Source organism: Mesoplodon bidens (genome assembly GCF_964165515.1).
Source record: "Mesoplodon bidens genome assembly, chromosome: 2".
Lineage (NCBI taxonomy): Eukaryota > Metazoa > Chordata > Mammalia > Artiodactyla > Ziphiidae > Mesoplodon > Mesoplodon bidens.
In genome coordinates, this window is record NC_138177.1 from 118,422,837 (window position 1) to 118,529,443 (window position 106,607).

Sequence of the window (106,607 nt, forward strand, 5' to 3'; positions counted from 1 at the left end):
CTAGATAATCATTTAAGTGGAAAATATTACATCTTAAGGCAAGAAAAAGTTTGTAAATATTTTTTATAAAGTCAGTTAATTCAACAAATTAATAGAATCACAATAAATATATACAAATAAAAAATTCTTTATGAGAAGGAAAAAGTTCTTTGGAGCTGACTATAACACTATGAAAAATTTGCCTTCTTTTTAAAAAGAATCTCATTTTGACATTTAATAAACATATCACAATCCTCCAAGAATAAATAACTAGCCTTTTAGTTGAACAAAGACGTAGAGAAACCAAAATAGAAAAAAAAAATCATCAAATATAAATTACCTGAACACTTATCATTTTTCTTCCAGAAAACAGGAGGAAAAAAAATCCATTTTCTTATGATTAATTCAAGGTCCTCTTATAATTCACATAGGGAAGCAGATGGTAGAACTCACGGTGGCAAAGGCAATATTCTGATAATACTACCATGAAGAAGTGTTAAATAGGGTTTTATCCTAAAAGGCTCTGGACTAATTTACTTTTTATTTTTTAAAACTGCTTTTATCTATTTAACCCAATTTCAAGGCAAACTGAAATTGGAACATACGCCTCAAGTACTCTTCAGTGGTCAGAAACATTTTTAAGAGCTGTTTCTTTAGAAAGGTCAAGTTTCTTCCCTTATAATAGAGAGGGTTTTTTCTATACCTATTACCTTGAAAGTCTATTTGGTCATTCTTGTCTCTTGAGTCAAAGGCCACATAGAAACCCTCTTACTAAGGTAGTAGCTTCTGAACTGACCAGAAACTAATCAACCTCAAGCACTGAATTTGACAAAACAACCTCTTAAATATGGGCAATTTCTTTTTTTTTTTTTTTAAGGTGAAGTGTAAAAGAAAAAACACCTTCTGGAAAGCCATTCATCTTATCTGATGAAATAAATTTCCCAGAGTTGTTTCATGTACTAGCAGCATTATTAAATAGTGCAATTCTTCAAAACAGATTTTAAACAATATCCTCCTCAAATAAAAAAATAATTAAGTTTACTTATAGCTTTGTTTATAAAACCACAGCTTAAAACATTCAGCCCCCCAAACAGGAAAATTAACATAAGCAATAACTATCTTGCTTATACAATGATGGGAATAGGTGTATGCACACGTGTGTGTGTGTGTGAATCATTCAAGGCCAGTGGTACCTCAACAAGAAACCAAAATACAGGATACAAATTAAAAAGTAAAATATTACATAATGGAATTTTTAGCTTTGATACCTCTAAAGATACTCCTCCATCAACAATAAGAATTATGAAAAGCCAAGTGTTAAATTAAGAATATATGTAATATGTGTAAGAAAAGTCAAGGAACTATATACTCAAAAAATATTAGAGCGATATTTCATATTGTTTAATGTTGTAACCTACACATTATGGAACACAGTACATGCAAACAGCATAAAGGTTCTGAATGTCCTATTTTTTAACTAATATTACATAAATGTGGCACATATATAAACTTAAAACATTAAAAGATTATGCTTCTTTCCCCACTTTTCATTTTCTATTCATTGATCAGAAACTAGGCACTTTAAAAATACATTTAAAAAAAATATATTTTAGATCCTTCTGGATAACTCACTCCTAAAATGAATAAAGCCCACTTTAGGAGCAAAGTCAACAAATCCAATCCATTGTTTTACTCAGACAGCCACTCTAAATAAATGGCATATGATTTACACACAAAATTAATACAACTCTGAAAGTATCTAATATACTCTGAAGAACCTTATTCATGTGAACAACCCACTTGTTCATATATCTATCATAAAGGACAGGAAACATACTTCCATACCATTAAAAAATATTTTGTTCTATATTCGGGGGAAAAACCTTCAAGACCTCCCTAAGATTCAAAGTATCAATGAATAACTTAAAAATATGGTTATAATATGACAAATTCTGTGTGCTAAGTTCTCTGTAGAAACAACTAAAAGCCAGTTTTGCATAAGGAGAAAGAAGAAATGATATTACTGTATCAAGATTAATGCCCTAGGATGTTGGGAGATAGTCTCAAAACTACATGGAAAAATTTCAATTGCCTGTCATAGTTAATAAATGTTACATTTTAAATCACTATTCATTAAAGGGAAATGTTCTAATCTATACCAAGATAAAAGAAACTTCTTCAGTCTCTCTATTGTAACATAGGACCAACTGTAATGTATTTTGGAAACTTCAGTAAATCTAATATAAACTTGTAACTTGTAAACTTCTCAGCGGCAATTCATTTAAATGTTCTGTAATGATACTTGGCTATTACAATTTCTTTGATTCAAATACTTAAGCAAATGCACAAGCAATAACATAAGCAGTATGTATTAAACACCACTACCGCCTAAACTTGATTAAACAACAAATAACTTTACAATTAAAAGTACATTTTCAGGCAAAGTTAACTTTGTTGACACTAGGAGTAATATATTCTTGCATGTGTGGGCCATAAAAGTCTTGGCTAAAGTATATATATTCCAGGTGCAAAGCATAAAAACAAAGCTTTTGAGAATGAAACTGGACATTTCAGACAGCTTCAAGACAATAAATCAATTAACTCCCAAGTACTGGTTTCAATTCAAGCAGTATTTCTGTAAAATATACATTTCACAAAGATTGTTACCTAAAGATTAAAAAAAAGCACTTTGGATACACTACATGGGGATTCAATGACAGAACTTCTGTGTAAGTACAGTACAATCACTCATTCTTTACTAGGTTTTTTTTTCCTCCCTGAGTCCATATCCACCAATTCTGTGTAATATATGTTACAAAATCAATAGTTACCTTAAAATATTTCATAGCACACTGAAATTGTCTGATTTTTATGGTACTTATTGTACTTTGGCTTCTAATAGGCCACTGGGCATAACATGACTGTGACTACTTATACAGCTACTTGTATGCCTCAGTGCATCGGCTCCAAGATAGGCCATTAAAAGTTCAGTGCGGCGAATAAGCAACTGCATGAGGTCTTCAGCCAAAGTCTCTATACTGGAATAGCGCACCTTCTCAAAATCAAAAATGTCTTTGAGAAAGAAAAGAACTTGATTCTGGAAAATGAACACAAAACAAATGGGCACTTATTAGACCAAAATTATATTAAAACTAAATAGTTACTAATATTGTAACAAACATTGAATTAGGGGTCAGTTCCACTACTAATTTCAAATCTCAATAGAAAAGGAACCTTGAACAAGTGATTAAACCTTTTTGGGGAGTCTCATTTTCTTTTTCTGTAAAATAAGGGATAATTACTACTTGTCATTTTTACTACTCAGAGCTGATGTAATGATTTAAAAAAAAAATCTCGGGAGGGTGGGAGGGAGATGCAAGAGGGAGGAGATATGGGGACATATGTTTATGTATAGCTGATGCACTTTGTTATACAGCAGAAACTAACATACCATTGTAAAGCAATTATACTCCAATAAAGATGTTAAAAAAAAAATCTCTGGGAAATGCTGGTAAATACTAAAGCACTGTATAAACCTAAGGAGCTACTATTAGTCCTTTCCCAATAATTGAAGTTTTCATTGTTACCTATGAGCACTGGTACTACTTTAAGACAGAAAAGTAAACTATTTCCAATAATTATAACTTGTAAGTTTCAAATGTTTATTTTTCTGTACCAAAAATGACTTAAGACGTGAAAAATAAAAATAATTTCAGGTCTCAAATCAGTGGAAGATCGTGAAGGATATATCACTTCAGTAACTTAATACTTACGGTGAAACCCATTTTAAGCAACTTGTATACTACTAAGTAAGTCTCAGGTTGTTATGCCATGGTGGAAAACAAAGTAATTCCAAAGAACAAAAAAACAGGAATATTTAATTTCTATCCTACAGAAATCAACTGTTAAGAAGTCCTAAGAAGGCACAGTTCATAGATTTCATTGGATTTTATATCTGGAAGGGTCACTGGCAATCAACCTGTATGGTCCCCTCATTTTATGAAGAGAAGGAGGACAAAGCATGATTTGCCCACAATTAATGAGTGCTCATTAATGGCATACTTAATTCCCAGTCCAAACTTTTCCCTCTAAACACATACCTTACACTTGAGAGGTCAAGTAAATTAATCAAAAATTGAGTTTTCAATGACAGTAAAATAAAAAATGTCCTAAACCATTTACATAAATGCTACATTAATGGCACATAAACAAAATAATTTAATTTTTTAAGTGAAGGGTATAGAGAAACATCCAAAGTTTCAAACATCAAAAACTTTAAAATTCATAGTTGATTATGTTTACTCTTATTTGCTCCTTGAAACTCAACCTAAATTCAGGACTATTAAATAGTGAGACTTTTCTTGGCACTGTGCCAGGTAGAAATTTCTGCAACTTGTGTTTTGGTAAATTTAAACTGCTGACTTTGGAATACAATTTTAAACTCCCACCTTACGTCTCATAGCTGGGATTTTATCATTCACATTATCTTTAACTAGAACTTATTTCTAAATTGCCACATGTGCAATAAAGACAGATATCATTTGTTTTACAGATTTCAGAAGTGTCCAGGCATGCAGAACTGTCTATAGCAATTTGTTTAACATTGTAACACATATGAGAACATGTACACATTACAGAAGGAACTGATAAGGTGAATGGACTTGTTGAATCTTCTCCAGGATAAAACATCAAATCTATGTAATACTGTTTAACTGACATGGGTGACTTTTATAATCTTACATTTAAATAACATTCTTCTACAAAACCAAAACCAAACGGAATAAAACTTTATCCGTTTTTCAGTTTAGAGAAAAGAAATGATTCAATGACTGAACATACCTTAAAGAAGCAACATAAATCATAGAGAGAATTTCTAGGACCCAAAAAACCCCAGGCTAGGACAGGGCTGATGTGCTCACAAATGGCATAAAAATGGGCAAAAAATCCATCTGGGATCTGTTACGAAGTAAAGGAGAATCAAGTTATTTTAACCTTCTTGCATTTGCTTGCTATCCATCATATGACCAGCTCTTTTTGAGGACAGACGAAGGGTAAATGATAAGCTAGCCTAATAAGACAGTTAATACACTTAACAAGTAACTGTTAGAGTCACAGAATGCTTTAAGTAGATTTCATATCCTAGCCAACAGTCTCAATTTGCTGAAAACATTATTTCTTAAAGGCATTTTTACCTCATAAAAAAGCAATCACAGTGCTGTAACCAAGCAATAACAAGAATGTTACAATGTTCCATAGCAGTATAATTTTTAGGATGAATGAGACTACCATGGTTTTAGCTAGTTCAGTAGAATTTAAGAAATTCTACTCAATCACTTAATTAGATTATCTGAAAAAAGACTAAAATGAATTTTTAATTGATTAAGCACAAAAATATGCTTACTAGAATCCTAACTTTTAGTTAAGGAACCAGATATTATTGAAGCATTTAATTATGCAATGCACCTTCTTGTGAAATAGTAATACATACAGTTGTGATTTAGGAAACTCTCTAAGTTTATTAATAACTTTCTAAATTTCCTTTGTTAAATAACATCCTGTGAGATTTTGTCATAGCATCTACTGGGGATAAGTATGCCTTAAGATCCTGTCTCTTGGAGGAGTTATCTTCTATTTTACAGGCTCCAAGACATCTTTTAAACCTCAAATTAAAAATATATTATAACAGCAGTTACCATTTAATGAGTACCCACTATATACCAGATAATATGCTAGGTTCTATTTAATTTAATAAAACGTTCCTGAAAAATTAGGTCATGTTAATATCATTTTAATATGTAAAAAGTGAGACTTCAGAGGGGTTAAAAAACCTATCCTGGGCTTCCCTCGTGACGCAGTGGTTGAGAGTCCGCCTGCCGATGCAGGGGATGCGGGTTCGTGCCCCGGTCCGAGAGGATCCCACATGCCGCGGAGCGGCTGGGCCTGTGAGCCATGGTCACTGGGCCTGCGCGTCCGGAGCCTGTGCTCCGCAACGGGAGAGGCCACAACAGTGAGAGTCCCGCGTACCAGGAACACACACACACACAAAAAAACCTATCCTAACTCACATACAGCTAGTTAGTAAAGGCCAAAAAGTTATCATGGATACACGGACTGTAGTCTAAGGGATGTTCTGCATATATTAAAATTCTAAATCCCATACTTATATTAACTATACATATTAACTATAATAGGAATTCAGACAGGTAAGAAGTTAGCATAGGCTGAAGTAGAAGAGTCATGCTTCACCAAGGAATAACGTGAACTGAAACAGTAGGTAAGATTTATTTAAGTAGACAGGATAGAGTATGACATTCCAGGATAGGAAATAGTTCCCCAAGACGTAAGATATATAGCTATCTGCGGATACAGGAAAAATATTAGTCCAAGGCATGAGATTTATACTAAGAAAGAAATACGGTTAGGTATATTGATAATAATATTACTATCATTATTATTATGGAAACTACTACTTATTACACTCTTTTTTATATTTACTCTTAATTTTTTTTTTTTTTTTTGCGATACGCGGGCCTCTCACTGCTGTGGCCTCTCCCGTTGCGGAGCACAGGCTCCGGACGCGCAGGCCCGGAGGCCATGGCCCATGGGCCCAGCAGCTCCGCGGCATGTGGGATCCTCCCGGACCGGGGCACGAACCCGTGTCCCCTGCATTGGCAGGCGGACTCTCAACCACTGCGCCACCAGGGAAGCCCTACTCTTAATTTTATGTTTTATCTCATTTCATCTTTACAGCGGCTCTATGAGGTAGGTATTAACTTCATTTTGCAAACAGGAAAACTGAAGGTCAGCTGAAAGTAACTTGCCTATGATCATAACAGCTAGTGCGAAAATCAAACCTAAGTCTACAAGTCTGTTCCCCAGCCCTAAACCAGTGCTTCTCAGATGTTAGAGTTTCTAATCATTTGGGGAGCTTGCTTAAAACACAGGATCTTTAGAGTCATTTTTTATACAATTTTTAAAGGTTACATTCCATTTACAGTTATTACAAAATACTGGCTATATTCCCCATGTTGTACAATACAACCCTGTACAACATCTTTGAAACAAGAATTACACAAATATATGGTTTCCAGAATTATTTTTAACAAGCACCTTCTGCAGATGCTGTGAGAACTATGTTCCAGAAACCCTGCACTTGGCAATACGATCTCAAAGGTATAAGGCTCAGACTTAGAAATATGGACATGACAAAATATTGTAGGTCAGTGGGCAAATGATAATAAAATAATAATAACCTACAGGTGCATAATGCGCTGTGTCAAGCACTGTTCTAAGACACTACATTTAATCCTCAAAAAAACCCATGAGGTAGAAACTATGGTCTTCTTTAGAGATGGGAAAACTAAGGCATAGAGAGGTCAAGACTTGCCTGAGGTCATAGCTAGTAGGTGGCATCTGAACTCAGGCAGCCTCACCCCAGAGTCCATCCTCCTTTACCACAGGAGTGTATGTGACAGCAGTGTGTGGTGGGTGAGATAGCCTGGAGGGTGTGGAGCGTGCGAGCAGGATACGACTTTAAGATGTTTTATGGTAGGCGCTCTCAGTTGAATAAAGCAGCTAATCAATCATCATTTCTCAACTGGATTACATGAAGTGGAATCCACTATGCTAAACAATTTTTTTAATCTTAAAATATCATTAAGTGAAAAAACAAAAAAAAAAGTCTATTAGCGCTGTTTGCAACTTCAAAAACAGAGAAGGCAACCCAGTGCCAAGAGATCACTCATCTAGCTTGAGGGACAGTGCTTATGAGCTGCCATCCCCCGCTGAGAACTGACTCACAAGTTTCTTTGACAGGAGCTTCAAATTACTTTACAAAGAACCCCAAGACATAATGAATTTTACCTTCATCTGTTGCCTTTTCTGTTTCAACACTGACCAACAACTTGAAGCCACAGCCTAAACATATACAGAGGAGAAAAAGCAAGATTTAAATTTATAACTATATAAACTTTCCATTTAGAAAAGAGTGACTTTTATTAGAAATTCAAAGGTTAAAGATCTAAAATATTTAAAACATTAACTAAAAAGAAATAGTCCATGTTCCTTCTATTGTTTGTAAATATCAGTGAAAAGATGTTTATAAATTTTAAAATTAAATACAAAGCCACTAAAAGAAAAAGGGTGGACTCTGGTGACAAGGAACTTGGTAATTATAGTTCAAGTAATATTTTTTTCTTCAAGAATAGTAGTGCTGGAAATAGCTGTGAGTTGAGCCAACAGTCTTATTCAAATAAAGAACTAAGAAACAAAACCATAATGACAGGGACAAAAATACCCAAGTGGATCCTGAAGGAATCTGACCCTACTCTGGCATGACCCCACTTCGATCAACGTCACTGTCCCAAATCAGTTACAGAAATGGAGACATGTATCTTTTATGGTTAAAACATACTTTGAAGGAAAAGTATTATAATATATATATCTTTTTCCTCCAAAAATACATATGTCGTCTTTTCACTGAAATTGCTATATTTGTTTAGTCATAAAGCCATTTCAGTTACAGATAATTTTTTGTTAGGTCTGAGCTAGTTTGAAACCCAAGTGTTTTTTGAGATCTGAAGAAATACTGGGTCCTCCAGGTCAAGGCAGGGACTGACAGAAGAGCCAAAAGGAAAATTTCATCTTCAGATGTTACATATCATGCACATCTGATCCCAATATCAAAGGATGAGCTCAGTTTCCATAACAGTCGTTCTACAGGCAGACACATATATATAAATCTTATTCATCTTCCTATTTTTTAAAAAATATTTATTTATTTGGCTGCACTGGGTCTTAGTTGTAGCATGCGGGATCTTTTAGTTGCGGCATGAGAACTCTTAGTTGCAGCACGCGGGATCTTTTAGTTGCGGCATGAGAACTCTTAGTTGCAGCATGCAGGATCTAGTTCCCTGACCAGGGATTGAACCTGGGCCCCCTGCATTGGGAGTGCGTTGTCTTAACTGCTGAACCACCAGGGAAGTCCCCATCTTCCCAATTCTGACTAATTTTCATCAAATTTAAATGATTGAGAAAGGTAAACCACCACTTACGGTTTCTTTGAAGGAGGAGTTTAGCCAGCGATTATTTACTACATTCTGTATGGATGTGGGTGGGTTTTCTAAATCTTCAAAGGAATCCATTAATATAAAATCCAAAACAACATCATAAAAATTTAGATTTTTCACCTGCATTAGATTATAAGTTAAAACAGAAATTATTACTACATAGAGCTGAAATGAAGTCTGAGCCAGGGCTTCATATTGATACATTACAACAGCAGTACATTTTTAGTTGAATCAGATTATATCTCTGACAAAAACAGAGGAAGAAGAGAGACAACTATGAGAACAACTCACCACCAGAAATTATAATTCACATGATAGCTGTTCCCTCCTAGATCCTATCAGGTGAAATTAATCTCTTCCTCCACTCTATTCTAGGAGTCCTTTGTTCATGCTTTTATTGGGTTGGCCAGAAAGTTTGTTTGGGTTTTTCCATAAGATGTTAAGGAAAAATCCGAATGAACTTTTTGGCCCACCGAATATTATGGTATCCACAATGCTCATTCTGTTGTCATTTAGTTACTGGTATATCTGCCTGTCTTCCCCACCACATCATGAACCTCTCACTCTTTCATTCATTCATGCAAATTGTATTGTACTACATGCTGTACCAGGTGCTGAGACTTCTACAGTAAGCAAACTATATGCTTAGAGGTTAGTGGGGAAAAGACAGCAATAAATAATTCTACAAATACACAATTAAAACTGTGATAAGCACAGTAAAGGAAAAAGTACACGGTACTATGAAAGCTTATGATGGAGCTTCTAATCTAGACTGGATGTCAGTGAGGGCTTTTTTCAAGGAGTGAGGCAAGCCAAGTACATGAAATACCTTGTCAAAGACTTGAAGGTAACAAAGAACACAGTGATGTTGAGCCAAAGAGTATCACTGAAAGTGTGTCGCAGCTCTCTACAGCACGGAGGCGAGTGCCTAAAGACAGGAGGAGGGGCCAGCTCCTGCACAGTTTATGGCCCATGTTAATGACTTTGGATTTTATCCTCACAGTATTTTGGGGGGTAGTGGTGGAGGGGAGATGGATGATCAGATGTTCCTTTTTAATCTTTGGTACCTCATGAATCTATTTCACTTTTTTTCCAGTTTCAGTGAGACATAATTGACATATAGCACTGTAAGAGTTTAAGGTGTACAGTATAATCATTTGACTCACATACATCATGAAATGATGACCACAGTAAGTTTAGTGAACACCATCATCTCACAGAGATACAACACGAAAGAATTAGAAAAAAAAAATTGTTTTCCTTGTGATGAGAACTCAGGATTTACTCTCTTAATGACTTTCATATTTATACAGCAGTGTTCATTATCTTTAATGTGTTGTACATTACATCCGTAGTACTTATTTATCTTATAAGTGGAAGTTTGTACTTTTTGACCACCTTCATCCAATTCCCCTTCCCCTGACCCCCTGCCTATGGTAGCCACAAATCTGATCTCCTTTTCTATGATTATGTTTGTTTGTTTGTTTTTGAAGTATAATTGACCTACACTATGTTAGTTCCTGGTATACAACACAGTGATTCAATGTTTCCATGCATTTCAAAATCATCAACATGATTAGTCTAGGTATTACATAGTTACCGACTATATTCCCCACACAGTACATTTCATACCTGTGACTCACTTATTTTATACCTGAAAGTTTGTACCTCTTAAATCTCCCTCACCTATTTCTTCACCTCCCTCCATCCCCCTCCCATCTGGCAATTACCTGTCTGTATCTATGACTCTATTTCTGTTTAGTTAAGTTTGTTCATTTGTTTTGTTTTTTAGATTCCACATGTGAGTGAAATCATACAGTATTTGTCTTTCTCTGCCTGACTTATTTCACTTAGCATAATACCCTCTAGGTCCATCCATGTTGTCACAAATGAGAAGATTTCATTTTTTTTTATGGCTGAGTAATATTCATATTTGTATTGTTCAAGACCGTTTTGGCAGAAATGTGGAGAGCAGAACAGAGAGGAGGAAGAGTGAATGCAAGGAGGGGAGGAGCAGGCAAGAAATTCGGGAATGCAAAACCCTGGGGTAGTCCAGGGAAAAACAACAGTTACTCAGACTACCACAGGGCCAGCAGCAACAGAGAAAAGTTGCAGAAACTGAAAGATATATAGGTGTTAAACTGACAAAACTTAGAGATGAATATGATAAAGTAGGCGAGGACCAGTGACGTGTAAAGGATGAGTCCCAGGTTTTGGGCCTGCGCAAGTGAATGGATGGAATTCCTTCACTGAGTGAGGGAACACCAGAGAAGGAAAGATTGTGCCTCCGTGTTTCTGCACCTACTCTTTTCTCTGCCTAGAAAGCCTTTTAGCCCCTTGCAAACTCATTCTTTTAGCTTCCATAACAACAAAATATTCCAGGCTCATCATGTGCTTTCTCTAACCCAGTGCAGAAATCAGCCATTTTTCCAAGAAGTCCTAGTTCCTCTTAGCGGAGAGTGGTACTTAGAAGTTAAAATCTGTGTGCTACAAATAATTTCTTTTGAGGTGTTTCTGCTCCCAGACCCTCTCAGTGAATAGAGCTAGGAAGTTTATGTGTGTTTATGTATATGCAAACCTTTCTATTTATTTCCCTATCTATCTATATCTATCTATCTATCTATATTGTAAACTATGAATTCACACTGACAGCTCCAATTCCAATCCTAGCTTTTTTATACCTCCCTTCTCTGACAGTGAGCTATCTGGCTCTGATCATTCTTAATATATTTGTTTGTTTGATCCTGTGTATGCAGCCAATTCCCTGGCCCCACTGAGCTGCCACTGTCCTACCTGAAACCATCCTTGCACAGGCTACCATTACCACCCTGCTGGGGCCTGCTCATTGACTTCTGGATGGAAGAGAGGGAGAGAAGGAATGAAGGGCTTCCTAAAAAATAGTATTTTCACCTGCTGCCTCGATGTATAAAGACTGTGGTTGTTCTTGTTTCTGACTCTGTCGTAGCCACCGTCACACAATTGGTTTTACTGTCATTTAACAAGGACGAGGAAACAGTGGCCTCAAATTATGTAAACATTATGAGTAAATAACTAAGGGGGACAACTATTATAAAAAATTTGAACTTACTCCTCTAGCAGCAAGTTCCATTTCAGTACTATCCCAGTGATCAGTCTGCTCTAAAAAATAGATCATTTCATCAAAAACTTCTTCAAACTTCTTCGGATTCTGTAGAAGAAAACACACTTTAATCCTAAGCCCGACTTTATAACAAGGCTCAAGCCTACAAAGTAAATAAGTTACTCTTCAAATAAGTTTGTTAGATCTTCATTCTATTAGGTAACTGAATTAAAACGCACTTTCAAGGGATGCCATATTCACTTGATTTAATATTTTGTTAGTCCAACATTTTGCAGAAGCCAAGAGTAAGAATGTAAGTAAAATGTTATAAGCAAACTGCTTACTACTCAAATATGTGTGCTTATTTAGGTCAGTCCTTAAGATGAAAACTCGGTTACAGCAGATACTATGCGATGCTTTCGATGCAGTTCTATTCCTTTTGGAGGAACTCTAGTTCAAATCAGTGGGTTTATCTGCCTTGGGAAGGCCAAGAAAAGCAACATAAGATTTACACTGGGTTTATTGTCTTTTTAGTGGTAGCAACTTGATAGGCAGAACAAGCTATTGTGTTGTTTTAATTTTAACTTCTTTGACTATAATGCTATGGAACTTTTTCATAAAATCATTAAACATTCTGTTTCTTGTTAAAAAAAAAGATTTACATTGGAATTGCAAGTAGTTAATATCACCCTAAATTTATGTTGTATTTTTTAAAAATTTGCTTTCCCATTTATCATTTATTTAATCATTGTAAGAACTCTCTGAAATAGGGTACCATAAATAAAATTCTATTCTACAAATGAGGAAACTGAGGTTCAAAGGGACGGGGTCTGAAAACCAGGTGTTCAAAGGGCTCAGAGGAAGTCTGGTTTTTGTTTTTTCCCTCATCATCTGGACACAACCTCCATAAAGGAAAGTGGTTCCTCATAGTCTTCATAAAGTTCTTGCCATTGCTTCTGCCTCTGTCAGTCCCATGAAGATGAGTAAGAGGCAGCTCAATTTGTATTTCCAGATTTCTGAGATCTATACTACTTCCTGGAACCTTCTTACTGAACAGGATTGAGGGACGTAAGAGAAGAGGTATTATAAATAAAAATAGTGGTGGCTGTAGTAGCAGATCTAATGATAATTCTTACCATGATAGTCACAAGTTTTATGGCTAATTGAGAATAATTTATCAACTTGATCAAAACAGTGTGAACCTTATACAAAGAAAATAAATGAACCCAAGTAGAAATCAATGCTCTTTGGGTTACTTATTTATTTATTTTTTGGCCATGCCACGTGGCATGAGGGATCTTAGTTCCCCAACCAGGGATCAAACCCATGGCCCCTGCAGTGGTAGTGTGGATTCTTCACCACTGGACTGCCAGGGAAGTCCCTGGGGTTATTTATTTTCAATATGTGAACCTTTGTAACTATCTACAAAAACATTTTCTTCTATTAAAAGTTTAATGCATCTTAATCTTCAGCTCAACTGAAATAACAACAATAAAAAACCTGCCAACAAAACAAGTTTACCTTTCGTGCTTTTACAATTAACGCTGATAAAATTTTCCTCCCACTTTCAGCAAGGAATATCCTGTTGGCTGTTTCTGAAAGAATTACCTGAAAAATATCCATCCCCAAACAAAGAAAAAAGAGACCTATAATTAATTTGAATGGACATTTGACTTTATAGAGTATCTATGCATAAATAACTCAAATACAGTCAATACATGGTATGTGACTCTATTTCAGCAGGCAGACCACAGAAAAGGTCCTAAGTTACTAAAATATAAATAGCTCTTGAGGGCTTCCGTGGTGGCGCAGTGGTTAAGAATCTGCCTGCCAATGCAGGGGACACGGGTTTAAGCCCTGGTCCGGGAAGTTCCCACATGCCGCAGAGCAACTAGGCCCAAGCGCCACAGCTTACTAAGCCTGCGCTCTAGAGCCCGCGAGCCACAACTACAGAAGCCCATGCACCTAGAGCCCATACTTCACAACAAGAGAAGCCACTGCAGTGGGAAGCCTGCGCACCGCAAAGAAGAGTAGCCCCTACTCGCCGCAACTAGAGAAAGCCCGCGCACAGCAACGAAGACCCAACGCAGCCAAAAATAAATAAATAAATAAATAAAACAAATAAAAATTTTTAAAAAATACTTAAAAAAATAGCTCTTGAACATATAATAGAAAAGATTAAAGGGAGATAAATATGAATTTAAATTCTGTTCAATTTCATATTGGAAAATCCAAAATAAATATTATACAACTCCAAAACATAGAAAAATAAAGATAATTTTGTTGTTAAATGACCTTATTTCATTTTAGGAAATCGATGATTTCACATCTGATTCAAATAAAAACATTCTAGAACACATACTAATTGATAGTAAGAAAAAGGATCTATATTTTAAGCAGCAATTTATACACACACATCTTTAGCATCAAAATATTCTATTCTGACAAAATGTGGTAGACCAGGAAGTTATAGCAGAGGATGACAAATGGAGACAAATGAAGGGAAACAGCAGGCAGGGAAAATAAACTTAGCAGACTTTTTATTTGCCAATAGGAATAAGGATAATAAGAGCAAAGGGCTGTCCTGTTTATATGCAGCTGGACTCTATGGCATGAGGGTGGGGATGAGTGGCTGGGTGAAGTCACTTACTGTTAAAAAAAATACCTGAAAAGCCTGTCGAATACAGTGAAGTTTGGCAAGAAAATCACTGTCTCCTAGGCACTCCAACATTTCAGTTCTAAGTAATAAACAGGGGAGACAACTGTTAAAGTGCATTTAAGATCAAGCCTACTACAGATTTGGACTCGAACAAGGCTTAACCTCGGGACCTTAATAAAAAAAACACATGTCTTTTCAGTACTGACAAAACATGTAAAAATAATTCTTTTTGAGCCTAAAAACATATTTTCCCCTATTCTAATAATTATTCTTAACAAATATCAGACAAACATAGCAATAGCATCTTAATATTTTTTATAAGCATAAGCAAGATACCTAAGCACTCTTGAGTAAATTTTTCCTTCTTCAACTAAATGCATGGCCTCTTCGTAAAAAGGGCAGTGGCAAAGAGATTCCAGACTGTAGATATGCTGTACTTCTTTGTGTTCTGCAAGCTAAGAATACAGTGGGTTAAAACAGACTACACTGATACGAGAAGAAAAATTATAAAAAATAGAAAATAGGATCTTGCTAATATTAAAATATACTCAATTTTATTAAAATGTGAAAATAATTCAGTAAGATTTTACAGCTAGTAAAGATCTGAATTCATTTTATTTCAAAATTCAGTTGTTAAAAAAGAGTAAAACTTTATAACAAGCTTAGTTAATTCTGAATCCAACTACAGTTCACTAACAAGAAAAACCGATGATGAAGCCTTGAAAAAAAAGAGAATTTTATCATCCAAAGAATGCTTAAAAGTATTATAACTCATGATTGTAAATGAAGTAAAGTTTTCTATAAAAACACTGTAATAATCTCAATTTGGCTAATTCTAGGGAATTTTTTTTTATATGTAGCTTCGACTAACCTTTGTATAACTGAAGAATAGTCATGTACATATGGCTAGCATAAAAACTCTACAAATGAAATTCCAGCCTTCTGATAGTTCATTAAAAAACAACAAATTTGTTGTACAGCAGAAACTAACACAACATTGTAAAGCAATTATACTCCAATAAAGATGCGAAAAAAAAGAAAATGATGACAAAAAAGAAAAAACACTGCAAACACTACAGAGTTGCCAGCTAAGCAGGAAAACTCTGGAGTGATTTTATTTTTCAATACCAGGTGATCCATTTAAATGGGACGCTGTAGAGGTTTTTTGTTTGTTTTTAATAACAGCTTTACTGAGAGATAATTCACATACCATAAAATTCACCTATTTAAGTGTACAATTCAGTGGCTTTTTAGTATATTCACTGGGTTGTACAATCAGCACCACGTTCTAATTTCAGAATATTTTTACTATGCCAACAAGAAACCCTCTGTCCATCAGCAGTCGCTCCCCATGCCCCTTTCTCTCTAGGCCCTGGAAACCAATAATCTTTCAGTGTCTATGGAATTTCCCACTCTGGAAACTTCACATAAATTGAATCAAGTAATATGCAGCATTCTGTGTTTGGCTTTTTTCACATAGCATAATGTTTCCAAGGTTCATCTATAACGCAGCATATATCAGTACTTCATTCTTTTTTATGGCTGAATTGTAGGGATATACCACATTTTGTTTATCCTTTCCTCAACTGATAGACTTGTGGGTTGTTCCCACTTTTGATAAACATGAATAAGAAAGACTGCTTTGAACATTTATGTACAAGTCTTTTATGTTTTCAATTCCCTTGAGTATATACCTAAAAATGGAAGTGTCAGATGGTAACTCTATGTTTAACTTTTTGAGGAAACTGTTTTGCAAAGTGGCTGCACCATTTTCCATTCCCACTAGCAATGTATGATGATTTAAATCTTTTCACACCTCTGCCAACAATTGTTATTGTCCATCTTTTTTTATTATAGCCACTCTAGTGGGCGTGAAGTGGTTTAAATTTCTCTAATGACTAATGATGTGGAACATCTTTTATCTCCTTATTGGCCCTTGTATATCTTCTTTGGAAAAATGTCTGTTCAAATACTTGGCCCATTTTTAAATTGGGGTATTTGTCTATTTATTGTTGGGTTGTAACAGTTCTTTATATATTCTGGATATAAGACCTTTGTCAGATACATGATTTTCAAATATTTTCTCCCATTCTACTGTCTTTTCACTTTCTTGGTGTCCTTTAAAACACAAAAGTTTCTACTTTTGATAAATGCAAATTAATTGTTTGTTTTCTTTTGTCCGCCTTAACTTTTTCTTTTGTGCAGAGCATCAAGGTTGGCCAGAGGTGAGAGGTTAGGGACTTCTAAGGTCTTTCCTGGACACATGCATAGCCCTGCACATGCTTATGGCCATCTAGATTCTCAGAAATACACTGGAGCTTTTCAAAGCTCCCTATAAACATCTCATTGCCCAATTTTTTCTTTTAAAAATTGGGCAATGAGGCAGCTCCAGTGTTAAACAATTACCACTGATATTTTTCAACAAAGGCTCTAGGGATAGAAATTTTGCACAGAGCAAGCTCTAAGTCAGGTCAAATAAAGACAAGTCCTAAGAATGGAGCTATGCAAGGAGCTGCCATACAAGCCAAATAGTGACGATTCTCTAGTGATGGGACTTTTGGGAAGCTCCAAAGCCATTAAGTTTCTTCCAGTGGCTGCTGAGCCCCTGATTTTCAGTTACCATAGTTAGTTATGAAGCTGTTGGTTTTCAAGACTCCTGTGGAGAGAGGGCTAGAAATAGAACAAGTTAAAATTTTACAAAGTTTACTGTTCTCATGGAGGTTCAGCTATTTTCCTTGAATAAATCCTCCTTGAATTTTTACAAATGTTTAATTTTCAGAGTTCTGAAAATTTTGATTTTTGACAATTTTTGCCAGTGTTTCCATTGTTTCTGTGGAGGAGATCTTTGGAAGTTTTTGCTCTACTATCCCAGAAGTGTTTCTCCATGCTGTAGTTCTGGCACTTCATATGCACCCATGCTGGGCTAAATGCTTTAACTTGATTATCTCATTTCTTTACAACCACTCATAAAGTAGGTACTATTACTATCCACCTTTTATAGGTAAAGAAACAGAGATTTAGATTAGCAGGAACTTGCCCCAAGGCCCACTACTAAATGGTAGAACTTAAAACCAGGCATTCATTCCAGAGCTTATATGTACTTTTAAATATCAGACTATACGTACTCTCCTATCAGCCTTATCCAAAAATCCAAAGGAGAATAAGTTTACACATCAGCATTATTTAGGACAGTATATATATATATGTCTATTAGTCCAGAGGCAAAAAAAAAAAAAGTAAACAAAATGACAATACCTGCCATTATATACTGTCTGCTTTAAGTAATATTTCCCGCATGTTTTAAGGAAGATATATTATGCTAAAGGCAAAGTGTATTTGAGGTTAAAAAAAGGCTAACAGTTTAAAAAATTAGAGTGGAAATTCTTTAGATATTAAATAATTTAAAGTTTTGTACCACTGTCAAAACAAATAGGATCTATGTACACCTACCAGCAGAGAAAAATTCTAAGGAGGAAACTGGGGCTCCAATTAAACTCTCTACATAAAATAATTTATACTAATAAGAAGTGAACTAATCCAACAATGAGGGATTCCAAGATCAAGTCTTGATTTTTTAGTCTATCTTGTTTATTTGTTGGTTTGGCTGAGGTGACCGTTTAAGTCTCTTAAAACAAGCCTGCAGCTGTGAAAATACATCATATTGAAGATTTGACACTGGCTAACATTATCATCAATTCTTCATAAGAGACAATGACAACTCAGAAACAATAATTTAAATAATGTCTTAAGGGCTTCCCTGGTGGTGCAGCGGATAAGAATCCGCCTGCCAATGCAGGGGGCACGGGTTCGATCCCTGTTCCAGGAAGATCCCACATGCTGCGGAGCAACTAAGTCTGTGCGTCACAACTACTGAGCCTGCACTCTGGAGCCCATGAGCCACAACCACTGAGCCCACGTGCTGCAACTACTGAAGCCCACACACCTAGAGCCCGTGCTCCACAACAAGAGAAGCCACCGCAACGAGAAGTCTGCGCACCACAACGAAGAGTTGCCCCGCTCGCCACAACTAAAGAAAGCCCGCGCACAGCAGCAAGACCCAACGCAGCCAAAAACGTAAAAATAAAATTAAATCTTAAAAAAAAAGTCTTAAGTTTTTTAAAGCAAAAAGCAAATCACTAAGATGATGGCTTTAATTCTAATTTTAGCATGTATCTTAGAGGAAGAATTTTTTTGACAAAATTCCCAAAAACTTTTTAAAAGGTTTCAGAAAAAGATTAACATTTTACTAGAGCTGTTACTTCAGAAGCAGTCAGAAACACAGTTTAATCCCTGCAAAACATGCAATTTACCATGAAAAAGGGTTCTTTTTCTTTGCTGGCTGAAACTTGAAACGTCCTTTATTTCTAAATTATTTAACATCCCAAATTACTTCCCCCTTGCCCTCCATGAGATGCAAGAGGGACTATGTCTTATCCTCTTTGACAAGCAATGACTTTGCTGAATGTGAAGTAGTATTTTTAAAAGCCTTAATATTTTTTAAAGCCTCTGAACAACCATGAAAGAAATGTCCAAAGTTCCCAAACTATTATAAGCTGGGGCATAAATAGGCTAAGTTCAATTTTAATACGGACTATTTTTTACATTTACATTTTCCTTTCAAAATAATCACGTAAAATTACAAATAGGACTTACAGTTAAAGAAAGCGGGCTGATTGTATCTCCTATGTCACTAATAGAAAAGAAATAAAAAAGGAAATAAACCCACAATAACCACCTTCTAAAATGGCCCTCATAATGATTCTCTCTTCCTGGTACTTCATGCCTCATCCCATGTTGAAGAGGGCTGACCTGTGTAACCAATAACATATAGAAATAATGGAGTGTGATTTCTGAGGCTAGAACATAACAGTCACTGCTTCTGTCTCACTCTCTCTTGGGGAAGCCAGGTGCCACGTTGTGAACAGGCTCCAGCAGTCTTATTGAAAAGTCCATAAAACCGTAAAAACTTAGGTTTTCTACCAACAGGGAGCACCGACATGCCATTCATGTAAGTGATCTTGGGGCAGATTCTCCAGCTCCAGTTAACCTTCAGATGACTGTAGCCCCAGCCAACATACTTGACTACAACTTCACAAAAGACCTCAAGCCAGAACCATTTCCAAATTCTTGACCCTCAGAACAATGAGATAACAAATATTTGCTATTGTTATTATTGTATGGGAAATAACTGGGGGAGTGGGCAGGCGTCCAGTCTCAGAATTTCTGGAATCACTTCTTTGTGCTGGCAACCTCGGTGACCTTGAGCATGCTGAACTCGCAGTCTTGATCAGGGGCCAGTCTCCCCCACTGTGACAATGTCACCAATCTGGATGCCCCTGAAGCAGGGGGACAGGTCCATGGACATATTCTTATGTATTTCTGGATGTAGTGGAGGTAGTCTCAGCGGACAACAATAGTCCTCTGCATCTTCATCTTGGTCACCACACCAGATAGGATCTGCCCTCAGATGGAGACATTACCAATAAAGGGACATTTCTTGTCAATGTAGGTGCCCTCGATGGCCTTCCGGCTGCCTTGAAGCCCAGGCCAATGTTCTTGTATTGTGGGAGCTTCTCCTCGACACTTTCTCCAAGCAGGACCCTCTTTTTATTTTGAAAGATGGTATCTGCTGCCTTTGGTAGGGAGGCTCAGTCCAGGAGTCACTCCTTATCTAATATATGTGGCGTCACAATTAAATACCAAAACGATGGGCTCCTTAGATTAGCCCTAGGATTTAGTTCTCACAGGACTAACCCTAAGGCCCAAGAGCTCCAGAAAACCACCCCATAAGACTTGGATTTTAAGAAGGTGACTCCTAAAATGCTTGTGCCTCTATTAAACTCCAAGTGTGGAACCCCCAGGACTTAGAAGGCTCTAATCTAGATTAACACAAAGACACATGCCCTCTACTTGATTTAATCCCTAGGAAATTGAGGACTCTGGCAATTAACTCCCAAACTGGGGCATGTGGTCCACTTTTTAGCACACACTTCTGAGACCCAGGACAGGACCTACAGCCTTGGCACCAGCCCCCAGCCCACACCTGAATTCTACTGGTTTTAGGACATTAAATTGTGGGTAATTTATTACATAGCAACAGATAACTAATATAACAGTGGAAATAATACTAAGAGCAAAAGGAAGACACACAGATTTCCAAACACTGGAAAGCAAATGGAAGTGTGTGGACAGATGAAAGAGATGAGGAAGCCATAGTCCAGAGTAAGTTCAAGAGGGGATACAGTCAAAGAGGAGACATTTGCTAAGCAGAGCCTCAAAGAGAACCAGGCTCACAGTGAGCAGGTATGAGGGCAGGACTGAAGAAGAGGGATTGAAAATAGTAGTTTAAATGACAGTCTGTCCGAACAACTGTAGTTGTCCTATATCTTATTCTACTCTCTGCCCCAGAAAAAAAGAATTTGCAACCAGAGAACATTTCTCTTTAAAAATTACTTGAACGGGGGCCTCCCTGGTGGCGCAGTGGTTAAGAACCTGCCTGCCAACGCAGGGGACACAGGTTCGAGCTCTGGTCTGGGAAGATGCCGCGGGGCAACTAAGCCCATGCGCAACAATTTCTGAGCCTGTGCTCTAGTGCCCGCGAGCTACAAGTACTGAGCCCAAGTGCCACAACTACTGAAGCCCACATGCCTAGAGCCCGTGTCCGCAACAAGAGAAGCTACCGCAGTGAGAAGCCCGCGCACCGCAACGAAGATTAGCTCCCGCTCACTGCAACTAGAGAAAGCCCTCGAGTAGCAACGAAGACCCAATGCAGCCAAAAATAAATAAATAAAATAAACTTATTAAAAAAAAAATTACTTGAACGGAAACTCCCTGGCAGTCCAGTGGTTAGGACTCCATGCTTTCACTGCCAAGGGCCTGGGTTCAATCCCTGGTCAGGGAACTAAGATCTCACAAGCTGCGTGGTGCAGCCAAAAAACAAACAAACAAAAATTACTTGAACTACCTGGGGAAAGTAAGTATGCTAGGGTGAGTGATGGGTCCCCCAGAGTAAGGCCCTCTTCATTCTGCACCCAGGTGTGCCCTGACTATTAGGCTCTTTACAGACCATTCATCCTAAAGAAAAGCCTGCCAATCAGCAACCTCAAAGAAGTCAACTGAGCCCAGTTATCCTTCCTGTTCACCTATTCAAGGAAGAAACAAACAGAAAACAATGCTCTAAACCTCCACAATCTACCTAAGGAAATCAGTTCAGTCACCAGCTAAGCTTTCAAATTTAAAAGGAAAACCACTGGCACAAGAATGAAAGCCCAAGATAAAAGAGACAAATTGACCCCAGAGGAAGTAAGATAATTCTGGATTGCTAAAAACAAGTGCTATCAAGTCAGAGAGGTACAGCAAAAGCTTTCCAAGCTTCCTTTTAGACTATGAGTATAGGTATCTGAATTATAAGAAATAAAATTTTTTCTCTTTAAAGAGCACCCTAAAATTTATATATTAAACATGCACACAGTGCAGAGTGGTAATTCTAAGAAAAACTAAATTCACAGCTAAAAACGCTCTCTCTGCAATATTAGTTTCTACCTATCAAATGACCATCTCTTTAACAGATGGGAGAGTTAGGAGAGTACTCAATGCAGTCGTACCCTAACATTAAAAAGACTTTTCAGAACTTGAAAATTAAGCTAAGTGAAAGAACATCAAACACAAAAGATCATACATTGTGTGATTCTATTTGTATGAAATGTCCAGGATAGGCAAATTCATAGAAACAGAAGGTATAGGAGTAAGTGCCAGTGGTGATTAGGCAGAGAAAAGGGAGCGATGACCAATAGGGAGGAGTTTCTTTTGGGGGTGATAAAAATGTTCTAGAATTACAAAGTTTGCACACCTCTGAATATACTAAAAAACACTGAATTGTATACTTTAAAACAGTGAATTTTATAGTATGTGAATTATATCTCAATAAAGCTATTATTTAAAAAAAAGACTTTTCAGAGAAAAAGGGCTCTGGTTCCAAACCAATGTTTGGCAAAGCTTATACAGGAAAATTTTGTTCATCACTTTCACAAATGATGACCAACCTTAGAGAAAAGCCTATGCCAGGACTTGTTCTAATCTAAATAGGTGAAAACTCTTTCTGATAATTCTGAATAAAGCTTTCAAATGATCACACTGTTTAACTTCATAAGGAGTTCTGGTCTTATTTTCTTAATAACTTTCTGCATTAAGCAGTTTTTCTTAAGTGCTTGGCATACAGTAAATGCTATTAAAAACAATTTAACAAACATTTCTTAGTACGCAATTTATCTTGGAACATTCACATTCTGAGATCATACATTTATACCCTAGAAGCATTCCTAGGGTTTCTCAGATAGTGAGCCCTTCTTGTGGTATTCATGCATTTTGTTTTCCATAAGATTTTTTTTAGTTTATCGAAGTTTTGTTAACTTAAACCACAAATTTAAAGTGACTACAATGAATACTTGGCAAAATATTTTTTAAGGTTGCATATTATAAAGAAACTTTAGAGCAATTTGCTCTAAAGGTATATTGTTCTTCACAGTGGGAAAAATGCAAAGTGACTTGCAATTCTCTTTACAAACCATTTAGGACATAAGTGTCTACAGCAAGAAAGATAAAAAGCATTTGACAAAATAAAACATCCTTTTATGATTAAAATTCTCAACAAATTGGCATAGAAGGAATGCACCTCAACATAATAAAGGCCACATATGACAAGCCCACAGCTAACGTCATATTCAACAGTGAAAGGTCGAAAACTCTTTCTCTAAGATCAGGAACAAGACAAGGGTGCCCACTCTCACCAATCCTATTTAACATAGCACTGTTAAGTTCTAGCCAGAGCAATTAGGCAAGAGACACAAAGAAAAGACATTCAAATCAGAAAGAAGTAAAATTGCCTCTGTTTTTACATGATATGATCTTATACACAGAAAGATCCTAAATACTTCACCAAAAAACTATTAGAACTAATAAACAAATTCAGTAAAGTTGCAGGATACAAAAATCAATATACAAAAATCAGTTCCATTTCTATGCCCTAAAACAAACTATCAAAAAGAGAAAATAAGAAAAGCCCATTTACAATAGCATCAAAAAAGTAAAACACTTAGGAATAAATTTAACCGAGGAAATGAAAAATCTGTAGAGTGAAAACTATAATATTTTGATGAAGAAACTGAAGAAGACATGAATAAATGAAAAGATACTCATGTTCATGGATCAGAAGAATATTGTTAAAATGTCCATACTACCTAGAGCCATTAGAGATTCATGGCAATCCCTACCAAAATTCCAATCGAATTTTCCACAGAAACAGAAAAAAAAAATCCTAAAATTTGTGTGGAACCACAAAAGACTCCAACTAGCCAGAGCAATCCTAAGAAAGAACAAAACTGAAGGTATTTTACTTCCTGATTTCATACAATAATACAAAGCTGAAGTAATCACACAGTATCATACTAGTACAAAAATAGACATAGACCAATGGAACAGAACCAAGAGCCCAGAAATAACCCTTGCATATAAAGTCAACCAATATTTGACAAAGGGGCCAAGAATATTCAGTGGGGAAAGGACTCTTCAATAAATGGTAGCGGGAAAACTGAATAACCACATGCAGAAAGACACTGGAATCCTATTTTACACCACTCACAAAAATTAACTCAAAATGAATTAAAGACATAAACATAAGACCTGAAACCATAAAACTCCTAAAAAAAAAATAGGGAGAAAAAGCTCCTTGACATTTGTCTTGACAACAGTTTTTTGGATATGACACCCAAAGCACAAGCAACAAGGCAAAAATAAACAAGTGGGATTAAATTAAACTAAAACGCTTCTGTACAGAAAAAGAAACAATCAACAAAATGAAAAGGCAACCTACAGAATGGGAAAAAATATTTGCAAACCATCTATCTGATAAGGGGTTAATATTCAGAGGGCCTGAATAGACATTTTTCCAAAGAAGACACAAATGGCCAACAGGTACATTAAAAGGTGTTAAACATCACTAATCATTAGGGAAATGCAAATCAAAACTATAATGAAACATCACCTCAAACAGAATAGCTATCAGCAAAAAGACAAGAGATAACAAATGCTGGCGAGGATGTGGAGAAAAGGAAACCCTGGTGCATGGTTGGTAGAAATGTAAACTGGTACAGCTACTATGGAAAACAATATGGATGTTCCTGAAAAAATTAAAAATATAATTCAGCAATCCTACTTCTTTTCTGGGTATATACCAAAAAATATAATTCAGGGCTTCCCTGGTAGTGTAGTGGTTAAGAATCCGCCTGCCAATGCAGGTGACATGGGTTTGAGCCCTGGTCCGGGAAGATCCCACATGCTGCAGAGCAACTAAGCCTGTGCACCACAACTACTGAGCCTGTGCTCTAGAGCCCACGAGCCACAACTACTGAGCCTGCATGCCACAACTACTAAAGCCCGTGCGCCTAGAGCCTGTGCTCCGCAACAAGAGAAGCCACTGCAATGAGAAGCCCAAGCACCTCAACAAAGAGTAGCCCCCACTCGCCGCAACCACAGAAAAGCCCGCATGCAGCAATGAAGACCCAATGCAGCCAAAAATAAAATTAAATAAATAAAATAAAATAAAATAATTTTAAAAATATATATGTATATAATTCAGCAATCCTACTGCTTTTTGGGTATATATCAAAAAAAAATGAAATCACTATCTTGAGATATCTACATTCCCATGTTCACTGCAGCACTATTCACAATAGCCAAGAAATGGAAACAAGTCAAGCGTCCATCAATGGATGAATGGATAGAGAAGATGTGGTATACATATATTTATATATATTCAATGGAATATTATTCATCCATGAGAAAGAAAGAAATCCTGCCATTTGCAACAATATGTATGGGGCAGGGCCTTGAAGGCATTATGTTACGTGAAGTCAGACAGAGAAAGACAAATACAGTTCACCCTTCAACAATGTGGTGGTTAGGGGCGCTGACCCCCCATGTGGTTGGAAATAGTCATCCCTTGGTTTCCTCAAAGGACTGGTTCCAGGACCTGCCTCAGACACCAAAATCCTCAGATGCTCAAGTCCTATTGTTGGCCCTTAGTATTCGCAGGTTCACATCCTCGGATTCCACCAACTGCAGATAATGCAGTATGTATTTATTGAAAAAAACCCACGTATAAATGCACCTACACAGTTCAAACCTATGCAGTTCCAGGGTCAACTGTACTGTATGGTATCACGTACATGTGGGATCTAAAAAAGCCAAACTCATAGAAACAGAGATTTGGAATGGTGAGTGCCAGAAACTGGGGGTGGGAAAAATGGGGAGATGCTGGTCGAAGGGTACAAACGTCCAGTCAGAAGATGAATAAGTTCTGGGGATCTAATGTACAGCATGGTGACCCCAGTTAACAATACTACATTATATGCTTGAAAGTTACTAAGAGAGTAGATCTTAAACGTTCCCACCACAAAGAAAAAAAGGTAATCATGTGAGGTGCTGGAGGTGTTAACTAACCTCACTGTGTTCATTATTCCACAATATATGTGTATCAAATCATCACTTTGTACAGCTTAAACTTACACAAAGTTATATGTCAACTATATCTCAATAAAGCTAGAAAAAACAGAAAGATAACCCTGTCTATATAGAATAGTAAAAAGAAGAGGAAATAGCTTCTTCACAAAACAAGTAGATATGTTCTGTGTGTTGCAAACTTACAAGTATAAAAATGTAAGGAAAAAGATGAACAATTCAGGAGATGATACTGTAAGCAATAGCTAAAATATACATATACAGAAAAATCTTGAGACGATGAAAGATTATGGTCAGTACAGCTTTAAAAAAGGCAGAATCAAGGTTTAGGGTACAGGGTGTTGGAACACTTAAAGCTTTCCACACTAGAGCTTGAATTCACACATCAATTACAGCTGTGTGATACTATCGATATGAAAAAGGACAGCATTAGTATCCAAAATCTACCATAAAAATGAAATAATTCTAAGACAAAATTGGCCATATGTGATTTTTTAAAGCTGTTTCAAGTAGAAAAAGATGACCACTTTGCAATCTTCTCTTTGGATAAAAAATTTAAATCTCAGTGGAAAACAAATTACCCATAAATCTGTAATTCAGTGATCACCACTCCTTACACATTAGTGTATTTATATCTAGTCTTCTTTTCCTCAGCCTAAATACTTACATAATATACCACATACATGCTTTTCTTTGTTACAAAATTATAAGCATACTCTCTCTATAAAAGCTACATACTACTGTTTTCGCTTAACATATGTTCCCATGTCATTAAAAATTATTGGAAACATGTTTATGGCAATATAATACTTCAAATTATGGATGTTCCATAATTTGGCATTAGACTGTTTTCAGGTTTTCATTATTATTAAAAATGCTACAGTGAATATTTTTATATATAAATCTTTGAATCCGATCATTTCCTTGGAGAAAATATCTAGAGGTATGATCTCTCAGCTAAAGAATCTGAATATGTTTAAGACACTTGATATAAGGTTAATTGCTTTCCATTGAGACACTTATATGCCTCACCCATAATCCACAGTATATGAAAGTGCTTATCTAAAGTTTGTGTTTACATGTCTACCTCTCTAAAGAGACTCTAAGCTCCTGTGGGAACTTATATTCATGGTATATTCATCTGTGTATCCCAGTATCTTATCATCTTTGTATCTCTGTATCTATCTACAGAGTTGATACTAAATAAATGGCTACTGAACTGAATTACAGCACAATGGCAAAACTGTATTCTTCACCTAAAAAGAATAAGAAATCCTCATTAGGAACATACATGTCCTACCTCTGCTGCTGAAGCAAAAGAATCGGTTGATGTGACACTCAAGGTGTCTCTCAGGCCAAAGTCATCCATATTCCCCTTCATGGTGATATCTGTATCTTTATCTTAAAAGAAAAGGTGAAAAGTTCATAAATTGACATTCCTTGTCATTGCCATATTTCATATTCTATGGTTGTTCTTTTTCTTTTTTTGTTTAAACATCAGTCTTTATGTAGAATTCTGGAATCTAAAAGGAAAACAATACAGATCAATGGGATATAATCTGACAAGACTCTCCAAGTGCTTCAAACTGATTCTGAACACTGTCAAGAAGAGGAGAAAGTACTATAAAGGAGACATGTTTATTTTTCAAAGATATTAAACTATTTCAGATTTTAAAAGCTTTTGAGTAAATAATAACTTAAACTGGTATATAATAACTGGAGTTGGATTATCTGCCAGCTATCAGCATATACCACAGATAGTTTGAAACACAGCAATTTAAGTTGCCCAAATCGGGATAACTGGTAGGTTCATTCAAATTAAATGAATTATGCACATAAAATGTTGTCTGGCCAGTCACTTGTGATAAACTGACCAATTAAAATAATTCAGGAAGATATCTTCAGTCTCTAAGGTCTACTTTAAAACACTGAAAGGCCCAAAATGATCTGGTTTAGGTCCCTGATGTTTATTCTGCTTACTTGATGATCAAATATAACTGCCCCAATTATTTTATTTTTATTTATTTATTTTTTGGCCACACTGTGGCGGCTTGTGGGTCTTAGTTCCCCAACCAGGGATTGAAACTGGGCCCCTGGCAGTGAGGGCACAGCGTCTAACCACTGGACAGCCAGGGAATTCCTCCCCAATGATTTAAAGTGTTGAAAAATTTTAAAGGCATTTGTAAACGGCTAATATGACCATACCAAGACAGGCTACCTATTACCAATACAAAGCATTCTGAACGTCCATGTCAATATCTTCACATGCTATCATCAGGAATCTAACTGTTAACATTACATTTTCACTGGTACAGCTACTATGGAGAACAGTACGGAGGTTCCTTAAAAAACTAAAAATAGAGCTACCATATGATCTTGCAATCCATTCCTGGGCATATATATGGAGAAAAACATGGTCCGAAAGGATACATGCACCCCAATGTTCATTGTAACACTGTTTACAATAGCCAAGACATGGAAGCAACGTAAATATCCATCAACAGAGGAACGGATAAAGAAGATGTGGTACATATATACAACGGAATCTTATTCAGCCATAAAAAAGAACGAAATAATGCCATTTGCAGCAACATGGATGGACCTAGAGGCTGTCATACTAAGTGAAGTAACTCAGAGAAAGATAAATACCTTAATGATATGGCTTATATGTGGAATCTAAAAAGAAATGATACAAATGAACTTGTTTACAAAACAGAAACAGACTCACAGACTTAGAGAAGGAACTTATGGGTACCAGGGAGGAAGGATGGAGGGAAGGGATAGTTAGGGAGTTTGGGATTGACATGTACACACTGCTGTAGTTAAAATGGATAACCAACAAGGACCTACTGATTGGCACGGGGAACTCTGCTCAATATTATGTAACAACCTAAATGGGAAAAGAATTTGAAAAAGAATATATATATATATATATATATATAACTGAATCACTTTACTGTTTATAGTTTTTTAACTATCACAATATTGTTAATCAACTATACTCCAATATAAAATAAAAAGTTTAAACAAATTACATTTTCAAACAAATTCAGTACTCGCTTATAGATGTGACTACATTGTAGCAAGCAACTGATACTCTTCAAATTCTATCACAAGTACGAAAAAAGCAAAGAACAAAATATATACGGATTTTTATTTTGATTTTCAATCTGCTTAATTTGTCAGATACTTAATCTTGTTTGAAAAGAAATCGTAAATCTCTTTGGCTTTCATTAATCCAAGTTTCTATTCCATCATTTTTTTCCAAAATAAAGGTCATTACCTTTACCATAAATGTTCCAAATCCTGTTTACAACCCCCAAGTACCAGAAAAGAGACCTTTTGTGATGCTCTACAGGAAGTGTAAAGTTTTAAAAAATCCAAACCATTAATTTAGTTGAAACTCAAAAGTTTTGCCATTTGTATTCCAATCTCTAAGCCAAGCAGAAGAGCGAATTGGGACAAGGTTTATTCCTATTAAGTATCAAAAATAACCATACGCATAGCATATTTTTTTCTACTTTATATTTGGTGGGACCATAGTTGACATTTTAACCATTTATCTTCCAAATTTAAGTTATAATTGCTTTCAAATGAAGCTTACATCAATCCTTTTAAAATACCTAACTTGTCAGTTCAAAATCCTACTACTAAATGACTATTAACTGAACAAAATCTGAGGTTAAATTATTCTATTTTCAAAAATAAAAGTTCTTTTAGGAATTTAAAATGTTTTCATCAAACTTGAGAACAAAACAACATAATCGTTTTATACTTATAAACAGCTATAAAACTGGTATTTTGGGGCACTCATGTATCCAGAAAAATTCCCAGTATTCTCTTTTCAGTGCACATATGACCTTTGAAAATACATACACAAACTCTGAGGAATCAATTATTTACAAAATTAAATCAGCATTCATAACTTTCAAACCTTTATCTTCTTAATTATTTTCCATCGTTGGTATTAATTCTGCAAAAAAAAATATCACAGTACAACCTTCATTATGCCAAAGCACGTTTAAAGTGGGATTAAGTTACAAGTCAACTAAGTTAAATCTTGGTTCCATATGCCTTTTGCTATTTTTGGAGTAGAACACAGACGTTTATCTTATGTCACTTTACCTTTCAGCCATTACCCAGGAGCTGTTAAAAGTCTGTTTTACTTCACTCAACAGTAACCAGCCATTCAATGTCATCCAGATCAGCTACCATGGTTGTATTTTATTTTTTTTTAATCTAACAAAGAAAAGTGGCTCAGAGGAACTGGAAAGTCTTACTCATTAAACCCAACTTCATAAACCACAGACCATATCTCTCATTTCAGTAATTGTTATGATTCCTGGAATGACAACTTAATAATTTTGAAGAGAAATAATACATCTGTTTTTTAGATAAGCCAATAAAAAGTATAAAGAAAGAATATTGGGCAATATTTAACTGCTTTTGTGCAGTTTTAAAATTTACATACTTAAACTTTTAATTTTTCTTTTTTTTTTTTTAAGTTTTGCCTGCGTTGGGTCTTCGTTTCTGCACACAGGTTTTCCCTAGTTGCAGTGAGCGGGGGCTACTCATTGTTGCAGTGTGTGGGCTTCTCATTGCGGTGGCTTCTGTTGCGGAGCACAGGCTCTAGGCACGCGGGCTTTAGTAGCTGTGGCACGTGGGCTCAGTAGGTGTGCCTTGCGGGCTCTAGAGCGCAGGCTCAGTAGTTGTGGCGCATGGGCTTAGTTGCTCTGAGGCATGTGGGATCTTCCCGGACCAGGGCTCAAACCCGTGTCCCCTGCATTGGCAGGTGGATTCCTAACTACTGTGCCACCAGGGAAGCCCTGCCAAATGTATTCTTTACTCAAGTTTTCGGTTTCTCTTGAATCTTCTCCAACATATAAATTTCTCTCCTTCTGTTCCCTTGCCCCATGCTACCCAGGAACACATACTGTTTTATAATATGCAGCTCAAGTACTATCTAACCCCTGCATGCATTCTCCTCCAAAAACTACCTAATTTGTTGCTTCTATGTAATGCAGTACAAAAAAGATGTTAAAACCATGGGTTTTGGAGCCAGACAGCTTAGATTCAAAGTCTGACTCTGCTACTTTTTAGCTGTGTAACCTTGGGTAAGTCTCTTATCTTCTCCATTCCTCAGTGTTCTCAACTGTAAAATCGGAATAAAATCTACCACACAGGGTTGTGTGAGAATTAAACAAGTTAATACAGTCGGCCCTCCGTAACTACAGGTTCCACATCAGAGGAGCCAACCAACCACAGATGGGGGGGAAAAATCCAGAATATTCCAAAAAGCAAAGCTTGAATGTGTTGTGTGCCAGGAACTATTACATAGCACTAACATTGTATTTGCAACTATTTACGTAATATTTACATTGTACTAGGTATTATAAGTAATCTAGAGATGATTTAAAGTATATGGGAGGATGTGCATAGGTTATATGCAAATACTACAACATTTTATATAAGGGACTTGAGCATCCACGGATTTTGGTATCCATGGGGAGTAGGGATGACTGTATATGTAAAGTAAGCACTAGATAAATGTTAGCTATTCATATTATTATGCAAAAGATAAGGACATACCATTTAATACACTCTCTGAATCTTTATTTAATTACTGCCTGAATATGCAACCTGTCTGTCCAGCTGGACTGAAACAACTTGAGTGGATGAACTTTCTCTTTTTTTTCTCTTTCCTTTTTCTTTCATTTTTTCTTTTTTCTGATGGTTCCTAAAGTTCTCAGTACAGCACTGAACACAATGTAAACTTAATTATTTGTTCACATAAACTAAATAAAACTTGTTATTATAGACTGACCATTCTCAACACATGAAAAATCCCTATTTTAAAACCTCTCATGTATTTCCCCTGGGTTATTTTGCCTGTTCTATGACTTTAACTTGTTTTAAGAGCACTGTTAAAATTCTTATGTTTCTAAAATCCAACCCTAAATTAATTAAACTTATGATACTATAAACGTGAAATATGCAGCTTAAGCCCCTTAAGGACTCATCATTAACCTTAGAAGTGCCTAAAAGAAAGCTTTCCACATAATTGGACGATTAAATATAAAAAAAATGCTCCATGCGTTGCCTCATTGGCTCTCAGTGGGGCGGCTTTTTTTTTTCTAACCTTCTTAAATAGTAAATCTAACATTTTTAAGAACATTTTTTTACATGTCTCAATCATCCAGAGCTTTTAAAACATTCATGCATAGACATAAACTATGTTCTTTGGAAGAACACTGAAAGTATACTGCTTACTTTTAACTAAACAGTCATATATTTTAGGCCGAAAATCTGACTGGGTTCAAGTCTTCCTCCTTCTTTAACAATCTCATAATTCACATATTACTTAAGTTTTTTCCAAAGCAGAATTTGCTTGAAAGTTATACAAAGAAAAAGAAAAAACTAGAGGACACTTCAGCTCTGGAACTTAGAACCTCAAGGCTGAATCTATTTCTTTAAACCAAACCAAGTGGGTTTTCTGCATGTCTCATTTTTGCCATGCCCAGGCATATTCTATTTTCTGTCACTTAGAAGGCATCAGGTCTATTTTAACTTCAGCAGATTCTAGTGGAGATTCCAAAGATGCCACTCTTCTTTTCAAATCCAGGCTGTCCACTGTGGATTTTATAACACCATCAAGAAGAGGAAGCCTGCCAAATGTCTCAATGTCATCTGACTTCTATGTCACCAGCTATTCTCCAGATGATTTTTAGCAGTTTAAATATGACATGGAACCTTATCTTTTTTATGGTTTTATTAAAAATGGAAAAGGTCCTGCTGCTGACAAGTTATTTTCCAGAATCTGCTATAATCTGTTAAAATAATTAAGAAATCTAGAAAATTACTGCTGTTCTTTGTTTATCCTGTATGACTATGTGCTCCTTCCACACTGTGGATAATTTTTTACTCTCATTTATTTTAATACTACAGAAAAGTTTGAGACAAAAAACCAAACTGGAATACAAAAACCAAAAACAACATAGGGGAGGGGGAATTGGGTGAAGGTAGTCAAAGGTACAAACTTCCAGGTATGTAATGTAAAACATGATAAATATAATTTGCACTACTGGAAGTTACATATGAAAGTTGTTAGGAGAGTGAATCCTGGGACCTCCCTGGTGGTCCAGTGGTAAAGAATCTGCTTTACAATGCAGGGCACATGGTTTCGATCCCTGGTCAGGGAACTAAGATCCCACATACCGCAGGGCAACTAAGCCTGTGCCACAACTACTGAGCTTGCGCCCCTCAACTAGACAGCCTGCGTGCTGCACACCACAGAGCTAAGGCGTTCTCAACTCCACATGCCACAGCTACAGACCCCATGTGCTCTGGACCACGCACACCACAACTAGAGACAGAAAAACCCGCACACCACAACAAGAGAGAAGCCCGTGCACTGCAGCGAAAGATCCTGCATGCCTCAACGAAGATCCTGCGTGCTGCAACTGAGACGTGATGCAGACAAAAAATAAATAAATAATAAATAAGTCTAAAAAAGAGAGAGTAAATCCTAAGAGTTCACATCACAATAAAAAATTTTTTTTCCCTATTTCTTTTTTTGTATTGCCTATTTCACCATTTTTTTTACGTATTTTTTTATATATCAGGTTCTTATTAGTTATCTATTTTATACATATTAGTGTATATATGTCAATCCCAATCTCCCAATTCATCCCACAACCACCCCGATCCCCGCTTCCCCTCTTGGTGTCCATGTTTGTTCTCTACATCTGTGTCTCTATTTCTGCCTTGCAAACTGGTTCATCTGTACCATTTTTTTAGATTCAACATATATATGTTAATATACGATATTTGTTTTTCTCTTTCTGACTTACTACACTCTGTATGACAGACTGTAGGTCCATTCACGTCTCTACAAACAACCCAATTTTGTTCCTTTTTATGGCTGAGTAATATTCCATTATATATATGTACCACATCTTCTTTTAACCATTTGTCTATCGATGGGCATTTAGGTTGCTCCCATGATCTGGTTATTGTAAATAGTGCTGCAATGAACATTGGGGTGCATGTGTCCTTTTGAATTATGGTTTTCTCTGGGTATATGCCCCATAGTGGGATTGCTGGGTCACATGGTAGTTCTATTTGTAGTTTTTTAATGAACCTCCATACTGTTCTCCAGAGTATCAATTTACATTCCCACCAACCCTGCAAGAGGGTTCCCTTTTCTCCACACCCTCTCCAGCATTTGTTGTTTGTAGATTTTCTGATGATGCCCATTCTAACAGGTGTGAGGTGATACCTCATTGTAGTTTTGATTTGCATTCTCTAATAATTAGTGATGTTCAGGAGCTTTTCACATGCCTCTTGGCCATCTGTATGTCTTCTTTGAAGAAATGTCTATTTAGGTCTTCAGCCCATTTTCTGATTGGCTTGTTTGTTTTTTTAATATTGAGCTGCATGAGCTGTTTATATATTTTGAAGATTAATTCTTTGTCTGTTGATTCGTTTGCAAATATTTTCTCCCATTCTGAGGGTTGTCTTCTTGTCTTGTTTATGGTTTCCTTTGCTGTGCAAAAGCTTTTAAGTTTCATTAGGTCCCATTTGTTTTTATTTCCATTACTCGAGGAGGTGGGTCAAAAAAGATCTTGCTGTGGTTTATGTCAAAGAGTGTTCCTTCCTATGTTTTCCTCTAAGAGTTTGTCTGCTCTTACATTTGGGCCTTTAATCCATTTTGAGTTTAGTGTATGGTGTTAGGAAGTGTTCTAGTTTCATTCTTCTACATGTAGCTGTCCAGTTTTCCCAGCACCACTTATTGAAGAGGTTGTCTTTTCTCCATTGTATATCCTTGCCTCCTTTGTCATAGATTAGTTGACCATAGGTGCGTGGGTTTATCTCTGGGCTTTCTTTCCTGTTTCACTGATCTATATTTCTGTTTTTGTGCCAGTACCATATTGTCTTGATTACTGTAGTTTTGTAGTACAGTCTTAAGTCAGGGAGTCTGATTCCTCCAGCTCCGTTTTTTTCCCTCAAGACTGCTTTGGCTATTCAGGGTCTTTTGTGCCTCCATACAAATTTTAAGATTTCTTTGTTCTAGTTTTGTAAAAAATGCCACTGGTAATTTGATAGGGATTACACTGAATCTGTAGATTTCTTTGGGTAGAACAGTCATTTTCACAATATCGATTCTTCCAATCCAAGAACATGGTATTTCTCTCCATCTGTTTGTGTCATCTTTGATTTCTTTCAACAGTGTCTTATAGTTTTCTGAGTACAGGTCTTTTACCTCCTTAGGTAGGTTTATTCCTAGGTATTTTATTCTTTTCTTTGTAACGGTGATTGGGATTGTTTCCTTAATTTCTCTTTAGATCTTTTGTTGTTACTGTATAGGAATGCAAGAGATTTCTGTGCATTAATTTTGTATCCTGCAACTTTACCAAATTCATTGATTAGCTGTAGTAGTTTTCTCGTGGCATCTTTAGGATTATCCATGTATAGTATCATGTCATCTCCAAACAGTGATAGTTTTACTTCTTCTTTTCCAATTTGTATTCCTTTTATTTCTTTTTCTCTGATTGCCATGGCTAGGACTTCCAAAACTACGTTGAATAACAATGGACAGAGTGGACCTTCTTCTCTTGTTCTTGATCTTAGAGGAAATGCTTCCAGTTTTTCACCATTGAGAATGATGTTTGTTGTGGGTTTGTCATATATGGCCTTTATTATGTGGAGGTAGGTTCCCTCTATGCCCACTTTCTGGAGAGTTTTTATCATAAATGGGTGTTGAATTTTGTCAAAAGCTTTTTCTGCATCTATTGAGATGATCATATGGTTTTGATTCTTTGTCAGTATGGTGTATCACATTGATTGATTTGTGTATATTGAAGAATTCTTGCATCCCTGGGATAAATCCCACTTGATCATGGTATATGATCTTTTTAATTTGTTGGATTCCGTTTGCTAGTATTTTGTTGAGGATTTTTGCATCTATATTCATCAGTGGCATTAGTCTGTAATTTTCTTTTTTTGTAGTATTTTTGTCTGGTTTTGGTATCAGGGTGATGGTAGCCTCATAGAATGAGTTTGGGAGTTTTCTTCCTCTGCAATTTTTTGGAAGAGTTTGAGAAGGATGGGTGTTAGCTCTTCTCTAGGATAGAGTTCACCTGTGAAGCCATGTGGTTCTCGACTTTTGTTCGTTAGAAGATTTTTCTTTCCCCAGTACGTGGGCCACTCACTGTTGTGGCCTCTCCCGTTGCGGAGCACAGGCTCCGGACGCGCAGGCTCAGCAGCCATGGCTCACGGGCCCAGCCGCTCCGCGGCATGCGGGATCTTCCCGGACCAGGGCACTACCCGTGTCCGCTGCATCGGCAGGTGGACTCTCAACCACTGCGCCACCAGGGAAGCCCCGTTAGAAGGTTTTTAATCACAGTTTCAATTTCATTACTTTTGACTGCTCTGTTAATATTTTCTGTTTCTTCCTAGTTCAGTCTTGGAAGGTTATGCCTTTCTAAAAATTTGTCCATTTTATTGGCATAGAGTTGCTTTTAGTGGTCTCTCATGATGCACTGTATTTCTGTGGTGTCCATTTTAACTTCTCCTTTTTCATTTCTAATTTTATTGATTTGAGCCCTCTCCCTCTTTTTCTTCATGAGGCTGGCTAAAGGATTATCAATTTTGTTCACCTTCTCAGAGAACCAGCTTTTAGTTTCATTGATCTTTCCTGTTTTCTTTGTTTCTATTTCATTTATTTCTGCTCTAATTTTTATCATTTCTTTCCTTCTACTAACTTTAGGTTTTGTTTGTTCTTCTTTCTTTAGTTCCTTTAGGTGTAAGTTTAGATTGTTTATTTGAGATTTTTCTTGTTTCTTGAGGTAGGACTGTATTGCTATAAACTTCCCTCTTAAAACTGCTTTTGCAGGATCCCATAGGTTTTGGATCATCGTGTTTTGTCATTTGTCTCTAGGTGTTTTTTGATTTCCTCCTTGATTTCTTCAGTGATCTCTTGGTTATCTAGTAATATATTGTTTAGCCTCCATGTGTTTGTGTTTTTTATGTTTATTTTCCTGTAATTATTTCTAATCTCATAGCGTTGTGGTTAGAAAAGATGCTTGATATGATTTCAATTTTCGTAATTTTACCGAGGCTTGTATTGTGACCCAAGATGTGATCTATCCTGGAAAATGTTCCGTGTGCACTTGAGAAGAAAGTGTATTCTGTTGTTTTTGGATGGAATGTCCTATAAATGTCAATTAAGTCCATCTGGTTTAATGTATCATTTAAAGCTTGTGTTTCCTTATTTATTTTCATTTTGGATGATCTGTCCATTGGTAAAAGTGGGGTGTTAAAGTCCCCTACTATGATTGTGTTACTGTCAATTTCCCCTTTTATGGCTGTTAGCATTTGCCTTATGTATTGAGGTTATCTAAGAGGCTTGTGCAAGCTTCCTGATGGGAGCGACTGGTGGTGGGTTGAGCTGACTGTTGCTCTGGTGGGTAGAGCTCAGTAAAACTTTAATCTGCTTGCCTGCTGATGGGTGGGGCTGGGTTCCCTCCCTGTTGGGTGTTTGGCCTGAGGCGACCCAGCACTGGAGCCTACAGGCCCTTTGGTGGGGCTTATGGCAGACTCTGGGAGGGCTCACAGCAAGGAGTACTTCCCAGAACTTCTGCTGTCAGTGTCCTTGTCCCCACAGTGAGCCAACACCACCCTGTCTCTGCAGGAGACCCTCCAACACTAGCAGGTAGGTCTGGCTCAGTCTCCTATGGGGTCACTCCTCCTTCCCCTGGGTCCCGATGTGCACACTACTTTGTGTGTGCCCTCCAAGAGTGGAGTCTCTGTTTCCCCCCCCGACCTGTCGAAGCCCTGCAACCTAATCCCGTTAGCCTTCAAAGTCTGATTCTCTGGGAATTTCTCCTCCTGTTGCTGGATCCCCAGGTTCAGAAGCCCAACATGGGGCTCAGAACCTTCATTCCAGTGGGTGGACTTCTGTGGTATAAGTGTTCTCCAGTTTGTGAGTCACCCAACCAGCAGTTATGGGATTTGATTTTATTGTGATTGTGCCCCTCCTTCCATCTCATTGTGGTTTCTCCTTTGTCTGTGGATGTGGGGTGTCTTTTTTGCTAAGTTCCAGTGTGCTCCTGTTGATGACTGTTCAGCAGTTAGCTGTGATTCCAGCCCTCTTGCAAGAGGGAGTGAGTGCACGTCCTTCTACTTGCCATCTTGAACCAATCTCCTTTTCCTATTTCTTTAATTTTGTATCTATATGAGACGATGGATGTTCACTAAACTTATTGCGGTAATCATTTCATGACGTATGTAAGTCAAATTATTATGCTGTACACCGTAAACTTACACAGTGCTACATGTCAATTAAAATAAAACTGGAATCAAGAAACCCATAATTTCAGAAAGTGAAAGAACTGAGTGAGCTAACAGATGATATTTTCTTGATTTTTCCCTCAATGTACCTTAATACTGAAAAGGGCAGCAATGAAATCCACTGGAGCAAAAGAAAGGCTATCTGATCAATTCTTGATGTGTTATAACTTACACAGTTTTGCCTATGTGAAACAGTACATGCACAAAACAGCCTGATACTATGTCCCTACTCAAAATAATAGTTCCACAACAGTTGTCGGTGGCTTTCCCTGTTTATCAAAACTTCTTATATGCCATGATTGGCCAACATAACAACTGTGATTCCTAACTGGGAAATACAGCTGCCAATGCAAAACAAGTAATAGAAGGAAAGAGAAAGGAGTAACAGCACTTTATACCTTTTTTAGGAGAAGAAAGAAGTAACTGGTTTACCCAAAGGGCAAAAAGTAATTAAGGGTAGGTCTGCAGTTATGGAGACTTTAATGGGGACACTTTAATGGGGACACTAGTGACCACTGGTCACTCTGTACATTACACAAAGGCCCCTGGCTGATGGGACAAGTGGGGGCAGAACTCCAGCCCATATCTTAGGCCTACATCTTCCTGGAAGAAGTTGAACCTTTTTCTTATCACAAATGTGCCCTTCCCAAGAGGCTACATGGGCCTTTATCTAAATAAAACAAAGGCCTTGGATGGGCTAGTGCAGGTCCTGTACTTAGAAATCCAAGTGGATAAGATATAACTTGAATACAAAAAAGGCAAAGGCAAGAAGCAGGAATTTCCCTTGTGTGTGCCACCCCAGCAATTTTCATTATACTGCTTTCATCTCTGAACTGATTTTGACTTGCATATATAACACCACTTACACTTCATTTTGTAGTTTTGTTTAACACTTTGAAATTAAGATTATGAGCCTTAATGCGTGAGAGAAAATTACAGGGCAAATTTCTCACATGTTCTGCAATTTGCAGTCTGTATATTTAGAGGTCTGAGTATACAAGTTAGGCCTGTAATTCACGTCATTCCCTAAAAATAAACCCTCAGGGAGTTTATCCTCTGACCACAGTGATTCTGCAGGAAAGGAAAAGGACAAGGTCGTAGAGTGTCACCTCTGGGCTGTCTGATATTTGACATAAGATGATAGGGTGAGGTTATTTCCTCTTGCTGCTGAGCTCTTTCAATATCGCTAAATGTTCTATCTGGCTCCTTACCAAAAGAGAAGAAAATCGTCTCTCTAGTAGTCGGGAGGTCCCACTTTACAGCTTTTCCTGTTCTCTGCCAGAGAATTTGTGCAGTCAGTACTAGGCTGGAAAAATCTCTAATTTCCCCTGAAATCCTAGGCATAAGTAAGCAGAAAGAAAGATGGATAAAATATTTAAACTGTACCAGTCAATGTTTCCACAATCTCCTGCAAACAAGTAAATTTGATTATAACTTCTTATAATTCTCAGTGGCTCCCTGTTGCCTAAAGGTATAAAACAAAGAACTTCAAGATTTATCTCCTGCCCACCTTTTTAGATTCATTTCCCACCACTCTCCTATATACATTGTGTTCCCAAGACATATCAAACAACTTATAGTTCCCTGAACAGGCTCCACTCTACACCTTGATCCGTGTTATTCCCTCCACTGGGAATGCTCTTTTCTCACGCTCCTGGTGGACTGTCTTTCTTCAAGTGTCACACTTTTCTTTGTGTGACACCTCCACAGCACATTCTAAACACATTATTACAGCACTTACTTCACTGTACTATAAAATTTTTTAATGCCTATCTCCAAAACTAGATTCTGGGTTGCCTAAAAGCCAGAGTGAAATCTTCTTCATTCTTGTCTCTCCAGTGCCTTATACCGTGTTTGACATATACCAGGAAAGCAAATGTTTGCTAAATAAATATTCCAGACCTAAGATTCTGAGTTCATTCTGTTCAAAAAATAGATTATAAAGAGGCCTAAACACATATCTGAAATATGCAAAGCGATGCTGGTAAGCTACAAAAATTCCTGGTTTGTTTTTAAGGGCTAAATTTGTTCCTACACATCATTATAAAAGAATTTCAAAGTCCTTTGCTTCAGCCAAAAAAACAACATTTATCAAACTTATGGCTTCAGAGTTGCCTGCTAACATGGTTATTGCAAACACATACTATTCTTTACAGAATATGTAAGCATACAACAACATGGATACAACTAGAGGTTATCACACTAAGTGAAGCAAGTCAGAAAGAGAAAGACAAATATCATACGATATCACTTATATGTGGAATCTAAAATATGACACAAATGAACCTATCTATGAAACAGAAAGAGAATCACAGATACAGAGAACAGACTGGTGGTTGCCAAGGGGGCAGAGGGTGGGAGAGGGATGGATTGGGAGTTTGGGATTAGCAGATGCAAACTGGTATATACAGAATGGATAAACTACTGTATAGCACAGGGAACTATATTCAATATCCTATGATAAACCATAATGGAAAAGAATATGAAAAAGAATCTATATATATATATGTATAACTGAGTCACTTTGCTGTACAGAAGTAATTAACACAACACTGTAAATCAACTATACTTCTATTTTAAAAAAGAGAGAAAATATAAGCATACAAACTACAAAGCCCAATTAATTTTAAAAGAAATCTGAAGTATAGATTAAACTTTATCTGTTGTAAACCATTATCAACTAAATAATATGCCCAAGAAATTGTAAGCAAGCTTCATTTTTCATTAATCAGGTTTATTTTTACACTGGTATTAAATTCAGCAATCTGGTCCTGCCCTAATAATCTAACCAAAGTGAGTAAAAAATAATCTTAATTCCTGAATGCACTGTTACAGAAATAAACTACCAAACTATGTAATGATGTATACTCTGCATGATATGATGATAAGAAAAGTCTCCTAAAATATAACACCATTCCTTGGTGTTAGTTGTTGTGACCAACTAAAGTCTAATTTTTTCCAAAATAATTCAAATAACATAAATTTGTTTAATATGAAAAATATATATACTTTTATTGTGTAATATTTGATATGTACAAAAACTATATATAGGGGCTTCCCTGGTGGCGAAGTGGTTGAGAGTCCGCCTGCCGATGCAGGGGACACGGGTTTGTGCTGCGGTCCGGGAAGATCCCACATGCCACGGAGCGGCTGGACCCATGAGCCATGGCCGCTGAGCCTGCGTGTCTGGAGCCTGTGCTCCACAACGGGAGAGGCCACAACAGTGAGAGGCCCGCGTACCACAAAAAAAACCCCAAAAAACTATATATAACATAGGTGCATATTTTGAATCAAAATACTAAAACAAACATTTGTGAATCTACTACTCATTTACAGCCACTTTTCTTTTCTTTTTCTTTTTCTTTTTTTGGCTGCACCATGTGCCTTGCTTCCCGATCAGGTATCAAACCCAGGGCCCCAGCAGTGGAAGCACAGAGTCCTAATCACTGGACCGCCAGGGAATTCCCTACAGCCACTTTTCAACATTTACAAAATTATTTACTTATTAAGGAAAAAATAATATAATCATGCAGAAGACACTACTGTAAATATCATCTCCTTACCTGATACTCATGAATCTCCAAATGAATTTCATAGATATTCAGCAAAAACAGCAGCAGATAACCAAAGATAACCACATGTCCCAAACCCTTATCTTAGGCTCTTAAACAGACTGAGGGCACTTCAGTTGGGAAGTATGGGAAAGAATGGAGGTGGGAACGAAAAGTTAGAAGAAGGATCTTCTGCTTTGTAGAGGGAGCTTAAGCTCTGAGTTTTACAAAATAGCTCAGTATTGAGGTTTATACTAATCTACATGGTATTCTAACTGCTTCCTAAAAGTCTTAATCGGCCAATCAGACTATAAATAACCTGAAAACAGGCATTTTAGTCCTTATTTCATCTGCACGTCATCACACATAAGGCATACAATAAACAGTTAAATAAATATTTGCAAGGTGACTTTTAAGCTTTAATTCGCTTTAGCAGTATTCAGGAGTCCCTACATCAACACTCTTGTACCTAACTGGGAGCCTACAGCAATAGGGGCACAGTCTTTGATTCTGTGTAGTTGGCCAGCTAACTCATGGTCCTCCTTTCTACACAGCTCTCTTCAGAGGCAAAAAGACTCTAAGAATTTATCCAGAGCAGTAAGATGGGGGAAAAAACGAAGGAAAGAAAAGAACGCATAAAGGTCGGAAAAAAGCATAAGGGTTGGAAAGAAAGAAAGAAAAATAAACAGGTTATCATTCATAGATACATGGTCTAGATAAAAATTCCAAAAGAACCTATGACAGGGACTTCCCTGGTGGTCCAGTGGGTAAGACTCCATGCTCCCAATGCAGGGACCCCGGGTTCAATCCCTGGTTGGGGACTAGATCCTGTATGCATGCCGCAACTGAGAGTCCGCATGCTGCAACTAAGAAGTCCACATGCTGCAACTAAGAAGTCTGCATGCCGCAACTAACAGTCTGCAGGCCGCAACTAAGAAGTCCGCAGGCCACAACTAAAGATCCCATGTGCAGCAACGAAGATCCCACGTGCCGCAACTAAGACCCGGCGCAACCAAATCAGTCAATCAATCAATCAATATTATTAAAAAAAAAGGACCTATGACAAATTACTGGTGGTAGAACTAAGAGTTAATAAGGTTGTTGATAATATTCAAATGTAAATATCAACAACATTTTAGATACCAGCAATAAAAAATTAGAAAATAAATTTAGAAAAGATACCGTGTACAATGACAACAAAACTATACGGGATCTAGGAATGAAGATATATAAGACCTCTATGGAGAAAACTATAAAAAACTATGAAAGACATAAAAGACTTAAGTAAATGAAGAGCCACATCATGTTTGTAGATGGAAACATTAATATTATGAAGATATAAATTCTCCCACAAGCTGACCTAAATATGCAAAGCAATAATCAAAATCCCAAGAGGGGCTTTCATGAAACTTGACAAGTTGTCCTAAACTTCACATGGAAAAGCAAAGGGCTAAAAATAGCCAAAGCAATCACAGTGGGGACTTCCCCCGTGGTGCAGTGGTTAAGAATCCGCCTGCCAATGCAGGAGACTCGGGTTCAATCCCTGGTCCGGGAAGATCCCACATGTGGCGGAGCAACTAAGCCCATGAACCACAACTATAGAGCCTGCACTCTAGAGCCCACGGGCCACAACTACTGAGCCTGTATGCTGCAACTACTGAAGCCCGTGCGCCTAGAGCCCATGCTCCGCAACAAGAGAAGCCACCTCAATGAGAAGCCTACATAATGCAACAGACCCAATTCAGCCAAAAATAAATTAATTAAAATTAAAGAACTTAAAAAAAAAGAACACAGTGAATGGACTCACCCCGTCAGGTGTCAAGACTCATTATAAAATTTTATAAAGCTACAGTAATTAAGACACTAGAAACCAACGCAGAAACAGACAAACAAAACAAAACAGAGAGTCCAGAAAAGACACACATATAAAACAACTTGACATATGACAGGGGGCATTTCAAATTAGTAAGAACAGGATACATCATTCAGTGAATGGTACTGAGGCAACTAGTTATCCAAATGTTTTTTTTTTGGTTAAAAAAAAAGAGTAATAATATACATTTAAAAAATCAGCTCCTGACTGCTTCCACAACAGGCAGAAGCAAATGATTCAAAGCATGTTGAATTATACAAAGGAAGAGCATCAGCAAAGAAATAGCAAAAGAAAAACACTGAAAATTTACTAAAAACCTGGAGTTGATTATAAAACTAAAATCTTAGAGAAAAATTTCAGTTTTGGAAGAGAGCTAGTCTGGCTGGAATATACGTGAAACAGTAAAACAAATAGGTCAGAAAAGTGGTCTGAAAACCTGGGAGTGACAAGATGAGAGCTCTGCATCACGAAGATAACTACAGAAACAAGGTACAGATTTACCAGTGGGGAGAGAGACTGGAGGTAGGAACCTTATTAGGGGATTATTAAATCTCAGCAAAATACAATGAGGGTGCAGAGAAAGGGGAACGAACGACAGCTATATTATGGAGGCAGAATTGACAGAACTTACTAGATTACTGGATGTGCTGGCAAGGAGTATATCCACTATCATTTTTTGTTTTCCTCCTATGCATATGGCAAGACCAAGGATCAAGTAAAATAAAAAATCTTAGCTATATCTGAAATAAATACTTCCACAAAGTATTTGTCCTTCAGATGGCAGTTTTCTTTTCTAATGCAGAGAAAAAGTAGATTTATAAAGAGCATCTTTTTTTACTTTCCCAAATAACTCTGAACATGGCTTAAATACCTTATTTCAGGAAATGAAACCTGTTACTACTAAAATATGAGAAAAATAAATTTCCAGAAACAAATAAATGCTGTCTGGAGCATAACTGAACAATATCACTGTAAAACAAGTTATGAACATGTGATAGCATCTACCTGTAACCACGTGTTTTTTTTTTAAATAAGAGCCTATTCAAAAAAATTTATTCAGAGAACTAATTACAATGAAATAAAATTTCCAACAGTATCAGAAAGAACACACACTTTGAAAAGATACCACATGTAACATAAAAGTCCAGAGTATTGGAAATGAGTTCATTTCTGCCACAACCAACAACATGATTGAACCGAAAGTGCAATAATTAAAAGAACAACCAGGACACAAAATTCATATTTTAAGATTAATCTTCTAACAGGTTAAGAAAGAGTCAAATGTGGGCTTCCCTGGTGGCGCAGTGGTTGGGAGTCCACCTGCCAATGCGGGGGACACGGGCTCGAGCCCTGGTCTGGGAAGATCCCACATGCCACGGAGCAACAAACCCCTGCGCCACAACTACTGACCCTGCACTCTAGAGCCCGCGAGCCACAACTACTGAGGCCGTGTGCCACAGCTACTGAAGCCTGCACACCTAGAGCCAAAAATAAATAAATAAATTATAAACAGACGCCCTCTGGCGACCTACACGCAGAGGCGGGGCCAAATCCAAAGCTGAGACCCGGGAGCTGTGAGAACAAAGAAGAGAAAGGGAAATCTTTCCCAGCAGCCTCAGAAGCAGCGGATTAAAGCTCCACAATCAACCTGATGTACCCTGCATCTGTGGAATACATGAATAGAAAACGAATTATCCCAAATTGAGGAGGTGGGCTTTGAGAGCAAGATTTATGATTTTTTCCCCTTTTCCTCTTTTTGTGTGTATGTGTATGCTTCTGTGTGAGGTTTTGTCTGTACAGCTTTGCTTCCACCATTTGTCCTAGGATTCTGTCTGTCCTTTTTTTAAAAAATTTTTTTTTCTTAATAATTATTTTTTATTTTAATAACTTTATTTTATTCTATCTTACTTTATTTTACTTTATCTTCTTTCTTTCTTTCTTTCTTTCCTTCCTTCCCTCCTTTAGACAACAAATCATAAATAAATTAATTTAAAAAAAAAAGAGTCAAATGTATAAATTGGACAGGAATACATACAGGGATGATAAGTCAATGGCATATCATCTTATTGCCTGTTTCATAGGGCAAATATGATCAAATACTGGAAATTACATAGGAGTCAAACTAAAAGAAGAACTTCAAAGAAAATGATAAGTACACAATTCAGGAGAGTGTCTGCCACTTGAGTGGACAGAGTGATATGAGTGGGAGATCGGTTAGGTGGATTCTATGGTGATAAACCATGTATTTTTAAAACAATCTTAGAACAGGCCTCATAAAAATGCCAGAATACATATGAATGGATAACAAGTGTTACCATATACTTATGCTAAAATACGATATACATGTTATCTCATTTCATCTTCACAATTCTATGAAGCTGATCCTAATATAGTCCTCCAGCTTACAGATGAAGAATATGAGTCTAAGAAAGGTCAAGGCTTGCTTAGGTTTCATAGCTAGTAAAAGTGGTAGAGCCAGTATTTGAACCCATGTTTGTTTAACTCCAAAGCCCATGTTCTTAACCACTAAGCTATACTGTTTACAACTGAAAATGTATTGCAGTCTTTTGGTTGAGTCTTCAAAAATTATCAGTACGATAAGAAAATTATCATTTAACAATTATAATTTAACAACTATCTGAAAAACAAACTACAAATAAATGTAACACTTCTACATGCTGTTAGCTAGAAGAAATTGCACACAAATGGAAATGTACAGTAATATTATTTCAAGTCTCTGTGCATACCCTCCTAATTCTGTCTCACTCTGAGTTACAGTAGCAGGTGTATACGAAACACGCCAGAAAAAAAGTGGTGACCTAAACTTAACTCCCAGTGCTACGAACAGCACAGAAGGGTAGTTATGAGTAACAGGCGTCCCACATGCAGATAAAATGTGCTGCCCTCTAGTGACTTCAACACCTTGCATTTAACAGTAAGTGGTCTCTTGTAAGTGAAGGGAAATGATTTTTTTTTAAATTAGAGAACTAAAATCTTTATTTTATTTAATAATCAGAAGAATAGAACAAATAACTTTTGTTTAAGCTAGAAGTAAACTTTGTGGTGTGTAAGAGCAAATACAGAACTATACCCAATAATGATTCATTAATTCATAATGATTAAGGAAATATCAGTACAGAACATGACAAAGGTGAATTAGAGAACACAGGGTGGTTACATTTTATACAAGGAATTCATGCCTTAAAACGTAATTCAAACCCTAATTCAAAGCTACTTTGCTATAGGAATAAATGTAAAGAAATGCTGACATACAACTACTGTACTATATTTCTTTTCTCAAGCAGAGTTTCAAAGCACAATAAAGACTATAATACGGTCTGTTTTTAAGAATGTTTTAAAAACACTAAGTATTTGTAGTAAAGTTTTTTGTATCACTATCACTTCCTTCCCAGATATCAAAAATATTTCCTATTTCAACACAGATGATAACTTGGCTTAGGGGTGCATTAGAGTTGTGATTTTAGAGCCAGGTTGCCAGAGGTTTTTTTCATTTTTTAAATAAAAGGGCTCCTGCTTCAATTCCGCTCTTTTATTTTCTTAGCATTAGTTCCAATATTTCCAGGATGCTCTGTATTAAATTAACAGCAGGAGTGTCAGCAGTTATTTGAGCTTCTTTATCACATTTAATTTAATGACCACTTGGGTGATTATATTATAGAATATAAAAAACATTCTAAAGTTAACAATAAAAGTAAAATTAACAGCACAATAATCATCAAAACCATTTGTAGAAGTTCCCATGCATGTAACCAATAGTATGGTTCACTGGATATTGACATAGGATACTCAGTATTTCTGGTTACCAGCTAAAGTGGCACCACCTTGGGTAAACACAATTTGTAATTCACCATGTCCATGAGCTTTGAAACTAAGAGATTCTTAATGAATTAAAAAAATTTTTTTTGACATTTGCATTATTTAAAATTTTTAGTATGAAGTGTTATTTTGCACTTTTTCAAATCACAAAAAATTACTTACTTAAAATTAGCTTAACAGAATCACACTGTATTTTTAACAGCTTTATTGAAGTATAATTTACAAACCATAAAACTCCCCATTTTAAGTGTACAATTCAATGAATTTTAGTAAATGTATAGAGTTGTGCAACTATCACCACAATCCAGTGTTAGAATCATACATTTTTTAAACTGTTATTAACTTCACCTACCTAAACTAACCAAATAACTCACAACACTGACAAGTCAAAAGTATTTTTGGATCTGCTAAAGAGGATCGATATAATTTACTTTCAACAAATACACTGTTATCAAAAAAGAAAAACTCTAAGACAATTTTAAACATACTAAAAGAATCATGCTGAGGAGGATTTAAACTGTCCTATAATCCACAATGTTAACTTGGCAAACTACTTACTACTTACTATAAACAGTACAAATGAATGTAAAATTAAGTAGAGCCCCCGTTTATATTTTGAATTCCAAAATTAGAGAAATAAGTTTTGCTGAGGCTCTTATACTCAATAAAACCTGACACACGTGCCTTTCAAAACTAAAATGATTTATTTATTTGCGAGTGTAAAACCAGCCATGAATACTTGATGGCAAATACCTATCTGCAAAACAGCTCAGCAATGACAATATTTCCAAATAATGTGAATTGATATTAAATCTTTTTCAAAAAAATTTCATATAATATTTTCTTAAATTAACTAGTTAAGTACATAAATACAAACATACTTTGGCATGATATATAATAAAGTATCCCATGATCTCTTTATGATCAAGATGAAAAAAATATGAAAGTAGAAACAGTTGAATTTATAGCTTATTGCACAAGTTGCTAAGGCTACTTGGAAGTCATGCCTCAGATCTTTGACTCTGGCCCTGTCCACTTTAAAATATGGTATTGTGATATAATAAGTAATATATATTTATCATGGTTCCTGGCACAGAGCTTCTAAAATTCTTGAAATTTCCTGAGTGATAGGGGTGAGAGGAGTATCTTTTGCTATTCATAATAAGCCCCTTTCAACTATACCTGAGTTTATGTTGATGAGGTGACTCTTGGAGGATGGGGGATGGTTGCCAAAGGAACAAACCCTCTGATTAGAAAGTTGGAACTTTCAACTCCAACCCTGACCCCTGAAGGGAGAGAGGCTGGGGATTAAGTTAATCACCGATAGCCAATGATTTAATCAATCATGCCTACATAATGCAATCTCCATAAGAACACTAAACTGTAGGGTTTAGAGAGCTCCACGTTGGTGAACACAACCCGGTGCCGGGAGAATGTTGTGTCTGGAGGGGGTATGAAAGTTCTACACCCATTCCCCATACCATGCCCTATGCACCTCTTCCATTTGACTGTTGCTAAGTTATATCTTTCATAATTAACCAGTAATAGTAAGAAAAGTGTTTCCTGGAATTCTGTGAGCCATTCTAGTAAATTATTAAGCCCAAGGAGGGAGTGGTGGGAACCTCTGATTTACAGACAGTTGGTCAGAAGCATGGGGGGCCTGGATTTGCGATTGGCATATGAGGGGGGGCAGCCTTGTGAGATGAGCCCTTTACCTGTGGAGTCAGTTAACGCTGGGTAATTAGTATTTGAAGTGAATTAAATTGCAGGATACCCAGTTGGTGTCCAAAGAGAACCGGAGAATTGCTTGGTGTGGAAAATCCACTCATTTGGTGTCAGAAATTGTTAAGTAGAGGGAAATAAGTTTTCCTTTAAGCATTTTTTGTTAATGGTTTCAATGAGAGCATTGATGACGAAATAGACCAAACTGAACAAACTAGAAAGTGACAGAAAGCTAAAAGGGATGTCAAATCAAAATCTAAAACTATTTTAATTCAGAATGATGACTGAGAAATGACAATTTAGTAGGAATAATAATAAACATAACATCTAAACCTTGGGTCCAAAAACACAACTGTACAGGAACAAATCAAGGAAGATGTGGCTTAATAATAACATCTAACAGTAACAACAAAGAACTTAAAAGTTTTAGTTAACCATTAGCTCTACATTAGCAATGTTACAAGTTAATGTAGTCCTTAGGCTCTGTAATTATAATGTCCAGAATTTCTAGTTCAAGATGACAGAGCACAAGCATCTACTTCTCCAGACTTCCCTGGTGGTCCAGTGGTTAAGACTCCACGTTCTTAACTCAATGCAGGGGGCCCAGGTTCGGCCCCTAGTTGGGGAACTAAGATCCCACATACCACAACTAAGTCCACGCGCCACAACTAATGAGCCCGCACGCTGCAACTAGAGAAATCCTCGCACTGCAATTAGAGAAGCCTGTGTGCCGCAATGAAGACCCAGCACAGCCAAAATAAATAAATAAAATTAAAAAAAAAAAGCATCTACTTCTCCTTCCTAAAGCCCCATTAAAAATGACAGGAAGAGGGAATTCCCTGGCGGTTCAGTGGTTAGGACTCCGCATTTTCACTGCCGAGGGCATGGGTTCAATCAAGCCACGTGTAGTGGCCAAAAAAAAAAAAAAAAAGACAGGAAGAAAATAGCTGCCTCACTGGAAAACACGGAAAAGGTATCACCAGACCCGAAATTTTAAAGAATACCTTGAAATTGGTCAATGTAGGATAAGGTAGGTCCTATCAAACCACAGCCTAATATCCTAGAGGTAAAAATGATGGTCTTCCTCAGAGAGTTCCAGAGAAGTTCCAAACTCCAACCTAATAAATATTGTTACCCTGTTTCCTAGACTTTTTATTTGTTAATATAATTCTCATAATTACTTTGTTAAATAGGTACTACATGCCCATTTTTCAGATGAAGAAGCTGAGGCTTAGACAAGTTACATAATCACACAGCTAATAAATGGTGAAGACAGAATTTGAACCCAGTTGGTTTGAATCTTGAGTTTGTACTTTTAGCTATTATGCAAATATAGGCCAAAAGGTAATCCACCAGAGTAACTCATTAAAGTGCTACACTAAATTCAGCTGGCACAGTTGGGCCCTCTCCCCCCATTCCCTCAGGTAAATACAGCAGTTCACATCTTCAGTTCCTGGATTAAATCTTGATAACTCCCTTCTATAAAACGCGTGAGGGACTTCCCTGGTGGTCCAGTGGTTAAGAATCTGCCTTCCAGTGCAGGGGATGCAGGTTCAATCCCTGGTTGGGGAACTAAGATCACACATGCCATGGGGTAACTAAGCCTGTGCACTCTAGAGCCTGCACGCCACAACTAGAGAGCCCATGTGCCACAGATACTGATCCCGCGCTCTGAAGGCCACGCGCCGCAACAAAAGATCCCACATGCTGCAACGAAGATCCCGCGTGCTGCAACTAAGACCCGACGCAGCCAAATAAATAAATAAATAAATAAATATTTAAAAAAATTAAAATGCGCGAAGTCTGTCTAGACTGCCTAGAGGGCCTGAGAGAGGAGGAAAGATGCATGAGTTCATTGCAGATCCCCAGATAGATATGGAGGAAGAAAAAATTTAAAGGAAAGGAAGATCCACACTAAATAAATGATACCATCACCAGAAATAAGGTTCCTTACTTCCACAGCTGTGGGGATACCAGACTACCTGCTCCAAGACATTTCTTGCAGGGAACTTTGCTACAAAGAGTTCACAGTCAATCCTACCATTCAAAGAACATGTCTGTCTTCTAAGTGGTGAGGCAATACAGCATGGTGGTTTATGGACTCCAAAGCCAGCCGCCTGGGCCCAAATCTAAGTTCTGTCACTTAATAGCTATGTAACTCTGGGGAAGTGATTTAATACCTCTGTACCTCTCTCCCCGTCTGAAAAATAAGGATAACTATACTTACCTCATAAAATTTGTAAGGATTAAGTGACATAATTTTTACTTAGAATTGTGCCTGACTCAGAGAAGAAACTATGGGCCTTAGCAAAGGTCCTGGAACATGGTGACATGCAAACAATGGTACCTGTCAAATATTAAGTCCAGGGGGAAAGGAGATAAATTAGATGACTGCTAAAAAATCTTCCAACCTTGAAAACCTATCAAATTCTTAGGAGAAAAAAAAATTGATTTTATCAAATAAGACAAAGCAAATTCCAAAACAATAAAGTATTCACTGAAGTCAGTTCAATACTTGGTTTAAATTCACCCCTGAGCCTCTGAAGGTATTTGTTAACCTCTCTTTATTTATGACTACTAATTATAAGTTGCCTCTCATTAATATACATTAAATGTGTAAAATGAATTTGGATTTAGAGAATGAGGAGAGTTAACTGACTTCTAAGCAGTTTTGATTAATATCAAATAACAGATATAACAGAACTACTTCCCTACTAGACTCCTGGCCATAGATTCAGCTCTTTGAATCCAGAAGTTCCAAAATGGAAACTTGCGATATAGAAGAACATCCAAATAATTCCCAAGAAGGAACAAAATATAACAGCTTCATGTCAACTGGAATCTCCAGGGCAATAACAGGCCAAGGCACTGCTAGGCTGCGGGGAAAAGCCAGCCAGCCTAGTAGCCACTGACAGCTCAGGTTAAGACAGGAACTTATTACAAACCTAAGCTAACCAAATGGATAGACTGATTATGAGTCCCACTCTAGAAATCCTACCCATTTAGAGTTCCAAATTAACAACAATTTCCTCAGAAACAACTTGAAGGCCCCAGAAATTAAGCCATTTGCCCGGGGTCTTCTTGTCCAGATGCAATGTAAACCCAAAGCAGACCCTCTGGGCAATACCCAAAAAACCTTTATTACCTAATAAACTGAAGAAATCAGAGATGGATTCCACCAACCTCTATGGACAGTGTAGAAAAAAGAAACTTTGGGTATGCCAAACAGAACAAAATCTGAGATGCATATTAGAAGACTAACAAGTACAAGAACTACACATCTACATGATCTTTATCATGAGGCTAAACAAAAACTGCAAGCAGAAGATTAGAACAGTGAGGGCAAAGCCTCCATTCCTAGAATAAAAGGATAAAAGTCTCAGGTCCTCTTCCTCTTCCTTCCTTATATTTATAATTTTTTCCTACTTCTTTTTCTCTGTGGCTTTCCTTGCTACTTAACCACTTTGCTATCTCTTCTAGTTGTTCCATTCCCATTTTTACATTTGACTTCTTTTAAAAATGCTTCTGCGGGGGGAGGAATTAGGAGATTGGGATTGATACATATACACTATTGATACTAAGTATAAAATAGATAACTAATGAGAACATACTGTACAGCACAGGGAACTCTACTTAATGCACTGGGATGACCTAAAGGGGAAGGAAATCCAAAACAGAGGGGATATATGTATAGCTGATTCATTTTTGCTGTACAGTAGAAACTAACACAACATTTTAAAGCAACTATACTCCAGTAAAAATTCATTTACAAAAATGCTTCTCTCTGTTCTTTTTCCTACCTACTGTCATAAATGCCATTCTAATAAGTTACAAAAGAAATTGTGTAAAAAAATATATAAATAGAAACCTTTGACAAATTCTATTTGTTGACATGAATACTATCTACTTTTCTTCTGGCCTGAATCTCCATGTCAAAATATTATACCTATGCCAAAAGCAGAGAAACTTTTAAAAAACTATTCATTCAAGTCTAATGAATAATTTTTGGCGACAGTAACAGTTTGAAAAAGCAAAGACCGAAATTAATGCAGAGGTTTCACATAACCCTCACTGTAACATATAGACAGAAATTCATAATTCTAATACAAGTGAAATCTTTTACCTAAATTCAAAATATATAAATATGTAAACATCTCAAAATGCAGCCACTTTCAGTACTTCATGTTCAGAAATAAATGTGGAAAAACTTAACAAGCCTTAACAATTTTTTCTTTATTAGAAAACAAAAATCCTCCTCAAATAAAAAATTTAAATTACTTTTAACAAAAAATATATATAATGTGATTTTATTTTATTTCATTCTTTGGATGATTTACTGAAGTCAAGGAAGCTTTTTTTTGGCCGCGCTGGGCAGCTTCCAGGATCTCAGTTCACCAACCAGCCCAGGCCATCACAGCGAAAGCCCAGGATCCTAACCACTAAGCCCAGGGAACTCCTGGAAGCAATTTTAATCATTCTTTCCTTGGAAGACTTCACTTAAGAAGTCTCTTCAAAGTTCTTTTTTCTTTAAAGTAGGAAACAAAGATAATGGTATATATTAACATATGTATTGACTACTTACATCAAAATGTAGCCTGCAACTGAAATTGGGTCAAGAAATAGAATCACTTAAAATACTTTAAATGTAAGTCATGAGCTACATGCCTGTTTCTGAGGTAGTGTGTCTCTCTCCCATTTTTATATTATTATTTTTTTCCTCCCTCTAACACTTTAACTGGGATTCTTTCACTTAGAATGTAATTTTAAAATAATGTTACAATCCTATCTATGGTAGGTAAGTACTTGAATTTATGTCAATAAGTTCACTTGAAAAGTTAAACTGAAAGAAAAAAACAATAAATATGATAGTACTCTTTTTCTCTTGGCTATTTTCTAAAAAGTATGTAACCATATTAATATATTTAAGCCAATGATTCCAAGAATAGAAAAGAAAAAAATCACACATTTCATAAAAACCATATAAAATAACCACCTTACCCATATCATTAGCAAGGGAATTAGGATCAGATGCTCCTAGAGTAGCTTCAAACTCCTCCTGGAGACGATATGCTCTTTGCAACAGAGCTTCAAGTTTATGGATAAATTCAGTACTAATAATATCCTATAAGGAGAGAAAAAGTACACACAGCAAATATTAGATTCTAATGTTAAAATTCTAAGAACTTTCCACTTTTAAATGAAAGGCAGAAAAGTGAGGGATATAAAAAAATACTGTTGGGGTGGTGAGAATACTGTGATAGAAGTCAGGAGGCCTGAGTTCTAGCTGTGCCTCAGATAAAATCATTTCCATTTCGTAATCTGTAAAATTAAGGAGTTGGACTAGATCTCAAAGTAAAGTTCTCAAAATAAGGTCCCTGAACCAACATCATCAGTATTACCTGGGAACTTGTTAGAATTGCAAATTAGAAATGAATTAGAAACCCTAAAGGTGGGACCCCCGAATCTATTTTTCAGCAAGCCTTTCAGAGGCTTCTGATGCATGCTCAAATTTGAGAATCACTAACCTAGATGAGTCTAGCTCTAACTCTGTGTGATTTTTATGTATATAATGGCACTTAATTAAACCCAAAGCACAAAACAGACTTTTAAAAATTCCTTTAGACATCATATCTGCTTAATTTTTTATTTTCTTGAACACTCAGGAAACAATGATGAATTGCAAATTTGGGGTTTAACAACTAACCGAACAGGAAACGCCCAGTAAGAAATATCCCCACACAATCCCAAGGAAGAAAAAAAAAAGTTCTATTAAATGCCACAGAAATCAAGTACACTGAATCAACATTAAAAATAGTCCAACTCTTCCAATATTATGAAGACCACTCCCAAATAAATCATCCTTACATCTACACTTTCTTCTGCAATGGCATCTCCCGCACCCAATTTAATGGAACTACAGGCTTCGTCTTCAGCCTGTCTATTTCGAAAGGTTAGAGCTTGTTCCCATCGACGCAATGCCTCTTCAAACAATTCCATACCTAAAAATTGAGAACAGAACAATTTTATTTTATTTTTTTTCTGGCCGTGCCACATGGCTTGCAGGATCTTAGTTCCCCAACCAGGGACTGAACCCAGGCCCCTGAAGTGAAAGTGCTGAGTCCTAACCACTGGACTGCCTGCGATTTCCCAAGAACAGAGCAATTTTATTAATTTTTAAAAGTTTTAAAATTTATTTGGTTGCATTGGGTCTTCGCTGCTGCACACGGGCTTTCTCTAGTTGCATCAAGTGGGGACTACTCTTTGTTGCGGTGCGCAGGCTTCTCACTGCAGTGGTTTCTCTTGCTGCAGAGCTCGGGCTTTAGGTGCGCTGGCTTCAGTAGTTGTGGCTTGTGGGCCCTAGAGCGCAGGCTCAGTAGTTGTGGTGCATGGGCTTAGTTGCTCCGCAGCATGTGGGATCTTCCCAGACCAGGGATCGAACCCACGTCCCCTGTATTGGCAGGCAGATTCTTAACCACTGCGCCACCAGGGAAGTCCCAAGAACAGAACAATTTTAAATAAGTGAAATCAATACCAAAATCATTTTCAGTCTAAAGTGTTTTTCATACAGTTAGCACCAATGGCACAGTGTGACTGTAATTTTGGCACTAAAGAATAAAATTTATGCTCACATCATTTCTTAGCAGAATTTTAACATCCCAATACATTCCAGGTCTACAGATGTAGTCAACCAACAATAAGAGAGAAATGACTGATATGTTTTCCCTTTTTAAAATATGTAACTCAAAGGTATACGGTGCTTGGAATTTTTCTAAAAAATATATCATGAATTCATCAAAAGTCCTAACAATAATGGCTAATTTTTATAGTCACATAACTATCTTTCAAAATATCCCAATAAATGAAAAAGAAAACTGATGGGCAAACAGAAGAAACTAGTTGATAAGAAACTATCAGGGGCTTCCCTGGTGGTGCAGTGGTTGAGAGTCCGCCTGCCGATGCAGGGGACACGGGTTCGTGCCCTGGTCCGGGAAGATCCCCCATGCCGCAGAGCGGCTAGGCCCGTGAGCCATGGCCACTGAGCCTGCGCGTCTGGAGCCTGTGCTCTGCAACGGCAGAGGCCACAACAGTGAGAGGCCCGCATACAGCAAAAAAAAAAAAAAAAAAAAAAAAAAAGAAAGAAACTATCAGGTTTACAAAAGGAGAGAGTAAAGCTAAGAAGAAAGATAACAGCACAGAGGTCCAGAATAAAGTCTTTTCTATTTTTTTTTCCACCAAAAGGTGTCTTAGACCACCCTGACACCAACTTGCTGACTTGGATGGATAAAGTGCTGGGTCAGAGTTAAAAATATACAAGAAGAACCAATAAAGGGTTACAATCTGAGTAGGAATTTCATATCCCTCCTTATAGAAAGCTTTTGTGGGAAAATAGGTGAATATGTACCTCTTTTTCTCCAAATTAAAAAAAAAAGGCTTACCAAAATAATTATGCACTTCAAACAAACCCAAAATATTTCAAAACCTCAATTTTTCTAGACATGTAAAAGATCTTTAAAAGCTGCTTAAGAATCTGACCAAGTCATTCTGAAGATGTTTTTAAGATATGGTAGCTAGAGAATAACTGTCCTCTAAAATCATTTCTTCAGTTATATGGAGAACCTACAACTCTAAACAAATAAGATGTTCTTTAAATGAAATGTAAGCCTTAAATTGTTTAATTTTCTGTAGCAAAGAATCATTGTCTGGATCTTCCTTCTAAAAAATTTATTCACTTAAAAGACTTCCTGGGTTTCCCTGGTGGCGCAGTGGTTGAGAGTCTGCCTGCTAATGCAGGGGACACGGGTTCGAGCCCTGGGCTGGGAGGATCCCACATGCCGCGGAGCAACTACGCCCGTGAGCCACCACTACTGAGCCTGCGCGTCTGGAGCCTGTGCTCCGCAACGAGAGGCCGCGATAGTGAAAGGCCCGCGCACTGCGATGAAGAGTGGCCCCCGCTTGCCACAGCTAGAGAAAGCCCTCGCACAGAAACGAAGACCCAACACAGCAAAAATAAATAAATTAATAAAAGACTTCCTTTTTCCAAGCTATATAATTCTAATTCCTTCATCCTCCTCTCACTCCATCCACTCTCTATCCTTCTGATTATTTTGGCTAAATATAAGGAAGAATTATCTAACAGCAAAGTTGTCCAAAGATAAAAGTTACCTCTCAGGAAGTACTGTGTCTCACTTGACTGCAGAACGTGGCCCAAACTGTCACATATCAGCAGTTTTGTAACAGGAATTCAAACATGTTACCAATATTTTTTTATGTCATCAACACTGTGAAGGGAACTGAAACTATAGGTGGGAATTGAAACAATATCTCCTACCGATCCTAATTCTATGACACTGAGACTCCCTGTAGCTTCCCTAGTTTTACTCTATTTCTCTTCAATTCTAACTCTCAATATTCCTACAGAAGTGTTGAGTGTAGGTTTACTAGGCATAGTTAATCTAGAAACATAGTGAGCTTAATTCTCAGAAGACCTGGAAAAGGTGGCAGAAGAACTACTCCTATATCTTTCCCCCTGTGCAGGATTACCTACTGTGACATCATGGCGGATGATATAGTCCTTTTTTTTTTTTAACATCTTTATTGGAGTATAATTGCTTTACAGATGATATAGTCTTTAACTATTCTAGAGTGTGGGAATGCACGCAGGCACACACAGTCCTTCTGCCAACTCACTATCCCCTTACTACTCACTGGCCAAGGCCACATCAAGGTTTTTTTGGTTTTGTTTGTAGTTAGTATGCATTTCCCTTAAAAGGAATATAGCCTGAAATAGAGTACAGAAGAATAGGGGAAAGAATTTGAAAATGCACTTGAATCTGATTTGGTGTTAAGGTCTCTGGTTCTCTTCCTGGGCTCCAGTGAGACTTTCTAGACATGCTCATGTTTGAGCTGTAAACACAGGCCTCTTTCTATCTAAAATCCTTTCTAGATATAGGAAGAATACAAATGATATCTAGATAAAAGACTATATAAAGTGGATTTTGATAGATTCATTAGAAAAGTCAACAGATTAGGTTAGGTAAGTGTAATAGATTGAATAATAACCACCCGAAGATATCAGGCCCTAGTCTCTGGAACTTGTAAACGTTACCATATAAGAAAAAAGTATCTTTGCAGATGTGATTGAACTAAGAATCTTAACATGGGGAGATTATCCTAAATTATCTGGTGGGCTCTAGATCCAATCACAACCATCCTTATAAAAGAGAGGCAGAGGGAGATTTGATACACACAGTGAAGAGGAGGGCAGAGATTAGAGTCATGTGGCCACAAGCCTGAAGCCACCAGAAGCTGGAAGAGGCACGGAATGAATTCTCCTCCGAGCCTCCAGAGGGAGCATGGCCCAAATGCCACCTTGATTTCAGCCCAGTGATAATGATTTCAGACTTCAGGCCTCCAGAACTCTGAAAGAATATATTTCTATTGTTTTAAACCACCAAGTTTGTGGTAATTTTAACAGTAGCCTCAGGAGGCTAACACAACATGTTATGTTATGTAGACTAGAGTCAACAGATGAGAACATTTTAGAATTATAGTTGCTTCCCTTAGAACAATTCATCATTCTTCTGTTTCACATTAAATGTGAATACTGTATCTTAAAACTTCATTATGTTATTCCTACCCATCAAGTATAGGTTCTCAGGAGTGGTCACAGGAATATTAACAAGTTTAATATCATCTTCATCTGCTTTGTCCCAGGAATTAGAATTGCCACAAGCACAGCTATGACAAGAATTGACACTCTGGACCTAAAATTAAAATGGACAGAAGTTACTTCAAAATCTCTTTTGTAATAGTATTTAGCTATCTTTTATATTTATAAATTATTTATGTAAATCCAAATCCTGGTATAACAACCCATGGAATTTCTACCTGAAGAATTAAATCTGATTATATTCAGTCAAACTTAAGAGTCATAGGGCCCTAAGTATTCTGAACCCTTGTTTGCTCAAAAATATACAACTAGAACAATATTTTGAACATAAATCAGATATTTCCATCAAAAATCAAGGAGTTATTTTTATACTTTACTGTCATTAAGTATTTACTTATAAATGTTACCCACACCTACTTTGATTTGAGGGAGCTAGCTTATTTTCCTTTTAGAACTTATTACAATGCTGATTCTCTACTATAATAACGAAAATCGAAAAGCCTCTGTCATCTTCCCTTCTCTAGCAAGGTCCACTGAGCCAATCATTTCAGTCACCTCTATGCAAATGACTCTCAAATCTTGAACTTCAGTTCTGTCCTCTTTTGAGAAATCTAAGCCCACACTTCCACCTGCTTATTTGGTGACTCCACTTGGCTCTTCTGTTGGCATCTCAAAATGACTATATCAAAAAAGAGCTCTGCTTCTTCCCACAGCAAAAACTCTTCCTCCTCCCAAGTTCACTAACAGTACTTTTATCTCCATAATTCCTCAAACTAGATAACAAGAAGTCTTCTCTAACTTCTCTTCCCACACCTCTCATATCCAGTTACCAAGTCTTGTGGACCCTGTTCCCTCCTTTTCCACTCCTGCTGTCATGACCCTCACTGAGGCGCTCATTAAGAGGCAGAAATCTGGGTTCACAGCCCCGGCAGTGGAATGACTAGGTCAGCTAAGGCACACATAGTAAAGTGATTCTAAAGACTTGTACTTATACTCTTACCATAAAACTCCTTTTCTCTAGTCAAGAACAGCTTCAACTTTCAGTTGAGAAAATTCAACACAGAGGTACCCCAGATTATAGAATGGGCATATACTTCATTATCCAGCTCAGTTTCACAGATGAATTGAGAGTCTGCATGCCTTTGATCTAGATGTTCCTACCACAGAATAGCCTTTAAAAATTTGGTATATTTTTAGGCATTTAAGAATGGGGCAGCTGTATATTCCAACAAAATACAGAAGCAAGGTATGGAACAGATTATGGTATTCTATAAAGTATTTTTTATTTTTTAGACTATTTTTTAAATGAATATACATGATGGTAGAGGCATATTCTCCCTGGAAGTATACACATAAGAAATTGTCAGTGTTTGTCTCTAAGGAGGGGAATTGAGAAGATCAGGAGCACATTTTTCACTGTTTGCTTTTTGCCTCTTCTTTATTTAGTAGGAAGTGCACATCCTACCTAATTTTTAAAATAATTTTTAAACTACATTAGATTTAAACAAATATTAACTTCATTTTTCACCTGTCAATCAATACTATATTAATGCTGTCAAGAAAGAGGTGAAGAACTCCACACTTGGCAGGTTCATCAAGTGATTTTTGTGACCTAGTACCATGTTTGCTGCATCTTCTAGCTTTCTGCAGAACATCTAGCTTTGAAGCAACACTTCCATACCAACATCATCCTCAGAGGACCCCATGGGACCACATCACTTAACTCAAAAAAACCTGGAACCAAGCTGACTGAATATTTAGCAAAAGGATAATTTTACTTGCCTGAAGAAAATAGGATCAACCAGATTTCTTAAGCCTCTTTCCATACTAAGAGCTATCTATAACTGTATGACATTTAAACCAATAGATAACAATAGATATATAAATAAAGTTAAAAGAAAAAACTAATAAAAATTTTTTCTTTACTTACAGAGGCCAAACTTTGTGCAGAACCTGAGTATTTACTGAAGAGTCCTCCATTAGCATAATTATAAGACTGAGATCCTTTGTCTTTGGCAGAACTTAAAGATAATGTCAAATTCTGTCTGCTACTGGAACAACTTGAACCTACCAAACAAACATATTAATATTAAAAGTATCAATAACTCCAATGATAAATTTCAGGTAAAATTTCAAAGTTTATATATTCATTCAGAGGACTCATTTTAAAACACATTTCCCTCAGTTGTGTAAATTATTAAATGTATACCATTATTAAAATCTACAACTCTATATAATGTTTTTAACACTGCTAAAATCTGCTTCTGAAATGAAGATTAAAACATGCATCAATTACTCAAGGTGGTATTTGAATGGTCTACTGTAATCAGCATAAAAATACTGGCAACTATGAACCTTCAAATTATAAATTTAACAAAATATAAGAACTTCTTTCCTGAATTACCTCTAAACTTTATCCTTATCACATTATATTGTAATCAGTCTTTTATACGTCTGTCTCCCCTAACCATCTACGCATTCATCTAGGGCAGACACTGTGCCTTAGTTTATCTTAATGCAGCAGTTAAGACACTCCTCAATTCAAATCCTTGCACTTATTAGTTATATGAACTTGAGCAAGTCACTCAACTTTTCCATATCTCAATTTTCTTTAGGTATAAAATGGGAACAATAACATAGGATTATAGCCCTAATTCATAGGATTGTTATAAAGGTTAAATTAACACAGTGAATATATAGCATGTAGCACTGCACCCAAGGTCTAATAAAACATCAGTAAGTGAGAGGCATCATTATTGTTGTAATGTTCACTACACGTGGCACAAAATAGTCATTCATTCATTATTTGTTGGGCCAACAAATCACAAAATCATATGATAAATCAAATAATGAATTTAAAATAATTTAAAATTCAAAAATAAATCAGCATGCTCAAGAAATTATTTCTATTGATACAATTTGATAATATGTATCAGATCTCTAACAAAAACTATAGATCCTTTAAAGGCCAGCAATTCTACTTCTAGAACTTTATAAACTTAGGAAATAAACCAGACAAGTATATGCAAAGCAAGAAAAACAACCTAAAGAGAACAGGGAACTAGTTAAATAATTAGAGTACATTTGTACACTAAATACATATTAAAAATGATAGCACAGAGATATATTTATTGACATTTAAAGAAATTCTTATATAATGTTAAATATTTTAAAGGCAGGTTACAAAAGGTATGAATTTTACTTAAAATGCATAAATCATTTACTTGTACATAATATAAAATTTTATGTCTCAATATGATATTTAAGTGCAAATATAAATGGATAGATATATACCAAAGTATTAGCAGTATTTATTTCTGGGTAGCAGAATTTCAAGTGATTTTAATTTTTTCCGTTTGCTTGTCTGTATTTTCTAATCTTTCTAAAATTAATCTGTATTACTTGTGAGTTAAATATTAAGCAAGGAAATTTTAGAAACCAAAACACTGAAATCACTGTACTCCAGTAATGATTTACATAAAAAATTTCCTTTGCAGACTTAATTCAGCTATTTCTACATACCTTTGTCTGATGCTGCTCTTTTAGTGTATTCAAGTATGAGATGCTCTGGTTCCCATGGTAATATTTTTCCTTTCTTCTTTCCACGTCTTCTTTTAAAGTGACGGGCCAGAAAAATTACAGATACAACACTCACTGCAGTTACCACAAATAACTTTTTAGCTACTGGCGAAAATTTGATCTGGAAAAGATGCAATTAGATTGAAAAAAAGTCTTATTTGTTTGTTTAAAATCGACATAAGGACTAAAATTATTCTTAAGCTAATCTAGTTCTAAATGCTACCAAGATATTATTTTACTCTTTCAATGACAACTAGCCCAATTTGAATTTTAAAGACAAACCCCAAAAATGTAGTAATTTATTATCCACTGCTCTGCATTTCTCAGATAAATAATAATGCCCCAAAAGTTACCAGGAGCACAAAATAATTCAATCCCATTAACATCTGTTGAACAACTAATGATTAATTCATGCAACTCAATCTTCTATCTGAATCACAGCAAGATTTTTAATTGCAGTAATGATTAAATCAGACTTTTTAAATGAACAAATTTTTTAAAACTATCTGGAAATGTGGGTAAACATAAATTAACTCAATTTATAAATATCATTTAAGTAAGCCCTTTTATTCATGAATTAATCAACAGATATTTACTTAGCATCTTACAATATACCAGGACTGTGCTATGAAAATGAAAATTAAAATCTTAGTATAATTCTATTCAATAAGCATATATCAAATGTCTTTCATTTATCAAGAAGCACCAGGTATACAGAAGATACAGATCTTGCTTCCCTCAAGACTGTACTAATAGTAGAGACAAATATACAAATAATGTATTACAAATAATTACAGTATAGTGTGATAAATACAGTAATGTAAGTATGTACTAAGTACTAACATAAGAGCAAGAGGTAATTAACTTTGTCTTGAGGGACAAACACTATTAATCACCTAAAATGCAAAAGAACTTTAAAATAAAGCTATAGGCTTGGGGATGCAGAAAGCTAGAAAGACTGTCACTTCCAACCTTCCAAAAACAAAAAAGCCAAATGACAAATTCTCAATTTTTTTGAACCCATCAGAATGCAGAAGTTGGAGGGTAATCAACTGGCCCCAAAACTAAGAAGACACAGGTTCTCACCTGGAGAGATAAGACATGAACACTGACATGCAGGAAGAAGGCATATCAGGATATCAGTAAGAAGAGTTCAGCTAGCATGGTTGGTAAATTGGTGGAGACTGAGAGAGTACTGGTAAAGGACGGTGAATCACCCTTCCCAGGGGAGCATGTGTGGTTCAAATATAAGGGTAATTCACACTTTTTGGACGTTTTTATCTTCATGAATTCCACCAAGTACGCATAGAAAAGACTGCAAGAGTCCTAAGAAAGTCTTCCTAATGGTGAACTGTGGAAGGGAAACAGGAACTTTTGTTGAGGGACATGAACTGCATCAGTACCCTTCTCTTTTGTCCCCCAAAAGGAACAAAAGCCTTAAACTGTGGGATGCAGTTTTAACTTTAGAGGGAAATTTATACCATTAAATGTTTATATTAAGAAAAAAAGGGGGCTTCCCTGGTGGCGCAGTGGTTGAGAGTCCGCCTGCTGATGCAGTGGACATCGGTTTGTGCCCCGGTCCGGGAAGATCCCACATGTCACAGAGCGGCTGGGCCTGTGAGCCATGGCCGCTGAGCCTGTGCGTCCGGAGCCTGTGCTCCGCAACGGGAGAGGCCACAACAGTGAGAGGCCCGTGTACTGCACACAAAAAAAGAAAAAAATAGAGAAAAATCTGAGCTTTGACCTTAGGAAAAAAAGACCAAATACAATCTAAAGCAAGCAGAAAATTAGGAAGTAATAAAGACTACACAGAAATCAATGAAATGGAAAACCAACTCAATAAAATCAAGAGTTGTTTGGGTTTTTTAATTTTTAATTTTTTATTGTTTTGGCTGCGCTGCGCAGCTTGCAGGATCTTAGTTCCCTGACCAGGGATCAAACCCAGGCCCTGGACAGTGGAAGTTCAGAGTCCCAACCACGGGACCGCCAGGGAATTCCTGGTTTTGTTTTGTTTTGTTTTGTTTAATTTATTTTATTTATTTATTCTTGGCTGTGTTGGGTCTTCGTTGCTGTGCATGGGCTCTCTAGTTGCGGTGAGCAGGGGCTACTCTGCCTTGCGGTGTGCGAACTTCTCATTGCAGTGGCTTCTCTTGTTGTGGAGCATGGGCTCTAGGCACACGGGCTTCAGCAGTTGTGGCATGTGGACTCAATAGTTGTGGCTCACGGGCTCTAGAGCGCAGGCTCAGTAGTTGTGGCGCAAGGGCTTAGTTGCTCCGCGGCATGTGCTCCTGCATTGGCAGGCGGATTCTTAACCACTGTGCCAACAGGGAAGCCCTTAGGTTTTTTTTAAAATAAATAAAACTGATAAACCTCTAGTCAGTCTGATCAAAAAGAAAGGGAGAAAGAAAAGATACATATTACCAAAATCAGAAATGAAAGAAGGGCCACCACTACAAACCTCACAGATATGAAAAGGATAAAAAAATAATGATTACTATGAACAACTCTATGCCCATAAATTCAACAACTTAGATAAAACGGGCTAATTCCTTAAAAGAGAGAACCCATCAAATTTACTCAGGAAGGTGCTTCCCTGGTGGCACAGTGGTAGGAATCCGCCTGCCAATGCAGGCGACAAGGGTTCAATCCCTGGTCCGGGAAGATCCCACATGCCGCGGAGCAACTAGGCCCATGCCACAACTACTGAGCCTGTGCTCTAGAGCCCATAAGCCACAACTACTGAGCCGGTGTGCCACAACTACTGAAGCCCACGCGCCTAGAGCCTGTGCTCTGCAACAAGGGAAGCCACCGCAATGAGAAGCCCGTGCACCGCAACAAAGAGTAGCCCCCAATCGCCACAACTAGAGAAAGCCCGCATGCAGCAACGAAGACCCAATGCAGCCAAAAATAAATAAATTTGGAAAAAAAAATTTACTCAAGAAGAAATAGATAGCACGAATATTTAAATACCTACTAAAGAAACTGAATATGTAGTTAAAATCTTCTAACAAAGCAAATTATAAGCCAAATTCTACCAGATATTCAAGGAAGAAATATCAAATCCTACAAAGAGGGAACACTTCCCAATTTTTTACAAACCCAGCATTACTATTAACATCAAAACCAAAGACATTACAAAAACAAAAACAAACCTACAGACCAACATTGATAGATGCAGAAATCCTTCATAAAATATTAACAAATCAAATCCAGCAATATATAAAAGGAATAATATATATGACCAAATGGTGTATATCCTAGGAATTCAAATCTGGTTCAACATTCAAAAACTAACCAATATACTTCAACATAATAACAAACTAAGGAAGAAAAGCCATAATATAATCTCAATATATTAAAAAAGAAGTATTAATATGAACTTATGTTTTGCTTTTTCTTTTTTTTTTTTTTTTTTTTTTTTTTTTTTGTTTGTTTGCGGTACGCGGGCCTCTCACTGTTGTGGCCTCTCCTGTTGCGGAGCACAGGCTCCGGACGCGCAGGCTCAGCGGCCATGGCTCACGGGCCTAGCCGCTCCGTGGCATGTGGGATCTTCCCGGACTGGGGCACGAACCCGCGTCCCCTGCATCGGCAGGCGGACTCTCAACCACTGCGCCACCAGGGAAGCCCGCTTTTTCTTTTTAATATATACAGATAGACAAAATCAGAAATACAGTTGTGTATAAATACACTGATCAGTATGCATTCACACATATCCTAGTTCTGTCTCCTAAGAGGGCCTAGAAATAGCAACATCCCAGTAGCAATGCACACACCTTGCATCCAGATCTTAGTTTCTAATTACCAGAGACTAAAGAGAACTAAATATGGAGACTAAAGAGAGCCAAAGCTCCCCGGAAAAGTGGGTAATTCCAGGATTGAGGCAGAGAAAATACAAAATGAACATGGAGAGGAGAAAAAAAAAAGAGGGCATGTCAGGCATGTCAAAAGACACAGGAGCCAACCTGAAAGAGTTTCCAAAGCCAAATATGGAACAATTTGAACAATAAAATAAATAATAGTATTAGATTATAAACCAAAGAACAAAATAAATACCCAAAATGATATAAATCAATAATTGAATAAATTAAAAAAAGGGGAAGAAGGGACAACTCTCCCTTACAGAATAATTTTAAATAATGAGTGTAGAAGGAATGAAGGAAATAGAAAATCACCAATAAACGCTATGGTAATAACTGCTTAAGGCAAGATTCACTACTAAGTGCTAAAATTAGGGGACAGGGACTTCCCTGGTGGCACAGTATCTAAGAATCTGCCTGCCAATGCAGGGGACATGAGTTCAATCCCCGGTCCAGGAAGATCCCTGGACATGCCACAGAGCAACTAAGCCCATGCACCAAAACCACTGAGCCTACATGCAACAAGTACTGAGGTGCGCGTGCCACAACTACTGAAGCCCACGGGCCTAGAGCCCGAGCTCTGAAACGAGAAGTCACTGCAATGAGAAGCCTGTGCACCACAAAGAAGAGTAGCCCCTGCTCGCCGCAACTAGAGAAAACCTGCACACAGCCAACAAAGACCCAACGCAGCCAGAAATAAATAAATAAATAAATAAAATTTATTTAAAAAATAAAATAAAATAAAATTAGGGGACAAAGGTTTAAGGAGAAACAATATATTTGCATAGTCTCAAAGCACCTACCTCCAAATTTATTTACAAAGAGAAAAAACAGCGGAAAAACTTAAATCAAGTGATCAAGGTTAACATCACCTGTAAAAGACATATACACATCATCAAGTATCCCAATATAATGCACTGTGGTTTCGTGTCAAAAATGAATAATCTCAATGCAATCCTGAGAAAACATCAGACAAATTCAATTGAAGAACAGTCTATAAAATACCTAATTTGTACTCTTCAAAAGTGTCAAGCATTAAAGGCAAGGAAAGATTGAAGGAACTGTCACAGATTAAAGAAGAGTAAGGAGACTTAACAACTAAAAGCAATGTGGGAAAAGAAATGAAATTTAAGTAATTACATTAAAAAAAATTGGGTTGGCCAAAAAGTTCGTTCGGTTTCCACATAAGATTGCTCTAGTAGCACCTATCTCTTTAACTTCATGAGAAACAATTTTGTTACACTGAATTGTGACAGCTGCCAATCAATGTTATACCACACAGGAAATAGCCGACATACTCAAAATATCCAAATCAAGTGCTGAAAATCATTTGCACCAGCTTGGTTATGTTAATCACTTTGATGTTTGGGTTCCACGTAAGTTAAGCGGAAAAAAACCTTCTCGACTGTATTTCCGCAGGCGAATCGCTACTTAAACATAACAAAAACGTTCCGTTTTTAAAACAAATTGTGATGGGTGATGAAAAGTGGATACTGTACAATAATGTGGAACAGAAGAGATCATGGGGCAAGTGAAATGAAACACCACCAAACACACCAAAGGCTCTTCTTGATCCAAAGAAGGTGATGCTGCGTATATGGTGGGATTGGAAGGGGGTTCTCTATTATGAGCTCCTTCCAGAAAACCAAACGATTAATTCCAACAAGTACTGCTCCCAGTTAGACCAACTGAAAGCAGCACTCAACGAAAAGCATCCAGAATTAGTCAACAGAAAACACAAAATCTTCCATCAGGATAACGCAAGACTGCATGTTTCTTTCATGACCAAGCAAAAGCCGTTACAGCTTGGCGGGAAGTTCTGATTCATCTACCGTATTCTCCAGACATTACACCTTCGGATTTCCATTTATTTTGGTCTTTACAAAATTCTCTAATGAAAAAATTTCACTTCCCTGGAAGACTGTAAAAGGCACCTGGAACGGTTCTTTGCTCAATAAGATAAAAAGTTTTGGCAAGATGGAATCATGAAGTTGCCTGAAAAATGGCAGAAGGTAGTGGAACAAAACGGTGAATATGTTGTTCAATAAAGTTCGTGGTGAAAATGAAAAATGTGTCTTTTATTTTTACTCAAAAACCAAAGGAACTTTTTGGCCAACACAATAAATAAAGTCTACAGTTTTTAGTTAAGAATATTATGCCAATGTTAATTTCTTAGTTTTAGTGATTATACTAGAGTTATGATAGACGTATACATTAAGGAAAATTGGGTGAAGAGTATATGGAAATTCTCTGTACAATCTTTACAACTTTGATAAGTAAAATTCCTTCCAAAAAAAAAGAGATAAAGCTCTGACAGACCTTGTTAAGAGGATGAAAAAACATGCTACAGACTGGGAGAAAATACTGTTATTTGTAAGCCACCTATCTTCTGACAAAGGACTTGTTTACAGAATTCATGAAGAACTCTTGAAATTCAACAGTAAGAAAACAATCCAATTAGAAAACAGGCGAAGGACATGAAGAGACATTTCATTTCACAGAAGATGATACACGCATGGCATAGACACACACACACACACACACACACACACACACAAAGATGTTCAACGTCATCAATCAATAGATAAATGTTAATTAAATCTACTGTGACATATGACACACCTATTAGAACAGCTAAAAAAATTTTTTTTAGTGACAATATCAAATGCCGGTGAGGATATGAAGACTACTTCTCATATATAGTTGTTGGAAATTTAAAATGGGACAACCATTCTGGAAAATAATTTGGCAATTTCTTTAAAAACTAAACATCCACTTACCATATGACCCAGTAATCACATTCCTGAGCATAAATCCCAGAAAAATAAAAACTTGTGCCCACACCAAACCTGTACACAAATGTTCATAGCAGCTTTATTTATAATAATCAAAACTGGAAACAGCCAAAATGTCCCTCAATAAATGAATGTTAACAAACTGGTAAATCCATATACAGACTACGGAATACCACAATAAAAAGGAACAAATAATTGAACCTCTCTGTACTATTTTTTCAACCTCCTGTGAATCTATAAGTACTTAAAGTTTTTAGAAAATAAAGCTGTATCAACACAGCTGCTAATCCCAGTTAACTCAAACCAATGAAAATTTGGAAGAATTTTATGATTGGGTTGTTTTCCTTCGCACAACTACTCAATTAAACTGAACTGGGAATTCCCTGGCAGTCCAGTGGTTAAGACTCCGTGATTTCGCTGCCGAGGGCCTTGGTTTGATCCCTGGTTGGGGAACTAAGATCCCACAAGCCATGCGGTGCAGCCAAAAATTAATAAATAAATAAAAATCTTTAAAGAACTGAATTGACCCATGGTACACAGTCTCTTGTCTTTAAATATCATTTTACACTAAAGGGTTTCTTGGAGAAGTGGCTGATTCCAGGTATGGGGCATGAAAAGTATGAGAGGAGCCTGTAACATCTTCTCATACCAGATAGCAAGGAGGCTGTCAACAGTGTTGTATCTAAAGCACAAACAGGCCAACTTGAATAGGCTCTCACTGGCCAAAATGAGTTCATTTGAGCATAAATAAGGATAAATAAAGTCATGGTTTAATATATCATATATAATTAAATCTGTGAGATCAAAATGATCTTTTTTTAAACCCTCCTTGATCAGCTCTGACGAATACTAAAGAACCATCTCATTATTTTACAATCTGGTCAATAAAAAGGAAAGAAGCAATTATTCTGCCATTTCTATGCAAACTGCACCACGGTACCCAAGTAGTGACAGAAAGTTTCTCTTCATTGATATATTTTATCTAATAAATTAAGAAGGAAATATAGAATGATGTCACCATTTTACGACCTCTTGAATTAGCAGATCCAATAATAATTATCAAAGACTGCCAACATCACAGAGTCAACCAGATATTATGTATTTCCTATAACTTAGCTTTAGCAACAAACAAACTGAATTTAATTGATACTCCAATCTAACTCAATTCATAGAAAAATACAGTGGAGAGAATATAATCAGGATTATCCTGTCACAATAAAGAACACGGTTTCTTCCACAGAGAAAATAAAAGCAAAGCAAAAACAAACAAACAAAAAAAAACGGTATGGGCAAACTACAGATTAAAAGAGATCTAAGAGTTGACAGATACCTAAGAGATTTAAAAGATACCTCAATTCCATCAAACAAAACAAAAACAAACAAAAAATACTCATAGGACAACAGGAGAAATTAAACACTGACTGGATACTGATAGTATTAAGGAATTACTATTGTATGGAAGGATGTAATGTTATTGTGGTGGTTCTACTTTAAGAGGTGAGATATAAAATGAAACAGTTACAGATGAAATAATATGGTGTATCGATTTGCCTCAAAAGAATCCAGTGAGGGGGCTTCCCTGGTGGCACAGTGGCTGAGAGTCTGCCTGCCAATGCAGGGGACACGGGTTCGTGCCCTGGTCCAGGAAGATCCCATATGCCACGGAGCGGCTGGGCCTGTAAGCCATGGCCACTGAGCCTGCGCGTCCAGAGCCTGTGCTCCGCAACAGGAGAGGCCACAGCAGTGAGAAGCCCGCGTAAACGCAAAAAAAAAAAAAAAAAAAAGAATCCAGTAAGGATGGAGGAGGAAATGGATATGAAAACAGAGGAAACAAGATAGGCTGTGCAAACTCTACTCAATACTCTGTAATGACTTGTATGGAAAAGAATCTAAAGAAGAGTGGATATATGTATAGGTATAACTGATTCACTTTGCTGTATACCTGAAACTAATGCAATATTGTAAATCAACTATACTCCAATAAAAATTTTAAAAAAGAAAAAAAGAAAAATAAGATTGCCCATGCATTGCTGTCTGTTGAGGCTGAGTGTCAGGTATATGGGGGTTCATTAAACTATTCGATTTTGTATATGCTTAAAATTTTCTATAATAAAACTATGTGTAAAAATAAAAATTGAATTAACATAAACTTGAAACTATAATGTAATAATAGAATAAAAACAATTATTCGTTACCATTTAAAACCACATGATCATCTGTGTAGAAAAACCCTATGAAACTTACAAAAAGCTACCAGAACTAATAACTGAGTTTAATAAAGCTATAAAATATAATATCAATATACAAAAGTCTATTTTCATATACTAGTAATAAATAACTGGAAATTGAAATTTCAAAAATACCATTTACAGTAGCATCATACAATATGAAATACTTAAGGATAAATCCGACAAAAGATGTGAAAGACATGTATCCTGAAAACTAGCAAACACTGCTGAGGTTCAAGAAAGAAAACCTAAATATTTGGAAAGACGTAACACATTTATAGGTTGAAAGACTCAAAGATGTCAACTGTCCCCAAATTGATCTACAGATTCAATAAAATCCCAGTGACAATCCTAGCAAGATTTTTTTTTTGATAAAAACTGATACTTGATTTCTAAATTTCATATACAGGGAATTCCCTGGTTGTCCAATGGTTAGGACTCCGTGCTTTCACTGCTGAGGGCGCGGGTATAATCCCTGGTCAGGGAACTAAGATCCTACAAGACACACAGTGCAGCCAAAAAAATAAAATTCATATGGAAATGAAAAGGATCAAGAATAGTCCAAACAATTTTGAAAAAGAAAAACAAAGTTGGAAGACTAACCTTACTTGATTTTGAGACTTACTATAAAGCTACAGTAAACAAAACACTGTCATGTTGACACAAAGAGACAAACAGATCAATGCAACAAGAGAGAGAGTACAGAAATAGACCCATACATATACAGATGACTGATTTTTGGCAAAGGTACAAAAAGGCAGTCCAGTGAAAAAAGAGTAGTCTTTTCAACAACTAGTGCCAGGGTGGGAGGGAGGCTCAAGAGGGAGGGGATGTGGGGATTACGTATACGTATAGCTGATTCACTTTGTTATACAGCAGAAACTAACACAACAATGTAAAGCAATTATACTCAAATAAAGATATATAAAAAAAAACTAGTGCTGGAAAAAACTGAGCATCCATATGCAATAAAATGGAATTCCAATCTATGTTTCACACCATATACAACAAATAACTAATGGATCACAGACTTAAACACAAAACCTAAAACTGTAAAGGTTCCAGAAAAAGTATAGGAGAAAATCTTTGTGATCTTTGATTAGACAAATATTTCTTTGAGATGACACCAAAATCCTGACCCAGTTTTTTTAAAAAGTTGAAAAACTGGACTTCAGAATTTAAAACTAATGCTCTTTAAAAGGCACTGTTATTTGTTGGAAGATTTTAAATCACAGTCTCAATTTCAGTGCTTGTGATTGGTCTATTCATATTTTCTATTTCTTCCTGGTTCAGTCTTGGCAGGTTGTGCATTTCTAAGAATTTGTCCATTTCTTCCAGGTGGTCCATTTTATTGGCATAGAGTTGCTTGTAGTAATCTCTCATAATTTTTTGTATTTCTGCAGTGTCAGTTGTTACTTCTCCTTTTTCATTTCTAATTCTATTGATTAGAGTCTTCTCCCTTTTTTTCTTGATGAGTCTGGTTAATGGTTTATCAATTTTGTTTATCTTCTCAAAGAACCAGCTTTTAGTTTTATGGATCTTTGCTATCGTTTCCTTCATTTCTTTTTTATTTATTTCTGATCTGATTTTTATGATTTCTTTCCTTCTGCTAACTTTGGGGTTTTTTTGTTCTTCCTTCTCTAATTGCTTTAGGTGCAAGGTTAGGTTGTTTATTTGAGATGTTTCCTGTTTCTTAAGGTAGGATTGTATTGCTATAAACTTCCCTCTTAGAACTGCTTTTCCTGCATCCCATAGGTTTTGGGTCGTCGTGTCTCCATTGTCATTTGTTTCTAGGTATTTTTTGATTTCCTCTTTGATTTCTTCAGTGATCACTTCGTTATTAAGTAGTGTATTGTTTAGCCTCCAGGTTTGTATTTTTTACAGATCTTTTCCTGTAATTGATATCTAGTCTCATAGCATTGTGGTCGGAAAAGATACTTGATACAATTTCAATTTTCTTAAATTTACCAAGGCTTGGCTTCACAGGCGAATTCTATCAAACATTTAGAGAAGAGCTAACACCTATCCTTCTCAAACTCTTCCAAAATATAGCAGAGGGAGGAACATTCTCAAACTCATTCTACGAGGCCACCAAAACCAGACAAAGATGTCACAAAGAAAGAAAACTACAGGCCAATATCACTGATGAACATAGATACAAAAATCCTCAACAAAATAGTAGTAAACAGAATCCAACAGCACATTAAAAGGATCATACACCATGATCAAGTGGGTTTATTCCAGGAATGCAAGGATTCTTCGATATACGCAAATCAATCAACGTGATACACCATATTAACAAACTGAAGGAGAAAAACCATATGATCATCTCAATGGATGCAGAGAAAGCTTTGGACAAAATTCAACACCCATTTATGATAAAAACCCTGCAGAAAGTAGGCATAGAGGGAACTTTCCTCAACATAATAAAGGTTATATATGACAAACCCACAGCCAACATCGTCCTCAATGGTAAAAAACTGAAACCATTTCCACGAAGATCAGGAACAAGACAAGGTTGCCCACTCTCACCACTCTTATTCAACATAGTTTTGGAAGTTTTAGCCACAGCAATCAGAGAAGAAAAGGAAATAAAAGGAATCTAAATTGGAAAAGAAGAGTAAAGCTGTCACTGTTGGCAGATGACATGATACTATATACATAGAGAATCCCAAAGATGCTACCAGAAAACTACTAGAGCTAATCAATGAATTTGGTGAAGTAGCAGGATACTAAATTAATGCACAGAAATCTCTGGCATTCCTATACACTAATGATGAAAAATCTGAAAATGAAATTAAGAAAACACTTCCATTTACCACTGCAACAAAAAGAATAAAATATCTAGGAATAAACCTACCTAAGGAGACAAAAGACATGTATGCAGAAAATTATAAGACACTGATGAAAGAAATTAAAGATGATACAAATAGATGGAGAGATATACCATGTTCTTGGATTGGAAGAATCAACATTGTGAAAATGACTCTACTACCCAAAGCAATCTACAGATTCAATGCAATCCCTATCAAACTACCACTGGCATTTTTCATAGAACTAGAACAAAAAATTTCACAATTTGTATGGAAACACAAAAGACCCCGAATAGCTAAAGCAATCTTGGGAAAGAAAAACAGAACTGGAGGAATCAGGCTCCCTGACTTCAGACTATACTACAAAGCTACAGTAATCAAGACAGTATGGTACTGGCACAAAAACAGAAAGATAGATCAATGGAACAGGATAGAAAGACCAGCGATAAACCCACACACATATGGTCACCTTATCTTTGATAAAGGAGGCAAGAATATACTGTGGAGAAAAGACAGCCTCTTCAATAAGTGGTGCTGGGTAAACTGGACAGCTACATGTAAAGTATGAGATTAGAACACTCTCTAACACCATACACAAAAATAAGCTCAAAATGGATTAAAGATCTAAATATAAGGCCAGACACTATCAAACTCTTAGAGGAAAACAGGCAGAACGCTCTATGACATAAATCATAGCAAGATCCTTTTTGACCCACCTCCTAGAGAAATGGAAATAAAAACAAAAATAAACAAGTGGGACCTAATGAAAGTTCAAAGCTTTTGCACAGCAAAGGAAACCATAAACAAGACCAAAAGACAACCCTCAGAATGGGAGAAAATATTCGCAAATGAAGCAACTGACAAAGGATTAATCTCCAAAATTTACAAGCAGCTCATGCAGCTCAATATTAAAAAAACAAACAACCCAATCCAAAAATGGGCAGAAGACCTAAATAGACATTTCTCCAAAGAAGATATACAGATTGCCGACAAACACATGAAAGAATGCTCAACATGATTAATCATTACAGAAATGCAAATCAAAACTACAGTGAGATATCATCTCACACCAGTCAGAATGGCCATCATCAAAAAATGTAGAAACAGGGCCTCCCTGGTGGCGCAGTGGTTGAGAGTCCGCCTGCCGATGCAGGGGATACGGGTTCGTGCCCCGGTCTGGGAGGATCCCATATGCCGCGGAGCGGCTGGGCCCGTGAGCCATGGCCGCTGGGCCTGCGCATCCGGAGCCTGTGCTCCGCAACGGGAGAGGCCACAACAGTGAGAGGCCCGCATACCGCAAAAAGAAAAAAAAAAAAAAAAAAAAAATGTAGAAACAGGGGCTTCCCTGGTGGCGCAGTGGTTGAGGGTCCGCCTGCCGATGCAGGGGACACGGGTTCGTGCCCCGGGCCGGGAAGATCCCACATGCCGCGGAGCGGCTAGGCCCGTGAGCCATGGCCGCTGAGCCTGCGCGTCCGGAGCCTGTGCTCCGCCACGGGAGAGGCCACAACAGTGAGACGCCCGCGTACCGAAAAAAAAAAAAAAAAAAAAAAGTAGAAACAATAAATGCTGGAGAGGGCGTGGAGAAAAGGGAACCCTTTTACACTGTTGGTGGGAATGTAAGTTGATACAGCCACTATGGAGAACAGTATGGAGGTTCCTTAAAAAACTACAAATAGAACTACCATATGACCCAGCAATCCCACTACTGGGCATATACCCTGAGAAAACCATAATTCAAAAAGAGTCATGTACCAAATTGTTCATTGCAGCTCTATTTACAATAGCCAGGACAAGGAAGCAACCGAAGTGTCCATTATCAGATGAATGGATAAAGAAGATGTGGCACATATATACAATGGAATATTACTCAGCCATAAAAAGAAACGAAATTGAGTTATTTGTAGTGAGGTGGATGGACCTAGAGTCTAAGTGGATGTCATACAGAGTGAAGTAAGTCAGAAAGAGAAAAACAAATACCATATGCTAACATATATATATGGAATCTAAGGAAAAAAAAATAAGGTCATGAAGAACCTAGGGGTAAGACAGGAATAAAGACACAGACCTACCAGAGAATGGACTTGAGGATATGGGGAGGGGGAAAGGTAAGCTGTGACAAAGTGAGAGTGGCATGGACATATATACACTACCAAATGTAAAATAGACAGCTAGCAGGAAGCAGCCGCAATGCACAGCGAGATCAGCTCGGTGCTTTGTGACCACCTAGAGAGGTGGCATAGGGAGGGTGGGAGGCAGGGAGACGCAAGAGGGAAGAGATATGGGAACATATGTATATGTATAACTGACTCAGTTTGTTAAAAAGCAGAAACTAACACACCATTGTAAAGCAATTATACTCCAATAGATGCTAAAAAAAAGAAACAGTAAAAAATAATAATAAAAATAAAAAATAAAAGGCACTGTTGAGAGAATGAAAAGACAATCCACGAATTAGGAGAAAATAGCTGCCAATCATGTATCTAACAAAGGAACTGCATCTAGGGTATATAAAGAATTCTCCAAACATAATAAGAAAACAAAAAACCCAATTTAAAAATGGGCAAAATATGGAGATATATGTATATGTATAGCTGATTCACTTTGTTATAAAGCAGAAACTAACACACCATTGTAAAGCAATTATACTCCAATAAAGATGTTAAAAATAAATAAATAAATGTAAAAACATGGGCAAAAGCTTTGAACAGACACATCAACAAAGAAAATAAACAGATAGCAAATAAGCACATGAAAGCACATTGAACACTACTCGTCATTAGGGAAATGCAAATTAAAACCACAATGAGATTCCACCACACACCTATTTTAGAATGGCAAAAATTAAAAAAACTGGCCATACCAATCGTATAACCACTTTGGAAGAAGTCTCGCATTTCCTTAAAAAATTAAACATATACCTACTTTTGATTCAGTCATTCCTCTCCTAAGTATTTACCCAAGGAAGTGAAACCATATGTTCATACAAAGACTAGTACAGAAATTTCTTAGCAGCTTTATTTATAATTAAAAAAAAAAAAGACAAAACAGGGCACCCAAAAGTCCATCGCAGGTGAATAGCTGAACAAACTGTGGTATATCCATACAATGGAATACTGTTCAGTAATAAAAAAAGAACTGACTACTGATACATGCAACAACATGCATATATTTCAAAATAATTAGGTTGAGTGAAAAAAAGCCAGACAAAAGGAAGTACATACTGTATGATTCCATTTATACAAAATTCTAGAAAATGCAAACTAATATATAGTGACAAAAAGCAGATCAGTGCTTGCCTGGGTAAAAGTGGCGGAGGGGAGCTGGACAGGAAGATGCAAAGGCAGAGATTACAAAAGGGAATGATAGACTTTTAGAGATCATAGCTATGTTTATTACCCTGACTGTGGCAAGGATTTCACAGGCATATACACATATATGTTAAAACTTAAATTGCATTCTTTAAACACGTATAGTTTAATGTGTGTCAATTTTACCTCCATAAAGCTGTTTTTTAAAAATAACATCTTCGGGACTTCCCTGGTGGTGCAGTGCTTAAGAACCCGCCTGCCAACGCAGGCGACACAGGTTCAAGCCCTGGTCTGGGAAGATCCCACATGCCATGGAGCGACTAAGCCCGTTCACCACAAGTACTGAGCCTGCGCTCTAAAACCCGCAAGCCACAACTATTGAAGCCCGCGTGCCACAACTACTGAAGACCATGCATCTAGAGCCCGTGCTCCGCAACAAGAGGAGCCACTGCAATGAGAAGCTCGCATGCCACAACGAAGAGTAGCCCTTGCTCGCCACAACTAGAGAAAGCCCGCGCACAGCAACAAAGACCCAATACAGCCAAAAATAAATAAAAAATAGATAAATTTTTAAAACTAAATGAATAAAAAAAAATAACATCTTGGTTCTACACATAAATCCAAAATAATTGCTCATTTTCTGGTATACCAGAAATGATTTACTTCCACTTGTCATTAGTATTTGGCCTCAGCGACTGTGATCTAACAAAAACTTAAAACTATTCTTACTCTACTTTTCTTCCAAATCCATTTAAATTCTTCCAAAACTATCATGGAAAATTGGAACATTCCAGTGTTGCCTCAGATTTTTTCCCTTCGCAAACTAAGAATTATTCTCTTCAGTAATGTCTCCATACAGGAATTGCCAAATATTTGTTTCTTTCCATTTCTATGTTTTTCCCTCTGGAACCATAGCTCCAGTGTTCACTGCAACCAAATGAGATTCAGGGAAAACAAAACAGTTGCTGGAATTTGGATGTTAAAAAACCAATAATAAATTCTAAAAAATAGCACTATTATTAAGAACACCTTACTTTTCATTATATTTTATGAACTGCCTTGACCTCATTACCCCCCCAAAAATGTTTCTTAGATCAAATATAAAAATTAGTATTTACTGGGTTTCCCTGGTGGCGCAGTGGCTGAGAGTCCACCTGCCGATGCAGGGGACAGAGGTTCGTGCCCCGGCCCGGGAAGATCCCACATGCCGCAGAGCGGCTGGGCCCGTGAGCCATGGCCGCTGAGCCTGCGCGTCCGGAGCCTGTGCTCCGCAACGGGAGAGGCCACAACAGTGAGAGGTCCGCATACCGCAAAAAAAAAAAAAAAAAAAAAAAATTAGTACTTACTGAACAAGCAAATGTAAGATAACAAAATTAAGACCTCAACTAAAGAAAATAATCTATTGGGAGTTCCCTGGTGGACTAGTGGTTAGGATGCGGCACTTTCACTGCTGTGGCCTAGTTTCAATCCCTCCTCAGGGAACTGAGATCCCATAAGCCATGTGGTGCAGCCAAAAAAAAAGAGAAAGAAAAGGAAAGAAAGAAAATAATCTATTAGCACAGGCCCAGCCATAACTAAGTGATAACGTGTTCTTAAATTGTCAGTTCTGCTATATCTTAGGGCACTGAAGTTAGAGAACTATTAGGAGACATAAATACAAAATTAAAACTACTGTCAGAAATATAACATGCTTTTATTAATATGAATTCAAATACAATATAAATCAATTCACTTTTATTAAGATCCAAGTTCTGTGTGTATGTTAAATATTATTTTTGCATAAAAGACCCATTACAACTTACAGTCATAATCTCATGAAAAAAGAAACGTTTCCATGACAAAAATAAGGTAAATTTCCCAGGAAAAGATTTTTATCACAAGTAATCTAGATGACACAAGGTTTGAAAGTCTCTATTACTCCTGCCTATCACTTCTCATTTTGTTACTTCTTTCTTCCCCAGAGGAAAGTCAATTACTTCCTATTATCATTGCCTGGAACACTGAAAATACAGCATCTCTGGATCCCAAACTCTGAGGGGCTTTTCGAGGTGATACAGTTCCCTACCTCCAGACAAAATGGAAACCAGACACGTGTCCTATTCATTCAACATGAACTGAGTACCAACTTATGGGCCAAACACTGAGAATACAAAGAAAGGAATAAGACACTGTTCCTGGTGCTCAGATTTCACAGTCCTCCCCACTCCATAACCCGATGCCATTGTTTAACATTCCTGTCAAGTTTCCCCCATCATCTAATGTTCTCTGGAGACAGAGAATAGCTATTTAGTCACACACAAGTCTCCTGCTCCAATAACTTATTTCCCTTTATTCAGCATGTTCTAACTAGAACTAAGTTGATCTATTCCTCTAACACAGTACTTAACACATATTTTTTTTTTTTTTTTCCGGCAGGGGGACTCTTAAGAGCGTTACTGAAGTTCTAAGCTCAATAATGCCAGGGATTATATCTAGATCTTGTTCACCACTTTATATCAACTGAAACAGAGTAGATACTCAATAAACATAGTTTGAATGAATCTCTCTGATAACTTGAACACACCACATGTCATATGCTAACTGTGACCTCTGGACAAATGAGAATAATACCACCTTCCTCACAGGGTTGTTGTGAAAGGAGATAACATACGTAAAGTTATATCTGACACATGATACACATTCCAAAAATGTACGCACTTATTATTTTAATTTAAAAAATTTTTAAACACCTTATTTTGAAATTATTTTATTTATTTTTTAAATCTGCATGTTTTATTTCCATTAGAAAAATATTATCTATATAAAATTTGGTCCAGTTTCTTCTCCTTTACCTCTAACATTCAAACTTAAATAATTTTACTCAAGTAAAAGCAGAATCATGTATCTGACATGAAAACTAAATATTTCACATCATTAAATTAATAGTTTACCTGAATTAGGTGTGCTCTTATTTCTCAGGAATAGTAACTCATCTTTCCTACATGTTATTTCCCTTTACTTTTATTTTTCTGAGTAACTATGTAATGTGTAACATGTAATGAGTAACATATGTAACTATGTAATGTGTCTCTTTTCCCACATCCAGTAGTGAGCGTTATAGAAGTGTAATTTATAACTTCAGTAACTAGATTCATCATTAATCTTTAACTCATGTTCAATTCCCCTTATTATATGGTATTTCCATAATAACTTCAGATATTTCAGTCAACCTTACACTTTCCAACAGAGACTGTAAAAATTAAGACATTAATTTAAAAACATTATTAAAATTCCAGACTAAGTAACACTGGGCCCACTTAGAGTGATGCTGTCACAAGGTCCTTGGACAGCTACTGCTTCAATCTCAACACGGCCTCCTTTGGGCAAAGCAGCAACCTGGTAAGCAGCTCTTGCAGGAAAACGACTCTGGAAATATTGCTTGTAGATGTCATTGACAGTACTGAAGTCATTTATGTCAGACAGCAAAACAGGTGTTTTTACCACATTCGTGAAGTCACAGCCTGCTGCTTTCAGAATTTCACCCACATTTGGAAGAGCTTGTTTAGCCTCTTCTGCCACCCCTCCTGGCACAAGCTGTCCACTTGCAGGATCCATGCCTAGCTGTCCTGAAATGTAAATGGTCCTGTCGACTAACACAGCCTGACTGTAGGGACCAATGGCCACTGGGGCTTTCGCGGTGCTTATCACCTTTCTGATCAAAGACAACATGGTTAATCCTTTTCCCTTGCCACCCCTCGGAGACAACTACCCTGTACACTGCTCCTACTCGCATCTCAAGGGTCTCTGAAATAATTTTAAATTTACAGAAAAGTTGCAAAGATAGTAGAGAAAGTTCCCATATCACTCAGTTTTTCTCTGATAGTAACATCTTACATAACCGTAGTACTCTTGTCAAAACTGAGAAATTAACATTACAATATTAACTAAACTATAATCTTTATTCCGATTTTACCAGTTTTTCCACTAATGTTCTTTTTCTATTCTAAGGCCAACTCAAGATACCACACTACATTTAGACAGATTTTTATTTTTTAAGTGCTTAGTTAATTCTTAGTCTTTTCCACATAACACTCTGAATTGGGAGAATCAACAAAACTATTTAAAGCTATAGAACTGTCTGAACAAGAACTCTGAGCTTTTCCTTGGTCTTTTCTTGGCCCTTTGATGCTATCCAAACTACAGCCTACTCTCTTAGTACAGGGCCAACAAACTTTTTTGGTAAAGGACAGGTAAATTATTTTAGGCTTGTGGAACATACGGTCTCTATTGTAACCAATGAACACTGCTGTTGTAGCACAAAAACAGTCACAGATAATACATTAACAAATGAGCATGGCTGTGTTCCAATAAAACTTCACTTGTAAAAACAGGCAGCGGCCTGGATTTGGCCCATAGCCGGTAGGTTGCTGACCCACCTTAGTGCATTTCATAACATGGAATGAGTTTTGGATACTCAATACCATGACTGAGAGTAGAGGATGTATCCTTAAGTTTACTTGCAATGATTCTTTATATTATTTAAAAAAAATATTCCATGGAACAATGTGGACAATAGTCCTGGCCTCAGAAATTATTCTTGGGATTGAAAAGCAGGTTGTATAGTAGAATCAGTGTGGGCAAAACACACAAAAATAACTGGCAAAAACCCCAAAGCTTTGGGGAGTGCAAAACAATACTATCCTTATGGAAGGAAATTTAGCAACATCTATCAAAATTTAAATACATTTACTCTTTGACTCAGAAATCCAAAGTCTAAAAATTTATCCTATACCTGTACCTATGTGAATTGAAGTATATCAAGCTTATTCGTTATAGCATTGTTTGTAATGAACAAGATCAGAAACAACCCAAATGTCCATATACAGAAACATCATGTAGCTGCAGGAATAAAAACAAAAACAAAAACAAAAACAAAAAACTACATATATTAATATGGAAAAAACTCCAGGAAATGTTTTAAGTATAAAAAAAGCAAGAACATAAGTAGTATCCTACCTTCTATAAGAAAGAGAAAATAAGAATATATAATTGCGACTTCCCTGGTGGCGCAGTGGTTAAGAATCCGCCTGCCAACGCAGGGGACGTGGGTTCGAGCCCTGGTGCAGGAAGATTCCACATGCTGCAGAGCAACTAAGCCCATGTGCCACAACTACAGAGCCTGCACTCTAGAGCCCATGAGCCACAACTACTGAGCCCGCGCTCCTAGGGCCTGTGCTCTGCAACAAGAGAAGCCACCACAATGAGAAGCCCATGCACAATGAAGAGTAGCCCCTGCTTGCTGCAACTGGAGAATGTCTGCGCATAGCAATGAAGACCCAACGCAGCCATAAATAAATAAATATTTTTTTAAAAAACCAACAGAATATAGGACTTCCCTGGTGGTCCAGTGGTTAAGAATCCGCCTTCCAATGCAGGGGACCCGGGTTTGATCCCTGGTTGGGGACCTAAGATCCCACATGCCGTGGGGCAACTAAGCCTGTGCGTCAGAACTGCTGAGCCCGCATGCTCTGGAGCCCACATGCCACAACTAGAGAGAAGCCCACACGTGACAACTAAGACCCAACACAGCCGAAGAAAAGAAGGAAGGGAGGAAGGGAGGGAGGGAGGGAGGGAGGAAGGAAGGAAGGAAGGAAGGAAAATATAATTGCTTTTGCTGATATCTGAATAAAGAAACCTTGAAAGATATCCATGTAATCTAGACGGTTACCTATAGAAGTGGGTAGGCATTGAGAGAAAACATCTCCATGTATGTACGTGTGTGTGTGTGTGTGTGTAGTTTTGGTTTTTGAACCATGTAAATGTATTAGCTATTCAAATAATAAATTTTAAAGAATAATATTACTTTAGAATCATTGTAAGGATTAAAGAGTTTGTAAATGTAACCAATATAAAATCTCTAACACACTGTTTTACACACAGTGGGTACTGTTGCTGGTCTTTTTAAATGTCATCCAAATGGCGTGATAACATAAACGAATAAAAGAATAAATACCAAACACTTAGACTCAATATTTTCATCTCTAGGAATCTACCTTAATAAAAATCTAAAAATTGGACAAAGATTTAAATATAAATAATGAACTGCTGAAACAACCCAAAAACTCAAAAATAGAGAAATATTCAATAAACTATAGTACACCTATACTTATAAAGCACTTTTAATGACAGAGAAAATGCTCAAAATATACAACTTTATAATCTCAAATGAGGGGGACAGAGTGGTGAGGGTGGGGAGTGAGGGACTGGGAAGCAGAGAGATATATGCAGACATAAAAGACCTGAAGTACAGCCAATAAACTTTTACAGAGGGGTTGTTGGCAATTTTTATTTTCTCTTTAATTTTTTTCTGTATTTTTCAAATTTTCTTTTAATCATGTAATCCTAAAAAGGAAAAGAAAGAAAGAGAGAGAAAATGGATTTCGGGATCAAAGAAATGCAAGTTCAAATCCCATATTATATACCCAATTTTAGACAAGTTAATTAAGCTGTTAAAAAGCTGCCAGATTTGTAAAATGGAGATGATACAGAAATTCCAGGGTTATTTTAAGGATTAGAGACATTATATGTAAAAATGACCTAACTAATGTCTTAAACATAGTGAATACTAACTAGTATTATTCTCATACATCTCATCTGTGTAACATCCTCGCCTATATAAAATTACACTAGGGGACTTCCCCAGCAGTCCAGTGGTTAAGACTCCACACTTCCACAGACCGGGGCGTGGATCCAATCTGCAGGGATCTAAGATGGGGGAACTAAAGTGGGGGAACTGGTTGGGAAACTAAGATCCCACATGCTGTGCGGCATGGTGAAAAAAAGAAAAAGAGAGAGAAAAATAAAATAAAATTATACTATATTTTATCAATCTAAGGTACTATTCCTTTTAAGATGCAAGCAAGTTTTAGAAATGTTGAAATGTGAAAAATGATCATGCTAGATTTGATGAAATTCAGTGTTTAAGTTTAGTGAAATAAATGCTACTTTCCATACGTATCTTTTTATTTACTACAATGGAGTGTAAACTGCATTAGAAGCAGATATTAAAAATAACAGGAGGGGGGCTTCCCTGGTGGCGTAGTGGTTGGGAGTCCGCCTGCCGATGCAGGGGATAGGGGTTCGTGCCCCGGTCCGGGAGGATCCCGCGTGCCGCGGAGCGGCTGGGCCCGTGGGCCATGGCCGCTGGGCCTGCGCGTCCGGAGCCTGTGCTCCGCAACGGGAGAGGCCACAGCGGTGAGAGGCCCGCGTACCGCAAAAAAAAAAAAAAAAAAAAAAAATAACAGGAGGGACTTCCCTGGTGGCACAGTGGTTAAGAATCCACCTGCCAATGCAGGGTACGTGAGTTCGAGCCCTGATCCGGGAAGATCCCACATGCCGCAGAGCAACTAAGCCCATGCGCCACAACTACTGAGCCTGCACTCTGGAGCCCGCAAGGCACAACTACTGAGCCCGCGTGCCACAACTACTAAAGCCCATGCGCCTAGAGCCCATGCTCCGCAACAAGAGAAGCCACTACAATGAGAAGCCCACGCACTGCATCGAAGAGTAGCCCCTGCTCGCAGCAACTAGAGAACGCCCATGTGCAGCAACAAAGACCCAACACAGCCAAAAAAATAAATAAATAAAATTTATTTTAAAAATATATTAAAAAATGGGCTTCCCGGGTGGCGCAGTGGTTGAGAGTCCGCCTGCCGATGCAGGGGACATGGGTTCGTGCCCCGGTCCGGGAGGATCCCATATGCCACGGAGTGGCTGGGCCCGTGAGCCATGGTCACTGAGCCTGCGCATCTGGAGCCTGTGCTCCGCGGTGGGAGAGGCCACAGCAGTGAGAGGCCTACGTACGGCAAAAAAAAAAAAAAAAAAAAAAAAAAAAAAAATATATATATATATATATATATATATATATATATATATATATATATATATATATATATATAAATATAAAAGGATTGGGAATTCCCTGGCGGTCCAGTGCTTAGGACTCAGTGCTTTCACTGCTGGGGCCTGAGTTCAATCCCTGGTCGGGGAACTAGGATCCTGCAGGCCGTGCAGCTTCTACATTTCTATATAAGATACAAGAATGGATAGTAAGCACGTGAAAAGATGCTCATCATGACTAATTAAGCAAATGCAAATCAAAACCACGATGAGATACCAACTCACTACCATGAGAGTGGCTACTATTAAAAAAACAGAAAACAAGTGTTGGCAAGGATGTAAAGAAATTGGAACCCTTGTGCAGTGCTGGTAGAAATAAAAAATGGTGCAAGCACTATCGTAAACGGTATGGCAATTCCTCAAAAAATCAAAAACAGAATTACCATATGATGCAGAAATTTCACTTCTGGGTATATACCCAAAATAACTGAAAGCAGGAACCTGAATAGATACTTGTACAGTCATGTTCACAGCAGCATTATTCACAAAAGCCAAAAGGTAGAAGCAACCCAAGTTCCAGCAATGAATGAATGAATAAACAAAATGTGGTATATTCATAAAATCAAATGTTATCCAACTTGGGGAAAAAGAGGGAATTCTGACACATGCTACAACATGGATGAACCTTGAAAACATTTTGCTAAGTGAAGTAAGCCAGTCACAAAAAGGCAAATACTATGTAACTCCACTTATGAGGTACCTAGAGTAGTCAAATCAAATCCATAGAGACAGAATAGAGAATGGTGGTTGCCAGTAGCTTGTGGGAGCGGGAATAAAGAATTGCTGTTTAGTGGCTCCAGAGTTCCAGTTTTGCAAGATGAAAAGAGTTCTCAAGATTGGTTGCACAATAGTGTCAATGTACCTAATGCTACTGAACTGCACATTTAAAAATGGTTAAAATGGTAAATTATTATTTTTTCTTTTTTTTGTGGTACGCGGGCCTCTCACTGTTGTGGCCTCTCCCGTTGCAGAGCACAGGCTCCAGACGTGCAGGCTCAGCAGCCATGGCTCACAAGCCTAGCCGCTCCGCGGCATGTGTGATCTTCCCAGACCGGGGCACGAACCCGTGTCCCCTGCATCGGCAGGCAGACTCTCAACCACTGCGCCACCAGGGAAGCCCTAAAATGGTAAATTTTATGTTACATATATTTTACCACAATAAAATAAAGTTAAAATTAAAGGACTGTAATAGTGAGAACAAGCCTATTTGAATAACATAACTCTGAAAATAACTGTAATAGACTGTAAATTCACTTAAGGTAGGAAGATTTCTTTAAAGTAATGCGATCTCCTTTTAAGAGTTATGAATATGATAACAACAAAAAAAGTGACATAAATAAAAACCAAGTAAGTTTTAAACTACTTTAATAAACACTTTGAAGCATTTAAAACCCCAAATGAAATTTAAATACTGTAAACACAATACGCTCTGAGCAATAGACTTATTATTCAACTTCGTATTTCTTTTTTTTTTTTTTTTACCTGGCAGAGAGAATAGTACCAAGACAGAGGAAGATCAAACACTCTTAGTGCTGCTGTCCTCAGGGAAAACTGTGATTCACCTACTGTTTCTTCTGACATGACTCCTCTTCTAATCTTCAGTAAATGAAACAAAAAATATATTAGCCACAAAGATTTCTGGTTATTCTACAAATGAAAGATACAAATTGAAAATTTAACTCTTTTTAAACCGCTTTCTTTTTTGCACTTAATTAAACAGCTTTCCTTTTTGCACACTAACCTGAAGAAAATAACATTCTGAGCCAAATTTACTTGAGCTAAAAGTTTATTAATCACCAAAGAAAATGAGTTAGATTTCAATTTTGAGTTCAAGTAGTAAATTTTCCTTAGAAAACTGCAGGTTCTAGATTCTCTCTTTTCTGGTTAAATAAATGTTTCAGCTGTTAAATAGTAATTTAAAATATTTTTCTTCCCACTTATTTCCTTCCAATAACAGCATTGGGTGGGGGCAGGTACTGAAAGAAATCTGATTGGAATCTTGACTCTAGGGGCTAGAAATGAACCTCAGGGCTCACTGAACTTCAGAACTCATGCATTTATTCTCCTACTGTCCCGTTTTAGAAAATTTTTTATTTTATATTGTAATATAGTTGATCCTACTATCCCATTTTAAAGCTCTTGAAAGAAATGACATACATGTTATGAAATTTTAATATTGTTTGAATGCCTATTTCTATTGAAACCAAAGAAAGAAACATCAGTTGTCCGCAGAGAAGGCAGTCATCACTGAGCAAGGCCCTTAAAGGTAGCAGAACACTGACAGAAACATGATGGTTCAGGGTCTGGGTCTATGCTTTGTAGAGCCAGAAACTCAATTTTATCAGTGTACCCAGCTGGATACACACTAAACAAATTCACAGAGTACTGATATAAATTAGTTTACAAATTTGCTCATTTATAATAAGGAAATACACTATCTAGTGAAAGAATACCTTTATATGCTATCGAAACATACCCTTTCTGAAATAAGACATTGCAGGGAGTTGAATTAAGTATAAAAGGCTGTGTGGTGAGCACAAAATTAATGGACCCTGAGGAATATTTCATGCAGGCTGGGAAAGAGCCTGAGAACTGTTTCTGTTGTACAAGAGTAGGCTTCCCCACTAGCCAGAATGTTTAGGCCTACCGAATTCAATACTTCTTTCCTTGCAGAGTGCTGTACAAACTACCAAAGAGAAAACAGAAACTAACAACAATCCCTCTATAAAAACTTATTTGCTATACTTTAAGTCCTTTATTTCTGCATATATCTCTGCTCTCTTTTTCTAAACTCTAGTAGACTAATCCCTTCCGTTAATAAGCCCCATTTTTTTTTCTTTCGGACAACTATCAAAACTACTGATTAAGTAGTAGTTTCCTTTCACATCAAGCACAGTAATACTTCTTAAGGTGGGTTACTGCTACTGACCGTTTACCTTTTCCCTATTAGGGACACTCAAGGAGTATAAACTTAATTCCTCCTCACTCATATTCTAATTAGAATATTTCAGCTCAGTGTAATTAGTTCTAATTGAAGTACATTTATTCTAACCAACAAACTGTGATAGAGACATATTATTCAGAAATACAAAAGAAATCATGAAGAAACAGTTAAACAAGTGAAAAATAGTCTTCTGAGGAATGAGACTAGGGATGTAGGGAGGCTGGGCAGGGAACCACTGTTTTTCATTATAAGTGCTTCTGTAATATTTGATTGTTTAAGTGCCTACATGTACTACTTTTTTGAAATGTTACACAAAAAAAAGGAGGGGAAGCACATTTATCCCCCCACCCCACAAAAACCTGACAACTTCTTTTAGAGAAACATTTTTGGTAACGAAATAGATTCTGGATCATTAAAGTTATCTGTGCTATTGAATTAAAAATTTTTATTAAAAAAAGGTACTGAGAGTAATTCACCCAAAGTGATTTTCTCCATAACAAAGTTTCAGATTTTTAAGCAGAGGAGAAAGAAAACAAAGCAAGCACTTCAATTTGCTGCAGAGGTTTTCTTAAAAGAATTCTGACAAATGTCTGTTTTTGCATTCTAACCACCTCATTCCCTTTCATTTAAAATCACTGAGGAAGTGATTCCAAACTTAATCATTAATAATTGAATAGCTTTTAAAAACTGGTCATTTCAGTTGCTTTCATAAATATTAATTTAAAAAAACATGAAGGCAGTTTCATGATTATTCGAATTTCGAGAGGGGGGTCTAAAACATCACCAAAAATATTATACTCTGTAATATTACTCGCTTCTCTCCATTCTAACCACGAGAGAGTTAAAAATAAGTGTCATAAATAGAATTTGTTTCTTAAACACCCTAAAATTGGATTTTATAATCCAAGCAAGAATGAAAGTCTGAAATATCCACAAAATTTTGATAATCTATACAACCGAGCTCTGAGAAGATACTTGAAACACAGCAAAAATGCTTACTTGCAATAATGATAAAATAATAATAAAGGTCTGTGCACGAGCAAGACCTTTTTGGAGTCCTCCCTCCAGAAAATAAAAGTTGAACAACTTTATTTACAGAAGGCCTCTAACGCCACAAACCTCCCGATGCTAAATTATTCTCGGAAAGCATCTTCAAGGAAAGCGTAATCTTCCTCATCCAAAAACCACTCCCCGCTCAAACCACTGACATTCTTGCAGGAATTTGTACCACACTAGTTGCCCCTCCCTCAGGCCTCCCTCATCCCCTCCGCGCTCTCCTCTGCGGGCTTCCTTTTTCTTTACCAAGAGGACCAGGAAAGGGGCTCCCTCTCGGCTCAGCCGCCCCGACCGACCCTCGCTCCGGCTCCAAGCGGCCGCCAGCCCACCCTGATTCAGCGGTCCCGGGCGGGCCTCCCTCCGGCTTTCTGTTCTTCCACCCGCACTCGGAGTCCAGAGGTCGCAGGCTGTCACTCTTGCCCGCCCAGCAGCCTCTACCCCGTGGCCACTGCTACCCCACCCGACCCTCCGCCCGCCTGCCCCACCCGCGTACCTGGCGCTCCAGGGTAAGTGTAGCCTGCCCACGCCTACCTCCCCGCCGCAGCAAGCCGCAGGCTGACCCCAGGGGCGGAGTCCTTCCGGGGTCAGGAGTGGGAAGGTGGAGAGAAAGTCGCGGGGCCCTCCTAGCCTTTCAGCGTGAGGGGATACGTGTGAAGCAGTTCCCGCCATTTTTGTTTAGGGTAGAGGCTCTCACCCTGCCAGATAGATGTAAAATATAGAATGGAAGAATTGCATCCTCTTACAGTGCTATCAAGAGCTAGCATCCTAGTTCGTAACCATCTGAGGGCTCTAGGACCATACTATGAATCTGGTGAAAACTATGGGGCCTTTTCTCCATATGTCATTTAAATACAGTGTTAAAAAAATACACTCACATACTATTAAAAGAAAAAATAGTGCGTGTGTGTGTGTGTGTGTGTGTGTGTGTGTGTGTGTGTGTATATATATATATATATATATATATATATATATATATATATATATATTATATATGAGGTTAGATGCCCAAAACCAATCCACAGGTCCCAGATTAAGAACTACTATAGACGCTCAGCCCCCAAACAAATTAATGTTGAGGTATTCCAATCCTGTATTAATGATGAAGTTATTACTGATTTCAATTCCTCTTTAGCTTTTCTCCACGTTTCCTACTGAATTAGGCTACCAAATAATATGTGAATATGGTCAACTCTGAGGGGTTAGGCAATGTATTCACAGCTCCAAATTTCTGTCTAATACGCAGTAAACTAATGGGGTGGGAGGGAGAACAACAGAAAACAACATGCTGTTTCTATGTGCAGTCCTGAGCCAAAACATTCCGTCAGAACTGCAGATTTTCAAATTCCAATTTCTGAGCATATTTGTGGTGAAAAGCCAAAATAATTTTGTAAGGATTGCTAAAACATGAGAGCACATGCTACTATTCCTATCTAAGAATCAAGAATGAACAGTCTTTTCTGGTAGTGTTCAAAATTCCCATTTAGTGAAATGGAAAATAGGGAGAATGGTAATGCCAGTGTCTGACGTTACCGGATGAATAATAACTAAAAATGCACAGACTGAGTTGTGTGTGAGAGTATTGCGCACTTGTGAACAGTGCTCTTGACACTTGAAGAACCTGGAATTTGTAAGGCTATGTTTGTTTATTCCTCCATCTCCTGTCTGTGCCTCCTCCCTATTTCCCACAACTTCCAAACATTCAGCCTCATGGGAAGAACAGTAATAACGATGACTACCACTTAAAGCAACTTTCCTATGAACACTATCTCCTTTAATTCCACAATAACCATTAGGAGAAAGATATTATTACACACTGGGTATGGATTTTACTCTTTAACAGGAGAATAAGAACTATCAGATTTTATTTATTTTGCTAAATCAGTGTAATTTGCTCCAAGTCTCCCTTCTCCTGGGTTACCAGAATATTCAGTCTTAGTCATTATTGAATATATCAGGTAGGATGCTGTTAGCTAGAAGCAAAAGAAAACTGAACAAATAGTAGCTTAAACCATAGGACAGGGTGGTCCATGTGGATGTTAGCAACAGATGGACGCAGTCTTATATTTGAACATTGATATCTTTGATAGCTTCTGCTATCCTGGCCCAGGAAAAAAAAATGGCACTTGGATTAATTCCAAAGGTCTGATCCTCCCCCAGATAACCAAAGTCATCATGTAGTGCTCACCAAACCAGGAAGTGGAATTCATGAAATAATATTAGTTGTTGCTATTGTTCAAATACTGAGGTACTTGCTACATCAACCATTAGTGAATTTGGGTATCCTGTCTGCATAGTATTGAACAATACTGTGGAGTCAGATTGCCACAGTTTGAATTCTTTCTCTGCCACTTACTAGGTGCATGATCTTAGTCAAGGTACTAACCCTCATTATGCCTCAGTTTCCTCATTGGGATGTTGAGAAGAGAAATGTAATAATACTTGTAAAGCACTAAGAATCCTATATAGGTATTTTTTTAGGATTAAAAAATTTTTATTGGATTATAGTTGATTTACAATGTTGTGTTACTTTCTGCTGTACAGCAAAGTGAGTCAGTTATACATATACATATATCCTCTTTTTTAAAATAAATTTATTTATTTATTTATGGCTGCGTTGGGTCTTCCTTGCTGTGTGTGGGCTTTCTCTAGTTGCAGCGAGCGGGGGCTACTCTTTGTTGCGGTGCGCGGGCTTCTCATTGTAGTGGCTTCTCTTGTTGTGGAGCATGGGCTCTAGGCACACAGGCTTAAGTAGTTGTGGTACACAGGCTCAGTAGTTGTGGTTCGTGGCTCGCGGACTCTAGAACACAGGCTCAGTAGTTGTGGCGCACAGGTTTAGTTGCTCCATGGCATGTGGGATCTTCCTGGACCAGGGCTCGAACCCATGTCCCCTGCATTGGCAGGCAGATTCTTAACAACTGTGTCACCAGGAAAGTCCCATAGTTATCTATTTTATTTAGTGGTGTGTATGTTGATCCCAATCTCCCATTTATCCCTCCTCACCTAAGATTCTTATATAAGTTTTTAACTTGGGTTATTTGTACCTCTGTGGAATCCAAGGATAAAACTCTTATTTCCATATAATTGGTTTCCTTGGTAATCCTACATATTTTGTTTTATATGCATAGAAACATTACTTTGAGAAAGGGGTCCATAGGATTTACCAGAATGTCAATGGAATCCAACCATGACATCAAAAAATGGTTAAGAGGGCTTCCCTGGTGGCGCAGTGGTTGAGAGTCCACCTGCCGATGCAGGGGACACGGGTTCGTGCCCCAGTCCGGGAGGATCCCACATGCTGTGGAGCGGCTGGGCCCGTGAGCCATGGCCACTGAGCCTGCGCGTCTGGAGCCTGTGCTCTGCAACGGGAGAGGCCACAACAGTGAGAGGCCCGTGTACCACACACACACACAAAAAATGGTTAAGAACTTAGAACATACCCTGGCACATATTTCTAAGATATATGGCATATTAAGTGGGACTTTTCCATGTCTTTTGGCAGAAGCTCCAAAGCTGAGCAAAATAGATGCCAAGTGCCCTGAGCATTCTAAAAAAGAATGCTAAATCATCCACACAGGGCATGCTAGGAGAAAGGGCAGCCCATTTAGCAACTCTTAGCCCTCATGTGCCTCCACGGAATGATGTGGCAGAATTAATCAAAAAAGATTGGAGAATGGAAATACCCAGGAGACAATTTTCTGGAGTTCTGTGCATTTTTCCTTCTCCTTCCCCAAGAGTGGAGAGAGAAGTGTACTTGCTTATTCTGTCCTATCACCACCTTGAGCCAAGTGAAAGAATTTTAAGAAATTCAGACAGTTTGACCTCTGTGCCCTGTAGTTTATGTCACCTGAAAAATCTAAAGGCAACAGACTACCCAAAGAGGCCTTTGATGACTGAGCAGAGAGAGAGGGCTGCAGCAGAAATGCCCTATACTAGCAATCTTGCAAGAAAACTTTTCCTGTGGAGCATGTGAACACCATAGAATGTAGCAGGCTTCAGTTATCTTAAAAGGTTGTATGTTGAAATCAGGAGCTAAGTGGACCATCTATTGATAAATGGTTAGTTACAGATTTTTTCAAAGTATTAGGAAATGAAACAGTGAAAAGTGCCCAGCAAGGCAGGGGGAGGGGAAGTCATTGAGGAACACATAAAAGGGACCTATAAGAAAAGAGCCAGCTCTTAGGAGTGGGACACAGGCAGAAAGCACCGAAGTCGTATTTAACTACAGTGATTGGGTATATGTGATATTTTATTTCAGACATTTAGGATTACTGCTCAGTCCATCTGAGACAATATATGACCAGTGTACTTCATTAATTATGGATGGAAACAGTGCTTATCAAGTGACAACATTAAACCTGACCAAAGTCTAGCACTTTGACAATTAAAACCAATGACATTACCTAAGTAAATGAATTCTTTTAGGTAATTCATATACCCAATTACCGTTTCCATTAACTGCTAAAACCTGCAGAGTCCCCAGCAATAACTCAAGGCCTCCTTTTAAATTTACACAATACAATAGGGCATATACTTGCCCTTGTATCTTTGTTCTTATCACCCACCCAAGAGTGTTTGACAGGACTCTTCTGCAAGTCAGAACTAAACCAACCAAGGCGTCTAGAACTCAGAGTATTGTTCTAGATGCTAATTTAGAACATCTATTCCATGCACATCCAAACATTGCAGATTCAGTTCCTCAGAATGTTAAACATAGAGTACCACATGGCCCAGCAATTCTACGCTTAGACAATAACCAAGAGAAATTAGAACATACATTGAAGTAAAAATTTGTACATGAATGTGCATAGTAGCATTATGCATAATAGCTAAAAAATGAAAGCAACCCAAATGTCTATCAACTGATGAATGGATGAATAAAATGTAGTATATTCATATAATGGAATACTATTTGGCCATAAAAGGGAATGAAGTACTGATACATGCTACAACATGGGTAAACCTTGAAAACGTGTTAAGAAGCCAGTCATAAAAGATTATGTTCTTGTATGATTCTGTTTACATGAACCTCCAGAATAGGAAAACCTATTGAGAAAGTAGGTTAGTGACGGCCCAGGGCACAAAGGGCTGGGAGGAAATGGAGGGGACTCCTTAAAGGGTATGGGACTTCTAAAGGGTATGGGGTAGTGAGATGTTCTAAACTTAGATTGTGGTACTAGTTGTGCAAATCTGTGAATATACTAAAACTTACTCAATTGTGTACTTTAAATACATGAATTATATAGCTTGTGAATTGTATCTCAATAAAGCTGTTACCTCCCAAAATTATTACTGCCATTTCTTAGGTCAAAAAATCGAGGCTTAAAGAGATTATGAAAATGATAAAACGTAGAGATCTGAGGCCACAGACTGATGTAGCACATGCTCTCCCTGCATTGCCTCAGTAGTTATCAAAATGCTAAGCTGCTCCAATAAGAGGCATGCATTCCACTGGGAGGTATTTACATCAAAATGTAAAATAAAGTGTAAACAACACAGATGTTTTTCTATTAAAAGTTTAGGTAAGCCAGTTTATTCTTAAGTTACTTTAAAGTAAAGAGCAAGGGGGAAAAGAAATGAAGATGGTGGAGTAGAAGGATGTGCACTCACTCCCTCTTGCGAGAGCACCAGAATCACAACTAACTGCTGAATAGTCATCAAAAGAAAGACACTGGAACTCACCAAAAAAGATACGCCACATCCAAAGACACAGGAGAAGCCACAATGAGATGGTAGAAGAGGTGCAATCAAAATAAAATCAAATCCCACAGCTTCTGGGTGGGCAACTCACAAACTGGAGAACATTTATAATACAGAAGTCCACCCAGTGGAATGAAGGTTCTGAGCCCCACGTCAGCCTTTCCAACCTGGGGGTCCGGCAACAGGAGGAGGAATTCCTAGAGGATCAGACTTTGAAGGCTAGTGGGATTTGATGCAGGACATTGACAGGTCTGGGGGAAACAGAGACTCCGGTCTTGGAGGGCACATACAAAGTAGTGTGTGCATCAGGACCCAGGGGAAGGAGCAGTGACCCCATAACAGACTGAACCAGAGCTACCTGCTTGTGTTGGAGGGTCTCCTGAAGAGACAGGGTGGTGGTGGCTCACTGTGGGGACAAGGACACTGGCAGCAGAAGTTCTAGGAAGTACTCCTTGCTGTGAGCCCTCCCAGAGTCTGCCATTAGCCCCACCAAAGGGCCTGTAGGCTCCAGTGCTGGGTTGCCTCAGGTCAAACACCCAACAGGGAGGGAACCCAGCCCCACCCATCAGCAGACAAGCAGATTAAAGTTTTACTGAGCTCTGCCCACCAGAGCAACAGTCAGCTCAACCCACCACCAATCCCTCCCATCAGGTAGCATGCACAAGCCTGTTAGGTAGCCTCATCCACCAGAGGACAGACAGCAGAAGCAGAAGAACTATAATTCTGCAGCCTGTGGAAGGAAAACCACATTCACAGAAAAACAGACAAAATGAAAAGGCAGAGGACTATGTACCAGATGAAGGAACAAGATAAAACTCCTGAAAAACAACTAAATGAAGTAGAGATAGGCAAACTTCCAGAAAAAGAAATCAGAATAATGATAGTGAAGATGATCCAGGACCTCAGAAAAAGAATGGAGGCAAAGATCGAGAAGATGCAAGAAATGTTTAACAAAGACCAAGAAGAATTAAAGAACAAACACCTAGAAGAATTAAAGAATGAATAAACAGAGATAAACAATACAATAACTGACATGAAAAATACACTAGAAATAATCAATAGCAGAATAACTGAGGCAGAAGAATGGATAAGTGACCTGGAAGACAGAATGGTGGAATTCACTGCCACGGAACAGAATAAAGAAAAAAAGAATGAAAAGAGATGAAGACAGCCTAAGAGACCTCTGGGACAACATTAAACACACCAATATTCGAATTATAGGGGTCCCAGAAGGAGCGAAGAGAAGGAAAGGAACCTATCAAAGAAAATATTTGAAGAGATTATACTCGAAAACTTTCCTAACATGAGAAAGGAAATAGCCACCAAAGTCCAGGAAGTGCAGAGAGCCCCAGGAAGGATAAACCCAAGGAGAAACAGGCCGAGACACATAGTAATCAAATTGACATAAATTAAAGACAAATTATTGAAAGCAACAAGGGAAAAATGACAAATAACATACAAGGGAACTCCCATAAGGTTAACAGCTGATTTCTCAGCAGAAACTCTACAAACCAGAAGGGAGTGGCATGATATATTTAAAGTGATGAAAGTTAAGAACGTACAACCAAGATTACTCTACCCGACAAGGATCTCATTCAGATTCGATGTTGAAATCAAAAGTTTTACAACAGGAAAAGCTAAGAGAATTCAGCACCACCAAATCAGCTCTACAACAAAGGCTAAAGGAACTTCTCTAAGTGGGAAACACAAGAGCAGAAAAAGACCTACAAAGACAAACCCATTACATTAAGAAAATGGTCATAGGAACATACATATCGATAATTACCTTAAACGTGAATGGATTAAATGCTCCAACCAAAAGACACAGGCTCGATAAATGGATACAAAAACAAGACCTATATATATGCTGTCTATAAGAGACCTACTTCAGACCTAGGGACACATACAGTCTGAAAGTGAGGGGATGGAAAAAGATATTCCATGCAAATGGAAATCAAAAGAAAGCTGGAGTAGAAATACTCTGATAAAATAGACTTTAAAATAAAGAATTTTACAAGGAAGAACACTACATAATGATCAAGGGACCAATCTAAGGAGAAGATATAGCAATTATAAATATATATGCACCCAACATAGGAGCACCTCGATGCATAATGGAACTGTTAACAGCTATAAAGGAGGAAATTGACAGTAACACAGTAATAGTAGGGAACTTTAGCACCTCACTTACACCAATGGATAAATCATCCAGACAGAAAATTAAAAAGGAAACACAAGCTTTAAATGACACAACAGACCAGATAGATTTAATTGATATTTATAGGACATTCTATCCAAAAACAGCAGATTACACTTTCTTTGTAATTGCACAGGGAACATTCTCCAGGATAGATCACATCTTGGGTCACAGATCAAGCCTCAGTAAATTTAAGAAAATAAAAATAATACCAAGCATCTTTTCCAACCACAACGCTATGAGATTAGAAATCAATTACAGGGAAAAAATGTAAAAAACACAAACACATGGAGGCTAAACAATATGTAACTAAATAATCAAGAGATCACTAAAGAAATCAAAGAGGAAATCAAAAGATACCTAGAGACAAATGACAATGAAAACAGGATGATCCAAAACCTATGGGATGCAGCAAAAGCAGTTCTAAGAGGGAAGTTTATAGCAATACAAGCCTACCTCAAGGAACAAGAAATATCTCAAATAAACAATCTAACCTTATACCTAAAGGAACTATAGAAAGAAGAACAAACAAAACCCAAAGTTAGTAGAAGGAAAAAAATCATAAAGATCAGATCAGAAATAAATGAAATACAAACAAAGAAAAGAGTAGCAAAGATCAATAAAACTAAAAGCTGGTTCTTTGAGAAGATAAATGAAATTGACAAACCTTTAGCCAGGCTCATCAAGAAAAAGAGGGAGAGGACTCAAATCAATAAAATAAGAAATGAAAAAGGAGAAGTTACAACAGACACCGCAGAAATACAAAGGATCGTGAGAGATTACTACAAGCAACTATATGCCAATGAAATGGGCAAGTTAGAAGAAATGGACAAATTCTTAGAAAGGTATAACCTTCCAAGATTCAACCAGGAAGAAATAGAAAATATGAACAAACCAATCACAAGTAATGAAAATGAAACTGTGATTAAAAATCTTCCAACAGACAAAAGTCCAGGACCAGATGGCTTCACAGGTGAATTCTATCAAACATTTAGAGAAGAGCTAACACCCATCCTTCTCAAATTCTTCCAAAAAATTGCAGTGGAAGGAACACACCCAAACGCGTTTTCTGAGGCCACCATCACCCTGATACCAAAACCAGACGGAGATACTACAAAAAAGAAAATTACAGACCAATACCACTGATGAATATAGATGCAAAAATCCTCAACAAAACACTAGCAAACAGAATCCAACAACACATTAAAAGGATCATACAACATGATCAAGTGGGATTTATCTCAGGGATGCAAGGATTCTTCAATATATGCAAAGTAATCAATGTGACACACCATAGTAACAAATTAAAGAATAAAAGCCATATGATCATCTCAATATATGCAGAAAAAGCTTTTAACAAAATTTAACACCCATTTATGATAAAAAAAAAAACTCTCCAGAAAGTGGGCATAGAGGGAACCTACCTCAACATAATAAAGTCCATATATAACAAACCCACAGCAAATATCATTCTCAATGGTGAAAAATTGAAAGCATTTCCTCTAAGATCAAGAACAAGACAAGGATGTCCTGTCTCACTACTGTTATTCAACATTGTTTTGGAAGTCCTAGCCATGGCAATCAGAGAAGAAAAAGAAATAAGAGGAAAACAAATTGGAAAAGAAGAAGTAAAACTATCACTGTTTGCAGCTGACATGACACCATACATAGAGAATCCTAAAGATACCACCAGAAAGCTACTAGAGCTAATCAATTAATTTGGTAAAGTTGCAGAATAGAAAATTATTTCACAGAAATCTCTTGCATTCCTCTACACTAACAATGAAAGATCAGAAAGGGAAATTAAGGACACAATCCCATTCACCATTGCAAGAAGAAGTATAAAATACCTAGGACTAAACCTACCTAAGGAGGTAAAAAAGCTGCACTCAGAAAACTATAAGACACTGATGAAAGAAATCAAAGATGACACAAACAGATAGAGAGATATACCATGTTCTTGGATTGGAAGAATCAATATTATGAAAATGGCTATACTACCAAAGCAATCTGCAGATTCAATGCAATCCCTTTCAAATTAACAGTAGCATTTTTTTACAGAACTAAAACAAAATATCTTAAAATTTGTATGGAGACACAAAAGACCCCGAGTAGATAAGCAGTCTTGAGGGAAAAAAAAATCGAGCTGGAGGAATCAGACTCCCTGACTTCAGACTATACTGCAAAGCTACAGTAATCAAGACAATATGGTACTGGAACAAAATCAGAAACATAGATCAATGGAATAGGATAGAAAACCCAGAGGTAAAGCCACACACCTATGTTTAATTAATCTATGACAAAGGAGGCAAGGATATACAATGGAGAAAAGACAGTCTCTTCAATAAGTGGTGCTGGGAAAACTGGACAGCTACATGTAAAAGAATGAAATTAGAACACTCCCTAACACCATACACAAAAATAAACTCAAAATGGATTAGAGACCTAAATGTAAGACTGGACACTATAAATCTCTTAGAGGAAAACATAGGAAGAACACTCTATGACATAAATCACAGCAAGATCTGTTTTGATCCACCTCCTAGAGTAATGGAAATATAAACAAAAATGAACAAATGGGACCTAATGAAACTTAAAACATTTTGAAAAGCAAAGGAAACTACAAGCAGGATGAAAAGACAACCCTCAGAATAGGAGAAAATACTTGCAAATGAATCAAAGGACAAAGGATTAACCTGCAAAATATATAAACAGCTCATGCAGCTCAATAGTAAAAAAACAAACAACCCAATCCAGAAATGGGCAGAAGCCCTCAATAGACATTTCTCCAAAGAAGACATACAGATGGCCAAGAAGCACATGAAAATCTGCTCAATATCACTAATTATTAGAGCAATGCAAATCAAAACTACAATGAGGTATCACCTCACACCAGTCAGAATGGACATCATCAGAAAATCTACAAACAACAAATGCTGGAGAGGGTGTGGAGAAAGGGAGCCCTCCTGCCCTGTTGGTGGGAATGTAAATTGATACAGCCACTATGGAGAACAATATGGAGGTTCCTTAAAAAACTAAAAATAGAATTACCATATGACCCAGCAATCCCACTACTGAGCATATACCCAGAGAAAGCCATAATTCAAAAAGACACATACACCTCAATGTTCATTGCAGCACTATTTACAATAGCCAGGTCATGAAAGCAACCTAAATGCCCATCGACAGACGAATGGATAAAGAAGTCATGGTACATATATACAATGGAATATTACTCAGCCATAAAAAGGAACGAAATTAGGTCATTTGTAGAGATGTGAGTGGATCTAGAGACTGTCATACAGAGTGAAGTAAGTCAGAAAGAGAAAAACAAATATTGTATATTAACGCATATATGTGGAATCTAGAAAAATGGTACAGATGAACTGGTCTGCAAGGCAGAAATAGAGACACAGATGTAGAGAATAAATCTCTGGCCACCAAGGCGGGAAATTGGCTGGGGTGGTGGTGGTGTGATGAATTGGGAGATTGGGATTGACATGTATACACTAATACGTATAAAATAGATAACTAATAAGAACCCACTGTATAAACAAATAAATAAAATACAATTTAAAAATGTAAAAAAAAAAAAAAAGAGCCATAGGGACTTCCCTGGTGGTCCAGTGGCTAAGACTGTGGTCTCCCAAGGCAGGAGCTAGATACTGCATGCCACAGCAAAGACCCCATACGTGGCAGGGAATATCCCTCAACTAAGACCCGGCACAGCCAAATAAATAAATAAATATTAAAAAATAAATAAAGAGCAATCATAGTAAAATTAAACCTCAAGGAAACAAGAATTCTTATTTTGTACATTTAGAATTCATAATGTTACAAAGGTCTAGAAAACCATGTGCTATTTCTAAAAGTAATAAAATGAAAAGAACTGTATCTGCTGTCTATACATTTAAATGGTAAACATTTTTAAATGTATAAGAAAATTACTGGGACTTCCCTGGTGGCGCAGTGGTTAAGAATCCGCCTGCTGGGCTTCCCTGGTGGCGCAGTGGTTGAGAGTCCGCCTGCCGATGCAGGGGACACGGGTTCGTGCCCCGGTCCGGGAAGATCCCACATGCCGCGGAGCGGCTGGGCCCGTGAGCCATGGCCGCTGAGCCTGCGCATCCGGAGCCTGGGCTCCGCAACGGGAGAGGCCACAAAAGTGAGAAGCCCGCGTATCGCCAAAAAAAAAAAAAAAAAAAAAAAATAGAATCCGCCTGCCAATGCAGGGGACACGGGTTCAAGCCCTGGTCCAGGAAGATCCCACATGCCCCGGAGCAACTAAGCCTGTGCACCACAACTACTGAGCCTGCACTCTAGAGCCTGTGAGCCACAATTACTGAAGCCCGTGTGCCTAGAGCCCATGCTCCACAAGAGAAGCCACCATAGTGAGAAGCCTGCATGCCACAACAAAGAGTAGCCCTCGCTCGCTGCAACTAGAGAAAGCCCGAGTGCAGCAATGAAGACCCAACAGAGCAAAAAAAAAAAAAAAAGAAAAGAAAAAGAAAAAGAAAATTACTATCTCTTCAAGTTAGACAGTATATCATATTTCTTTAATATTTTCACATTCATTCATCTTTTTAAGCAGAAAATTTATTAATTTATCCATTTCCTACATTGTGCCCTGTAGTGTGCTCAATGCTGGAAATACTAGGGTGAGTAAGAAAATCCCTGCGCATAGTTTGGTTCAGGAGACTGAAAAGTGAAAAAATTATTGAAATATATAATAATGGCATTACACTGTATAATTTATAATCAGCAGTATAATTTCACTAGAGAGCATGACATAGAATACAAGGAAGGACCCACATGACCTGGGAACGTTGATGAAAGCTTCTCCTAGCAGGTGACTCTTGAGAGATGAGTAGAGTTCGCTCTCAAGATAAAGGGCAAAGGACAAAAGGTCCTTCTAAGGGATAGGGTTAGGGAAAACAGCACTAAATAGGAGAGGCACAAGCAAGTGTTTTGCCTTTTAGGAGAATGGAATGTAGGTTAGAATAGTTTGAGGGCAGTGTGTTTCGTTGGGTATAAAAAAAAATGAGATAAGAGGAGTAAATTTGGCTAATACTAAAGCCAAAGGGGACTAGGGTTAGGGGAGCAGGTGCCTAGGACACGCAATTTGGAAAGGTATTCTCTGGTTCAGACCAGCACAAGATCCTTAGATATTAAATCCTAGGAAATTTTCTCCTTTCACCCTAGACCCTTGGGGAGAAAAAATTCTCTGGGGCAACAAGGAGTCATTAAAGAGCTACATGATTGGATTTGTGTTTTAGGAAGAGTTGTGTTCAGAAGTATGGCACTGTACTAGAGTAGACTGAGACTAGAGTCAGAAAAAATTGTTAGTGAACTCTCAAAATAGAAATAAAGAGGATCCATAGAGGAAACTTCCTAAGTTCTATCTCCCATGTAGTCTGTTCAAAGTCTATTGATTTTTATCTCCTAAGTAGTTCTCACAGCCATCTCCACTGCTAGGCCCTTACCTTCCTTTGTCTGGATTCTGCAATAGTCTCCAAACTATGCTCATCATTACTATCCAAGTAATCTAATATATACATCTCATTATGTCACTACCTTTCTCAAAGTTCTTCATGGATCTTTAGAGGGAAAAGTCTACTTAGCAGACATGATCACTCATGATCTGCCTTCTGCGTCTAGTCTGTTCCGTTACTCCCTGCCCTCAGTCTCTGCTCTAGTAATATCGACTCCTTACAAATTCCCAAATTAACACATGGCCTCTTGCTCATGTGCTTTCACCTATGCTGTTCTCTCTGCCTAAAAAAATCCTTCCTCCTCTGACCCATCAGAAATCTTCTTTCTCAGCCTTTAAACCAATATCATTTGTGTGTGTGTGTGTGTGTGTGTGTGATATTGGGTTGACTTGACCCCCTATTTTTCTCTCTTGAAAACTTTCATTCCATTCATCCACATAGTTGTCTTTGGAGCTGCTCTGTTCTTTTATGCCCCTGACCCTATGGTTGAATGCCCCTAGGCATGCACTTAACCCAGGTGAAGACAATATGCCCATTATCTGGGATTTTTTAAACTAGGAACTCTGCTCTTAGAACTGTAAGATGGAAAATTTAAGGAATGAATGAAAAAGAGATCATAATACCAGGGAAAAAAGCTAAAGCCTTTGCCTAAGATTTTGTCTGAGGAATAGAGAGGGATCCTCAGAAATATTCAGGGACAGTAATGAGAGAGAATAAAATTGGTTTCTGCTTACCCCCTACCAAATTCAGTTTGTTCATCAAATTAGGAACCACAGTTTAATTAGGTTTCTGTCACTTATAACCAAAAACATAAAGCTTCAGTTTAAATCAGGGTTTCTCAACAGTGGCACTAACAAGGTTTTGGACTCTCCTGTCATGTTAATGCAAAGGAATGTGACTCTTTTTTCCTCCAGTCCTCTTCAAGGGTATTGCCAAATATCTACCAGGGGGCTAATATCCACTGTCCCCAGTTGAGAGACAGCAAATATTTGAGTCCTGCAATGCTGATCTCTGAGAATATTGTGAACAAAACAGAAATACTTACAGTTCAGAGAAGATAGGCAAAAAATTAGGTGCACACAAAAATCTTAAAATAATTCAAATTCATAATAAATTCTCTGAAAGAAACAAACAGGATAATGAAATGAGAAGTAATGGGGTGAAGAGTGCTACTTTAATTAATTTATTTGTTTTGTTTAAGAGTGCTAATTTATTATTTTTAAAATAAATTTATTTATTTTTGGCTGCATTGGGTCTTCGTTGCTGTGCGTGGGGTTTCTCTAGTTGTGGCAAGCAGGGGCTACTCTTTGTTGCGGTGAGTGGCTTCTCATTGCAGTGGCTTTTCTTGTTGCGGAGCATGGCTCTAGGCACATGGGCTTCAGTAGTTGTGGCACGTGGGCTCAGTAGTTGTGGCACACGGGCTCAGTAGTTGTGGCACATGGGCTTAGTTGCTTTGTGGCATGTGGGGTCTTCCCGGACCAGGGCTCAAACCTGTGTCCCCTGCATTGGCAGTCAGGTTCTTAACCACTCCGCCACCAGGGAAGTCCAAGAGTGCTACTTTAAGCAGGGAATATCTAGGTAGGAATTAGGTAAATGAGGGATAGGAGTTTGGTATCTGGTCAAAGTATATCTGACAGAAGTGTGTCTGAGGGAACAGCATTTGCGAAAGCTTACTCAGTCTCAATTATGTGAGCATTGAAATGTATGTTTTGTGCTTTGCTATTTTACTTGCCCTTAGTTGCAAAAAGGGAGAAAGTATTTGCTTTGATATTCATTTCCTGCCCTGCCCCATCCCCGCCATCAGCCCCATTTGGAGAGCCTTCACTACCTGGCCTGATGCACAGTTCCAGGGCATACAGTTCACATCATATTGGACATGGATAGCACCTCCAGAGTTCTATACCAGAATTAGTGTGATTCAGCTGGGTGTTCACACTATGGAATCTATAATCTCTCCTCTCTGAGAGGGGAGCTGATAGATTTCCCAGTGATAGCATCCTTCCTTACAGCCTACTGTTGAGGTATTATTTGAAGAAAAGTAAGGGATTAAGGATTCTAGATAAAGGGATAAAAGGATAAATGTAAACCATGAGTTCACAGGGAGGGTGGGAATCCATGAACGCTAAAAGTGGGAGAGAGATTGCATTGTCAGAGTGCATTTGCTTCGTTTATAAGGACAGATCCACAGCAAAGATTTGACCTGTTGGCCACATGAGAGGCACTTGCCTGCTGTCATCTAGGCAATGAGCCACACCTGCCTTGAACAGTCACATCATTTGTCTTCCCTTTGCCTTAAGACCCCTGAAGGACAGGTAAGCCAAAGAGGATGTTGGTTATCAAGCAGGTTGGTGGGGAGACTTTGGGGTTGGGCTAAATTTGCTCACACTCTGCGGTAACATAACATGCCTGATACATTTTCCATGCAGGAATTTCTGGAGCAATGACTTTTGCCTTTTGTCTATTTAATTGTCTTATTGATTCATGGAAACACACACACACACACATATATATATACATACATACACACACACACATGCACACATATATACACACATTTATATATGAGCTCTTTATTAGTTATATTGGGTTGGCCAAAAAGTTCGTTTGGTTTTTCTCCTAAGACGGCTCTAGTAGTGCTTAGTTGTCTTTAACTTCATTCGAAACAATTTTGTTAGATTGTATTGTGACAGCTGCCATATCAGCATGCATTTAAAAAAAAAAACAAAAAAAAACCTTGGACTTCCCTGGTGGCGCAGTGGTTGAGAGTCCGCCTGCCGATGCCGAGAACATGGGTTCGTGCTCCGGTCTGGGAAGATCCCACATGCCGCGGAGCGGCTGGGCCCGTGAGCCATGGCTGCTGAGCCTGCGCGTCCGGAGCCTGTGCTCCGCAACGGGAGAGGCCACAACAGTGAGAGGCCTGCGTACCGCAAAAACAAAAACAAAAAAAAACCACACAAAACCCCCCCTCAAACAAAAAACTTATCAAAACTGGTGAATTTTTGTGTAGCCATTTTAATATTGAAGATGGAAGAAAAAAAGCAACATTTTTGGCATATTATGCTTTATTATTTCAAGAAAGGTAAAAACGCAACCGAAACGCAAGAAAAGATTTGTGCAGTGTATGGAGAAGGTGCTGTGACTGATCGAACATGTCAGAAGTGGTTTGCGAAGTTTTGTGATGGAGATTTTTCGCTGGATGATGCTCCACGGTCGGGTAGACAAGTTGAAGTTGATAGCGATCACATTGCGACATTAACCAAGAACAATCAATGTTATACCACATGGGAGAGAGCCGACATACTCAAAATATCCAAATCAAGCATTGAAAATCATTTGCACCAGCTTGGTTATGTGAATTGCTTTGATGTTTGGGTTTCACATAAGTTAAGCAAAAAAACCCTTC

The 106,607-nt window shown here is 37.5% G+C and overlaps 2 protein-coding genes across 9 annotated transcripts; both read right to left on the reverse strand.

Moving 5' to 3' along the window:
* Positions 1-1,356: 1,356 nt before the first annotated feature.
* On the reverse strand, positions 1,357-90,387 carry MIGA1 (mitoguardin 1). Of its 8 annotated transcripts, none has more exons than XM_081223855.1 (16): positions 90,315-90,387; positions 87,388-87,417; positions 62,826-63,003; positions 61,234-61,370; positions 59,271-59,397; positions 55,499-55,632; positions 54,632-54,755; positions 27,600-27,700; positions 15,122-15,240; positions 14,777-14,864; positions 13,648-13,734; positions 12,136-12,234; positions 9,033-9,167; positions 7,843-7,896; positions 4,819-4,935; positions 1,357-3,076 (listed from the first exon to the last, which is right to left on the reverse strand). In XM_081223855.1, exons 2-16 carry the CDS (start codon positions 87,400-87,402, stop codon positions 2,858-2,860), a joined length of 1,734 nt encoding a protein of 577 aa, XP_081079981.1. In that variant the 5' UTR covers positions 87,403-87,417; positions 90,315-90,387; the 3' UTR covers positions 1,357-2,857. The 8 variants fall into 8 exon arrangements, with proteins under 8 accessions (XP_081079981.1, XP_081079980.1, XP_081079978.1 ...); XM_081223854.1 differs by having other exon boundaries at positions 14,792-14,864; positions 87,304-87,417; XM_081223852.1 differs by having other exon boundaries at positions 87,304-87,417.
* On the reverse strand, positions 81,025-81,645 carry LOC308611879 (2-iminobutanoate/2-iminopropanoate deaminase-like). Its single transcript, XM_081224001.1, has one exon. It carries the CDS (start codon positions 81,589-81,591, stop codon positions 81,160-81,162), a length of 432 nt encoding a protein of 143 aa, XP_081080127.1. The 5' UTR covers positions 81,592-81,645; the 3' UTR covers positions 81,025-81,159.
* Positions 90,388-106,607: the final 16,220 nt, after the last annotated feature.

Excerpts from the sequence above, each read along its gene's own strand:
- LOC308611879 (XM_081224001.1), bottom strand. The coding sequence starts at position 81,591 with ATGTTGTCTTTGATCAGAAAGGTGATAAGCACCGCGAAAGCCCCAGTG.
- MIGA1 (XM_081223852.1), bottom strand. The coding sequence starts at position 87,402 with ATGTCAGAAGAAACAGTAGGTGAATCACAGTTTTCCCTGAGGACAGCA. Across the intron at positions 15,241-27,599 it reads CTTTTGCTTCAGCAGCAGAG|CTTGCAGAACACAAAGAAGT; the intron begins GTAGGACATGTA and ends CTGTATTCTTAG. Across the intron at positions 12,235-13,647 it reads TAATTGTAAAAGCACGAAAG|AATCCGAAGAAGTTTGAAGA; the intron begins GTAAACTTGTTT and ends TTTCTTCTACAG.